At 35.4% G+C, this 132202-nt stretch overlaps 3 protein-coding genes, 3 long non-coding RNA genes and 2 other non-coding genes across 9 annotated transcripts; 1 reads left to right on the top strand and 7 right to left on the bottom strand.

The window, feature by feature from the left end:
• Positions 1–31775: 31775 nt before the first annotated feature.
• On the bottom strand, positions 31776–31847 carry TRNAE-UUC (transfer RNA glutamic acid (anticodon UUC)). The gene has a single exon. It is a non-coding gene; the product is annotated as a tRNA-Glu (tRNA).
• Positions 31848–35631: 3784 nt separating this feature from the next.
• TRNAE-UUC (transfer RNA glutamic acid (anticodon UUC)) lies at positions 35632–35703 on the bottom strand. Its single transcript has one exon. It is a non-coding gene; the product is annotated as a tRNA-Glu (tRNA).
• A 41646-nt stretch (positions 35704–77349) lies between these two features.
• On the bottom strand, positions 77350–80810 carry LOC127101333 (glucan endo-1,3-beta-D-glucosidase). Its single transcript, XM_051038715.1, has 5 exons — positions 80541–80810; positions 79579–80243; positions 78031–78357; positions 77583–77841; positions 77350–77473 (listed from the first exon to the last, which is right to left on the bottom strand). Exons 1-5 carry the CDS (start codon positions 80608–80610, stop codon positions 77436–77438), a joined length of 1359 nt encoding a protein of 452 aa, XP_050894672.1. The 5' UTR covers positions 80611–80810; the 3' UTR covers positions 77350–77435.
• A 21475-nt stretch (positions 80811–102285) lies between these two features.
• Positions 102286–104347, top strand: LOC127107340 (uncharacterized). 2 transcript variants are annotated; one of them, XR_007795690.1, is made up of 9 exons: positions 102286–102433; positions 102537–102603; positions 102673–102802; positions 102956–103021; positions 103100–103190; positions 103392–103479; positions 103572–103693; positions 103894–103983; positions 104088–104347. It is a non-coding gene; the product is annotated as an uncharacterized LOC127107340 (long non-coding RNA). The 2 variants fall into 2 exon arrangements; XR_007795689.1 differs by having other exon boundaries at positions 102895–103021.
• LOC127107341 (uncharacterized) lies at positions 103919–105051 on the bottom strand. Its single transcript, XR_007795691.1, has 2 exons — positions 104476–105051; positions 103919–104378 (listed from the first exon to the last, which is right to left on the bottom strand). It is a non-coding gene; the product is annotated as an uncharacterized LOC127107341 (long non-coding RNA).
• A 343-nt stretch (positions 105052–105394) lies between these two features.
• Positions 105395–109895, bottom strand: LOC127101024 (cyclase-associated protein 1). Its single transcript, XM_051038333.1, has 10 exons — positions 109437–109895; positions 108182–108350; positions 108043–108107; positions 107305–107605; positions 107083–107233; positions 106861–106970; positions 106703–106758; positions 106550–106606; positions 106197–106340; positions 105395–105899 (listed from the first exon to the last, which is right to left on the bottom strand). Exons 1-10 carry the CDS (start codon positions 109707–109709, stop codon positions 105813–105815), a joined length of 1413 nt encoding a protein of 470 aa, XP_050894290.1. The 5' UTR covers positions 109710–109895; the 3' UTR covers positions 105395–105812.
• A 1780-nt stretch (positions 109896–111675) lies between these two features.
• LOC127104350 (uncharacterized) lies at positions 111676–112837 on the bottom strand. Its single transcript, XR_007794847.1, has 3 exons — positions 112643–112837; positions 112306–112558; positions 111676–112013 (listed from the first exon to the last, which is right to left on the bottom strand). It is a non-coding gene; the product is annotated as an uncharacterized LOC127104350 (long non-coding RNA).
• A 2458-nt stretch (positions 112838–115295) lies between these two features.
• LOC127104349 (probable receptor-like serine/threonine-protein kinase At4g34500) lies at positions 115296–117727 on the bottom strand. Its single transcript, XM_051041532.1, has 7 exons — positions 116965–117727; positions 116753–116857; positions 116528–116650; positions 116251–116421; positions 116041–116170; positions 115744–115953; positions 115296–115651 (listed from the first exon to the last, which is right to left on the bottom strand). The coding sequence occupies exons 1-7, from the start codon at positions 117480–117482 to the stop codon at positions 115538–115540; spliced, it is 1371 nt and encodes a 456-aa protein (XP_050897489.1). The 5' UTR covers positions 117483–117727; the 3' UTR covers positions 115296–115537.
• Between the last annotated feature and the right edge of the window lie 14475 nt (positions 117728–132202).

Genomic DNA, 132202 nt, shown 5'->3' with positions numbered 1-132202 from the left:
TGAAAAGCAAAAGCAAAACAATACTAACTTCTAACTCATTAACAACTAAATTTGAATTTCAAGCCATTTATTTTAATGTTATTTAATTTTAGTCTTTATTCATTTGCCATTATTCATGCCATTCTAATTGTTTATGTTAATGCAATTTTCACTTTGTCCATTTGGACCATATTGTGTGATATATCTTGTTTGTGTATACTTTGCTTGTTTGTGTGGTCTTTGACCATTAGTGTACATAATAACAATAAAAAACCCTAAAAAACTTTTTTGTGGACTGTTGGCTTGATATTGGACAAATGGACTTAGAATTTAGGCAACATCCCTATGCTAAAGGACTTGGCCAATGCCAACTTTTGTGTAACCAAGTGATGAAAATTTGAAACTTCATATGATACATTTTTCAAGATGCCTTTGAGTTCATCTGCAACAGGATCATTGTGAAGCTGTTATTTTGAACCTGTGACTTGTGGAATTCATTTGTTACATGGTCTAATTTGAAGAAGATCATGGAGTGGCTAAAGCTTAGATGTGGCTATCAGTATTTGATGCCTTGCTCTTCAAGAGAATATAACTGTGCATTTGTGTGTTTCCTGATTCTAAATGTCCAAGGGAATTTGGGTTTCTATTGACATTCTTCTCTATTGGATTGCTACCCATTGGTCAGATCTTCTCAACCCTTAACTTTTAATTTTGTGCATAGGATTAGTCTCTTCATCTCCTCCCCATTTTTTTAATTTCAAAATCTCTCCCTCCTTTTAAAATTTTCTTTGTTTGAACTTGTTTTGTTCTAAACTTTGACCACTTTGCAAAAAGATAGAAACTTTGGCCTTAAGCCATTGCATTTTCAAACTTCTTTTCTTAAATAAATTTTTTAAATAAACTTAACTATACTTGACTTAAACTTTCAAAAAAGCCAAAAAGAACTGACTCATTCAAACCATTTTCAGGCCTTTGTGCCTTTCAAACTTATTTTTTGTTAAAAGCAATGCATCCACTTTGAAATTTGTATCACGAACTACGAGGTTTTGATCCCTCATTTTTATGTTGGTACATAGGCACAAGTCCGAAGGTCTTGTCAAAAACAAAAATATAATTAATGAATTCTTTTCTCATCCCCCCATTATATTTGTTTGTAAACATCATTTTTATACCAAATACATATGCACATAAAAAGGGCTCCCTAGGAGTACCTAGGACACTTTGGGTGCTAACATCTTCCCTCTATGTAACCAACCCCCTTACCTGTAATCTCTGACATTTTATTAGTTTTGATTTGAAAAATTCTTACTTTTGGGTTTTGTTCATACTTTTTCCCTTTTCCCTTGGAAACAATAAAAGCGCGGTGGCGGCTCTTGTTATTTGATGTCTAGCTTATCAATTGCTTGATGATCACGAATTTACCGCTACAGAGGTAAACTAAACAAAATCTGGTGGCGACTCTTCTGATTTTGCCTCCCTTTGGCATCTCTTTATTCCCGATTTCGTTATTTTGAAATCCCGGTAGCGACAGTTATATTGCTTTCTCTTTTACATACGTGGAGATTTATCTGTTATTTATTTTTCTGTATATATTGCTTTTGTTGCTAACCTGTGCATATTTTCTTTGTTTGTCTGTTGGTCTGAAACCTTGACTTTATGACGAAGAATTTTGGAAGCAATAATGATAGCAAAGAAAACCCTGTGTGAAAGACTCTCTACCCGAGTCTGAGAGTTTGATTGAGATAGAAGAGGTTGAGTAGTATTGGTCCGCGAGGTGCCTTCCTCGTTAGGGTCGTATGAGAACCTTACTTAGTGGTAGATTCTCTTAAGGGGATTGATGATTGTCATGCTTTCAGCGTAAGCATATTTTCTGTTACTAGAGTCAGTGGCCCTAAGACCCCTTTTAGAACCTTTAACTATGACCATCCTAGACCGATGGTCGTGTAGTATAGGCCACAGAGGTTCCTTCCTCGTATGGATCGATACGAAGATCTCACTTAAGGTAGATGACTCTGATGGAGTAGTCGCGTGGTAAGTAAATTGATATAAACGGATGACAGTCAAGGAAGTCCGTGACTCTAGGGGCAGTGTCTTACACCCAATTTTCCAAAAGCCTTAGATCACATAAATTGAGAACCTTGGTTTACTAAATAGTCATTATTAAACTCCAGGCTTCATCACAATGGTCAGAAACCGTGAACCCATGCCTAAAAACCTATGGAAATAATAAAACAATCACTCATTCATACATTCATTCATCATCAAAATAATAAGCAAAGCTCTTAAAAAATTTCGTTTGTTGGAACGTAGAATTACAAGACTTTTTTCCGACATAATCATGGATACTTCAACAAGGAAAAGCACATCTACCTTTCGCTTCAAGAGTCCCGACATCAGTTCATTAAGGGTCCTCTGCTCAAAGATTGTAGCTCTCAAAGACAACAAGTTTAGAGCCAATTTTGGGAACATCATAAATCTTCTAACCAAGAAGCTTGACTATGGTGTTACCACTACAATGGCTCAATAGTATGACGTCCCTTTAAGATGCTTCACTTTCCCCGACTTCCAAATCTCTCCAACCTTGGAAGACCTCGAGAGACTTCTCAACCGATCAATCAAAGAATATAACCCTTTCCCGAAGTTGGAAGAAGGTTACTATTTGACCGAGCTCTGACTTGCCTTGGGTATCAACGCCAACAAGCTAGTTGCCAGTTGGGGCGTTAAAGGATCTATCAAAGGTTTAACCCAAAAGTTCGTCGGAGTCCGTGCTGTGGAAATGGTTAAAGGAGAAAAATTTGAATTCTGTAGTGCAACCTTGGCACTTTTGATTCATGGAATTGTCCTCTTCCCAAATATGGACAAGTTCGTGGATCACTTGGCAGTTAAAGTCTTTCTAACAAAGAATTTGGTGCCTTTTTTACTTGCCGACTTCTACCATACCTTTCATACAAGGCATGAGAAGCAAGGAGGTACTTTCCTCTGTTATGCTCCTATGTTACATCTATGGATGAGGGCCTGCATGCTTCAAAGTGGACCTTTTGCTTAAAACAAACTGACATGGCCTCAAAGGTTCGCATCTCTCTTTTCCAGCTCAATTCTATGGTACAAGAGGGAATGGGATACAAAAGACGTCATTACAAGATGTGGAGAGTTCCCTAACGTACCCTTAATAGGAATACAAGGTTGCATCAAATACAACCCTACTATACTAAAGAGGCAACTAGGGTACGCCATGACAAGTCCTCCCGAGGAAAGAAACTTTATTCCGTTCATCATCAATACAGTAGACCCGCTCGGCAATCGAACCTGGTCTCCTGGATGAAAGTCATATATCATAACCACTGGACGACAATGAAGTATTACTTTTAGTTTACAATGCATCAATAATTTGTGTAAATTGATTTCTTCATTATCTTTAACCTCCGTGACAAACTACACAACCTCAAGAGCAATACATTTAACTTGGCTTTCCCACATGCCAATACAATTAACTTTAAAAAGTTAATTTTAAGATATGGTGAAATTATATAAAAAAATGTTTCATTGCCGAGAATTAAACCCGATTCTCCTGGATGAAAGCTAGATAACCTAACTGGTGGATGACAATTGACTATTACTTTGAGTTTACAATGCATCAAAAATTTGTCTAAATTGATTTCTTCATCATCTTTTTCCTTCGTGACATACTCCACAACCTCAAAAGCGATACAGTTAACTTTATTTTCCCACATGCCGATACAAATAACTTTCAGAAGTTAACTTTCGGATATGGTGAAAGTATATAAAAAATGCCAGGAATCGAACTTGGTCTCCTGGATGAAAGCCAAATATCCTAACTGCTAGACGATAATGTAGTATTACAATGCATCAATAGTTTGTCTAAATTGATTTCATCATTACCTTTTACCTTCGTGACAGACTCCACAACCTCAAAAGCAATACTTTTAACTTAACTTCCCCACAAATTTAACTTGACTTTCCCACATGTCGATACAATTAACTTTCAGAAGTTAACTTTCGGATATGGTGAAATTATATAAAAAAATATTCCATTGCCAGGAAACAAACCTGAGTCTCCTTGGTGAAGGCCATATATCGTAATCGCTGGACATCAATGGAGTAACAGTTTTAATTTACAATGCATCAATAACTTGACTTTCCCAAATGCCGATACATTTAACATTCAGATGTTAAAATTTGGATATGGTGAAATTAAATAAAAAATGTCAAGAGTCAAACCTGAGTCTCCAGGGTGAAAGCCAAATATTTTAACCATTGGACGACAATGAAGTATTACTTTTTGTTTACAATGCATCAATAATTTGTCTAAATTAATTTCCTTATTATCTTTTTCCTTCGTGGCAGATTCCGCAACCTCAAAAGTGATACAGTTAACATAACTTTCCTACATGCCGATACAATTAACTCTCAGAAGTTAACTTTCGAATATGGTGAAATTATATAAAAAATCTCAGAAATTGAACTTGGGTCTCTTGGGTGAAAGTCAGATATCCTAACTGCTAGGCAACAATGGTGTATTATTTTTAGTTTTCAATGCATCAATAATTTGTCTAAATTTATTTCTTCATTATATTTTGCCTTCGTGACAGATTCGACAACCTCAAAAGCGAAACAGTTAACATGATTTTCTCACATGTCGATACAATTAACTTTCAGAAGTTAACATTCGGATATTGATCGGCCACCATTATCATTGAATTCCCGCCGTTAATCCGACATATTTTCATCACTTTGGTAATATTTATGTTGATTTTTAGTTGCTTTGGAGTCAATTACATTGTTTTGTTGATTCGGTATCGCATTGCATTTGATTACAAGTTTATGTCAAAAAGATCTCGTTTATGCTTCGTTTGGTAGTGTCATTGTTACAGGCCTTTGCACAGGTTTAAAAGCAAGAATGGTGAACTTATGGACACTCTAAAAGGCAAAAATATGAAGAAACAGCAGGTCAACACGGGCACCCGTGTGCCACAACACTGCCCGTGTTGTTGGTCAGGCAGGGCAAGAGAGGAGAAGAAAAACAGAGATCGACACGGGCACCCGTGTTCCACCACACGGCCATGTTGATTAAAACAGTGCATCAACACGGGCACCCGTGTGTAGGAGCACGGCCCGTGTTGCTGCCTCTGTAGCTGATGCTGAAAATAATTAATTATGGTGATCAACACGGCCACCCGTGTGGTGACACACGGCCGTGTTGATTGGACGCAGCATGGAAAACCTAAATTTTGCTTTGTGAACCGATCCTGCTCATTAAGGGTAGTTTGGACCGTTTGCTTGGATGAAAGTGATCTGAAACTATAAGAAGGCCTGGAAGAGAAAGGGGAGGGTACCTTTTGACAGACGAACGAAAGCATTGCATTGGAGAAGATAGCGAATACGACGGAGTTGAAGACGGCGAGATTCAAGGGTATCAACCATTGAAGATCAAACTCTTCTAATTCTTTGCAATGTCTAATCTTTACTTTATGAGTTCTTTAAGTACTATGAGAGGCTAAACCCCCTGATGCTAGGGGGGTGGTCCTGATGTTATCGCATGTTATGAATTTGACAAAATGATTTCTTGACTACTATGTTACGTATTTCAATTCAATTGTGTGATGTTATTATGCGTTTGTGTCGGACAAATACAAATTGATCTACGACTTTCAATAACAGGATTGTGAATTGTTAGGGTTTTCACACAATTGGGTTTATGAATGCATCATCTAGGACTAGTAACTTTCATAAATCACCGTAAACCTTGATAATTTGTATGATTAAAACCAATGATTGATTGAATGGACATTTGAGTAAGAATTGGTAGTTTAATAGTTTCTTCCTTAAGGACTTAAGTAAGAACATTCTGAGGTTAGGTGATTGAATGTTGCATATGTATTAAGGAAATCTTACTGAATTCATAACAGAGTAACTCAACCACTCATCCTAGCATCTTTTATCTTAATCAATTATTTTTACTATTTTCGTGTTTACAATTTCAAAACAACCAAACCATTATCTTTTTGTTCTGATAGAATCAAATTAAAATAAGTATTTCCTACGCAGTCCCTGAGATCGATACTTGGAAATAAAACTCCTTATTACTACATCGGTAAAAATAGTACACTTGCTATTTTTCCGATCAAGTTTTTGGCGCCGTTGCCGGGGACTGCCAAACTACATATTTTAATTTCTATTCTATCGAAATTTTGTTGCTTGCCAACCAAAATTTTATCTGTGACAATTTTGTTATTCAATTCTAATCTTTGTCTAACTTGTTTATGCGAGGTAAGGCCTCAGCGGATTTTCCTTTTGACGCAGATCCAGAAAGAACTCTTTGTGCTAGACTCAGACAAGCTAAGAGAAAGAAACTGGAATTAGCAGAGAAAGCGGAGGAAGAAGTTGTTTCAGTGCACTCAGAGAATTCAGATTCAGAAACGAAAACAGTTCCTGAAATCATGGCTGCTAATCCACCACCACCAGAGAGACTCCTCGGTGACTATGGTGGAACAAACACCCCGGGTGGTCGTATGACAATTTTCAACCAACCAGTTACTGTGGAACAATTCCAGCTGCATCCCAGCACCATTAATCAACTCGAAAGAAGGTCCTTCTCTGGAAGAGTGAACGAAGATGCCAACAAGCATCTGCAAAGATTTTTAACCATGAGCACAACACTGAAAATGCCAGGACATAGCGAAGAAGCAGTCCGATTTCGTATGTTCCCATTCACTTTAGCAGATGAGGCTGAAGAGTGGTTCTATTCCTTACCTACTGGTAGTATCACTACATGGGAGCACATGGAAACAACATTCTTGCAGGAGTATTTTCCCGTATCTGTTTCATTGCGGAAAAGATATGAGATCCTAAACTTCAAACAGAAGGAGGGTGAGTCACTAGGAGATGCCTACAAACGATTCAAGAGAATCCTAGTGGCTTGTCCTACTCACAACATGGATGAAACTGAACAAATGCAAATGTTTGTCAATGGTCTTTGAATTCAAACAAGACAAATCCTTGATTCAGCAGCTGGTGGCTCAGCCAACTTTGCAACAGCCACCGGTATGAAGAAGATAATTGAAGTTATTGCCTCGAACGAGCATTTGAGTTATATGACAGGGTATCAAGCAAATCGGCAGTTATTGACTTGAAGCTTGAAACAAATAAACAGGTAAAAATTGAAGAAGTTGTTGCTGCAGAGGTAGAGAAAAGGTTGAGAGCACTAAACATATGTGCTCTGAAAGTGGCTCAAGTGCAGCAGGCACCGAGTGAAGTGTGTGACATTTGCAATGGACCATACAATATTGTTCATTGTTTTGCAACACCGCAACAGATCGAAGATATAAAATTTTTAAAGCAGAACAAATCCTACTCCAACACATATAATCCGGGGTGGAAAAATCATCCTAACTTTGCATGGAAAGATCAAAGAGGGAACGTGCAACAGCAGGCACAGGGTCAATATCAAAATCAATATCAGTAGCAGCAACAACAGGTACCTAAGAAGGCAGATTGGGAGATTGCAATTGAAAAAATGGCAGCTCACAACATCCAATTCCAAGAGGAGACTCGAAATAATCAGAAAAACACTACCGCATCCATAAAAAATCTTGAAATGTAGATGGGTCAAATTGCCCAACAGTTAGCTTCAAACTCCCATGCACCTGGCACACTTCCTAGTGGGACAATCATTAATCCTTGTGATCAAAGTCACATTAAAGCGGTATGGAAAGACCAAGTCAGAAAAGAACCACATAACACGAGGAGACTTCAGAGCTTGCAAGCTAACCAACATGGTGAGATCACAAAAAGCCAAACACGAAATATCAACATGAGAGTTCATCCAGGTATGACTTTATCACTCTGATTTTGCGTATGTCCTGTTGACACGTCACAGCATGACAACACACACTGAGGCAAGTTGTTTGTTTAGCCAGGGCCTTTCTAGCCAACTCTTTATGTATGTTTCCCTTCGTAAACCCCGTTGAGCCTTAGCCATTTTATTCATCGTAAACCCCATGTAACGTTTAAGCATTATTCATCATAAACCCCCTGTTAATTGTTAATCATTCAGTTCCTTTTGTGTCATAACTCGGTATGATTGTGTGAATTGCAAGATGTGCAATAAAACTAAGTTTGGGGTGGAAATCGTGAAAGAGAAGGCAAGTGCATAAGATGAGATCATACAAAAAGAAAAATAGTATGTATTTTCTTTAAAAGAAAAAAAAAAGAAAAAAAGAAAAGAAAGAAAAACAAAAGAGAAAAATGCACTTGCCGAGACCTAAGACTCTAACAGATATGGAATGCTTGGAAAATTTGAGTAGAAAAAGAGTCAAAAGAGTGAAATTAACCCCCAGAGTATACGTGATGCACGAGGAAAAAAAAGAGAAAGAAAAATCACACAACATGACTACCGAGTTCAAAACCCTTTGTTATCCAATTTTTTGGTTTATCCCACCGTACCCAAGCCCCGTTACAACCTAAAAAGACCTCAAAAAGTGTGTGGAATCTGCTGTGGTAGTGACATTAGAATGTATTCAAAGTCAAGAGTTTGGTATTGCATACTGTGCTGTGAGTGTACACACCTAACCCTGAGAGATATTGTGAGTGTGTGAAAAGCTTGCAGGTGAAGAGGTTTCTGATGTGGAAATGTGGTAAACTGCCTGAATCGGAGAGACCTGAAACTCGATTGGAAAGGAAGAACACAAATGGTGAAAGACTAGGTTGCATTGTGGAAAATGAAGTCGGGGTGACCTTTGTTTGGACTCAATACATCACTTGAGGACAAGCAATGAGACAAGTTTGAGGTTGTGATCGGCCACCATTTCCATTGAATTCCCGCCGTAAATCCTGTTGGTGTAAGCCCTAGAGGCCAATACTTTTGGTACTTGTATCGAATTATTTATTAATAATAAAAGGCTTTTTCTTTATTACGTTTGTTTAATAAAGTCCCTAGAATAGCTAGTCTATTTAATGTATCAAGTATGACTTAATCATGAGATCACATTAAACATAAGGACACTATTCTTAAAGTATCCGTAGTCGAGCTTTAGTGTGAAGTGGGATAACATTAAAGCATTAAGACTATTATGTTTGTAGACTAATGATCACATCTCATGGATCATGGATAAAGAGTTATCAAGTCTTAAACATAGGTATGAATATTAAGAGTAATATTTATACCGGATTGACCCGCTATGAGAATACTATATAGAAAGTTATGCAAAGTGTCATAAGTTATTCTCATGGTGATAATAGTGTATTCCACTCTTCGACCTGAAACCACTATGGATCCTAGATGTAGAGTCGAGTGCTTTATTGCTGATCCAACGTTGTCCGTAACTGGATAACCATAAAGACAGTTAATGGGTACTCCACGAAGCATGCTAAGGGACATGAGTGACCTAGATGGAATTTGCCCATCCTGCGTAACAGGATAAATGTCTATGGGCCCAATATTGAACTGGACAAGGATGACACGGTCTATGCCTTGTGTTCAATATAGACATAAGGGCAAAAGGGTAATTATACACATAAGTATTATCACAGAAGGAATTGTCAGATCACATGACATTTTCGTGTCTTGGGTAGCAGTGATGTGTTGCTAGATACCGCTCACTGTTTATTATGTTAAATACATGATTTAATATAATTGCCAACGCCGCGAAAACCTATAGGGTCACACACAAAGGACGGATTGATGAGAGATAGAGTAACTAAAGAATACGAAATATGGTAAGGTACCATGGGCTTAAGTGATTTTGGGCATATTATAAGATATGGGCCAAAATACACTTAAGTGGGCTTTTAGCTTGAAGCCCACACAAGTGGTTCTATAAATAGAACCCTTGTGCAGAAGCAAAAATTAGCGGTTGCATTATTTTCGTTTTCTCTCTTTCTCTTTCTCTCACTCAAAGCCTTCATTCGTACCAGCTAGCACTGAGATTGAAGGAACCCGTTCGTGTGGACTGAGTAGAGACATTGTCATCGTTCAACATTCGTGATCGCTTCGTGGATTTGCATCAAAGGTTTTGATCGTCACAAGAGATCTGCACCAAAGGTTTCAACCGTCACAAGAGGTAAATATTCTATCACTGACCATGACCATTCGTAAGGATCTCTAAAGGAGAAAAATTTTATTTCCGCTGCGTTTTGGACCGCAATTCTCCTTCAGTGGTATCAGAGCCACTTACGAAACCATGACTCGGATAGCTGTTTATTTTCTGTATTAATATGATTAAAAGACAGAATGAATCAATTAATTAAACGAGTAATTAAATTTGGCATCATGAGTGTACGAGTTGGATGATTGATGTTGACTATGCTTCGGAATCCGACATTAGTATGGTGAAGCAGCGATACATCGATCGTCCATAGGTTACGCAATTGAGACCGATCAACTTATATATGATATAAGTAATCCTAATGCAAAATACGGTATATGTGATATACTGTTTCTGTTTCGTTCATTCGAACACTAAATGATTGTTTTCCTTTGAGCGATCAATGGTCATTTGCTTCGGAATCCGACATTAGTATGGTGAAGCAATGACCTGTTGATCAATCATACTGAATCAACAATCGAGGTGTGTTTGACGATCTGAAATTGGCGAGGGTTGGTGACGGCGCAAGGGTTGTGCCGTCAAGGAGTTGTGAATTTAGGGTTTTTTGGAACACGTGTGTTGACTGTTCCAAAGTTTGTTATTTTGGCCGCGTAAAGCTCGTGTGACGAGCGTAACAAGCGTAACAAACTGGATGTGTGACGGTCGTAACGTACCCTGTGACGGTCGTCACACTCACATGACCTGTGACGGTCGTAACGTGTTTTGTGTGACGGTCGTCACACTCACATGACCTGTGACGGTCGTAACAATGCATGTGACGGTCGTCACACTCACGGGGTTCTGTTTTGTGACTAAAAGGGTTGTGTTCATACAAAACAATGTCCATTTCAAATGAATTGTTCATTAAAATTTGGACAGGGGCGCTGCCCCTCCAACCCCGCAAGGGCGCTGCCCCTTGACCCCGTCCGCTGATCGGTCAGCGGAAACCCCGGCTAACTCTGCGTAGTGTGATCGGTCGCCGAAATTTAATTTGGTTTTAATTAATTAAAGGAATTAAAATTTAATAATAACAATGTGTTTATTATTATTGCCTTGTGGTGATCAGTTATGGCCTTAGTTGTCCTTTATTTTGTTTTGGGTTTTTAAATACGACCTGCGTGTCGTGCCTCTCCTTTTGATCTCTTAATGTAACTTCTTTTCTCATCTCAAACCCTCGTATGTAAAACGAGTTTCTTCTGGAATGTAATGTTATGAATAAAGAGAAGAAGACAATGTTATGAAGAAAGAGAAGATTTCAATATCAAAGGAGGACAATCTTGAAGATCTTGCTTGGAGAAGCTTAGAGAAGAATTCAATATTAAAGGAGGACAACCTTGAAGATCTTGCTTGGAGAAGCTTAGATCGTTGTAGGTTAGCTTAGGTTCTCTCATTGGCTTGGGAGAACAATTGCGCTAGGGGCCATAACTGTTTCATTTTGTTTGTATGTATGTTGATGCATGTGAATGTATGTTGATGCATGTGAGAGACGATTTATATGATAAACAAGCCGGTGAGATCATAACAATTGCAATTCCCTCAAACTAAAATATTAAGTTTATGCTTTCCAAGTTTTAGCACTCATCAAGACTAGTATCGGATAATGTAGGTTTCGCCAAAGCGAGGTGCATGTTCTATATTAGTAAGGTGCGATGGGATAATTGTAATATCCAACTGCTAAAACAATGGGTCAAACTTAACTAAACAAATTATGAGAATATTATATATGTTTGCTTTCCAAGTTTTAGCACTCATCAAGACTAGTATCGGATAATGTAGGTTTCGCCAAAGCGAGGTGCATGTTCTATATTAGTAAGGTGCGATGGGATAATTGTAATATCCAACTGCTAAGACAATGGGTCAAACTTAATTATAATAATATCATATATGTTTAGAAGCAAGAGTTGGGAATAATCCATATGATGGATTGGAATAAGGAGTTATTCACCCAACTGAAATTTTCGAGAGTTATATGAGATACAACTGGAAGGAGTTCCTACCTAAATAACCTAGTTTTGTGTAATCCGCCTACGCGGACTTAGAACGAAGTGAAATATGGATCTCGACCCACTAGAAAATCTTCCAACGGGATTTTCCGAATCAAATGATGAGGGTCATTTGTTTTGAGTAAAATAGTGGGAGCATATTTGATTAAAGGCCTAATTAAATATGTCAATGATACTTATATTTTCTTAATTCTTATGTAGATTACCATGACAACAAACACCTCTAACAACATCTTGCGATCAATCCTTGACAAGGAAAAATTGTCTGGGACAAATTTCCTGGATTGGCACCGAAACCTGAGGATTGTCCTCAAACATGATAAAAAGCTGTATGTCTTGGAGACTCCTGTTCCTGAAGAGGAACCTCCTAGTTCTGCACCTAAGGCAGAAAGAGATGCTTATAAGAAGCATGTCGATGATGCCAATGAAACTGCTTGTCTCATGCTAGCTACCATGAACTCAGAATTGCAAAAGCAACATGAGAACATGTCAGCGTTCGATATGATCGAACACCTGAAGTTGCTCTATCAAGAGCAAGCAAGGCATGAGAGGTTTGAAGTTTCAAAAGCCCTTTTTCAAAGCAAGTTAGCTGAGGGAGCCCCTGTAAGTCCCCATGTGCTCAAGATGATTGGGTATGTGGAAAACCTTGAAAGGTTGGGTTTTCCCCTCGGAAAGGAACTTGCGACTGATTTGATCTTGCAATCGTTGCCAGATAGATTCAGTCAATTTTTCCTAAATTTCAATATGAATGATATGGATAAATCTCTTCCTGGACTGCTAGGCATGTTAAGAACAGCTGAACAGAATCTGAAGACAAAAGGGAAGTCCATTCTGATGATCAGAAATGGAAAGAGACAGAACAAAAGGCCCACCAAGCAGGGTGATAAAGGGAAAGGCAAGGAAGTTGCCAAACCCAGACCCACTGTTGCTGCTTTGAAGCCTACTGGAGGCATAGCAAAGGCAGGCACCTGCTTCCATTGCGGTAAGACCGAACACTGGAAGAGAAACTGCCCAAAGTACCTGGAAGATACGAAGAATGGAGTAGAGACTTCAACTTCAGGTATTTTTGTTATTGAAATAAATTTATCTACTTCTGCATCATGGATATTAGATACTGGATGCGGTTCTCACATTTGTACAAATGTGCAGGGGCTAAAAAGAAGTAGAGATTTGGCAAAAGGTGAAGTTGACCTACGAGTTGGCAATGGAGCAAAGGTTGTTGCTTTAGCCGTAGGAACTTATGTATTAACTTTACCTAGTGGTTTAATAATTCAGTTAGAGAACTGCTATTATGTACCTGCAATTAGCAGGAATATTATTTCCATTTCTTGTTTGGACAAGTTTGGTTTTTCATTTATAATAAAGAACAATTGTTGCTCAATTTATTTGAATGATATATTCTATGCTACTACACAAATGAGCAATGGACTATATGTCCTTGATCTCGAAATGCCTATATATAACATTAATACTAAAAGGATGAAACCTAATGAGTTAAATCCAACTTACCTTTGGCATTGTCGATTAGGCCACATAAATGAGAAACGCATTTCCAAACTCCATAAAGATGGACTCTTAGACTCTTTTGATTATGAATCATATGAGACATGCAGATCTTGTTTAATTGGAAAGATGACAAAGTCTCCATTCACAGGAAAAGGTGAAAGAGCGAATGATCTTTTGGGCCTAATACATACTGATGTATGTGGACCACTGAACATACCAGCCAGAGGAGGTTTTCAGTACTTCATCACATTTACTGATGATTTCAGTAGATATGGTTATGTGTATTTAATGAAACACAAATTAGAGTCCTTTGAAAAGTTCAAGGAATTCAAGAATGAAGTACAAAACCAACTAGGTAAGAATATTAAAACTCTTCGATCAGATCGAGGTGGTGAGTATTTAAGCCTAGAGTTTGATGACCATCTGAAAGAGTGTGGGATCCTATCCCAACTTACTCCTCCTGGAACACCCCAATGGAATGGTGTATCTGAGAGAAGAAATCGAACCCTGTTAGACATGGTCCGATCCATGATGAGTCACGCCGATCTTCCAAACTCCTTTTGGGGACATGCACTATTGACAGCAGCTTACACACTTAATCGTGTTCCATCCAAAAAGGTTGAGAAGACACCATATGAGATATGGAGTGGTAAGAAACCACATATGTCTTACATGAAGATTTGGGGTTGTGAGGTTTATGTGAAACGACAAATTTCAACTAAGCTTGAGCCCAAATCTGACAAATGCTTATTTGTGGGGTATCCTAAAGAAACAAAAGGGTATTACTTTTACAATCCTTCTGAGGGCAAAGTGTTTGTCGCTCGAACTGGAGTTTTCCTAGAAAAGGATTTTATTTCCAAAGGAACCAGTGGGAGGAAAGTAGAGCTTGAAGAAATTCAAGAATCACAAAGCATAGATACACCTATGGAGGAATTAGAGCAGGAAACACAAGAAATTGTGGAAGAGCAACCTGCTCAAGTAGAACGAGACCAGCGTAGGTCAAGCAGGATACGTCAACTACCTGAGAGATATGGATATCTCATAGCTGATCAAGGTGATGTATTACTCATGGATCAAGATGAGCCTGTGACCTACCAAGAGGCCATAACTGGTCCCGAGTCTGAGAAGTGGCTAGAAGCCATGAAATCTGAAATGGATTCCATGTACACAAACCAAGTTTGGACCTTGGTAGAGCCTCCTGTAGGAGTTAACCCTATAGGAGGCAAGTGGGTCTTCAAAAAGAAGACTGACATGGATGGTAAGGTACATACCTATAAGGCAAGACTGGTTGCAAAAGGATATAAACAAATTCATGGGATTGACTATGATGAAACCTTTTCACCAGTTGCAATGCTTAAATCTGTTCGGATTTTACTTGCTATCGCTGCATATCATGATTATGAAATATGGCAGATGGATGTCAAAACTGCTTTCCTTAATGGAAATCTTCTTGAGGATGTGTACATGACACAGCCTGAAGGATTTGACATACCAGAGGAAGCCCAAAAGATATGTAAGTTACAAAGATCAATCTATGGATTGAAGCAAGCTTCCAGAAGCTGGAATCTTCGTTTTGATGAAACAGTAAAACAATATGGATTCATCAAGAACGAAGATGAGCCTTGTGTCTACAAGAAGGTTAGTGGGAGCATAATCGTTTTCCAGGTATTATATGTAGATGACATATTACTCATTGGAAACGATATCCCTACCCTACAACAAGTAAAGTCTTGGTTGGGGAAATGCTTTTCTATGAAGGACCTAGGTGAAGCAGCCTATATATTAGGAATCAGAATCTATAGAGATAGATCACAAAAACTGCTTGGCCTAAGTCAGAGTACATACATAGACAAAGTGTTGAGACGCTTTAATATGCATGATTCCAAGAAAGGATTCATACCTATGCAACATGGCATGTGTCTATCAAAAACACAATCCCCTTTAACTAAGGAAGAAAGGGATCGCATGAATAAGATTCCATATGCATCTGCAATAGGATCTATCATGTATGCCATGTTATGTACACGACCAGATGTCTCGTATGCTTTGAGTGCAACGAGTAGGTACCAATCTGATCCTGGTGATGCTCACTGGGTAGCTGTCAAGAATATCCTTAAGTATTTAAGAAGGACTAAGGACTCATTCTTGATATATGGAGGTCAGGAAGAGTTGGCTGTAATTGGATACACCGATGCTAGCTTCCAGACAGATAAGGATGACTTTAGATCGCAATCTGGTTATGTGTTTTGCTTAAACGGTGGCGCTGTGAGCTGGAAAAGTTCAAAGCAAGATACAGTTGCTGATTCTACAACCGAGGCCGAGTATATTGCTGCCTCAAGTGCAGCAAAGGAAGCTGTTTGGATCAAAAAGTTCATTAGTGAACTTGGCATAATTCCTAGCATTGTGGATCCCATTGGTCTCTACTGTGATAACAATGGTGCTATCGCACAAGCCAAGGAGCCTAGATCTCACCAACGATCCAAACACATACTTAGGCGTTATCATCTCATTCGAGAGATAATAGATAGAGGAGATGTGAAAATATGCAGAGTACCTACACTTGACAATATTGCTGACCCACTGACAAAGCCTCTTGCGCAGCAGAAGCATGATGGCCATACTAGATCTATGGGTATTAAGGGTATGCCTGATTGGCTCTAGTGCTAGTGGGAGATTGTTGGTGTAAGCCCTAGAGGCCAATACTTTTGGTACTTGTATCGAATTATTTATTAATAATAAAAGGATTTTTCTTTATTACGTTTGTTTAATAAAGTCCCTAGAATAGCTAGTCTGTTTAATGTATCAAGTATGACTTAATCATGAGATCACATTAAACATAAGGACACTATTCTTAAAGTATCCGTAGTCGAGCTTTAGTGTGAAGTGGGATAACATTAAAGCATTAAGACTATTATGTTTGTAGACTGATGATCACATCTCATGGATCATGGATAAAGAGTTATCAAGTCTTAAACATAGGTATGAATATTAAGAGTAATATTTATACCGGATTGACCCGCTATGAGAATACTATATAGAAAGTTATGCAAAGTGTCATAAGTTATTCTCATGGTGATAATAGTGTATTCCACTCTTCGACCTGAAACCACTATGGATCCTAGATGTAGAGTCGAGTGCTTTATTGCTGATCCAACGTTGTCCGTAACTGGATAACCATAAAGACAGTTAATGGGTACTCCACGAAGCATGCTAAGGGACATGAGTGACCTAGATGGAATTTGCCCATCCTGCGTAACAGGATAAATGTCTATGGGCCCAATATTGAACTGGACAAGGATGACACGGTCTATGCCTTATGTTCAATATAGACATTAGGGCAAAAGGGTAATTATACACATAAGTATTATCACAGAAGGAATTGTCAGATCACATGACATTTTCGTGTCTTGGGTAGCAGTGATGTGTTGCTAGATACCGCTCACTGTTTATTATGTTAAATACATGATTTAATATAATTGCCAACGCCGCGAAAACCTATAGGGTCACACACAAAGGACGGATTGATGAGAGATAGAGTAACTAAAGAATACGAAATATGGTAAGGTACCATGGGCTTAAGTGATTTTGGGCATATTATAAGATATGGGCCAAAATACACTTAAGTGGGCTTTTAGCTTGAAGCCCACACAAGTGGTTCTATAAATAGAACCCTTGTGCAGAAGCAAAAATTAGCGGTTGCATTATTTTCGTTTTCTCTCTTTCTCTTTCTCTCACTCAAAGCCTTCATTCGTACCAGCTAGCACTGAGATTGAAGGAACCCGTTCGTGTGGACTGAGTAGAGACATTGTCATCGTTCAACATTCGTGATCGCTTCGTGGATTTGCATCAAAGGTTTTGATCGTCACAAGAGATCTGCACCAAAGGTTTCAACCGTCACAAGAGGTAAATATTCTATCACTGACCATGACCATTCGTAAGGATCTCTAAAGGAGAAAAATTTTATTTCCGCTGCGTTTTGGACCGCAATTCTCCTTCAGTGGTATTAGAGCCACTTACGAAACCATGACTCGGATAGCTGTTTATTTTCTGTATTAATATGATTAAAAGACAGAATGAATCAATTAATTAAACGAGTAATTAAATTTGGCATCATGAGTGTACGAGTTGGATGATTGATGTTGACTATGCTTCGGAATCCGACATTAGTATGGTGAAGCAGCGATACATCGATCGTCCATAGGTTACGCAATTGAGACCGATCAACTTATATATGATATAAGTAATCCTAATGCAAAATACGGTATATGTGATATACTGTTTCTGTTTCGTTCATTCGAACACTAAATGATTGTTTTCCTTTGAGCGATATAATTAACTTGACTTTCCCATATTCTGATAAATATAACTTTAGATAATAAACTTATGGATATGGTAAAATTATATTTAAAAAAGTGGGTCTCCTGGGTGAAAGCTATATATCTTAACCGCTGGAGGACACTGGGGTATTTCTTTTAGTTTATAATGCATCAATAAATTTTCTAAATTTATTTCTTCATTATCTTTTGTCTTTGTGATAAACTCCACAACCTCAAAAGCGATACAGTTAAGTTGACTATTCCATAAAATTAACTTTCTGAAGTTTAACTTTCAGATATGGTGGTATTATATAAAAAATGTTCCATTACCAGGAATCGAACTCGGGTCTTCGGGGACCCCAGATATCCTAACAGCTGGACGAGAATGGAGTATTAGTTTTAATTTACAATGCATCAATAATTTGTCTAAATTTATTTCTTCATTATCTTTTGACTTCGTGAAAGACTCCGCAACCTATAAAGCGATATAGTGAAATTTCAGAAATTAACTTATGGATATAGTGAAATTATATAAAAAAATTAAATTAACTTATGCTAATAAAATTAAATTTCAGAAATTAACTTATGGATATAGTGAAATTATATAAAAAAATGTGAGTCTCCTAGGTGAAAGCTAGCTATCCTAACCGTTGGAGGACACTGGAGTATTTCTTTTAGTTTACAATGTATCAATGATTTATCTAAATTGATTTCTTCATTATCTTTTGCCTTTGTGATAGACTCCACAACCTTAAAAGCGATACAGTTAAGTTGACTATACCACATGCCAATAAAAATTAACTTTCTGAAGTTAACTTTCGGATATGGTGGTATTATATATAAAATGTTCCAGTGCCGAGAATTGAACCAGGTTCTCCTGGGTGAAAGCCAGATACCCTAACCGCTAGATGATAATGGAGTGTTTTTTTTAATTTATAATACATCAATAATTTGTCTAAATTGATTTCTTCAATATCTTTTGCCTTCGTGAAAGACTCCACAACCTCAAAAGCGATATAATTAACTTGATTTTCACATATGCATATAAAATTAACTTTCAGAAATTAACTTATGGATATGGTGAAATTATATTAAAATAAGTGGGTCTTCTGGGTGAAAGTTAAATATCCTAACTGCTGGGGGACACTGGAGTATTACTTTTAGTTTACAACCCATCAATAATTTTTCTAAATTGATTTCTTCATTATCTTTTGCCTTTGTAATAGACTCCATAACCTCAAAAGTGATACAATTAACTTGACTTTCCCACATGCCGGTGAAATTATATAAAAAATGTGGGTCTCCTGGTTGAAAGCTAGATATCCTAACCGCTGGAGGACTATGAAGTATTTCTTTTAGTTTACAATGCATCAATAAATTTTCTAAATTGATTTCTTCATTATCTTTTGTCTTTGTGATAGACTCCACGGCCTCAAAAGCGATACAGTTAAGTTGACTATTCCATAAAATTAACTTTCTGAAGTTTGACTTTCGGATATGGTGGTATTATATAAAAAATGTTCCATTACCGGGAATCGAACTCAGGTCTTCAGGAACGCCAGATATCCTAACAGCTGGATGACAATAGAGTATTAGTTTTAATTTACAATGCATCAATAACTTGTATAAATTGATTTCTTCATTATCTTTTTCCTTCGTGAAAGACTCCACAACCTCAAAAGCGATATGGTTACCATGACTTTCCAACATGCCGATAACATTAAATTTCAGAAATTGACTTATGGATATAGTGAAATTATATAAAAAAATGTTAGTCTCCTAGGTGAAAGCTAGATATCATAACCGTTGGAGGACACTGGAGTATTTCTTTTAGTTTACAATGTATCAATGATTTATCTAAATTGATTTCTTCATTATCTTTTGCCTTTGTGATAGACTCCACAACCTCAAAAGCGATGCAGTTAAGTTGACTATATCACATGCCAATGCCCATAAAATTAACTTTCTGAAGTTAACTTTCGGATATGGTGGTATTATGTATAAAATGTTCCTGTGCCGGGAATTGAACCCGCGTCTCATGGGTGAAAGCCAGATACCCTAACCCCTGGACGATAATGGAGTATTTTTTTTAATTTACAATGCATCAATAATTTGTCTAAATTGGTTTCTTCATAATCTTTTGCCTTCGTGAAAAACTCCACAACCTCAAAAGCGATATAATTAACTTGATTTTCGCATATGCATATAAAATTAACTTTCACAAATTAACTTATGGATATGGTGAAATTATATTAAAATAAGTGAGTCTTCTGGGTGAAAGTTATATATCCTAACTGCTGGAGGACACTAGAGTCTTACTTCACTACGCCAAAAAGTGCTTTTGGCAGCACCAAAAAGAAAGCGCTTTTTAAAAAAAGCGCTGTAATAGCTTGAAAAAAAATTCGCCTATGTAAAGAAAGCGCTTTTAAGGTAAAAGCGCTCTTATAGGTCTCCACTTATGAAAGCGCTTTTAAGGTAAAAGCGCTCTTATAGGTCTCAGTCTCACATCTATGAGTTTCACACTTATGAAAGCGCTTTTAAGGTAAAAGCGCTCTTATAGGTCTCATGGGTTTCACACTTATGAAAGCGCTTTTAAGGTAAAAGCGCTCTTATAGGTCTCAGTCTCACATCTATGAGTTTCACACTTATGAAAGCGCTTTTAAGGTAAAAGCGCTCTTATAGGTCTCATGGGTTTCACACTTATGAAAGCGCTTTTGAGGTAAAAGCGCTCTTATAGGTCTCATGGGTTTCAGACTTATGAAAGCGCTTTTAAGGTAAAAGCGCTCTTATAGGTCTCAGTCTCACATCTATGAAAGCGCTTTCATGGTAAAAGCGCTCTCATAGGTCATTTATAAAAATTATAATAAATCTAATATTACAAAATCCCTGACTTTCAGAAATCCCTCTTTCACTCTCTCTCGTTCGAAGCTCTCGCTGCCCTGGAAAAAATTCCACAGAGTACCTGGAAATCTCAACGATAAACACTGCAAATTTGAAAGAGACTGCATTCGAAAGAGAAGGATTCAATACCTGGAAATCTCATTGCGTTTTAAGGTTAGGTTTTCGTGTCTTTCTGTTTTTCCCTAGAAGTCAAAGAATAGGTGGTCGATTTTGGTTTGAATGGACTTGCATTGCTACATTATGGGTTATTTATTTGTCAGTATCGATTATTAGAGTTTGTGACTATGTTTGCTTAATATTCTGTAACTTACCGAAAGTTTCATCTTGTTCTGATATAAATGATATTCTGTAACTTGCATCGCCATTGACTTAGAAATAATGTTGGGAGTTCTAATAGAATCAGTGCCTTTTCAACATTTGTTTAAATTTGCTGAGAAAGTAGGAAGGAATGAACTGATATGTTTGCACCATTGTATCCTCATATTCTAACTATTACTGAAATTTCAGAAAGTGATTTTGATGTTAAATGTTGGATACTCAAATGGAATAACTTTGTCTGCTACAGTGATATATGTGATATGGTTTCAAGAACTTAGAGCAATGTCTCATATTTTGGCAATCCTATTACATGTTGGTTTGAATGAACAGTTAAACTTCAAAATGTACATTCATATTTTGGCATAACTTTGTCTGCTACAGTCATATTTTGGCAATCCTATTTAATGTTGTAAAATGATGTTTTAATATTATGTGAATTTTTAAGATGGTCACTGTAGTGTAAAATGAACCCTGATGGACTATATGTACATTTTTCATGTGCTTGTCTGCAGGTTGTTGAGTATCGTGGTGAGCAAATAGGAGGTCTTGAGGATCTGAGGGAACCATATATGTTGTTTTCTTCCTTTATAGATAAATTCTTGCTTAGCTTTTATTACATGGTTTGTGTCTAATTGAAAACTTCACGTCTTTGCCCATTTCAGGTTCTTACAAAATCGGTACTGCGTCTGAATCTGTTAATGCAGCTTACATATTTTCTAGAAAAGATCTTTCTCGGTATGTCTTTCAGCTTAGATATTATACAAACCCAAAGCATGTGTTTAATCATTTAGTATCTAGAATGAATCATTATGTTCAATTATTCATGTTAAGCTAATGAATCAAGTTACCAAAATATGTTAGTTATGTATGTTGCTTTATTATTTGACCTTGATATGCAGGCCTGCTATACAGATTCCCTGCGCAAGCAAAGCTGTTGTAGCTGTCCGGTTCTGTCCTATATTTTTTAATCTCAAAGCGACAAACTCAGGTACTTGTGCACTTAGTATAGTTCTGTTTACAACCAGTAACTATGTACAACCAGTTATATGTGGTACTGTTCCAATTAAACTGCCTGTGTGGGATGTATTCCGTCTTAAATCTATATGACCTCTTACTAGTAAAGATCATGAGTGGTGGCCTAGAGGTTCAAAGTGATTGGTCTGAGCTAATTAGACAGTTTTATATTATTTAGCTCTAGTTATGCATTAGGAAGCAGTTATGATATTTGGAACTGTGTTTTGGTCGCAACAAGCTCTTGAGTTCTTGGAAAGGAGACAGACAAAAGACTCAAAATAGTGGGACTTAGACGAGTTTCACCCAATAAAAGAGTGTTAGAGTTGGTATTGTTAGCACTCCTTTTATTAATATTAGTCCACGTAGTTTAACTATTGATATACCGGTTCGTCCATTGACACACTAACCTTATATCCCCATCGAGTTGATAATTTAATAAAATTGATAATGTGAATTGAATTTCTTGGTTCTTGAATTTCTTGGTTCTTACTTGTGAATTGAATTTCTTGAATGATCGATTACTTGGTTCTTGAATTGTTCATGTGCATCATATAAGTTTCTTGAATTGTTTTATACGTTATGACTTATCCTTGATGTTGTTTTATATGTACATCGCTCATTCCCTGTGTTTCCGTGAGTTTGACCTTCTCGACGTTGCTGTTCGGTAAATCCGAGGTAAATTTCTTCCTCAAATTACTGGTACACTGTGATGAATTTGTCTGAAATTGCGTGAATATGTTGTGTTTTCTTGCTCCGTATTCATTCCGTGTATACTTTGGGTTTTGACAGAAACGCGTTATACCGTTTTGTACCCTAATTACTTTGCGTTAAAACCATGGATAAGACATGGATGTATTCCAATCGATTGTCGAAAGAGTACGAGAATGGGGTATCGAAATTTGTTAAGTTTGCTATTGCGCACGCCAAAGACCCCAATCGAATGACATGTCCTTGCTTGAGTTGCTGTTATGGGAGTCAGGTTGACGCGGTTCAGTTGGCATCGCATTTACTACGGTATGGAATTGATAGAAGTTATACATGTTGGAATTTGCATGGTGAGAAAAGTAACGAGAATGTTGAATCGGGGTATAATACGACCTATGCTTCAAACGACGATTGCACAGATACATATGATTATGATCGAGTCGAAGAGATTGCAGAAGCGCTTGAAGAAGATCTTAAGGACTGTCCCAAAATGTTCGAGAGGTTGGTAAGCGATGCAGAGAAACCGTTGTATAATGGTTGTACAAAATTCACAAGATTGTCTGCGTTATTAAAGTTGTACAACTTAAAGGCGGGCAATGGATGGTCGGATAAAAGTTTCACAGAGTTATTAGCTCTTATGAAAGATATACTACCAGAGGATAATGTTCTTCCCAATCGAACGTATGAGGCCAAAAAGATGTTGTGCTCTATTGGCATGAGCTATGATAAGATACATGCCTGTTCAAACGATTGCGTTTTGTTTCGAAACGAGTATGCATCGTTAAATGAGTGTCCTAAATGTGGTGCCCCTCGATATAAGAAAAAGTTGTCTCCAGCAAAAGTCTTATGGTATTTTCCTATAATTCCGAGATTTAGACGCATGTATCGTAGTGAAACCGATTCAAGACACTTGACTTGGCATGCAGATGAAAGAATTATTGATGGAAAGTTTCGACATCCGGCAGATTCACCCCAGTGGATGAAAATTGATAATGATTATCCTGAATTTGGAAAAGAAGCAAGAAACCTTCGCTTGGCATTGTCTACTGATGGAATGAACCCACATGGTATTCAAAGTATCTCGCATAGCACATGGCCTGTGATTCTTATGATTTATAACCTACCTCCATGGCTATGTATGAAGCGTAAGTACATGATGTTATCCATGTTAATTTCTGGGCCTAAACAACCAGGGAATGACATAGACGTATACTTGACACCCTTAATCGAAGATTTAAAGTTTTTGTGGGAGAACGGTGTGGAGGTTTATGATGGGTATAGGAAAGAAAGTTTCAACTTGAGGGCGATGTTGTTTGGAACAATTAATGATTTTCCAGCATACGGAAATCTATCAGGGTACAGCATTAAAGGTGAAAAAGCGTGTCCTGTTTGTGAAGACGGAACCGATACGATGCGATTGGACCTTTGTCATAAGAATGTCTTTCTCGGTCATCGTAGATTCTTAAATTCTAATCATCACTACCGTGGGTGGAGAAAAGCATTCAATGGAAATACAGAAGAAGGTAGAGCTCCAACAATGTTGACAGGTGATCAAATTTTTGAAAAGGTGAAGGACGTAAGTACTAAGTTTGGCAAGCCTTTTGCACATACACTTGTCAAGAGTGGGTGGAAGAAAAGGTCAGTTTTTTTTGAACTGCCATATTGGAAGTCTTTGTATGTAAGACATTTCCTCGATGTTATGCATATTGAAAAAAATGTATTTGACAGTGTTATTGGTACGTTACTCAATATACAAGGAAAGTCTAAGGATGGCCTTAATGTAAGGAAGGACATGGTAAACATGGGAATGAGAACTGAATTGGGACCCGTGAAGAAAGGAAAACGAACATATCTACCACCTGCTGTTTACACTCTATCTAGAAAGGAGAAAAAAATATTGTGTAAGTTCCTAAGTGAAGTTAAAGTTCCAGAAGGCTACTCATCAGATATTAGAAGACTTGTGTCTATGAAAGACCTCAAGTTAAAGAGTTTAAAGACGCATGATTGCCATGTTATAATGGAACATTTTCTACCGATAAGTATACGTTCTATTCTGCCAGAAAAAGTAAGAAGCGCAATAACTAAATTGTGTTTTTTCTTCAAGTCAATTTGCAGTAAGATGATCGATCCTGCGATCTTACCAACATTGCAAAAAGAAATAGTTGTTACTTTGTGTGATCTTGAAATGTATTTTCCTCCCTCGTTTTTTGACATAATGGTCCATCTAGTCGTTCATCTTGTGAAAGAGACACAATTGTGCGGACCAGCTTATATGAGATGGATGTACCCTGCTGAACGTTATATGAAAATATTAAAAGGGTATGTGAAAAACCGAAGTCGACCAGAGGGTTGTATTGCCGAACGATACATTGTTGAAGAAGCGGTTGAGTTTTGTACAAAATATTTGTCAAATGTTCAATCAATTGGACTCCCCAAATCTCATATTGTTGAAAAAAAAGAAGGTAAACAACTAATTGGAAATAAAGTTGTGACAGTATCAAGGGTCGAACGAGATCAAGTGCATTTGTATGTTCTGCACAATGAGATTGAGGTTGAGCCGTATGTTGAAATGCACAAGGGTGTTCTTCGAGGTTTAAATCCGAATAGAAATGAGAATTGGATAGTACGAGAGCACAATCGAAGTTTCATACCATGGTTTAAGGAACATATTTATTCAAAGTATCGTTCAGATCCCGCTTCAATAACAGAAAGGTTGAGATGTTTAGCATATGGTCCAAGTTTGGTTGTGTTTTCTTATAGCGCATACGCAATTAATGGATACACATTTTATACCAAAGAACAAGATGATAAAAGTACTATGCAAAATAGTGGTGTCACCTTAGTAGCTGAAGCAATGCACATATCAAGTGTGAAGGACTTAAACCCGAAATTTGCAAATCTGTCATATTTTGAGGTTATCGAGCGCATTTTGGTGTTTGATTATGAGAAGTTTCAGATTCCTATATTTGGTTGCAAGTGGGTTGAAAATAATAATGGCATACGAGTGGATAAGTCAGGATTTTTGCAAGTTGATCTTAATAGGGTAGGTTACACAGATGAGCCTTTCATTCTAGCCTCTCAAGCTAAACAAGTATTCTATGTCACTGATCCGACAAGTACGAAATGGTCTATAGTGCTTTTATCTAACAAAGTAATTGATGAAAGAATTGGAGATCAAGGTGATATTGATGTTGAGATTGAATCTTTTACCATAAATGATCAAAATGAGAATGAATCATGTATTAGAAATGATCATAATGAGGGTATTTGGATCAATCCAACCGTCCGCGTTGTTAAAAGAAAAGTAGAACATATTCCTACCAAGAAAAGAAAGAGACGTTACTGAAAAAGGTAATAGTATAATTATAGCCTATGTCATTCAAGAAAATTTAATTATAGCCTATGTCATTTTATATTATTCAATATATATATGGATTATTGATTATGGATTTTTATATTTTTCATTTCATTTTTATATTTTTTCTTTATTACAGGTTAAATGGCTAGTGATCAAGAAAACTCACAAGATGCAAATGCTCCTGATGATACTTCAGAAAAAGAAATTACACGAGGCATCACTATTATGAAGAGTATCATTCGTGATAGAGATAAAGCAGTAACATATAATGTAAATTGGAATGCTGATAACCAACTAATTGGGTCTAATGCTGCAAAGTTGGCAAGCTACATTGGTACACTTGTTTGTATGCACATTCCAATCACTGCTACAAGATGGAGTAATAAAGAGTTGGGTAGCGCTAAAGATAAGATTTGGACTGAGATACTGGTACAATATATGATTGTTTATATTTTCTTTATATTGACGATAATGTGTTTAAATTACTTATACTAACACACTCTATTCCAATATTTTTTCGTAGAGGTCTTTTAACATTGAAGATACAACTATCCGAAAAAAGTATATACTTCAATTGGCCGGAAAAAGACACAGAGGGTGGAGAACGTTTTTAACAAACAAGTATCTTAAGGACAAAGAAAAAAAATTTGTTGAATATGATCCGGAATATCCAGTGAAGTATGCGATCTTCATTACAGAAGAAGAATGGGTTGCTTTTGTAGCCCAAAGAAGAGACGAAAATTTCAAGAAAGTGAGTGCCACAAATCGCGAGAGAGCGTCAAATCCCACGTATGCATACAAAAAAGGGCGTTTGGGATATGCACGCTTAGAGGAAAAAATTGTAAGTATACAAAAATGCTACGATCTTATTAATTGTCTCAATGTGTTATAATTGATTATCTTATTATTTGTGTCAATGCGTAGTTAGACGAGACGAAAGGTGACGCAACATCACTTCCGCCACATGTTTTGTAGAAAGAAGCCCGTGTGGGAAAGGATGGAACTGTTAGGGATGACGTTCAACATATTTATGATGAATGTGTAAGTAGAACATTGTGTCTTTAATTAAATCAAAAGTTTAATAATATATAATTAATTTTTTTATCTCCACTAATAATTTCCGATATGTAAATGAATTTCAGGAGACCCTATCTCAATCGATAAGCACAGCTGAGGACCAGGAGAACAGGAGCGTACTTAGTAGAGCACTAAATGTTCCTGAGTATCCCGGTCGGGTGAGGGGTAAAGGGCATGGTTGTACTCCAACTTCCTTGTATAAGAATCCAAGGAGAAGAAATCCTAGCAATCAAGAAGTGATGGAGACGTTGCAGGCATTACAAGCGCAAGTTCTTCAATTGCAAAAGGATAATGAGAGATATAGGTGTATGGAAAAGTGCAGTTCACAGTTGAAAGAAACTAGTGAGAAAGCCAGTATCAATTGTCAAAATAAATTTCCCGAGGTAATTATATATGTTATTTTGAAATTAAAATAGCACATTTATGTTAATTGAAATATATACACATTAAAAGTAACATATTTATTATTGGTTTAGGGCATTTCATCTTGTCAGTTATACTTATCGTCACCGACTTATCGCCTAGTTGGCAAGGGAAAAGTGCACAACACTTCGGGAGATTTACTTCACCATAGACCGCTCCCGGATGGACACCTTAAAGTATCGGTTGATGTTGTATTAGATAAGGATGCGTTGCTACCGATACCTGACATTGTTTCAGAGACAACATTCCTGCGAGATGCAATAGGATCATTTGTTGCATGGCCCTTGGATCTCATTTTCATTGATGATGAGGTATGTTGAATTCAAAAACCACTATGAATCTTTTAGTATTCAAATGTCAATTCTGAACCGTTAAGTTAATTTTTTTTACATGGTAATTTTAGACGCCTACAAAACCCGCATCTAAGGATAAAGGGATTTTGCGGCACAACGAGTCTGTTGCATCACAAAAAGAGGTATATTGAAAGTGTTAATTATATGATCCGAATCAAAAAATGCATGATTTTATAATTTACCTATGTTATATGATTTATAGGTATTTGCTCAAGGGTCACAACAACTGAGCCAGAAAATTGGTAGTCGACAGAAAAACAAAAGGGATCTTCCAGTGACTTCTTTGCCAAAAAAAGGTGCTTTTGTGCCTCGATACCAGATATCTCTTGAAACACTTGTTGACTCATCAGATATGGCAACAGCTGGTGCTATTCGCTTACTAGATATGGAGGAAGATATCTTTGGTTATTCATGCACTGAAACAATCGGAAAAGAAGATCTGGAACATATTTTTCGGCATCAAGAATTAGGCGTCGGTGTTATACACACATACATCCGGTAATCCGATCTATATATTATTTAATTACTTGAACAATTTATTTACACATTTCAATAAAAATAGTCTAATGTTTATTATGTTTTTTTTGAAGGTTCTTGTATGACAATTTCATGCGCGGGAATGATCAATTGTCAAACAGATTCCGTTTCGTGTCTTCCTCCCTGGTCAACAAAGCATTAATTTGTAGGGAACCGGATTCATGTAGAGAGTACTTAGTCAAGAGATTCATGGCCAGCAGTACAAACAACTTGTATCTTTGGCCGTATAATTCAGGGTTAGATTTTAATTCTAAGTTTATTCTAATCTTTAATTGTTTCTTTTACGTAAAAAAATTCCATATAAACTTTTGTTTTAATTTATAGGTGTCACTGGTTGTTGCTTGCTATTGATCCTTTAAAAGAAGTGGTATATTTTCTGAATTCGATAGATGGTGAATGGACAAATTATCCGGATATGAAGCAATTAGTTGATACGTAAGTGAGACTGTTCTAAATATTCGTGTATATTTATGTGAGATTGTTCTAAATATATGTTTTTATTTTGTTAGATCAATAAAAGTGTTCCGATCTCAAAGACAAGCTCGAGTACCACGTACTAAATCCAGCAACATTACGTGGATAAAAGTGCAGGTACTTTAATTTTCACAATTTTGCTTATAATAGTGATGCTACTTGATAAGAAAAGATAACTATACATTCTTATTTATTTTTCTATGTAGTGTCCTCTACAGTGCAACGGTATCGATTGCGGATACTTTGTAATGAGGTTTATGAGGGAAATCATTAATATGAATCAAATAGAGATTCCAATCACGGTATGGATTTATAACTTAGGATTTGTTTTAATATTTATCGAATATTTCATATTATTTATTACTTTTAACTAAATCATGCATATTATGTTTTGTTATGTAGTACTTTGATGAATACAAGTGTGCTCATTACACGAGACTGCAGTTGGAACAAATCAAGGAGGAATTGTGTCAATATTTTATTGAGAAAAGATTAATTATATAATGGTTTCAAAATAACATGAATACTTTGATGAAGAATGGTTTCTGGTTGGCAAGTGTATAGTTCTTTATATTTTTAACAGATTAGTTATGACTCCAAATAGGCCGTATAACATATTAGTTTTGACTTGTGTATAGTTCTTTATAATTTTAGTGATATCTTTAATTTCATGGATAGATTAATGTGTTCATTCTTGTGTTGGTTTGCTTTAAAAAATTACAAATGCTTGAATTATGACTCCAAATGTGTTCAGTGCCTATCTATCCTTGTGTTGGTTTGCTTGAATTATGACTCCAAATGTGTTCATTCTTGTGTTGGTTTGCTTGTGTTGGTTTAAAAAATTACAAATGCTTGAATTATGACTCCAAATGCTTGAATTAGAGAGGCTTGATTTACAGGTTTATGGGATTATTCCCAAAAAATATTACAGGTTGAAATGGTAGGCTTAAACTGAAGGCAGCGTTTTGTTATTTTACTAGAGGAAAAGACAGCGCTTTTTAGTAAAAAGCGCTGCTAAAGGTTATCAATAGAGAGCGCTTTTTACTAAAAAGCGCTGCTAAAGGTTGTCAATAGAGAGCGCTTTTTAGTAAAAAGCGCTGCTATAGGTTGTCAATAGAGAGCGCTTTTTACTAAAAAGCGCTGCTATAGGTTGTCAATAGAGAGCGCTTTTTAGTAAAAAGCGCTGCTATAGGTGGTATATAGACAACCTTTAAGAGCGCTTTTTACTCAAAAGCGCTGCTAAAGGTTGTCAATAGAGAGCGCTTTTTAGTAAAAAGCGCTCTTAAAGGTTGTCTATATACCACCTTTAGCAACGCTTTTTACTAAAAAGCGCTCTCTATTGACAACCTTTAGCAGCGCTTTTTAGTAAACAAAAAGCGCTGCTAAAACCTATAGCAGCGCCACCTACGGCAGCGCTTTTAAGCGCTTTTAAAGGCCAAAAAAAGCGCTCTCATAGGTCTTTTTTGGCGTAGTGCTTTTAGTTTACAATGCATCAATAATTTTTCTATATTGATTTCTTCATTATCTTTTGCCTTTGTGATAGACTCCACAACCTCAAAAGCAATACAATTAAGTTGACTTTCCCACATGTCGGTGAAATTATATAAAAAATTTGGGTCTCCTAGTTGAAAGCTAGATATCCTAACCGCTGGAGGACATTGGAGTATTTCTTTTAGTTTACAATGCATTTTAAATTGATTTCTTTATTATATTTTTCCTTTGTCATAGACTCCACGTCCTCAAAAACGATACATTTGAGATGACTATACCACATGCCAATGGTGGTAAAATTATATAAAATGTTCCTTTGTCGGGAATTGAACCCAGGTCTCCTGTGTGAAAGCCAGATATCCTAACCGCTGGACAACAATGGAGTATTTATTTTTAATTTACAATGCATCAATAATTTGTCTAAATTAATTTCTTCATTATCTTTTGCCTTCGTGAAAGACTCCACAACCTCAAAAGCGATATAATTAACTCGACTTTCGCATATGCTGATAAAATTAACTTTCAGAAATTAACTTATGGATATGGTAAAATTATATTTAAAAAAGTGGGTCTTCTGGGTGAAAACTATATATCCAAACCGCTGGAGGACTTTGGAGTATTTCTTTTAGATTACAATGCATCAATAAATTTTCTAAATTGATTTGTTCGTTATCTTTTGTTTTTGTGATAAACTTCACTGCCTCAAAAGCGATACAGTTAAATTGACTATTCCATAAAATTAACTTTCTGAAGTTTAACTTTCAGATATGGTGGTATTATATAAAAAATGTTCCATTACCGGGAATCGAACTTTGGTATTCGGGGACGCCAGATATCATAACAGCTGGACAACAATGGAGTATTATTTTTAATTTACAATGCATTAATAATTTGTCTAAATTGATTTCTTCATTATCTTTTTCCTTCGTGAAAGACTCCACAACCTCAAAAGCGATATGAGTAACTTTACTTTCCAACATGCCGATACAATTAACTTTCAGAAATTAACTTATTGATATAGTGAAATTATATAAAAAATTGTGAGTCTCCTAGGTGAAAGCTAGATATCCTAACCGTTGGAGGACACTGGAGTATTTCTTTTAGTTTATAATGTATCAATGATTTATCTAAATTGATTTCTTCATTATCTTTTGCCTTTGTGATAGACTCCACAACCTCAAAAGCGATACAATTATGGTGGTATTATATATAAAATGTTCCATTGCCGGGAATTGAACCCAGGTCTTCTGGGAGAAAGCCAGATATCCTAACCGCTGGACGACAATGGAGTATTTTTTTTAATTTACAATGCATCAATAATTTGTCTAAATTGGTTTCTTCATTATCTTTTGCCTTCGTGAAAGACTCCACAACCTCAAAAGCGATATAATTAACTTGATTTTCGCATATGCCAATAAAATTAACTTTCAGAATTTAACTTATGGATATGGTGAAATTATATTAAAATAAGTGGGTCTTCTGGGTGAAAGCTATATAACCTAACTGCGTCCACGTCCTCAAAAACGATACATTTAAGATAACTATACCACATGCCAATGGTGGTAAAATTATATAAAATGTTCCTTTGCCGGGGATTGAACCCAGGTATCTTGGGTGAAAGCCTGATATCCTAACAGCTGGACAACAATAGAGTATTTAAGTTTCAGATATGGTGGTAATTATATATAAAATGTTCCATTGTCGGGAATTGAACATGGATGAATGTAATATATCCTAACCGCTGGACAACAATGGAGTATTTTTTTAATTTACAATGCATCAATAATTTGTCTAAATTAATTTCTTCACTATCTTTTTCCTTCGTGAAAGACTCCACAACCTCAAAAGCGATATAATTAACTTGACTTTCGCATATGCTGATAAAACTAACTTTCAGAAATTAAGTTATGAATATGGTAAAATTATATTAAAAAAAGTGGGTCTTCTGGGTGAAAGCTATATATCCTAACCGCCGGAGGACACTGGAGTATTTCTTTTAGTTTACAATGCATCAATAAATTTTCTAAATTGATTTATTCATTATCTTTTTGTCTTTGTGATAAACTCCACAGCCTCAAAAGTGATACAATTAAGTTGACTATTCCATAAAATTAACTTTCCGAAGTTTAACTTTAAGATATGGTGGTATTATATAAAAAATGTTCCATTGCCGGGAATCGAACTAGGGTTTTCGGGGACGCCAGATATCCTAACAGCTAGACAACGATGGAGTATTAGTTATAATTTACAATGCATCAATAATTTGTCTAAATTTATTTCTTTATTATCATTTAACTCCACAACCTATAAAGCGATATGGTTAACTTAACTTTCCAACATGCCGATAACATTAAATTTCAGAAATTAACTTATGCATAGAGTGAAATTATATAAAAAAATGTGAGTCTCCTAGGTGAAAGCTAGTTATCCTAACCGTTGGAGGACACTAGAGTATTTCTTTTAGTTTACAATGTATCAATGATTTATCTAAATTGATTTCTTCATTATCTTTTGCCTTTGTGATAGACTTCACAACCTCAAAAGTGATACAATTAAGTTGACTATACCACATGCCAATAAAATTAAGTTTCTGATGTTAACTTTCGCATATGGTGGTATTATATATAAAATGTTCCATTGTTGTGAAAGCCAGATATCCTAACTGCTGGACGACAATAGAGTAATTTTTTTAATTTACAATGCATCAATAATTTGTCTAAATTGATTTCTTCATTATCTTTTTCTTTCGTGAAAGACTCCACAACCTCAAAAGCGATATAATTAACTTTATTTTCGCATATGGATATAAAATGAACTTTCAGAAATTAACTTATGGATATGGTGAAATTATATTAAAATAAGTGCGTCTTTTGGGTGAAAGCTATATATCCTAACCGCTGGAGGACATTGGAGTATTTCTTTTAGTTTACAATGCATCAATAATTTTTTATATTGTCTAAATTTATTTCTTCATTATCTTTTGCCTTCGTGAAAGACTCCACAACCTCAAAAGCGATTTAATTAAGTTGACTATACCACATGCCAATAAAATTATATAAATTCTTCCATTGCCGGGAATTGAACCCAGGTCTCCTAGGTGAAAGCTAGATATCCTAACCGTTGGAGGACACTGAAGTATTTCTTTTAGTTTATACATTAAAGATGACTATACTACATGCCAAGAAAATTAACTTTCTGAAGTTAACTTTCGGATACGGTGGTATTATATATAAAATGTTCCATTGTCGGGAATTGAACCCGGGTCTTCTGGGTGAATTCCAGATACCATAACCGCTGGACGACAATGGAGTGTTTTTTTTAATTTATAATGCATCAATAATTTGTGTAAATTGATTTCTTCATTATCTTTTGCCTTCGTGAAAGACTCCACAACCTCAAAAGCGATATAATTAAAATGACTCTAGCATATGCTGATAAAATTAACTTTCAAAAATGAACTTATGGATATGGTGAAATTATATTTTAAAAAGTGGGTCTTCTGGGTGAAAGCTATATATCCTAACCGCTGGAGGACACTGAGTATTTCTTTTAGTTTATAATGCGTCATTATCTCTTGCCTTTGTGATAGACTCCACAGCCTCAAAAGCGATACAATTAAGTTGACTATTCCATGAAATTAACTTTCTGAAGTTTAACTTTCGGATATGGTGGTATTATATAAAAAATGTTCCATTGTCGGGAATCGAACCCGGGTCTTCGGGGATGCCAGCTATCCTAGCATATGGACGACAATGGAGTATTAATTTTAATTTACAATGCATTAATAATTTCTCTAACTTGACTTTCCAACATGCCGATAAAATTAAATTTCAGAAATTAACTTATAGATATAGTGAAATTATATTAAAAAAAATGTGAGTTCCCTAGGTGAAAGCTAGATATCCTAACTATTGGAGGACACTGGAGTATTTCTTTTAGTTTACAATGTACCAATGATTTATCTAAATTAATTTCTTCATTATCTTTTGCCTTTGTGATAGACTCCACAAACTCAAAAGCGATTGGGTCTCCTGGTTGAAAGCTAGATATCCTAACCACTGGAGGACATCGGAGTATTTCTTTTAGTTTACAATGCATCAATAATTTTTTTAAATTGATTTCTTCATTAATGTTTGCCTTTGTGATAGACTACACAACCTCAAAAACGATACATTTAAGATGAGTATACCACATGAAAATGGTGGTACTATATATAAAATGTTCCATTGTCGGGAATTGAACCCGAGTCTCCTGAGTGAAAGCCAAATATCCTAACCGCTTGACGACAATGAAGTATTTATTTTTAATTTACAATGCATTAATAATTTGTCAAAATTAATTTCTTCATTATTTTTTGGTTTCGTGAAAGACTCCACAACCTCAAAAGCGATATAATTAACTTGACTTTCGCATATGCTGATAAAATTAACTTTCAAAAATTAAATTATGGATATGGTGAAATTATATTTAAAAAAGTGGGTCTTCTAGGTGAAAGCTATATATTCTAACCGTTGGAGGACACTGGAGTATTTCTTTTAGTTTACAATGCATCAATGAATTTTCTAAATTGATTTTTCATTACCTGTTGTCTTTGTGATAGACTCCACAACCTTAAAAGCGATACAGTTAAGATGACTATTCCATAAAATTAACTTACTAAAGTTTAACTTTCGGATATTGTGGTATTATATAAAAAATGTTCCATTGTCGGGAATCAAACCCAGGTCTTCGGGGATGCCTGATATCATGACAGTTGGACGACAATGCATTAATAATTTGTCTAAATTGATTTCTTCATTATCTTTTGCCTTCGTGAAAGACTCCACAACCTCAAAAGCGATATGGTTAACATGACTTTCCAACATGCTGATAAAATTAAATTTCAGAAATTAACTTATGGATATAGTGAAATTATATAAAAAAAATGTAAGTCTCTTAGGTGAAAGCTATATATCCTAACCGTTGGAGGACACTGGAGTCAAAAGCGATACATTAAAGATGACTATATAACATGCGAATAAAATTAACTTTCTGAAGTTAACTTTCGGATATGGTGGTATTATATATAAAATGTTCCATTGTCGGGAATTGAACCCGGGTCTTCTGGGTGAAAGCCAGATATCCTAAACGCTGGACAACAATGGAGTGCTTATTTTACTTTACAGTGCATCAATAATTTGTCTGAATTGATTTCTTCATTATCTTTTGCCTTCATTAAAAACTTCACTACCTCAAAAGCGATATAACTAACATGACTTTCGCATATGCTGATAAAATTAACTTTTAAAAATGAACTTATGGATATGGTGAAACTATATTTAAAAAAATGGGTCTTCTGGCCTTTGTGGTAGACTCCACAAAATGTTCCATTGCCGGGAATTGAACCCGAGTCTCTAGGGTGAAAACCAGATATCCTAACCGCTGGACGACAATGGAGTATTTATTTTTAATTTACAATGCATCAATAATTTGTCTAAATTAATTTCTTCATTATCTTTTGCTTTCGTGAAAGACTCCACAACCTCAAAAGCGTTGTAATTAACTTGACTTTCGCATATGCTGATAAAATTAACTTTCAGAAATTAACATATGGATATGGTGAAATTATATTTTAAAAAGTGGGTCTTCTGGGTGAAATCTATATAATCTAACCGCTGGAGGACACTGGAGTATTTCTTTTAGTTTACAATGCATCAATGAATTTTCTAAATTGATTTTTTATTATTTGTTGCCTTTGTGATAGACTCCACAGCCTCAAAAGCGATACAGTTAAGTTGACTATTCCATAAAATTAACTTTCTCAAGTTTAACTTTCGGATATGGTGGTATTATATAAAAAATGTTCCATTGTCGGGAATCGAACCCGGGTATTCGGGGATGCCAGATATCCTAGCAGATGGACGACAATGGAATATTAGTTTTAATTTACAATGCATTAATAATTTGTCTAAATTTATTTCTTCATTATTTTTTGCCTTCGTGAAAGACTCCACAACCTCAAAAGTGATATGGTTAACTTGACTTTCCAATTGTCGAGAATTAACTTTCTGAAGTTAACTTTCGGATATGGTGGTATTATATATAAAATGTTCCATTGTCGGAAATTGAACCCGGGTCTCCTGGGCGAAAGCCAGATATCCTAAACGTTGGACAACAATGGAGTGTTTTTTTTACTTTACAGTGCATCAATATTTTGTCTAAATTGATTTCTTCATTATCTTTTGCCTTCGTGAAAAACTCCACAACCTCAAAAGCGATATAATTAACAAGACTTTCGCATATGTTTCAAAAATTAACTTATGGATATGGTGAAATCATCTTTAAAAAAGTGGGTCTTCTGGGTGAAAGCTATATATCCTAACCGCTGGAGGACACTGGAGTATTTCTTTTAGTTTACAATGCATCATTATCTTTTGCCTTTGTGATAGACTCCACAGCCTCAAAAGTGATACAGTTAAGTTGACCATTCCATAAAATTAACTTTCTCAAGTTTAACTTTCGGATATGGTGGTATTATGTAAAAAATGTTCAATTGCCGGGAATCGAACCCGAGTCTTCGGGGATGCTAGATATCCTAGCAGATGGACGACAATGGAGTATTAGTTTTAATTTACAATGCATTAATAATTTGTCTAAATTGATTTCTTCATTATCTTTTTCCTTCATGAAAGACTCCACTACCTCAAAAGCGATATGGTTAACTTGACTTTCCAACATGCCGATAAAATTAAATTTTAGAAATTAACTGATAGATATAGTGCAATTATATAAAAAATGTGAGTCCCCTAGGTGAATGCTAGATATCCTAACCGTTGGAGGACACTGAAGTATTTCTTTTAGTTTATAATGTATCAATGATTTATCTAAATTAAAGATATGTGATAGACTCCACAACCTCAAAAGCGATACAACATTAACTTTCGGATATGCTGGTATTATATATAAAATGTTCCATTGTCTGGAATTGAACCCAGATCTTCTGAGTGAAAGCCAGATATCCTAACCGCTGAACGACAATGGAGTATTTATTTTAAATTTACAATGCATCAATAATTTGTCTAAATTAATTTCTTTATTGTCTTTTTCTTTTGTGAAAGACTCCACAACCTTAAAAGCGATATAATTAACTTGACTTTCGCGAATGCTGATAAAATTAACTTTCAAAAATTAACTTATGGATATGGTGAAATTATATTTAAAAAAGTGGATCTTCTGGGTGAAAGCTATATATCCTAACCGCAAGAAGACACTAGAGTATTTCTTTTAGTTTACAATGCATCAATAAATTTTCTAAATTGATTTCTTCATTATCTTGTGTCTTTGTGATAGACTCCACAGCCTCAAAAGCAAGACAATTTAGTTGACAATTCCATAAAATTAACTTTCTGAAGTTTAACTTTCTGATAAGGTGGTATTATATAAAAAATGTTCCATTGCCGGGAATCGAACTCGTGTCTTCGGGGATGCTAGATATCCTAACAGATGGACGACAATAAAGTATTAGTTTTAATTTACAATGCATCAACAATTTGTCTAAATTGATTTCTTCATTATCTTTAGCCTTCGTGAAAGACTCCACAACCTCAAAGCGATATTGTTAACTTGAATTTCGAACCGCTGGAAGACATTGTAGTATTTCTTTTAGTTTACAATGCATCAATAATTTTTCCAATTTGATTTCTTCATTACCTTTTGCCTTTGTTATAGACTCCACAACCTCAAAAGCGATACATTTAAGATGACTATACCACATGCCAATAAAATTAACTTTATGAGGTTAACTTTCAGATATGGTGGTATTATATATAAAATGTTCCATTCCCGGGAAATAAACTCGGGTCTCCTGGGTGAAAGCCAGATATCCTAACCGCTGGACGACAATGGAGTATTTATTTTTAGATTACAATGCATTAATAATTTGTCTAAATTAATTTCTTCATTATCTTTTGACTTCGTAAAAGACTCCACAACCTCAAAAGCGATATAATTAACTTGACTTTCGCATATACTGATAAAATTAACTTTCAGAAATTACCTTATGGATATGGTGAAATTATATTTAAAAAAGTGGGTCTTCTGGTTGAAAGCTATATATCCTAACCGCTGATGGTCACTGGAGTAATTCTTTTAGTTTACAATGCATCAACAAATTTTCTAAATTGATTTCTTCATTACCTTTTGTCTTCGTGATAGACTCCACAACCTCAAAAGCGATACAGTTAAGTTGACTATTCCATAAAATTAACTGTCTGAAGTTTAACTTTCGGATATGGTGGTATTATATAAAAAATGTTTCATTGCCGGGAATCGAACCCGGGTGTTCGGGGACGCCAAATATCCTAACAGTTGGACGATAATGGAGTATTAGTTTTAATTTACAATGCATAAAATAATTTGTCTAAATTGATTTCTTCATTATCTTTGGCCTTCGTGAAAGACTCTAAAACCTCAAAAGTGATATGGTTAACTTGACTTTCCCACATGCCAAGAAAATTAACTTTCAGAAATTAACTTATGGATATAGTAAAATTATATAAAAAAATGTGAGTGTCCTAGGTGGAAGCTAGATATCCTAACCATTGTAGGGAATTGAACCCGGGTCTCCTAGTTAAAAGCCAAATATCCTAATTGTTGGACGACAACGGAGTATTTTTTTTATAATTTATAATGCATCAATAATTTGTCTAAATTGATTTCTTCATTATCTTTTGCCTTCGTGAAAGACTCCACAACCTCAAAAGCGATATAATTAACTTGACTTTCGCATATGCATATAAAATTAACTTTCAAAAATTAACTTATGGATATGGTGAAATTATATTAAAATAAGTGGATCTTCTGGGTAAAAGCTATAAATCCTAACCGCTGGAGGACACTGGAGTATTACTTTTAGTTTACAATGCCTCAATAATATTTCTAGATTGATTTCTTCATCATCTTTTGTCTTTGTGATAAACTCCACAATCTCAAAAGCGATAAACTTAAGTTGAGTATTCCATAAAACTAACTTTCTGAAGTTTAACTTTCGGATATGGTGGTATTATATAAAAAATGTTCCATTTTCGAGAATCGAACCTTGGTCTTCGGGGACGCCAGATATCCTAACAGCTTGACGATAATGAAGTATTACTTTTAATTTATAATGCATCAATAATTTGTCTAAATTGATTTCTTCATTATCTTTTGCCTTCGTGAAAGACTCCACAACCTCAAAAGCGATACAATAAACTTGACTTTCCCACATGCCGATAAAACTAACTTTCAGAAATTAACTTATGCATATAGTGAAATTATATAAAAAATGTGAGTCTCCTAGGTGAAAGCTAGATATCCTGACTGTTGGAGGACACTGGAGTAATTATTTTAGTTTACAATGTATCAATGATTTTTTTAAATTGATTTCTTCATTATCTAATGCCTTTGAGATAGACTCTACAACCTCAAAAGCAATATAGTTAAGTTGATTATACCACATGCCAATAAAATTAACTTTCTAAATTTAAGTTTCAGATATGGTGGTAGTTATATATAAAATGTTCCATTGCCGGGAATTAAATATGGATGAATGTAATATATCCTAACCGCTGGACAACAATGGAGTATTTTTTTAAATTACAATGCATCAATAATTTGTCTAAATTGATTTTTTCATTATCTTTTGCCTTCGTGAAAGACTCCACAACCTCAAAAGTGATATAATTAACATGACTTTCGCATATGCTAATAAAATTAACTTTCAGAAATTAACTTATGGATATGGTCAAATTATATTTAAAAAAGTGGGTCTTCTGGGTGAAAGCTATATATCCTAAACACTGGAGGACACTGGAGTATTTCTTTTAGTTTACAACCCATCAATAATTTTTCTAAATTGATTTCTTCATTATCTTTTGCCTTTGTGATAGACTACACAACCTCAAAAGCAATACAATAAACTTGACTTTCCCACATGCCGATGAAATTATATAAAAAATGTGGGTCTCCTAGTTGAAAGCTAGATATCCTAACCGCTGGAGGACATTGGAGTATTTCTTTTAGTTTACAATGCATCAATGAATTTTCTAAATTGATTTCTTTATTATCTTTTGCCTTTGTGATAGACTCCATAACCTCAAAAGCGATACGTTTAAGTTGACTATACCACATGCCAATAAAATTTACTTTCTGAAGTTAACTTACGGATATGGTGGTATTATATATAAAATGTTCCATTGCCGGGAATTGAACCCGGGTCTCCTGGGTGAAAGCCAGATTTCCTAACCGCTGGATGACTGAAGGAGAAGAGCGATCCAAAATGCAGCGGAATTTAAAATTTCTCCTTTAGTGATCCTTACGAATGGGTATGATCAGTGATAGAATCATTACCTCTTGTGGCGATTGTAACCTTTGATGCAGATCTACAAAGCGATCACGAACGTTGAACAATGACAACACCTCTACTCAGTCCACACGAACGGATTCCTTCAATCTAAGTGCTAGCTGCTACGAATGAAGGCTTTTAGTGAGAGAGAGAGAGAGAGAGAAACAAAATTGCAACTGCACAAATGCTTCTACACAAGGGTTCTATTTATAGAACCACTTGTGTGGGCTGCAAGCTAAAAAAAGCCCACTCAAGTGTATGTGGCCCATATCTTATTATATTCCAAAATCACTTAAGCGTGTGGTACCTTACCATATTTCGTATTCTACTTAAGTACACCGTACCTTACGATGTTCTACAATTCACTTAAGTGCACTGTACATTACGGTATTCCTTAGTTACTCTATCTCTCATCAATCCGTCCTTTTGTGTGTGACCCTGTAGGTTTTTGCGGCATTGGAAATTATATTAAATCACATATTTAACATAATAAACAGTAAGCGGTATCTAGCAACACATCACTGCTACCCAAGACACTAAAATGTCATGTGATCTGACAAATCCTTTTATGATAATACGTATGTGTACAATTACCCTTTTACCCTTATATCTATATTGAACACAAGGCATAGACCGTGTCATCCTTGTCCAGTTCAATATTAGGCCCATAGACATTTATCCTGTTACGCACGATGGGCAAATTCCATCTAGGTCACTCATGTCCCTTAGCATGCTTCGTGGAGTACCAATCAACTGTCTTTATTGTCATCCAGTTACGGACAATGTTTGATCAGCAATAAGGCACTCGACTCTACATCTAGGGTCCATAGTGTTTTCAGGTCGAAGGGTGGTATACAACATTATCACCATGAGAATAACTTATGACACTTTGCATAACATTCTATATAGTATTCTCATAGCGGGTCAATCCAGTATAAATATTACTCTTAATATTCATACATATGTTTAATACTTGATAACTCCTTATCCATGATCCATGAGATGTGATCATCAGTCTATATACATAATAGTCTTAATGCTTTAATGTTATCCCACTTCACAATAAAGCTCGACTATGGATACTTTAAGAATAGTGTCCTTATGTTTAATGTGATCTCATGATTAAGTCACACTTGATACATTAAACGGACTATCTGTTCTAGGGACTTTATTAGACAAACATAATAAAGAAAAATCCTTTTATTATTAATAAATAATTCGATACAAGTACCAAAAGTATTGGCCTCTAGGGCTTACACCAACATGTAAGACCCCAATTTTGACCCTAAGACCCCTCATGCAATTTCATCATAAGCATTAGCATTGGGATCATACCTTAGCATCCTCCTTACCCCTCTTTCATTGGGTTTGTTTTGGTAGAGATCACCAAGCACTATGTGATTTTATCATACTTGTATTTTATCATTTTACTAACCAAAATACCAAAAATATATCCTTGCATTTGCCTAATTCCTTTGTAGGTAGGGCATGATCTCTATTGATCTATCAAGATTCATATCTAGGGTTTGAGACCCCCATGAATTGATCCAAGAATGTTTATGAGCATCATATATGATTTCCTTTGACCTCTACATGTTATATTGATCAAGTATTCTTCAAGAGTTTGAGGTTGATTTGCCTTGGAAACCCTAGTTTGATTGGGTATCTTGAGTAACTTCTCCAACAAGCTATCTCACCAATTGATCAAATTTATCAAGAGACACTTAAAAATTCATCATCTTATGCATATATGATCTACCATTATCCAATAAAGTCAAAATAATTGAAGGTTAGCAAGTTGGTTGATGGTGGTTGGCCAGATGAATTCATCTGATCAAAACTGGGTCTCCCTAGACTCTATCTCCTACAATTTTCATCATATGAAAATGATTCCAAGATAAAAGTTACTCTAAATGACATTAAAAACAACTTTCATGTTGAGACCTAGAGCTAGTTTTTCTTGGAAAATCATTTTCTATGTTGAAACATTATAGGTCATTTTGTCTAAACCCTAATTTGAAATTCAACTTCCCAAGGCCATAACTTGCTAAATTTTTATGATATGAAATATTTATAAGTTTCACAATCAAATTCAAGGTGTCTAATTCAACTATGACGTTTGGAGTGAGAGCCAATTCAACTTTTATGAGCATGTGATATGAGGTTACATTATAGGTCATTTTTGACCTATACCATTGAACAAGTGATTTTTCCAAAATTCAAAAATGCATAACTCTATCATTCTAAATCCAAATGACATGAAATTGGTTACCATTTTGAAGGTATTTGAAAGATCTACAACTTTGATGAGCACACTTTTCTCATTTGAAGCTCACATAAAAAGTTAAGTAAGATGGAATATTGAGGTATATCGCTTGACACTTAGAAAAAATTTCAACATGTTGAAATTTCCAAACTTCCATTTCAAAATTCACCATGATCCAAGCTCCAAATGAAAAAGTGTTGAACATCAAACTTGTTCCCCTTTATCCAAGCTTTCCAAAGAACCCAAGTTCATGCATTTTGGATGAGGTTTGCTAGGTCTGCGCATGGCTTTAACAGGGTTGCATCGTTGGAAAGAATCAATTGCACAAATTTCAGTTCACAATGCCTTGCCATTCAAGCTTCATTCAGACCTCAATTGGAATCATTTTGGACCTTAATGCATTGCATCATGGGCATGTACATGCCCATGCACTCGTGCCATCCACATTGCCAATTTTGGACAGATTTTGAAGTGTGCAAATATCATTCCCTTTGGTTATAAATAGAAGGCCTCTGAGCTCATTTGAACAACACTTTGCGCGCCAGCTTTTCCCCCCATTGAAACCCTTTCATTCTAAAGAAAAACCTGAGAAATTTCAATTTGAAATTTGAGTTTGAATCTCAACTGTTGGAGATTCAAGAACTCCAGGATCCAAAGCCTTGCAACCTCTCTAATCACTTCCTGCTAGCTTCTCAAGTGTGATCAGATCGTGTTTGGAGCAAGCCACATCAAGAACTGCATAGCATTGAAGGTAATTTTCAGAAAACTTCATCTCTTCGATTCTCACTCAATTCTACTCAGTTCTCTTGGATCTTTGTTTGTCTGAAGTCCTACCAATGTAGGCAAGAAGATTGAGTTGCTTAGAGGTTAAACCGAAGCAACTCAGTTGACACACCTCAAAATTCAACTCCTCGTATCTTTTTATATATTTGGAGTTAGTTGAAATTGAGGTCAGATTCGTGCTCTACGCCATTTTTTCTTTCAGATCACGTCCTCATTTTTTATTTTGGTGATGGTTGAGGGTGGACCAGTCCGGTGAGGTCCACCAGAGAAGAAAACCGGAGTTACAGCTCCGACGATGTGTTGGCATCTCTCCAGACCACGGGATCCTTTACAAATGTTTTAATCTCACGTGTTGGTTCTGATTACCATCCCTGCAGCACATTGACTAGTGTCCATTATGGAACGCACGCTGAGGACCACTGAATCTGCCACCTCAATTAATGAGGGAGATCAAGTGGTCCACGTTTTTTGCTATTTTCTTATTTTCATTTTAATCCTTTTATTTTCATTAATTCATATTAATTTTAATATTGATCCAAAAAATATGAGAGTTTCACCAAATAATTTCAAATAATTTCCTCTTTCATATTCTATATTAAAATTATTTTTTGGATCATTATTAATATTTTTCATGATTTAATTGATTTTGTGATTATTTTTAATTGTTTAAAAATACTTTTAAGTCTTTAAAAATTCTGAAATTTTTTCTCCAAGGTCCTTTGACCTTGTTTGATCTATGATAAATCTCATGGCCATTTCTTTGGTGTTTTGATGAGGTTTTAGGAATTTGACAAACCATATTTAATTTAAATGTATTGTTTTAGTCTTTTTAATTTGAATAAATGTCAATTAACTATGTTGACCATTTGTGATGACTTGTTTGAGTTTGACTCTTGTTGTTGGGCCTTGGTCAAGGTTGATTTGACTTTGTCAAGTTAATATCATTGGATTTAGGGGATTGATGGAATGTACATTCGATCTCCCAAAATGAATGGATGATATTAATTTGGTAAAAGTCCTCCTTTGACCAATTTGAGTTTTGATCCATTCCCCTCCCTCTTCATATCATTCCCATTCTTTATGCATTCATCTCATTTGGTCTATGATATCTCAAAGTCCTAAGGCTAGTTAATTGAAAAATCAACATAAGTATGGATGAGATTAGGCCACCTATTTTGCATATTCTTTTTGTGTGTGGTATGTTTCATGCGCATAGTACATTATACTATGTCCCTAACATGCATTAACACCAAAATTCTATTGCCCGGCCTCAAATAGTTATGACTTCTACATAAGTCCAATTACGATTGCTTAACATAGCGCTAAATTTGTGACATAAAAGGCATAACATTCTAGTTAGTGAGATTGTAAGTCTCCCCTCTTTCATGGTATTGTGTGGAAACTTGGCCTTTTTTCCTTCCTTTGGAAGATGTCTTGGTTCAAGGATCCATGCTTGTGATAAGTGGGTTGAATGTTCTCCAAAGAATGACTTAAAAAATGAAAAGCAAAAGCAAAACAATACTAACTTCTAACTCATTAACAACTAACTTTTAATTTCAAGCCATTTATTTTAATGTCATTTAATTTTAGTCTTTATTCATTTGCCATTATTCATACCATTCTAATTGTTTATGTTAATGCAATTTTCACTTTGTCCATTTGGACCATATTGTATGATATATCTTGTTTGTGTATACTTTGCTTGTTTGTGTGGTCTTTGACCATTAGTGTACATAATAACAATAAAAACCCTAAAAAAACTAATTTGTGGACTGTTGGCTTGATATTGGACAAATGGACTTAGAATTTAGGCAACATCCCTATGCTAAAGGACTTGGCCAATGCCAACTTTTGTGTAACCAAGTGATGGCAATTTGAAACTTCATCTGATACATTATTCAAGATCCCTTTGAGTTCATCTGCAACGGGATCATTGTGAAGCTATTATTTTGAACCTGTGACTTGGAATTCATCTGTTACATGGGCTAATTTGAAGAAGATCATGGAGTGGCTAAAGCTTAGATGTGGCTATCTGTATTTGATGTCTTGCTCTTCAAGAGAATATAATTGTGCATTTATGTGTTTCCTGATTCTAAATGTCCAAGGGAATTTGGGTTTCTATTGACATTCTTCTCTATTGGATTGCTACCCATTGGTCAGATCTTTTCAACCCTTAACTTTTAATTTTGTGCATAGGATTAGTCTCTTCATCTCCTTCCCATTTCTTTAATTTCAAAATCTCTCCCTCCTTTTAAAATTTTCTTTGTTTGAACTTGTTTTGTTCTAAACTTTGACCATTTTGCAAAAAGATAGAAACTTTGGCCTTAAGCCATTGCATTTTTAAACTTATTTTCTTAAACAAAATTTGTAAATAAACTTAACTATACTTGACTTAAACTTTCAAAAAAGCCAAAAAGAACTGACTCATTCAAACCATTTTCAGGTCTTTGTGCCTTTCAAACTTAATTTTTGTTAAAAGCAATGCATCCACTTTGAAATTTGTATCACGAACTACGAGGTTTTGATCCCTCATTTTTATGTTGGTACACAGGCACAAATCTGAAGGTCTTGTCAAACACAAAAATATAATTAATGAATTCTTTTCTCATCCCCCCATTCTATTTGTTTGTAAACATCATTTTTGTACCAAATACATATGCACACAAAAAGGGCTCCCTAGAAGTACCTAGGACACTTTGGGTGCTAACATCTTCCCTCTGTGTAACCAACCCCCTTACTTGTAATCTCTGACATTTTATTAGTTTTGATTTGAAAACTTCTTACCTTTGGGTTTCGTTCGTACTTTTTCCCTTTTCCCTTGGAAACAATAAAAGCACGGTGGCGACTCTTGTTATTTGATGTCTAGCTTATCCATTGCTTGATGATCACGAATTTACCGCTACAGGGTTTTATCGACTATTTCCCCTCGCCTCTCCGATAGAGGTAAACTAAATAAAATCCGGTGGCGACCCTACTGATTTTGCCTCCCTTTGGCATCTCTTTATTCTCGATTTCGTTATCGTGAAATCCCGGTAGCGACAGCTGGCGACTATACTGGGGACACAGTTTTCCCTAAGCAAGTCTAGCCTAGTTTGGGTTGTTTCTCTTTTACGTACGTGGAGATTTATCTGTTATTTATTTTTCTGTATATATTTCTTTTGTTGCTAACCTGTGCATATTTTCTTTGTTTGTCTCTTGGTCTGAAACCTTGACTTTATGACGAAGAATTTTGGAAGCAATAATGATAGCAAAGAAAACCCTGTGTGAAAGACTCTATACCCGAGTTTGAGAGTTTAATTGAGATAGAAGACGTTGAGTAGTATTGGTCCGCGAGGTTCCTTCCTCGTTAGGGTCGTATGATAACCTCACTTAGTGGTAGATTCTCTTAAAAGGATTGATGATTGTCATGCTTTCAGCGTAAGCATATTTTTCGTTACTAGAGTCAGTGGCCTTAATACCCCTTTTAGAACCTTTAACTATGGCCATCCTAGACCGATGGTCGTGTAGTATAGGCCACAGAGGTTCCTTCCTCGTAAGGATCAATACGAAGATCTCACTTAAAGTAGATGACTTTGATGGAGTAGTCGCGTGGCAAGTAAATTGATATAAACGGATGACAGTTAAGGAAGTTCGTGACTCTAGGGGCAGTGTCTTACACCCAATTTTCCAAAAGCCTTAGATCACATAAAGTGAGAACCTTGGTTTACTAAATAGTCATTATTAAACTCCATGCTTCGTCACAATGGTCAGAAACCGTGAACCTATGCCTAAAAACCTATGGAAATAATAAAACAATCATTCATTCATGCATTCATTCATCATCAAAATAATAAGCAAAGCTCTTAAAAAAATTTGTTTGTTGGAACGTAGAATTACAAGACTTTTTCCGACATAATCATGGATACTTCAACAAGGAAAAGCACATCTACCTTTCGCTTCAAGAGTCCTGACATCAGTTCATTAAGGGTCCTCTGCTCAAAGATCGTAGCTCTCAAAGATAACAAGTTTAGAGCCAATTTTGGGAACATCATAAATCTTCTAACCGAGAAGGTTGACTATGGTGGTATCACTATAATGGCTCAATAGTATGACGTCCCTTTAAGATGCTTCACTTTCCTCGACTTCCAAATCTCTCCAACCTTGGAAGACCTCGAGATACTTCTCAACCGATCAATCAAAGAATACAAGCCTTTCCCGAAGTTGGAAGAAGGTTACTATTTGACCAAGCTCTCACTCGCCTTGGGTATCAACACCAACAAGCTAGTGGCTAATTGGGGCGTTAAAGGATCTACCAAAGGTTTAACCCAAAAGTTCGTTGAAGTTCGTGCTTTGTAAATGGTTAAAGGAGAAAAACCTGAATTCTGTAGTGCAACCTTGGCACTTTTCATTCATGGAATTGTCCTCTTCCCAAATATGGACAAGTTCGTGGATCACTTGGCAGTTGAAGTCTTTCTAATAAAGAATTTGGTGCCTTTTTTACTTGCCGACTTCTACCATACCTTTCATACAAGGCATGAGAAGCAAGGAGGTACTTTCCTCTGTTATGCTCCTATATTACATCTATGGATGAGGGCCCGTATGCCTCAAAGTGGACCTTTTGCTTAAAACAAACTGACATGGCCTCAAAGGTTCGCATCTCTCTTTTCCAGCTCAATTCTATGGTATAAGAGGGAATGGAATACAAAATACGTCATTACAAGATGTGGAGAGTTCCCTAACATACCCTTAATAGGAACGCAAGGTTGCATCAACTACAACCCTACTATACTAAAGAGACAACTAGGGTACGCCATGACAAGTCCTCCCGAGGAAATAAACTTAATTACGTTCATCATCAATACAGTAGACCCGCTCGGAAATCGAACCTGGTCTCCTGGATGAAAGTCATATATCCTAACCACTTGACGACAATGAAGTATTACTTTTAGTTTACAATGCATCGATAATTTTTGTAAATTGATTTCTTCATTATCTTTTACCTCCGTGACAAACTACACAACCTCAAGAGCAATACATTTAACTTGGCTTTCCCACATGCCGATACAATTAACTTTAAAAATTTAATTTTAAGATATGGTGAAGTTATATAAAAAATGTTTCATTGCCGAGAATTAAACCCGAGTCTCCTGGATGAAAGCTAGATAACCTAACCGGTGGATGACAATTGATTATTACTTTGAGTTTATAATGCATCAAAAGTTTGTCTAAATTGATTTCTTCATCATCTTTTTCCTTCGTGACATACTCCACAACCTCAAAAGCGATACAATTAACTTTATTTTCCCACATGCCGATACAAATAACTTTCAGAAGTTAACTTTCGGATATGGTGAAAGTATATAAAAAATGCCAGGAATCGAACCTGGTCTCCTGGATGAAAGCCAAATATCCTAACTGCTAGACGATAATGTAGTATTACAATGCATCAATAGTTTGTCTAAATTGATTTCATCATTACCTTTTACCTTCGTAACAGACTCCACAACCTCAAAAGCAATACATTTAACTTAACTTTCCCACAAAGTTAACTTGACTTTCCCACATGTCGATACAATTAACTTTCAGAAGTTAACTTTCGGATATGGTGAAATTATATAAAAAAATATTCCATTGCTAGGAATCGAACCTGAGTCTCCTTGGTGAAAGCCATATATCCTAATCACTGGACATCAATGGAGTAACAGTTTTAATTTACAATGCATCAATAACTTGACTTTCCCAAATGCCGATACATTTAACATTCAGATGTTAAAATTTGGATATGGTGAAATTAAATAAAAAATGTCAAGAGTCAAACCCAACATTCAGATGTTAAAATTTGGATATGGTGAAATTAAATAAAAAATGTCAAGAGTCAAACTCGAGTCTCCAGGGTGAAAGCCAAATATTTTAACCATTGGACGACAATGAAGTATTACTTCTTGTTTACAATGCATCAATAATTTGTCTAAATTAATTTCCTTATTATCTTTTGCCTTCGTGACAGATTCCACAACCTCAAACTAACATGACTTTCTCACATGCCGATACAATTAACTCTCAGAAGTTAACTTTAGAATATGGTGAAATTATATAAAAAATCTCGGGAATCGAACTTGGGTCTCTTGGGTGAAAGTCAGATATCCTAACTGCTAGGCAACAACAGTGTATTATTTTTAGTTTTCAATGCATCAATAATTTGTCTAAATTTATTTCTTCATTATCTTTTGCCTTCGTGACAGATTCGACAACCTCAAAAGCGAAACAGTTAACTTGATTTTCTCACATGTCGATACAATTTAACTTTCAGAAGTTAACATTCGGATATGGTGAATTTATATAAAAAATGTTTCATTGTCGGGAATCAAACTCAAGTCTCCTAGGTGAAAGTCAGATATCCTAACCGTTGGATGACCATAGAGTATTACATTTAGTTTACAATGCATCAATAATTGTTCTAAATTGATTTTTTAATTATCTTCTGCCTTCGTGACACACTCCACAACCTCAAAAGCGTTATAATTAACTTGACTTTATCATATGCCGATACAATTAACTTTCAGAAGTTAACTTTCGGATATGGTGAAAGTATATTAAAAATATCGGGAATTAAACTCGGATCTCCTAGGTGAAAGCCAGATATCATAACTGCTGGACGATAATTGAGTATTACTTTTAGTTTTCAATGCATCAACAATTTGTCTAAATTAATTTTTTCATTATCTTTTGTTTTTGTGAGAGACTCCTCAACTCAAAAGTAATACAATTAACTTGACTTTCCCACGTACCGATCTTGATTGGTAACTTGGTACTAAAATCATGAATGATTTTCTTAAAAAATACTAATATTTGAAATTAAAGTGAAATTAAAGTGAAATTAAGTGTTGGTTGAAAAAAATGTAAAATTGTAAATTGATTAAGTTGTTTAAATGACAATAAATATTTAACTAAAATTTAGATCAATTTGGATCTCTTTAAGTTTAATAATGTCTTAGTTTGAATCTAATAGATTAAAAATACTGAATCTACTTCAATATTGATAATCACTCAAATTATTTATTGGAGATTAATTATCACCAAAACCGCTAAATACCTCGCATGTATTATATGATTAATAAATTAAAATTGATGCATTTGGATGAAATAATTATTTTTTTTATAAATAATTTGAAATTTTAAACTATTTAATTGATTAAATTGAAATCAATTCATTTTTAAATTATTTTTTTGGACCAATTTGCAACTTTTTTCTTTAATTTAAAGAATTAAATTGCAAATTCTGAAAACTATTGAAAATTAATATGCACTTTTTGGAAAATTTTAAAAGTAAATTTAAAATTTTAAAAAGAATATGAAGAACAATTTGTAAAATTTAAAAAAGTAATAATAAATAATTTAACATTCAAATTAGAGAGAATGAACAATACATTTCAAATTTATTATTTTTAGATATTATTTGAAATTCAGTCTGTTTAATTTAAATAAAATATTTCATAGTTTTCATCAATTAAACAATTTTTCATATTTTTTTATCTAAACAATAAAGTTTAATCAAATAAGTTTAAATATCTCAAAAGAATTACTTTCATTCTTTAAAATCTTTCCTTTAAAAAAATTCTTAATTAAATAAAATAATCTCAAGTGGACCTCCCTTAACTTTAGGGTGAAGCTTCACTTCTATTGCATGGACATCTAAGCCCCTCCAACCATCACAATTGGAAATTTTATCCTGACATCCCCACAATTTAACTTAGTACCCCCACATAAAGGGTATTTTTGCCATAATACCTTGTATAATTTTTTATGTTTTCAAAAAATAATGTATTTTCCAGACTTTTTGGAAATTACGAGTTTAGTACCCCCACATGAAGGGTATTTTTGCCATAATATCTTTTATAATTTTGTTCGTTTTTAAAAAAAATGTATTTTCTAGATTTTTTGAAAATTTATGAGTTTTTATTGATTTTTTTGAAGAATTTCATGAATTTTTATCATATTTTTGAAGATTCTATAAATTTTTATTGAATTTTTCAAAATTTATTGAATTTGAACTACCAGATTTTTCAAATACATTATCAGATTTTGAAGATTCTATACATTTTTATCGATTTTTTTAAAATTTACTGGATTAGAACTACCGGATTTTTCAAATACACTACTGGATTTTTCAAAACTCTGAATTTTTATCGAATTTTTCAAATACATATCGGATTTTTCAAAAAGTATATTAGTTTTTATTGGATCTTTCAAAAAAGTCTATAAATTTTTACCGGATTTTTTCAAATGTCCTAAGTTTTTATCGATTTTTCAAATATATCAGATTTTTCGAAAAATCAAATATTGTATAAGTTTTTTTCAAAAAACCAGTTTTTTGTAAATCTGGTTTTTTTTCTAGAATAATCTGATTTTTTTTTCCTATTAGAAATGAACTACTTGATTTTTCAAAAAATCTGAAAAATTACAAAACATATCGGATTTATCAAAAAAAATCGGAGTGTTAAGTTCATTTTTTTAAAGAATCAATAAAATTGCATACCTGACTTTTAAAATACACTATTGAATTTTTCAATTTATACCAAAATTTTTGCACTATCAAATTTTGTGTTCGCTCTTCTTTAGTTAAATTTTGACAAGAGCATTTTTGTCATGATAAAATCTCGCAATTGCTTATAATCAGTGGTCTACCTACTGTGTTAGTGCATATAGACTAGATATCAATGGGGACAGAAAAGGAATATCATCATATTAGAGGTTGAAGTCTCCAAATTTTCCACAGTAACAAATATAATATAGAATTAAAAATGTTTGTTGATTTTTAAATTTGTACACATTGATTAATTTGGTTATCTTGTTGATACCAAGTCTGTATCAAGTTTGTAACTTGACATTGTATACCAAGTTTGTAACTTGACATTATATTTGTAACTTGACATTATATACCAAATCTGTATCATATTTGTAACTTGCATTATACACCATGTATGTACCAAGTTTATGTCCATATAAATTTGTTCCATACTGTTAATTTATTGTGTGTGTAGGAGGTCTACAGTTATGGCTACTTATAGTCATATCATCCTGTCAACAAATGGACCACAATTGTGGCCAACTAAATGAACTATACCAATCAAGCCACTGGCCATGCGTAGAGTTATTGGACGCCCAAAGAAGAACCGCAATAGGACAAATGATGAGTCAAGAAACACAAACACTTTTCCCTGAACTCTTCAAACTGTGAAATGTCAAAAATGTTTAAATATGGGACACAACAAACGTACATGCAAAGCCAAAAGAGCAATTGAAAGAGCAATTTCGAAAGGTGGGAACAAAAAGGCGAAGGCAAAAGGAAAGAAGAAAGTGAATGGTGGACAAACTGTTATAGGGGGGTCGCAAGTACCACAACCAAGTCAGTACTAGTTACTAGGTTGTTATGTTTTTTTGAAGCAATCAATTGGGTTGCTATGTTTGTTACGATGTTGTAATGACCATATATTTTAGGTTGTGTTTTTATTATTAGTAATGATGTTGTAATGACCAAACAATTAAAGTCTTGTGTTTTTGTTATGATGTAATGATGTTGTTATGAGCATACAACTTAATGTTACAACAAATCATGTTATAGAGTTAATGTTGTTATGCTGTTTTGCAAAGGTTCTTTCTATTATGTTACATATTTGTGTCATGTTAGGTTACAAAGTTAATGATGTAATGTTATGTTGTTACAAAACACGAGTTAATATTATTATGTTACAAGTTTATATTCTGAACTATTACAACAAATTGTGTCAAATTTATGTTACAAAGGTACTTAGGTTCTGTCAAGTAATGTTACAACAATTTAGTGTTATAACAAATTGTGTCAAGTTATCTTACATATGTTATGTCAAGTAATATCAAGTTATGTTACAACAAGTTATTTCATGTTATGTTACAAATTGGTGTTACTTCAATTTTGTTACAGAAGTTGGCAAATGACACTTTGAAACATGTTTCATTTCACTAGGTGTTACATCAAATTTGTTACAGAAGTTGGCAAATGACACTTTGAAATAGGTTTCATTTCACTGGTGTTACAGCAAATTTGTTACAGAAGTTGGCAAATTTGTTACAAATCATGTTACAGAACACAAATTATGTTAAGTTCCATAAGTCTGATACTACTTCATTTGATTTCACAGGTTTTACATAGTTAAGCTTGATACTATTTCAGTATTGTTGTGAAAATGATGTATGAATTATAAAGTATATTTGGTTTCTTGATCGGTAAGAAACTCACAAGAGTATAAAAGAAGAAAACAATAAGAACACAGTGAAATTGATTATAAAGTGCTATTATTTACTTTCTCTTTGAAACAAGATTACAAGTGTTATAGAATAGCAAATAACCTCTCTCACCCTAATTAGGATTTGCGTTATGCAAAGATGAGAGATTAGTATGTTATTTATAAGAAAACTAACATGCTAACCAAATGGGGTTTTACACACATGCCCATTACACAAGTTAACTTAGAGAATAAGCTAACTTAAACAATTGGGCATAACAAACAGGTTCGATATGCTAACAATCCTAGCATATTTCGACATCAACATGTGAACAGACTTCGACGGCATGCTAAGGTCCTGTTGAATTGTCGAACCAAGAAGCTACCATTCGACCATACTAGAGTTCGATCCTATCTCACAAATCTCCACCTTAAAACAAACTTTATAACATCAAGGGAACAAACTAGCTTTCTTCATGCAGCTTTATCAACTGCATATAGTGGAAAAACTTGCAACTTGGTAATGTCTTGGTGATCATATCAGCAGCATTGTGATTTGTCGAAACCTTAAGCACTTAGACTTCTCCACGCTCGATTACCCCTCTGACGAAATACAACCTCACATCGATGTGCTTGGTTTGTTCATGATAGGCTGAATTCTTCTACAAGTGTATAGCACTTTGACTATCACATTTAACAGTGATAACTCAACCTTGAAGTTTTAGTTCCTTAGCAAAACCTTCAAGCCATAATGCTTCTTTCACAACTTCAGCGAGGGCGATATATTCCGCTTTCGTGGTTGATAAGGCAACAACCTTCTGAAGTGTTGCTTTCCAATTAATTGATGTGTCAAACATAGTGAACACATATCCAAAAATAGATTTTATGGAATCCATATAACCTGCATAATTAGAGTCGGCATACCCTTCAATTTCTGCTTTACTATTTTCACCACATGCTCCACCATAAATCAGGACTCTGTTCAGAGACCCATTTATGTACCTTAGAATTCACTTCAATGCTTGTCAATGAGTCTTTCCAGGATTCATCATGTACCTGCTTACAAGACTTACTGCATATGTTATGTCGGGTCTAGTACATACCATAACATACATTAAATAACCTACTATGTTAGCTTATGGGATTCTATTCATATAAGCTCTTTCGACCTCAGTATTGGGACATTGATCTGTACTCAGCTTGAATTGAGGGTTTGTCAGAGTCACAACAGGCTTTGAATTCGATATACCAAACTTATCAAGAATCTTTTGTAGGTATGTCTCTTGAGATAAGCATAACTTTGACTACTTTATGTCTCTTCGGATGTCAATCCCAAGGATCCTGGATGTTACTCCCAGATCCTTCATATTGAACTCCTTATTAAGTTCAACCTTCACCTTCATTACATCCTCAACATTGTTGCTTGATATGAGAATATCATCCACATAAAGCAAAAAAATAACAAATGAATTTCCAGGTCGAAATCTGAAGTAAACATAGTGGTCGAACTTAAAGGTGTGAAAAACACAAGAAAATGGGGGTCTGAATTGGGTTTTAAAAACAAAAGCTTTTCTCAACTCAAGAACCCACTAAAATGTTAAACAACAAAGAAATAAAAACACAAGTATTTTTATTCTGGTTCGCTTGAATCTCAAAGCTACTCCAGTCCACCCGCCAAGGTGATTGTGCCTTATACACAAGGACTTAATCCACTATAATTAACTGATTATAATAATCACAAAGAATACCTTTATTTGTCTTCTCAAGGATCCGGTTATACCCTAGTCTTCTTAAGGAAAATAAAACAAACAACTTGAATAAAAGTTTGTGTGTTTACAAGATGATTCTACATAAGTAGATTGTACACAAATGAAATACAAACACTTAAAGAAAAAACGTGTACAAAAATTGATAGCTTTTCACAAAGAAAAAATATGGTTGTCAAAAGTTGTAGCGCTTCAGCAGAATTCTTATTTTCTTCAAGTCTCCAAGTCCTACTTATATAGCATAAGAAGAAGATCGTTAGAGAGCAAAATGGGGAAACCAAATATAGCGGTTGTTCACTGTTGGATGGTGAAATGAGTGATATTATGTATTATCCTTCACCCACAAGTTCAGTGATTGGTGTGATGTATAGTATTATCCTTGCCCATGATATCAGGTAGTGGAAAGAATATTTGATTTGTATTATGTAGTATTTGATCACATACTCATTTGAGCTTATCTTCAAGTTCATTGGCTTCTGATGAAAGTTGATGAAGCATGAAATCAAGAAAACATAAAGTTGGATTCAGAAACTTCAGAATCTTCAGTCAGAACCTTGTCATCGTCATCAGTCTGGCTTGAGATCTTCAGTATATTCAGAATCTTCAGAGTCTTCAGAATCTATAGTCAGGACCTTGATAACCTCAACATCTAGCTTGAGATCTTCCTAATCTTTAGCTAGGTAACTAAACTTCAGAAGCTTACCAATCTTCAGAAGCTTGATAATCAGAGTCACGTCCAGAAGCAGAAGTGGAGATAAAATTGCAGAAACAACCTAGCATCCCTTCATAAACTTCTCAGGAGTGAATCAACACAGAAGCAGAAAGAACATTGCAGCATCAACTTGATATCTTTCAGAAACTCTCATGATTAGAGGAGAAGCGGAATTTGGAATACAATTATTCAAAAACTGATGACGTTGCACGTCATATACTCAGAGTCAGAACTGGTTATTAAAGCTACACAATAATAAACCATTAGGGTACCAAAATTATTCTCACACAAATACAACATTGTTATCATCAAAACTCAAGGTATATATGTAGAACCAAATCTTGTTCTAACAGAACTGACTTCTAACGAAACCTATGTGTGCCATGAACTTGTTGAATCTCTTATTCCACTGTCGATGAGATTGTTTTAGTCCATATAAAGATCTATTCAGCTCGCACACATAATCTTCCTTACCCTTTTCTGCATACCCTTTAGGTTGCCGCATCATGATTGTTTCATCTAGATCTCCATACAAGAAAGTTGTCTTCACATCCATTTATTCTAGTTCTAGGTCGACCTGTATCACCATGGTAAGTAACATTTGAATAGACATGTGCTTCACAACAGGAGAGAACACATCATTAAAGTCGACACCTTCTTTCTGAGTGAAACCCCTTGCAATCAATCTTTCCATGTATCTCTTCGACGTCACTCCTTCAATTCCTTCCTTAACTTTGAAAATCCACTTACAATTGACTAACCTGGCTCCAACATGTTTCTTGATCAGTTACCAAGTGTGGTTATCATGAAGAGACTTAATCTCATCATCCATGTCCTTCAGCCATTCAGTCTTATTTTGACTCCTCATAACTTCCTTATAGTCTCTAGGTTCTTCATCTAGAACCTCACTTGCAGAGATTAAGGCATACGCTATGAGTCTGCATACCAAAGTCTTTGAGGTGGCTTGATGACTCTTCTCAGCCTATCTCTTGGCAACAGGTAGTCATCGACAGTTTCCTCATCTTCCTCAGTATCTTTAGCATCTTGTGCTTCTTCTTCAACTTGATATGGGATACATAATTCAGCATCAACATGCTTCACCTCAACATGAATATCTAATTATTCCGTGTCTTCTTCAGATATTTGTGCACTTCGACTAACGTCATCAGTTTTCTTGAAAGTCATCCCAGCTTCATTTAAAACTACATCTCGATTGGTGATACACCTCATGTGACCTGGCTCTAGGCACCATATCCTATAAGATTTGACTCCTTCAGGGTATCCCATGAACATGCATCTCAGAGCTCTAGGTTCAACCTTGTCTTGCCTAATGTGAGCATACGCTATGCATCCAAATACTCTAAGTTTGTCGAGATCTGGTGGGTGTCCCGACCAAACTTCTTCAGGTGTTTTCATATCTACCACATTCGAATGACATCTGTTTATCAGATATGTTGTTGTCGAAACAGCCTCTTCCCAAAACACATTCTTTAACCCAACACTAGTCAACATGTATCTAACTCTTTCTAAAATGGTTCGATTAAACCTTTCAGCCAAACCATTTTGTTAAGGAGTACCTGTAGTAATTATGTGCCTTGCAATACCAAAGGCTACACAAAAATTTCCAAACGTCTCATTGAAAAATTCAAAGCCATTGTCAGTTATGAACCTCTTGACCTTCCTGCAAGTCTTATTTTCGACCAGAGTCTTCCAACTTTTGAAGTTCTCAAAAGTTTCATCCTTGGTATTCTGGATGAATACCCATAATGTTTTGGAATAATCATAAACTATGGATATAAAATACCTTGCTCCTAAATGTAATGGACACCTCACAGATCCCCAAAGATCGACATGGATGTAATCAAGGGATCCATGTGTTCTTCGTTTGCCTTTATTGAACTTTACCCTACAAGATTTTCGAAGTACACAAGGTTCACAGAACTTCAGCCTTTCAACTTTGTCTCCACCAAGTAGATTTTGTTTCCCTAATTCGACCATACCCCTTTCACTGACATGGCCCAATCTCATGTGCCAAATTTCTGTCTTCGACAAAGGTTTAGTGGATGCAACATCTGCATAACCACTGACAACTTCAGTCTCAAAGTATACAAGCCTTGTTTCTTCATGCCTTTTAAGACTTCCTTCGACCCCTTCATGACTTTTAGAATACTTTTCTATCCTTGGAAAACATATACTTGAAGGTGAGAAAAACAAGAAAGGGGGGTTTGAATTGTTTGAAAAATAAGCGCTTTTGCAAAATGAAATCACACAATGATTTTATACTGGTTCGCTTATAACACAAAGCTACTCCAGTCCACCCGGCCAAGGTGATTTCGCCTTCAACAAGGACTTAATCCACTAATCTTGAAAGATTACAAACAACCCCTAAGAGAGAAGAAAATCTCTTAGTCCTCTCAAGTCTACAGACTACAAAGAGTCACTTGAGGAAATCAAATAAAAAAATAGATACAAGATGTGTAATCTAGAGTGCTTCTAAGAAAGCAAATATTACAAACTTAAGAACAAATTTTTCACTTGATAAGCAAAAGCTTAGTGAAATTCTTTGAAGAACAAAGATGTTTTTCTTGAGCGTGATATAATTTCAGTATAGTTTTGGCTAGTGATTTCTTGCTACTGAATGTTGATTTCTTCTCTATTTATAGGAGTTGAAGTAGAGTTGAAGTAGCGTTGAATCTGTTGGATATAGAGATGTAGTTACGCCATTCCATTAATAGCTTCTGCAGTAGACTTTTTCTCTTAGAAGTGACTACTTACCACAATTAGTATCTTCTCTCTTGGAAGTGGAGATTAACGTCTCTTTCTAATTGAGGAAATCCATTTGCAGAACTTTAACTTGGCTTAAACGTTACTTCATCATGATTAACAATTCTGATTAGAGTCTTTGTGTTACTTCATCATACTTAAACCCAGCTTTCTCCATGTTTAGCAAGGAAGCAATTGATGCTTCAGTGATGACAATCTTCACACCCAGAACAAACGAGACAATGAACTGGTCATCAGCATCTGCACATCTCCAGAACTCCTTCACCAGAAGAGGATAGATTGGACCATAAAGCCTGTCGAAGTAGGTTTCCCAACCTTGTTGACGAAGTTCCCTAGTGAGATCAACGCCATTTCTTCTTAAATTCTCAAAATCTACCAGCGATTCACACAGTACATCTAAACCTTCAAAGGGAGTTGAAAGGTTTATGTGTTGTTCACGTTCAAGAATGTGAGGTTCTTTGTAGACTGGGGTTGTGGTGACGCCTATAACCATGGGTGTTTGAGTGTTTGAGGTTTGGGGATTAGAAGCGGCTTCCATTTGTTGGGAGAAGTTAAAAACTTCTTGCTCTTGAGGATTCATGAAGAAAATTGATGAAGAAGATGAAGAACTGAAGGAGTTGCAGAGAAAACTTCGAGAGAGGGTTTAGGGTTTAAGAGTGAGTGAAAGTGATAAGTGTGTGAAATGTGAGAAAAGTGTTTATATACCTAAGTAAAAACGCATGCAAAACGACACACATACCAGCGTTAGACACAAAACTCAAAAAGGCACGCTTGGGGGGAAAAATGATTACAGCTCATAAATGAATGTCTAATCCCACAGTTTGCACACTGCTCGAGGAAAACTCAAACGTCTGCCTTTTGAATTTCTTGACAGCTGTCTAGAAGTTCTAAAGTTTGACGCTTCAGAGTTCCACGCGTTGATGTATCTGATCTTCAGGAATACCAAGAGATTGGTTCTGAAGATTTCTAACTCAGATATCTTCTTAACAATGTAGAAGCATCAGAGTCAGAGGCAGAAGTGTATTTGTTTTTATCAGATTCTCATTTTACATGTTCAGAGCCATATTTTACTCAGGGCAATTTTTAATGTTCAGATTTTCTAAGATGAAAAGAAATCTATCTTCAGCTAGAGGCTTAGTAAAGATATCTGCCCATTGATGTTCTGTATCAATGAACTTCAGCGTTACTATCCCTTTCTGAACATAGTCTCTAATAAAATGATGTTTAATTTCTATGTGTTTGGCTCTGGAATGTAAAATAGGATTCTTACTCAAACAAATAGCAGCAGTATTATCACAAAGGATAGGAATGTTACTCTCAAATATCTGAAGATCTTCTAGCTGATGCTTCATCCAGAGCATCTGAGTTGTGCACAGTGATGCTGAGATGTATTCTGCTTCTGCAGTTGATAGAGCGATAGTTGACTGTCTTTTGCTAGCCCAGGAGATTAGATTGTTTCCCAGAAGCTGGCAATTTCCAGATGTGCTTTTTCGTTCTATTCTATCTCCTGCATAATCTGCATCACAATAACCAGAAAGCCTATACTCTGATGTTTTCTCATACATCAGGCCCAGGTTAGGAGTTCCTTTCAGATACTTAAGAATTCTCTTAACAGCTGTTAAATGAGATTCTCTAGGATCTGATTGGAATCTGGCACAAAGACAGACACTAAAGAGAATATCAGGACGAGTAGCAGTCAGATAGAGAAGAGAGCCTATCATACCTCGATAGAGCTTCTGACAAACCTTGTTGCTTACCTCTTCCTTCTCCAGAATGCAAGTTGGGTGCATAGGAGTCTTTGCAGAGTTGCATTCAGTCATGTCAAACTTCTTCAGAACATCTTTAATGTACTTGCTTTGATGAATGTACGTGACTTCTGGAGTTTGATTGATTTGAATTCCCAGAAAGAACTTTAGTTCTTGCATTAGACTCATTTCAAATTCTGCCTGCATTAGCTTAGAAAATTCTTGGCAAACAGAGATATTAGCAGAACCAAAAATAATATCATCAACATAAATTTGGCATATCATGAGATCATTATTAATGTTTTTACAGAAGAGTGTAGAATCAACTTTCCCTCTGATAAAATTTTGTTCCAGAAGAAAATTGCTCAGACGTTCATACCAAGCTCTGGGGGCTTGTTTTAGTCCATATAAAGATTTTTTAAGTTTGAAAACATGTTCTGGAAAGTTTGAATTTTCAAAACCAGGAGGTTGATTAACATACACTTCTTCTGAAATATAACCATTAAGAAATGCACTCTTGACATCCATTTGGTATAATTTGATAGAATGATTAATAGCAAAAGATACAAGGAGACGAATAGATTCTAACCTCGCGACTGGAGCAAAAGTTTCATTATAATCAATACCTTCTTGTTGACTATAACCTTGAGCTACCAGTCGAGCTTTGTTTCTGACAACTTCTCCTTTCTCGTTCAGTTTGTTTCTGAAAACCCATCTGGTTCCAATGACATGAGTGCCTTTGGGTTTAGGAACGAGATCCCAGACATCATTCTTGGAGAATTGATCTAACTCTTCTTGCATAGCTGCCACCCAATCATTATCTTGAAGAGCTTCATCACAGGACGTAGGCTCAATCAGAGACACTAGTCCCAGAGGAAAATCTTCAGAAGTTCTGAAGGTAGATCTGGTTCTAACAGGTTCATCTTTGTTTCCCAAAATCAAATCTTCAGATACGTTGCTACGACTCTTGACTTTCCTTGGAATTTCTGGAGATTTAATTTCTTCAGAGTCTGGAGTGACAGTTGCTTCTGGAGTTTTCTCAGATTCTACGAGAGTGATTTCCAAATCTGCAAACTTTTCAACTAGCTTTGACTTTTCAGGGTCAAGCTTATCATCAAATCTAACATGAATTGATTCCTCCACAATTTTGGTTTCTGTGTTGTATACTCTATAGCCTTTAGAGCGTTCTGAGTATCCTAACATAATACCTTTCTGTGCTTTGGAATCAAACTTGTTTAGATGTTCTTTAGTATTTAATATAAAACAAATGCATCCAAAAGGATGAAAATATGAAATGTTGGGTTTTCTTCCCTTACACAGTTCATAGGGAGTCTTTTCCAGAATAGGTCTAATAGAGATTCTATTCTGAATGTAACACGCTGTATTTACAGCTTCTGCCCAAAAGTGCTTTGCTACATTTGTTTCATTGATCATGGTTCTGGCCATTTCTTGGAGTGTCCTATTCTTCCTCTCTACAACTCCATTTTGTTGTGGAGTTCTAGGGCAGGAGAAATCATGGGATATTCCATTAGAATCAAATAGTTCTTCAAAATCTTTATTTTCAAATTCTCCACCATGATCACTTCTGACTCTAACAATTTTAGAGTCAAATTCTTTTTGCACTTTAGAACAGAAACTGGTGAATACAGAGTGAGACTCACTCTTGTGCTTTAGGAATTTTACCCATGTCCAGCGACTGTAATCATCAACGATTACAAGTCCATACTTCTTTCCATTGACTGATGCTGTTTTCACAGGACCAAATAAGTCAATGTGAAGAAGCTCCAGAGGCTTGGAGGTAGAAACAACATTTTTCTTTTTAAAAGATGTTTTTGAAAACTTTCCTTTCTGACAAGCTTCACACAGAGCATCTGAAGAAAACTTCAGTTTAGGTAGGCCTCTGACTAACTCAAGTTTAGTTAGCTGAGAAAGTTTCCTCATGCTAATGTGGCCTAAGCGTCTATGCCATACCCATTGCTCTTCGTGAACTGACATTAAACATTTAACATTTTGATCTTTTAAATCAGAAAGATTTATTTTATAAATGTTGTTTTTCCTCTTGCCTGTGAAAAGGACAGAGCCATCGTTCTGATTAATGGCTTTACACGTTTTTTGATTAAAGATTACATCATAACCGTTATCACTTAATTGACTTATGGATAACAAGTTATGCATTAATCCTTCTACATAAAGAACATCAGATATAGAGGGAAGAGTACCGTTACCAATAGTTCCGGAGCCTCTGATCCTTCCTTTCTGATCTCCTCCAAAGCCTACGAAGCCAGCGTCTTTAAGTTCCAGGCTTTGGAACATAGACTTTCTTCCCGTCATATGTCGCGAGCATCCAGAGTCCAGGTACCATGACTGGTGTCTGAACTTTGCTGCATAGGATATCTGCAACATAGATAATCTTATCTTTCGGTACCCAGAATCTCTTGGGTCCTTTCAGATTAGTTTTCCCAGAGTTTCTTACAACTTTGGGTCTTCTAGCATTTTTAAATTTGTGTTCTTGTGTGTGTGTATAGTGGTATGAAAAAGGCGATTTAATTTGGTTACTGGTAGAGGTTTTATTTTCCTCAGAATCATACCCAATTCCCCTTTTATTATTCTGACCTACTCCATAAATCACGGATGCCATAATACTCCTATTTATCCCATTCTTCAGAAATTGTTGAAAGGCTTCTTCATATTTATAAATAATTTCATTTGAAGTTTGTGGTGCATGAGACAACACTTCTTCTAATTCTAAGCTTTTCGTTTTAGCTTCATCTCTTTCTAACGTTAAAGACATGATTGTATCATCTCTTGTTAGAATTGTTGTCTCAAGTTTACTACACTCTTCAGATTTTGCTTTAAGAAGACCTTTAATGTTTTTAACTTTTTGTTTTAATTTCTGAAGAGAGGTAAGAGTTTCTGATAAACATGATTCTAAGTCAGATCTAGAAAGTTCAGAAAATACCTCTTCAGATTCTTCATCTGAGCTGCTGGATGTGGTAGCCATAAATGCTACGTTGGCTTGTTCATCAGAGTCAGATTCTGATGATCCTGATTCACTATCGTCCCAGGTGGCCATTAATCCTTTTTTTGTTCTGAAGGTATTCTTCTTGAAGCTTTCTTTTCTAGGGTTATCTTTTTTTAGCTTGGGGCATTCATTTCTGTAATGACCTGTTTCTTTACATTCAAAACAGGTAATATCTTTATTAGGTTTACCTTTTGAAGTTGACTCTGATCGATCCCCTCTGGGTCTTGATCTTCTGAAGTTGTTGTTGTTCCTTCTTTTCCAGAGTTGCTTAACTCTTCTGGTTAGTAGGGACAGCTCTTCTTCATCATCAGAGTCTTCAGGTTCAGAGTCATCAGTGTCTGCAGTTTCTGCTTGAAGAGCCTTGGTTCTGTCTGACTTCCGTCTTTCAGGTCTGGACTTCAGCGCCACTGACTTGTTCCTTTTCTGAGGCTCATCCTCCTCCAGTTCTATCTCATGGCTTCTGAGAGAACTAACAAGTTCTTCAAGGCTGATATTGTTCAGATCCTTTGATAACTTCAGAGCAGTAACCATTGGTCTCCATTTCTTTGGCAGACTTCTGACAATCTTCTTAACATGATCTGCAGTCGTATATCCCTTGTCTAGCACTTTAAGACCTGCAATAAGAGTTTGAAATCTGGAAAACATAGCTTCTATAGCTTCGTCATCTTCCATCTTGAAGGCTTCATATTTCTGGATCAGCGCCAGAGCCTTCGTCTCCTTGACTTGGGAATTTCCTTCATGGGTCATCTTCAGAGAGTCAAGTATGTCTTTAGCCGTCTCTCTGTTGGTGATCTTTTCGTATTCGTTGTATGATATAGCATTTAGAAGTATAGTTCTGGCCTTGTGATGATTTTTGAACTCACGTTTCTGATCTTCTGACATTTTGCTTCTGGGAACTTCAGCTCCATTTAAGGTTGGAGGTTTGTATCCATCTGTGACAATGTCCCAGAGGTCAGCATCATAACCCAGAAAGAAACTTTCGATTCTATCTTTCCAGTAATCAAACTTTTCTCCATCAAAAACAGGAGGCTTGGCATTGTAAGAATCTTTCTCATTTGAGTGGGCCATTTGTTTTTCTCGCACTGGATCTCTCTACACGGTTAAGTGTTTGATTTGAAAATCAATAACAGAGCCGGAGCTCTGATACCAATTGAAGGTGAGAAAAACAAGAAAGGGGGGTTTGAATTGTTTGAAAAATAAGCGCTTTTGCAAAATGAAATCACACAATGATTTTATACTGGTTCGCTTATAACACAAAGCTACTCCAGTCCACCCGGCCAAGGTGATTTCGCCTTCAACAAGGACTTAATCCACTAATCTTGAAAGATTACAAACAACCCCTAAGAGAGAAGAAAATCTCTTAGTCCTCTCAAGTCTACAGACTACAAAGAGTCACTTGAGGAAATCAAATAAAAAAATAGATACAAGATGTGTAATCTAGAGTGCTTCTAAGAAAGCAAATATTACAAACTTAAGAACAAATTTTTCACTTGATAAGCAAAAGCTTAGTGAAATTCTTTGAAGAACAAAGATGTTTTTCTTGAGCGTGATATAATTTCAGTATAGTTTTGGCTAGTGATTTCTTGCTACTGAATGTTGATTTCTTCTCTATTTATAGGAGTTGAAGTAGAGTTGAAGTAGCGTTGAATCTGTTGGATATAGAGATGTAGTTACGCCATTCCATTAATAGCTTCTGCAGTAGACTTTTTCTCTTAGAAGTGACTACTTACCACAATTAGTATCTTCTCTCTTGGAAGTGGAGATTAACGTCTCTTTCTAATTGAGGAAATCCATTTGCAGAACTTTAACTTGGCTTAAACGTTACTTCATCATGATTAACAATTCTGATTAGAGTCTTTGTGTATCTGGAGAATCTGGCTTCTGATGTTATCTCTTGAAAGTTCAGATGGCGCTGATAACTTCAGAATTTACAGAGGGCATTTGTTCAGAGTCAGAGCTTCTAGACTTTACTTCATGTTCAGATGCTTCTGATACTTGCAGTTTTTGTCCAGAGTCAGAGCTTCTTGAAAGAGATTCTACTTTAGATGCTTCTGATACTTGATAATTTGTATCTGATCTTGTTGTGCATCTGATGACATCATCAGATTTATTTCTTCTTTCTTTAGAACCCTGCACACTTAGAAACTTTTCGTTAGGGTGCCATTTTTGGTTTCATCCTTTGTTATCATCAAAATCATGGAGTCTGTTGTAGAACAATTTTTGTTCTTACAATACTTTCTTGTTGAGTTCGCCAAGAGAAATCAAATTTCTCTTCAAATCAGGTACATACCTAACTTCAGTCAACAACCTTATCCACTCATCATGGAGCTTGAATCTCACAAATCCAACACCTGAAGTCTTGCAAGCTTTATTGTTTCTAAGCAATATAGATCCACCATCTTGATCACATAGTTCCTAGAACAAGTCTTTGTTTGAAGTCATGTGTCAAATGCAACCTGAATCCATAATCCACTCTTTACTTGAGTCGCCGCTTGAAACCACAAGAACATTAGATGATTCAAAATTATCTTGAACAATGGATGCATTGATATTATCCTTTCCTCTATGATCTTGCAGGGGTTAAGGGCACACTTTTCTTGTATGACCCTCCTTCTTATAGTGATAACATCAAATACCAGATGTATCACAACTATAAGACTTCTTCTAATTTTTACCCTTCTTCTTATCGAACTTGCCATCTCTTTTTGTGAATTTCTCCTTAGCCGACAGACCTTCACCAGTCGTAGATGGCATGTGCTCCTTTCGTTTGTTCAAATCCTTAGAGCACAAGGCTAGTTTAACTTCTTCAAAGGTCAAAAACTCTCTTCCATACAGGAGAGTTTCTTTAAAGTGAGCATGTGTTATGGGAAAAGCACACAACAGTAACAATGCTTGATCTTCATCCTCGATTTATACATTGATATTTTCAAGATCAAGAATCATCTTGTTGAACATATCCAATTGCTCAGCCATAACTTTGTATTCACTCATCTTGAATGAATACAAAGCTTGCTTCAGGTAGAGGCGGTTGACCAATGATTTGGTCATGTACAAACTTTCGAGTTTCTCCCAAAGACCTGACGTCGTTGTTTCCTTCGAAACCTGTTAAAGAACCTTATCACCAAGGCTCAATAAGATGGTGTTATGGGCTTTCTATACCATAGTCATTTTTTCTTTATCCTTTAATGCAACGTCCTTGATTGTGGTTCCCTTCAAATCTTCTAAATAACCCTGGTTAACCAGTAGGGCTTTCATCTTTAAGCACCACAGACCAAAATCGTTCACTCTGGTGAACTTTTCAATCTCATACTTTGCTGACGACATATTCTCCATGCTCACTGCACCAATTTATTGTGAAAATGATGTCGGAGTTACAAAGTATAAGTGGTTTCTTGATCGTAATAAACCCACAAGGGTATAAAAAAAGAAAACAATAAGAACACAATGAAATTGGTTATAAACTGATATTCCTTACTTTCTCTTTGAAACAAGATTACAAGTGTTACAGAATAACAAATAACCTCTCTCACCCTAATTAGGATTTTCATTATGCAATGATGAGAGACTAGTATACTATTTATAAGAAAACTAGTATACTAACCTAATGGGCTTTTACACATGCCCGTTACACAAGTTAACTTAGAGAACAAGATAACTTAAACAATTGAGCATAACAAACAGACTCAATTCGACATGCTAACAATCCTAGCATATTTCGACGACAACATGTGAACAGACTTCGATGGCATGCTAAGGTCCTGTCGAATTTTCAAACCAAGAAACTACTCTTCAACCATACTAGAGTTTGATCCAATATCTCATAAGTACAACAAACATAAATTACATCACACAGACGTAAATCATGTCATTACACACACAAAGTACATCATTTAAATATTTTTGTTTGCAACTAATGCAAACACAAGTAATAAAACAAGCACCAATGACAAACTCATAAACTTAATCTTCATCTTCAATAATTGTTCTCTTTTCTCTGTGTCCCTAATTAAATTCATAAGCTCATCGTTCTTGTCTTTCAAAGATCTGACTACGTCTTTGGCGCGACTTCTCATATCTTCATCAAACCATTGAAAAAGTTGTATCCTTTTTTTCTCATCACTTTGAAATTACCACAACCATAAAATCTTTTTTTCGAGATTCTCGTAGGTCCATGATGTCATCAATGATGACTCAAGGTCACACCAATATCTATTACCTCTTCTTCAAACATGGGATTGGTTTGTTAATGCAAAGGAGAAACTTAATTCACTCAAGATTGAATAAGAAATGAAATGAAGAAAAACCAACCAGGGCAAAGAACATGAAAGAAAATGAGGAAGACGATGGGAAACAGAGAGGGAGGTGCAACTGAGACAAAGCAATGTGTAAAAGTTAAGGTTCATGTTACACAAAGAAGAAACCTTCCTTTTATTTCATTATTTTGATTTTATATAATATTAATATTTAAATATAAAATAAATCATAATTTTAAAAAGTGAATTGCAAAAAAATGCTATATTGGCAAATGACACATCAGCATTGTGATTGCCACATAATTAAAAATTGACCTCAGAATTGAATGGGGATTAAAAACCTCAAAATACCAAATTAAAAGGACTACATTTCCATATTTTAAAATGGAGGAAACAAAATCGGAAAAAAAATTGAATAATAAAGGGACCAAAATTGCAATTAAGAATCCTTTTTTTTAAAATATCTTAAAAGTCTTTCAATTTAATTGATGTTAATCAAATTAATTTAGGATGTTAATTTGCACCCGCTAGTTAGGGTCTCCGTGAGGTTATCCCCGTTTTAGGATTCTAAAGATAGATAATTTTCCTCCGAGGAGACAAGTATGAGGAATAAAGTCTCTTTGAAGGCACTTCGAAAACAGAGACGAGAAACATATTCTCGTCCTGTGGAGTTTTTGCCTTGCCTAAATTAGTGTAATATCTTTGAAAATATATAACTTTAAATTTAGATGTTGTTTAATTTGTCTTCATATGCTTTTTTTATATAACTTTTTAAAAAACATATATGTAATGTTTTTAATGAGTAAAAGAGAGATATCAAAATGATTATTTTATACATTTTGAAGTTTGAAAATTCGATGGCAAAGACCATGAACTATCAAAACAATATATTTATCGCATAATATTAACTTCTACGTTTCTTTATTAGTTTTTGAATCAAATGGTCTTTCATGACAATTTTGAAAAAATGGAAATGTTTTAAGAAATAAAACAAGATTTGTTGCGAAATGGTACAATCAACCGAGACATAAATTTCAATGAGAACTATGCCAATGTAGCTAGATTATAGACAATATGGATCCAAATGGATGTAAAAATCGTGTTATTGAACAATTACATCCAAGAGAAAGTGTATATTAATCAACCTCATAGGTTTATAAAAACTTTTTTTTTTACACAATCATGTTTTCTAGTTGAAAAAAGAGTCTCTACAGTCTAAGCCTCTAGAGCTTGGCATGATCGTCTTAGCAAGTTTCTGCTCGAAAATAAATTTCAAAGAGAGAAGGTTGATATAAATTTTTTGTTAAGACAATGAGCATGAAATTTTACTTATGAAAATATACGTTGTTTACTTTCGATGCTACTAACGAATCGTTGTTCAAAGATTTTTTTTATATGATGGAGAATGTCTATGATGGGGGAGCTTTAGTACTTCCTTGATTTACAAATTTATCAATCATAGGAAGGCTTCCTTAAACACATTAATCTAAGGAATATAAAGAGAAATCTAATTTTGTATATCAACAAAGATGAATAAGGAATGCTTTGCAAGATTAAAGGGAAATTGTCAAAAACAAATTTCTCCAAAACATTTCTAAGGAAAAATGATTTCGTGTTTAAAGAATTATTTTTTGGAATAAATATAACCAAGAAAAAGGTTCCATAATTGACTCTCGTATCAAAAGATTTAGAGAGCTCCATAAGGAATAAAATTGAGTTTGGTTTTAGAAAGAACCAATGTGAAGTAGTTCTTTAAAGCTTATTTCTTGTTTGGTAAAAGGTAAGTCATTTGGTAGATAATGAAATCGAAAAACTCTGACTATTCTTCTAACAAGTGTTAAACTATCATTTTAATATATTCAGTTTATTTTCACCACTAACCGTGTGTTTAAGTATGCTCAGAAGAAAAGGGGCCAGATACTTAAAGATGAAGAATTTGACCCAAAGTTCTTATCAACTCCAAAATAAATTAAAAAGTTGCATTTGTTTTTAGAAGTCACACGTCATTAGAAGGTTATGGGTCTGGGGAACTCTAATCTCCAAGAGAATAGGGTCTTAGACCAAAACGCCCATGATGGGCATGCAAACCAGGCTCTAGTGCAAAAAAATCTCAATAAATAGACCCATTAGGGGGGAGAAGTATGGTCTTTCTGCTTAAATGTGCCTATAAGTGCTTATGATTCATCAGATAACTCGTGTTTTTATAAGATATTAGTTATTGTGATCTACATGTTTACACTATCTTTCCTACCTTTTTGGTTATGCTAAAGGGGAGAAGTACACTCTCAAGGGGAGTAAAGTATACTCTCTTTATCTTTGATGGGGAGTTTAATCACTACAAGTTTTTAACCACTGTTTTTTGTTTACCACCTCCCTAAGAAATACATTGAAATCTTTTAAAAAAAGGAAAATATGGATTTATGTGCTTGCTGGCATGACCATCAACTATTTTTGATGATGACAACTAATGAAGTATCTTTAAAGATAATTGACACAACCTATGTCCCATTGATGGAATTCTAAGTAAAGCGTTGAAACCATTTAATGAAACATGTAGAAAACTTAAACTTGAAAAAAACACTATGTTACTAGAAATATATTGCTTCATATCAAAAGGATTTATACATACTAATTTGTCCAACGAATCAAAAGACACAATTATGAAAGACACATTGACTGTACAAAAACAAGACATAAACCCCCATCATACAGTACCAATATCTTCGTTGATATAAGAAGTGAAAAGTTCATTATCTTCAACCTTCAGGCTTCTCTCTAACAGAATTTAAAAATATAGATAAGAACCCAACACAAAACATATAGGGGATAATACTTTACGTATAAGTTCAAAATATGGAATGATGTGTAAAATAGGAATATATATATGTCAAACACAAGTAAACTTTCAAGTTGTCATACTCCTATGCTAATTTCCAAAATATAGTCTATCTGCCATGATGTATTTCTAAACTACGTGCTGACTCAGGCCATTAAACGATGTCAAAGACATCCTCCCAATTACCGAGCTCAGATGTCATAAGACCACATGCCATCAACGTTCTCTCATTTAGCAAGAGAAACGCCACCCGGCTTCACGTAGAGTCCAAGTGTTATAAGTCGATCACTTTTAAGAAAACAGGCTAAGATCTCATTATCTTGCCAAGTGTGTAGTAATAATCCTTGTCAGATTATGGCATCTCTAACCCTAAGTTGGACTTACACATTTATAAATGAAAATCTATATGCAATCTCATTCATATTATGGCAACTATAACCCTAAGTTGTAATTTAATCCTCAAGAATTCATCATTTCAGTTCTTACATATACTAGTCACCAAGGTTGAGTGTCAATTACCATTTGTCGTACCCCAAATTTTGACCACTTCTTCTTTCTATTTTTCAGTTAACGCTAACATGTCTAGAGCATATCAATCATCTAGTCAACCCCGAGACCTAAAAAGTCAAAGGGAACCATTTTTTATTTTTTAGCCCCTCACAAGAGTTGTTTTTTTAGTTTAGAGGTATTATTTAGACATTTCAAAATAACATAATTTGTAGGATTATGCTAAAAAAGAGTATATTACTATTAAATTTATTTTTTAGGAAAAATAAAAAAGATTAGTAATTAAAATATTACATCTCATTAGATTATATCATTTAGAAGGTAATTAAATATAAATATTACATTAGGGTGTTACTTATTTAATAAAATTATAAATTAATAGTATATGAGATCTTTTATATTATTAAAAATTCGGCTAAAAGATTAATTATTATTGGCTATGAAAAAAATTTAGTATTTAAATTATTATAAAATTATTTATTTTATTTAAGTATTTAGAAGTGTCATTTTAGAAGTGTCATTTGTTTTTATTTAAGTATTATAAAAAATTTAGTATTTAAATTATTATAAAATTTATTACTATTATTATTACTGTTATTACTAGATAAAAAAAATGAAATAAAAAAGAAGTCCAAAATTAAAATACATATCTCATTCCAAAATTAAAAATGTGTTTTTATAGCAGCATCACACGATCTCCATCTTCAATCCTTTCATTAAAAAAAACTCTTCATATTAAACTTAATCAAATAAAATCAGAACTTAATTTGATATTAACATCAAATTAAACTTAATCAATTCTTCCAAAAATCCAAATCTATTTTCTAAACAAATTTGAATCCAAACTTCGAATCCCAATTGTAATATCAATCTGATATACAAATCACAATTAATAATTTACAATCATATCACTCTTCATCAAAAGGGGAAAAAATCGAAAACAAAAAAGAACCTTGCATAACATTCCGACCCTTTCACAAAAAGCTCTTAAGAAAAAATCGATAAAAGTATCATATTGAAACTTTCGTCGGTTGAGCAAAAGTTACGACGTTACCATTGGATCTGAACCACAACCTTCTATCACTGTAACTCACCGTGTTGTTTCGCTCTAGACGACACGAACTCCTCACAACAGGAGACGTCCGTAAAGCCGCTTCCACCGTCCTTCTCATTGACTGTCGTAAAAGTTCTCGAATCGGTAACCTTTTAACCTCTTATTTTTGTTGCTTGATTGAAATGTTAAATTCTTGATGCTTTGTGTTTGATTTATGAATAAGACATAAGCAATTCTTTATTTTTTGGAAATTTGGGAAGAATGGTTGAAGGATTGGAGAAGAGAAATAAGAGAGGAACGAGATCGTGGCAAGTTGTGAAACACGGGTATTCCATTTTAGATAAAGTACCGGTATCGGGTACTCCATTTTAGATAAAGTACCGGTATCGGATACCGGTACCGGGTACGTATCGTACCATTTTTTTTTTAAATTGGCACACCAACCGGTACATATTTGGTACGACGTCCCAATTTTTTTAATTTTTTCGGATGGTATAATTTGGACTTTTTTTACTAAGTAAAAATTAGGTTAATTATTCTATTTATAAATAAAAAAAATCTTTCACAACCAAAATTTTCATCTTCTATGGAGAGAAATTGGAGCACAATTAGATTTATTCACTCATTGAAAAGGAACGGGCTCAATCCAAAGAGGTCTGAGGATTTAGTTTTTGTTCATACAAAATCTTTCGTCTTCTCATATTAAGATTTATAATGAAGGAGCAACAAAAATGTGGGATATTGGTGGAGATGAATGAGATCTATTTGATGTAATTAGTATTTTTGAAGTTGTTAGTCTTTCTCTCGATGAACCTGAACTAGAAGCCGCTCTTTTTAATGATATTGGAGAGGAAGATATTGATTTATAGATACTTTTTAAATGTGATTTATTTATGTTATTGCGCGATATTAACTTTTTTTAAGCAAATTATTTTATAATTTTAATGTTTTGTTGTTATTTAAATAATATAACTCCTTTGTTATTTTTATAATTGTATTTAAAAAATTATACTAACGTACTCGTACCTTAGTTTTTTTTTAAATAGCTGTATTCTGTACCAGTACCCGATACGTACCCGTACCTATGCAACACAGGTGACAAGAGAGAGAGAAGTAGGAATGTGAAACAAAACTGACTTTCTCTCTTCTAATGTGTTATCCTTGTTTTATTTTAATTGTTGTATCACTATGCCATGTGTCGGTCCCTGACTTAAAATATACTTTCAAATGTTTTATTGTGAAAATTATTTTGTAAGCCAAGCCAAGTGATTAAAAAGTTGGCAAAACCTTTTTCCAAAATATTTTTAAACTAATCAATCGATTGCCGAAACTTTTTTGAGCCATCCAATTAATTAGAGCATTAATCCAATCGACTAAAAGAGTGTTAATCGGTTACCTAAAGGATAAGGGCAACACATTAATGACTTGCAATGACTCCATGTCCAAACTTTCCTATTGGGGGTTGTCAATCGATTAAAAATGAGTTGGTCAATCAATTGGAGCTTTGTGCCAATTGATTGACTCATTTATTCAGCCCATGGATCATTTCTTTTTTGGATCCTCTAACTCATATATAAAGGAGGCTCACCTTCTATTATTTTTACACCACTTTCCAACATTTAGCATTTTCTTTGGAGTTTATCTCTCTAATTTCTTTCTCTCTCGCTAGAAAATATTTCTTTCACTTGATATCTTCTTAGTGCTTGTAAGTGAATCTTTGCTTATGAGAAATAAATTTTTGTAAGTGGTTGTGCTGGTCTTTTAAATTCTTAAGAGTGTGATACTCTTATGAGATCGAGTTTGGTTCGTGAGATAAAACTGTCATAAAACCTCAGTGGTTGGTTTCTTAAGCTTTGGCGGAAAAAACTTTATTTTGGTTATTAAGATAAGTCATAAAACTCTAAACGGTTTGTTAGCTTAGCTTAGGGTAAAAGTTGTCATTGGTTGGGGATAAGCCAATAAAAACTCAAGATCATATTGTATTAAGATTCATTGGTATAACCTTCAAAATCTCAAAGTTTATAGTCAAACTCTCAAGAATACCTCTTGGAGACAATACTAGGCCAACATTAGGCCAATTTTGTATAAATCTATGGTGCAAACTCTCTAACACTATCTTTTTTATTTCTTCAATTTACTTTTATTATTTTATTTCCGCTGCAATTCCCTCAATCAAAATTACTAATAAGATCTTAATTGAGAAAAGTATAAAGTTATTCCCGAAATATAAATACCACAATTCACCCTCTCTTGTGCTTGATGACACTTGTCCAACAAGTGGCATCATATTCGAAATCCTATTAAGGACTAACCGTCTCAAGAGAAAAAATGACTTTAAGCTATTCACTAAAGAAACCCCCATTCTTCCATGGAGAAGGGTATAGTTTGTGGAAAGAGAAAATGAAGTTTTTCATAGAAGGGATGGATCGTGATATTTGAAAGTTGTGAAGGAATGTCCATTTTTTCCTACATGCAATATTAATAGTGTTGTAGAAAACAAATCTGAAAAGGATTAGACTAAAGATGATAAAGAAAATGTGCAGCGCAATTTGAAAGTGAGAGTTGTCGTCACTACCGCTCTCGATCTTTATGAGTTTTTGCGAGTTTCTCACTGTGAGACTGCAAAAGAAATGTGAAACATCCTGTAAATCATCCATGAAGGTACTACTGAGGTGAAGAGGTCAAGTTTGGGCACATTCACCCATGAGTATGAACTCTTCAAAATAAAACCTAAAGAGAGCGTTAATTAGATGCAAAATCGATTTACCCATATCGTAAATCATATGAGAACTTTGGAAAAAATATTTTCAAATGAAGAATTGGTTATAAAAATTCTTAGATGCCTAAACCGTAGTTGGTAACCTAAAGTCATTGTGATTTGTGAATCTAAGAATTTAACAACCATGGACACACACACACACACACACACACACTTTCTTTGGTAAATTGCAGGAACACAAGATGGAGTTGAAAAGTCTTGTTGATGACGAAGAGGATAACAAGAAGAAGTGGAAAATAATTTCACTTAAAGCTACTGACACCGAAGATATGAAATCAGAAGATGAACACTATAATAAATTCGTGAAACTCATGTTTAAAAAATTCAAAGAGTTCATAAGGCACGAAAAATAAACATCATGACTTCATAAGTAAAGTGAAGAAAGTTCATCGTTCACTCCTACATGTCATCAATACGGAGACAAAGGGCAAAAAAAGACAAAAATACCCTAAAACCAGAATAGTAGAAGATCCAAAAAACCACAAAAAGAAGTTAAAAAAGCCTACATATCTTAAGATGACAATGATGATAAGGAAGAAACAAATCTTTGTCTCACGGAAAATCATCAAGACGATGAGATAATTTATGTAATACCTTAGTTTCTAACTCTAAAAATTTGTCAAAGATGTCTTAGTGTGAATATTTCATAAATTAGTAAATTGATAGCATTCATTGATCAAGAATGGCAAGATGGTAAATTGAAGTAATGTGTCAAGGGCAAATTAGAGAATTCACAAAGCTAGCGTAAATTTCACCCGCATATTTCTCTAATATCAACGTCAATTTTCTCTGCATAAAGTGAACAAAAAAATGACAAGGAAGTTATTATATTCCTCTTTATCCTTTAATTTAGTTGTTGTTAATGTCCTCGCATACTTAACCTATTTTATCATTTTATTTAGGTTTAATATCTTTTTGGTTTTGTATGTTAGTATCGAGGTTTATTTTATTTTTTAAAATTTAAAAAGTTCATATTAATTCTTTAACTCTTAAAAATATATTATTTTAATTTTTTTTGCCTAAATAACGGTTGAATTTTGAAAAAATTACTAAATTCATTATTAATTAAATAAAATGAACTAACATAAGAATTATATGACCAATATAATTTATTTTTAAAATAAGAGATAAAAAACCTCAAAATTAATATTGAAAACAAAAAAGGAAAGTAAACCTATTTATTTAATATTAGGTTCAACTTTCAACAATACATTTAACTTTTCCATATCATAATGGTCTTTCATTTTTTAAAACAATTTTGCTCTCTTATGTTATTGTTATTTTTAATTTTGTATCTTTTCTCAAATTTTTAGATTTTTTGTTTATTTAAATCTTTGTAGTTGAATTAATTATGTTATTTTATAAGAGTTAAATAAAATATTTAATTATTATCACCTCTTATCTATTTTATTTTAATCAATAATTATTTTTATTTAAATTTATATGATAGTTCATTTTATGGTTCCCTTTTTTTTAAATGCCAAATATCTTTTTTCTCTATTTTTAGATTTTTTTTTATATATTATTAATTAGAGTTGAATTTATATAATAATTATTTATTTTATAATTAAATAATTTATTTTAAATTCTATTATTAATACATGTATCTAAGTATATTTTATATTGTATTAAATTTATCTATACGGCTGCATCTTACTAATTAATATAAAATAAAAGGACACCAAAGAGAATAAAGGTAGTGTCTTATTCATTAATTTAATTCTAATACAAATAAATTTTCAACTGACACAGCTCAAGCTTCTGCATCTTCATGTACTTCCACTTGGATAAATGCAAGCATTGTAACCTATAAAGAGAGCATAAAAGAAATTCAAGTTAGATAACTCATTAATGGTATAATATTCATTACTAGGCCCATTAATTCATAAAAGCACAAAGTTATAAAGAAAATTTACTTGGGTTTTGTGATGTAAGAGTTGCTGTTTGAGAGAAATCACAATTCCAAGGATTTCTTCCAAACTTTTGGTAATAAAGATTCATTGCAAATGCAGCATGAGAAACTGTTGTATCAGGTTCATAACAAGCACCTCCTTGTTGAATTGGCCCACAATCTATCCCTTCTCTACTACATACATAGTCAAGATTTTCCTGCAATTCAACATCAGACACTCCTCCTTTTGGAACGCACCATTGCGTTGTTTTCATCGGAGGACTCTGAATAAAGATAAAAGCCACAAGTTAGTTACATTAAATAAAAGTTAGTTATTAATTACAAGTTAGTTACAAATTAGTTACACCAGATACAAGTTAGTTACAAATTAGTTACACCAGATACAAGTTAGTTATTAGTTACAAATTAGTTACAAGTTAGTTACAAATTGGATATAAATCGGTTATACTGACCTTTTGCGTAGACTTGGATAAGCCGGCATCATATGCGACGGTAAGATCGGTTTTGTAAAGACCAAAAGCGCGTTCGGATGCGGCGCCAGGTTTCAAATCTTCATCATAGAGAGCAAAAATGTACGTGTCAATGGATTTACCAGGCATCAAAGGAGTACCAACCAATGATCGAAGATGTGTAATTAGGTTTCCATTATATGCTTTGGCGTTTTCAAGACTTGGTCCTACTTCATTGGTGTCACCACGTGAGGGCCATCCTGTTTCAGCAACTACAATCTCTGTGTCTTGAAATCCCAGTCCACTTAATGCTGAATGTACAGCATCAACCTGATTAATATTAATTCAAACCCTAAGTTTTGTTTAATTGGAGTATTAAAATGTTGGGGCACTGTTTATAAGAGTAAGCAAATAAGATAAAGTCAAATGGGAAATGAAGCAAAACTAGACCGTTGGGATTGAGAGACGTTGTAATTTTATCTTGTTATTAATTAACAAAATAATAAAGAATTATTTTGGAAATTCAGTATAGTCCATTTTAACTTTAGTCTATGTCCTACAAAAATTAATCATGACCACGTGGTTTAACAACTAGCCAGGCTGTCAAAAACATGCAATGCAATGATACTCTTATCATCAAAATCAAATCAAGGGACATACATAGGAACATTGTGAAAAAGTCTTATTTATAATTTTTTTGAAAATTATTTATTTATAAATGTCAATTTTAACCTTAAAATCAAATAAAATGCAGATAGTAGAATACTTAAATAGTTGCAAATTCAGAATGGTATATTAAAAATTTATATTTTAGGTCCTAGTTGTGGACCACATGGCAACGTTAAATTGCTGAATAAGCCTATTATTGAATGTACATATATATAGTCCAATATAACAATTTTTGTAAGTTTCCACACTAAAATAACAAGATGCGTGACCCTCACTTTTTAACCTCTCTGCTGTAGCACACCAAAAGGAATGGAAATTCATGAGTACAAAAGTAGAATCTTTGGGAAAAAAGCATAAACTTGCTCTACAAGTTCAAGTTTAATCATCCTAATTCTTAACTAAATAATTACACTTCAACTTATCATTGCAGAAATAGTTTCAGAATTAGACAAACTATCTTGGGCCCGTTGAAATTACAAACAACTCTTTCTCTTTCATAATTAACTTACATTTTTACAATTACACTCTTAATTAACACTTTTTAGCATATTCAGGTATAATTTGTCCTTTAATTTTAAAGTCTTTAAAATTTTAGATATATTCATTTATGTTTTTAATAATATTATTTTATTATTAATATTAACAATCTTAGTCCCGTTATTATTTTATTAATAATATTTTTTTAATATGTGTGCTTAGGATAGAGAGTGCTGATTATTAATGAAAGGAACAGAATTGTATGGTTTTATTTCAGATCAAACTCAAATTTTCAAAGTGAATTTTAGACACGTGGCATTCAAGTAGAGGACCAAGATTTACTATTGTTGGTTGACTGAAAGTCAACATTTTTTACCATAAAATAAAAAGAAATTGATAACTGACCTGAGCGTCGAACATGTTTGTGTAAAGTTTACCGTTACCCGAATCAACCCGACCCGAATTTGGCTGGAACAAGCAAAATGCAAGTGTTTCGGATCTCGGGTCACTTTGATAAGCGAAAAACGGGTACGGGTTAATAGTGAACGGTGATTTGTTATCTTTCTGAAACGCCAATAACTGTTTGAGTGTGCTTTGAAGAGCCGGGTCGAATGACCCGGAAGATGGAGGATCCGACTGAGTCAACACGGCCATAGAATGAACCGTGGAAACCTTAATCTTGCCACCGAGTGAGGCCGAGTTGAGGGCATTTTGGACATTTTGAATCGCCGGGAATAGCTGTGATATGAGACCATTATCGCCAGAGGTCATGACTTCATTTCCGACGGTGATTAGAGTGATGTTGCTTGCAGGGTAGTATGGTAACACGTTTGAGTTAATCCACTGAGTCGCTGAGTTTGGATTTGATGCTAGATTGGGAATGTCACCGTTGGCGGCTCCGATGGTTATTCCGATACCAGAATTCGCCAGTGATTTTATAATGGCTGGATCGGCGCCGTAAAGACGGACTTTACCGATGGAAGTAGATTTAAGTAGATTGGCAGTCGCGTCCGGCGCCGGAAGATTGTCGGCGACTTGGCCATAGTTTACTCCGATGAAGGATTGCGAATCTGAAAGATAAATTCAGAATGACCCATTAAGCCAAATCAATTCTAAAATACTAAAACAGTTTAAAAATTGAATCAAAATCTAAAATTGAGTGATGGGTCATTCTTTTCGAATCACAAAAGAAAGTTCACAGTTCACATAGGAAAAAAAAGTACAAACTTTCATTTTTGTACTTAAAGAAAGTTATTAGAAAGTAACGTTGCTTTTCCTTGAAAGAGGAGGCATAGTAAAATGAAAATGAAAAGAGAAAAAAAAAAAGCTTCTTTTGGAAGAAGAAATGTAGAATTGAAAGCACAAACCAGCAAAGCAGAGTGCAATGGCGATGATGGAAAGGAAAAGGAGGAATGAAGGATTGGAAATTGTAGCCATGGCTTCAAAATTTAAGCTTTTACCAAGTAAATTCTTGAGTTGAGTAGCTTGAACTTTGAAGATGGCGTTGTTTTATTTATATAAGGAACTTGGAAAAGAAAACCAAAACTAACCATGAAGATGAAAATGTTTCACACTTTCACATCACTTTCTTCTTTTTTTTATTGACAAATACTTTTACACCATTTTTCTACACCTAACTTCTACACTTCCTATATCTATATTATTTACTTATTCATTTTTCTTCTCTTTTCTTCTGTTATTTTGATATTTATTTTCTTTTGGAGGGTAAACAGTTTATGGTATGTTTGGACCTTGGAATGTGGGAGTGAAAAGCATAATAAATGTAAGGAAAGTATGTATTACAAAATTGATCGAATTGTTATCATGGGAAGGAATAGAAACATACCATATGGTCCCTCCCTCCTAATTGAAAAAAATAAAACTTTAAAAGGACAGAAATATTTTTTATTTAATTTTTCTCAAAAATTATGTATCAAAATTTTAATGGGTATATATGAAATTTTAATATCTAAAAGTCAAAAAGTACATGTGTGCATGTTCCTCCTGCAACGGTAAGGAGACTTAAAGACGTTAGCAGGTTTATAACACGTTTTGGTGGTGAGGGCTTGCCTGAGGCGGCGAGAAGTTATGTATGGTGGTGTTTTGAGGTGATTTAGGGGATCTGCTCACGTGAGGTGAGAAGTCCTACTGGTGATTGGCGATGCTTAGTAGCAAGTGTACAATCATCGGCGATCGCGTGCTAAGACGGTAGTGAGCGTTGTGCTCTTTAGAGTGTTAAGAATGTGTATTACTTGGGGTCCATCCCTTTTCCTTGAGAGGAGATGTATTTATAGAAGTCTTTAGGACCTAGGATTTTCTCGGAAAGGGTCACTGCCCACTTAGTCAAGAATGGACAATTTATTTTCTATTTCCAAGGGAGTCATTGGACAATTAATGACCTCTACTTTCCCTCTTCCCTAGAAAGTGTCTTATCCCATGCTCCCCACGTTGGGGCGAGGAAAGACTACAAGGCGAGGTGATACCTCTCTTCAGGCAAACTTTCATTGTCGCTTTTTCTATGGTGGTCCAAGGGCGTCACCATAGGCGAGGCCTTTAGCAAATATAACAGTACATAGTCTCTCAAGCATGAGACATTTGCTAGAGGACGAAGTGTTTTCCATTCACGGTTGATAGGAGTGTCTCGAGAACTGGAGGCTTCCTCTCTTAAGGTCTTTAGTTAACCTGCTCATGCAAGAGTATAGTTATCCTAGAGAATCTAAGTCCCTCAGGCCAAATTGTATATAGTCTGGTTCTACTTGGGAATGACTTCCATCGATCCCTCAGGCGATACTTGTTATCAAGTCTCACAGACTGAATATTTGTCACGTCTCTCAGACGTGACCCTTGACTTTTGTCATGCTTGAGGAGACATTATGTCCCTATGGAAACAAATATAATTATCCTTGGGAATATAAGTCCATCATGCCAAATTGTATATAGTCAAGCTAATGAGACTATAAGTTTCTCAGGCGAGGTGATCGGCCTACTTGGGAGCTATACCTTCTCATGGCCCTATGCTTAGCAGAAATTTCTATAACACCCTAAACTCTAAACACTTAATTTATAAAAACATGCGGATAATTCACTCAACAACAGGCTGTCACATTTTCTCGACATAAACATATTCCTTAAATATCATATTATAGCAGCGGAAATAAATAATAACAACTCAATTTCATTTGTCTCATGAATAAAAATCAACGTCATTTCAACTAATAAAAGAAATAATCAATAACTCTCAGAAAAACATAAAATAGAAAGGCAACTCATCACAGTGTTACACTATCAGAGCGACATGCGAAAACTAAAATAACTCAAAAGCGATAACAAAGAAAGGCTATTATGCCATCCTCCAAACACAACAGCAGCTAAGGCTCATCTACCTTAGTATTTACATCACAGATATAAAGAATAACACATATAAACAAACATGGGTGAGAAATACCTTCATATATGTTAGCGGTGCATAAAACAGTAAGGATAGTTCAATATAATATCACTTATCATTCACATAAATCATCCATAACAATAATCAATCACAATGCGGTTATGTATGCAATGTATTCATTTCCTATACTCCAATGCATGTTATACCAAGGTTTTTGGATATCAGAGGTATGTTAGCGGTTAATCCACTTGTCACTAGTTCTATCTCTGAACCTGGTTCCATCTATAAGCCATTAGACTCATTATTGGTTCCTCTCTGAACTTGGCTACATCTCTAAACCACCAGACTCGTCATAGGTTCCATCCCTGAACCTGAGACTCGTCACTAGACCGAAGCCCGTCACATGTCTCTGATATACGTGATACATGAATACAACGAAACAGATGCAATACTCATCTCAAACCTCCATCTTCAATACTCGTCATCGGTTACTCTCAGAACCTCTAACTCAACACGAACACCGCCAATATAAGGCCACACATTGGTTCCTCTCTAAACCAATCATCTCAGCATAACTCAACATTTTTATCATAATTCATCATAATAATTAAATTATGTAATTTCTCAATAAAACTCATCAGTATTCATCAACAACCTCTCTCTCTCTCTCTCTCTCTCTCTCTCTCTCTCTCTCTCTCTCTCTCTCTCTCTCTCTCTCTCTCTCATATATATATATATATATATATATATATATATATATATATATATATATATATATATATATATATATATATATATATATATATATATATATATATATATATATATATATATATATATATATATATATATATATATATATATATATAGAGAGAGAGAGAGAGAGAGAGAGAGAGAGAGAGAGAGAGAGAGAGAGGAGAGGATAGAGAGAGAGAGAGAGAGAAGTTGTTGATGAATATTGATGAGTTTTGTTGAGAAATTACATAATTTAATTATTATGATGAATTATGATAAAAATGTTGAGTTATGCTGAGATGATTGGTTTAGAGAGGAACCAATGTGTGGCCTTATATTGGCGGTGTTCGTGTTGAGTTAGAGGTTCTGAGAGTAACCGATGACGAGTATTAAAGATGGAGGTTTGAGATGAGTATTGCATCTGTTTCGTTGTATTCATGTATCACGTATATCAGAGACATGTGACGGGCTTCGGTCTAGTGACGAGTCTCAAGTTCAGGGATGGAACCTATGACGAGTCTGGTGGTTCAGAGATGTAGCCAAGTTTAGAGAGGAACCAATAATGAGTCTAATGGCTTATAGATGGAACCAGGTTCAGAGATAGAACTAGTGACAAGTGGATTAACCGCTAACATACCTCTGACATCCAAAAACCTTGGTATAACATGCATTGGAGTATAGGAAATGAATACATTGCATACATAACCGCATTGTGATTGATTATTGTTATGGATGATTTATGTGAATGATAAGTGATATTATATTGAATTATCCTTACTGTTTTATGCACCGCTAACATATATGAAGGTATTTCTCACCCATGTTTGTTTATATGTGTTATTCTTTATGTCTATGATGTAAATACTAAGGTAGATGAGCCTTAGCTGCTGTTGTGTTTGGAGGATGGCATAATAGCCTTTCTTTGTTATCGCTTTTGAGTTATTTTAGTTTTCGCATGTCGCTCTGATAGTGTAACACTGTGATGAGTTGTCCAAAATTTAATCTCTCTCTCTCTCTCTCTCTCTCTCTCTCTCTCACACACACACACACACACACACACACACACACACACACACATACACACACACACACAAAAAAAAACTGTCATCATAGTGACGCCCGGATAAGGAGCTCTCCTTGAGTTCCATGATGGTCAGCTCACCACCCCCACTGACGCCCGTCATCCCTCTCAACGTAGTGACAGTTGGTCCGTCACCGCTGTGCAGAACGCAAATTTAAGTGTTTTTCACCATTTGAGCACTTTCAAAGCTCTGATTTCGATCCCACATACATCATTTATACATCATTAAGCACATCAATTTCGCACATACTAATCATTTAACATCTAATCATTCATATTTTTCATCAAAACATCACATAAGCATATGAACATCAAAAATCTGAATTTCATATACAATTTCATACGAATAGTAATCACCAATTACAACACGAATTCCACAACACATTATAGCAATCAAGAGAGGTTTTGCACAAACCATCTCTAGATTTAAAAATTTCATCAAAGTGATAAAATTAAAAAGAAAAGATAAAGAGGATAAGGAATTATCTTTATCCTTATGCCTTAAACATCCATATCATGAACAATCCCCCCTCACCTTGAATTTGCAGCAAAGGTTGAAACTTCTGACAATGGATGCTTTATTCCCCTACCTCTTGCTCTGCTAGGGCTCTCTCTGGCTCTGTTGACAACTATCTTTCACAACAATAATCCTAACTCTAATTATATTATCTATTTAAATAAAACTCTACTAATTTTATTAATTCACTAACTCCCCTCAATTCTCACTTACTCCACCATTTCCCTTACTTTTAATTTTAATTCTAATTTCCTCCTCAAAGCTCAATTTCTCATTATTTATATTATTTAACTAATTAAAAATTAGTGATAATTCTAATAAAATTCTACTCAACCTAAATAATACTAATAAATTAAATAGAGTACTCCAATAAAATAATATAAAGCATTTTAAACTCAATTAAAATAAAATAAACAAAAAACCGGAGTGCTACGATTTCTCGGACATGGGTGGCTTCCCTTACTTCGTCGATCAGGTCTGTTGCGCACTTTATGCCTATCTTGTTCGCCTCCTCATAAAACTGGGATTGTTGACACCAGCGCCTTTCAATCTCCACAGGCATTATGACATCCTCTCTGTAGACAATGGAAAAAGGGGTTTCCTTGGTGGTGGAATGTTGAATGGTGTGGTACAACCATAGTATCTCGGGGAGCATTTCTGCCCATAAGCCTTTAGGGTCGTTAATTTTCTTCTTGAGTCCTTTAAGGATTAATTTGTTTTCCAACTTATCTTGATCATTGGCTTGAGGGTGTACAACGAAAAAGAATTCGTTTGTACTCCAAAATCTTTACAGAAGTCGGTAACCATAGTGTTGGCAAACTGGGTCCCGTTGTCGGAAATGATTATCGTCGAGAGCCCATATCTACATATAATGTCCCGCCCCATTGGTAAAATGGCCAGGGTGAAGTCATCGACATGAGAAGTTATGTTGGGCTGTCGTGAAGGTCATCATGTCTCTGACATTGATCACATTTCTTGACAAATGTGATGTTACCCTTCATTCAGGTAGGCCAATAATACCCCAGCGTTAACAATTTGTGAGTGAGATCCTTTCTGCCTATGTGACTACTACAAGCGCCCTTGTGCATCTCTGCGAGAGCTAGGTTGGTTTCGTGTTCTCCCAAACATCGTAACATAGGAGAAGCCTCGCCCATTTTATACAGTTTTCTAGATATCATTGTGTACTTCGCAACCTGTTTTTGGATCCTTCTTGCATCTCCTTCATCAAGTAGTAGTTCACTGGTCTGCAGGTAGTGCAGTATGAGCGACATCCATCTAGATTCAAGGATAACTTCCAGGGAGTATACCTCTCCTACCTCTATACATGGGGCAAGGATCTCCTGGATAATTGGTATGTTGGCCACCCGTGTCAGCTGACAAGGCCCGTGTCAGCCTGACACTGCCCCGTGTCAGCCAAAAACGCTAATTTTCCAGTTTTCGGGCTTTTCACCGGGCTTAAGTTGTAGGGACGTTTTGGAGATTTTCACCTTCTGCCAAGGGATTTTCACTATATTACGAGAGTTTCTACAATAGAAAAAGGGGGATCTTGGAACGAGGCGAACACAGAGTTGTCAGGCAATCAAGGATTACAGAGATCAAGGAATTCGGAGAGCAAAAGATTTTCTTGAGCAGAAGTGATTGAAGATCCAAGTCATCTAATTACTTGTAATGTGTATTTTTATCTTGAATTTGTTTTGAACAATATGAGTAGCTAAACCCCTCAATGCTAGGGGGTGTCCCTGATTTAGAATTGTAATGACTTTGAGTTTATGATTGCATTTATAATATTATTCTTACGGTAACCTTTTGATGTGTTTAATGATTTCTCTTTCGGACCAATAGAGATTGTTTTATGGTTATCAATTAGGTTGGGTCACCATTGGTAAGGTTTTCATAAGGTTACTCTGCAGTAGATATCACCTAGGACTAGGGAGACCCTGTGTGAATCAGAGCATTCTTGATATAATAAAGCTTAACTTCACCCCAATTGCCTATGGACATAGACATTAGGGTAGAATGATTAAAGGTTTTCTCACCAAGGACTTGGGAGAAAATACCCTTGAGAACTGGTAGTAATTGATATTTGTTGATACAATAGTGACTCAGAGTTGTTACAAGGATAAATCATACACCTTCCCTGGAATTGTTTCTCTTACCTTGCAAACCCTTATTTTTCATCATTATTTTCTTTTGCCTTTATTTTTATAATTTTGAGTTTAAAAACCTCAATTATAATTTTTGTTTAATTGAACAATGATTTGAACTCAATATTAACTTGCAGTCCTTGAGATCGACATTCGGGGAATTTCCTCTTTATTACTATAATAGGCAAAATAGTACACTTGCTATTTTTCTGATCAAGTTTTTGGCGCCGTTGTCGAGGAGTGTCAAAATATCGATTTTGCTTTTAAGTTCAATTAAAATTTTGTTGCTCTGCAATAAAATTATTTTTCTGTCATTTATATATTTTCATTCATTAATCTGTGTATGTGAGGAGAGCCCTCAGCAAAATTTCTTTTTGATTCAAAAATCGAGAGAACCCTTCACCGGAGACGCATAAACGCTATATTGGATTCCAAAGAAGAATTTCCCTCTGATCACTCAGATTCAGAAAAAGAAACTATGGCTGAAATCCCTCCATAACAAGGGAAAATGAACAGTCGAGCCATGCGACGTTAAACGAAGCGCTTCGCGGGAGGCAACCCACGCGTTTTTATTTCTAATTATTGGTTATGTTTGTTTGTTATTTTAGGTTTACACAATGCCTTGCATAAAAGGGAGGAGGTACTCACATGGAAAAAGTTGGAAAAATGAGCAGAACAACAATCTGACACGGTCCGTGTCAGGCTTGCGGATTTGAAATTTGTTTGGAAAATTTGAATTTCATGTGGGCATGTCGCACTTCCCGCCCCGCCCCCCTCAGTAGGGCACTGTGAGTCACCCTCCTTCTATCTTGTTCGAAAACATTGAGGTCAATGTTTAGTTCAAGTGTGGGGGAGGTTTTACTATGCTTTTTGCTTTTATTTTTGTTTATTATTTCCCAATTTTTAATTTTTACCGGTTCACATTTGGTTTATTTTTACTATCATGTATCATGTGTTGCATGCATTTTAGGGTCTTGGTGTACTGTTGGATTAGGTGATGACCATAAGTGGTAGTGGATGAAAGGATCACTCCATTTACGGTTGCTTGTTGTGAAGGATCTTCCCAGAAAGTCGATACTGCTGAAGAAAAGATCGGACGCAACTTCTAAAGCTCAACTAATGTAGGTTCCCTGTGCATTACGAGTTGAGTAAGAAGTCGCACCATACTCGAAGTACTGTGGATGTTGTCAAGCTTTACCTAACATGGTGAGTGCATAAAAAGTTAAACACATTTGTCATCATGAGCGATATTCAGGTATGTCTTTATCACTCTGACTTTGCGTAGGTTTTTTGAGAATTTCACTGCATGTATACATACACTGAGGCACGTTGTTTGATTATAGTCCTAAGCCTTTCTAGTCATCCCGTGAATGTTATCCTTTGTTAACCCCATTTGAGCATGTACCCTTTGTTTGTCTAACCACATAAATGTAACCCGCGGTCCAAAATACTTTCTTACCATGTTCAGAGTCAATGTTATGTCATTAAGTTGTGTTAAATTCTAAGTTTGGGGTAAACCCTATAAGTATCAAAAATCAAGGTGAGTGCGGAAAAAAATTAAGAAGAAGAAAAACGACCATCGAAAAATGAGAAAACGAAATGTAGTCGATGGTTCGAAAGAAGCACTCACCGAAGGAAGAGCACTCAGTTGGAAAAAAAAAATAGAAGCTAACAAAAAAACTAAGTAATTGAAAAAGAAAAGAAGTAAAATGAACAAACACAGTGAAAAGAATAATGACATTGGCTTTGAACCCAAAACCACTTGTTTCCCCTTTTGTTTGTATTTACCACACCATAACCCAAGCCCCGTTACAACCCGAAAGACCTCAAAAAGTGTGTGTTATATGTAGTTGATATGAAAGGAGAAACTATTCAAACTTATGAGTTGATATTGCATATTTTGAATTGTGAGTGAAAACACTTTAACCCCGAGAGACTTGGTGAGAGTGTGATATAAGCTGACGGGTGAAGCGGTACCTCGATGAGGAAGTGCGGCATAAAACTCAATAGGAAAAGCATGAACTATAAAAGGGAAACTGAAGGCGTTGGCGAAAGATCTCAGCAGTATCATGGTAAGAATTCAAATTTTAGGAAGTGACACTTTGTCGTATAGGACATTACTTGAGGACAAGGAATGAGTTAAGTTTGGGATTGTGATCGGTCACCATTTTCACTATGTTTTCGTTGCTTATCCGACAAGAAACCAAGGATTTTGAGACATTGTGTACGCATTATTGTACCTTTAAAGTTAATTTTCATTCTCGTAAGTTATTTAAGCAATTTTATTAATTGTCAGTTTTATTTTGTGTTTTCATGATTTTATGCTTTGGTTGTCGTGTTTATGCCCTCCAGGTCCACGGAGAAGATCTAATGGGTTCAATGTGAAAAAGTGAAAAGTTCCGGCATGCGAAAAAAGAAGATTTCCTAGTTCAAGAGGCCTGACACGGTCACCCGTGTCACCTGACACGGTCACCCGTGTCACCTGACACGGTCACCGTGTCACCTGACACGGGCCGTGTCAGGAGGAAGTCCAAGAAAGAACAAGTAATGCCTAAAACAGTGGCCTGACATGGCCGCCCGTGTCAGCTGACACGACCCGTGTCAGCTGACACGACCCGTGTCAGCCTGACACTAAGCATGGCAACGGGGCGGGTTGGGGACGGTTTTTTACCTCCCCCAAACCCAAACCTGAATCCCCAAACAATCCATGTTCCCCGCCTCAAACCTAAACGGGGATGGAGAATCAAAACCCAAACTCGTCCCAAACGGGTTCGAGTTGGGTTCGGGTATCCCCGTCCCGCCACCATTCATTTAGTGCAATCAATTTTTTTAATAGAAATATTTATTTTTTCCAAAATAAAATTACATTACAAATAATAAAATAAAACAATATTAAAAAATTCCATATATATATTTAAAATATTTTAAATAATAAATTCAAATTAAAATATCAAAACATTAACCATATATTTAATATTCTAAATTATCAAAAAAATAATAATAATGTATATAATGAAATAAACGGGGCGGGTTCGGGGTGGGTACTAGTGTCCCCATTACCCGGCTCGTCCCCATATTTTATAATCGGGGAAAATTCAAACCCGAATTCAAACCCAGTCAAAGCGGATTTTCCCCGTCAACTTCGAGGCAGATTCGGGTGGGTACCCGTGAGTACGAGTTATGTTACCATACCTACTTGACACTACCCCGTAAAATTGAGTTAAATAAAATTGAGTTAAATTCGATCACACTTTTAAAATAAATTGATTAAATTGTATAATCAATTTTTTTCATCAGTGATAGAACTATGATTAGAGTTCTTTAATCATCACTTGAAGTTGAAGTTGAAGCGTCTCCTAAACATGACCCACACTTCATTTTGCACAACTTATAGAAGTTGAATAGTAATTAACTTTGGCACTTAGATTCTTCTTAATCTTTACCTTGTGTATTCAAAGATTGAGAACAACACAAACACATCTCATAACCTTTTTCACATATATATGCATTGCATAAAATGATTTTACTTAATACTATTTCAAACAAGATATCAAATTACATAATCTCATTATTACAACTTAATAGTTTCTTACTTAAGTTCCTAAAGCATCACACAAGATCAGGTAGCAAGTTAAAACCATGCCATCAAAATAATCATAAAAGTTACAAAACTAAAATGCTTCTTAGCTTGTGGAAAAGATGCAATGGTAGGGACGAGGCAAGACATATACCAATTCCCCCACACATGTAAAAAACAATCCTAACAAATCTAAACAAAAAAATCAGGACCTCACAATAAGAGATAACTTATTCAAACAATTATTTTCTTATGCACATGAGTATTATACTAGGTGTCCTTTTATTCCAAGCTTTTATATAAAAGAACATTAATAAAGCATAACCTACTCACTCAATAATGGAATATTGGGCATAGCTCCTCAATGAATTTCACCGAATCAAAGCGAGTTGCCATCAACTCAAAGTGGTTAGAAAAAGAAACCATTTTCTGAACTCTTGGCCACATATTTTCGAGGTCAAATTACTTTTGATGTTTTTTATGTTATGAATCATGCCCTTTTTCCACAACTGAAATTTTTTATTTTAAAAAATGGAAATTTGGAGGGTCACAAGTCAAATAAAAAAAAACTATTTTTTTTACATAGAACTATGAAAACCATCCCTAAATGTGATATATAATCAATCAAACATACTCCTTTTCTTCTTTATTTTTTACTAAATTTGAAAACTACTTAAATGTTTTTGCATTTCTTCAAAATTCTTTTGTAATACTTATATAATATAAGTATTTCATATTGGAATAAGAGATAGATGAGAAGTAGATGACGATCATCGTATTGAGATTTTTGATAGATGTGGTTATAATTCTCAAGTGATGGACAAGACAATTATATGATATATCCTGGATACAATTATAATTTTCCTTGGTTTATCCGTACACGGGTGACCGTTGGATGCATAGGAATGAGGGTCCACATGCACGTCATTGATTGACACGCTCTTACTTGATTGGATCTAGAGATTGGGTCAAACTTAATGGACCTTTGGCCATCCCATAACATTTTCTCCTCAAGTTCTTGCTATCAACCTTGAAGCGGGGATGGTTGATGCATAAAGTAATGAGGTTGAATGAGTAATATGGATTGTTAAGGAGATTGAACGTTGAGAACATGTCTTGGGAATAGAGAACTATGTGATGGCGTTAAGCATGGATAGTTGGCTTGAGAAGCATAAGCATTTAATGCACTTTGTGTAGACGAGGCTTTGCTACGGGGGAGGCCTCCAAGTACACCCACGCGCGAAGGGTGGGCAAGCGACATACCTAGGCCCACTCGAGTGTACTCAAATGCAGTTACAAACTTGAGAATTCATTTGCGTTGTTGTATGTGATCTTTAGTCTTTCAATGAATCATGACCATCTAACTTTGCATTCATCGTGCCTAAACACAAGGAATTTGAGACTGAAGTTCACATTTTGAATTTTCTTCCTTTCTTGGGTGTGATCGAAAAGAGAGTTTTGCTTGCTAGTTGCTTGCTTGACGTTGAGACTTCTAGTGTTTTGATCGTTTCACTTTAACTTATTCGGAATTTCACTTTGATTTTTTCATACACATGCATTAAAATACAAGGTATTCGTTATTTCTTCCTCTATTCATTTATGAGTTTTCAATTGTGTTTGAATATGGAGAACCTAGAAAACAAAAACTTAGGTATTCCCCTTAGTAGACCTTAGTGATGTTGATTTTAGTACAAAACATATGGTGGTAAATCCTGGTGATAAGGAGTTTTCCCCATTAATATAAACATGAAACTATTTGGGGAAATCCAGATGATTAACCTCATTTTCGTGAAAAATATCACTGATGATTCTATTGCACAAAGCATTGCTAGGAGTTTAAAGTGTACACTCAAACGTAAGGTTACTGGGGATGAATTGAGGCGGTGGTTGGAAGAAAGATCTAGATGTTTGACTTACGTTAGCCTTTTTGTATTTAAACAGTAAAGAAAATATGGGGAGAAGGTATCATCACCAACACTAGATTTGCCTCCTGATGTTGAGGATTATTCCTGGGTGGATGATAAAGTTCAAAGAATCTATTTCATCTATACATGCAATGGTAAACTAGATTTTTCTTATCAGGATGTACAACCGTCATTAGACTGAAAATGACGCATCCTAGAAATGGTATGTGTATCTGTAACCAATTTGAAATGGGTGTCACTCTTCCTTTTAATAACTTTAAAGTTGAATTTCTTAATCATCTAGAAATTTTTCCTTCAGGGTTGCATCCCATAAGTTGGGCATATGTAAAGGTTTTTTTTAGTACTAGTGTGAATACAATAACATTTTTCCTACCTTGGTCATATTCTTCCATCTGTTCCATGTGTTAAGGATGTTTATTGATCTGACCATCCTCGAGGATTGATCTACATGAAGCAAGGTCACAAGATTTTTGAAGCAGGCCCTTATGAAGTTTAAACTATCCTTTGAATGTTTAGAGGAGGTTGACCTTAGGGGTGTCAACCATCCCAAAAAGAAACCATGATATGTTGACATACGCCTTTTGTTAGAGGCATGCACAAAAGAGTAAAGGAAATAAATTTTTGAGGAGGAGTGTTCTCGTCCTTTGTTCTTGTTGTTTTATATTCCCGTTTTCTTGTTATTATCTTTGTAATCTGATACATGTCATTCCTTTTAGCATAGGTTATGGATAGTTTGGATGTGATAAGTTGAAGAATGGAGGAAGGGTCACCCATTCCCCAACTGTGGTCAATAGCGTCTGTTAACATTATTGTCAAGGAAGTTATAGAGATAAAAGTCCTTATAGAGGTGGACGTTATTGTAGAGGACAATACTGAGAAGACGTCTAAATAAGGAACAAGAGAAATAACTCAAAGAAGTAATATGTTGGGAATAAGGTTATTGTAATGGTGGTTCTTAAGCCTAACGAGAAGAAGTTTAATGCTTCAAAGACCTTAAATGATCCATCTTGTAGGAAGATGCAGGGAAAAGATCTTGAGATCGACGAGCTTGTAGAAACAAAATACAAAATAGGGAATCTAACCTAAATAAGTTGGCTCTAAGAAGAAATGACTTCCCTCTGCATTCTTCAACATTTACCCCCTTTCAACTCACATTAGTCTTAGTAAATAAGAGGTTTATGAGTAGCAAATATTTCTAACACATCATTCCAAAGTGTAATTCTGAGCACATGGCCAAGTTGCACGGCATTGTTTGTCGTGAGAAGATGGCATAAGCGCTTTATCATATGCAAAATATATTCACCGTTAACTCTCTCATTGTCGTTGGGATGGGTGAAAGCTTGACCTCGAGGAAGTTTTAAGATAGGGGGATGCCTTGAGAAAGAGACTGGATAGTACCAATACAGACAGGACAAAGGTCCTCAAAGAACCTGAGGCTGTCACGAAGGCCATTAAGGAGTACTCTATTAGGAAGGCTAGTTATTATGAGCATGCGAAAAATTGACACTCATTGTGCACTAAAGGATAGTTTAGATGAGTTAAAGGATCTCTCGGGTAAACATTGAAATTTCATTGGCGACAATAAGGTTTCCCTTAGTAAGCTTCAAAAGGCCCTAAATACCAAAGAGAATACAATTTCAAAGGTCAATGAAGCTCTCACTAAAGCCTATGATGCTTTGAAGTTAAATGAGGCTACCATTAGCAAAGCTCGGGAAGTTCTAAACAACAAAAAGGACGAATTAGAGATGACATCGACAAAGAGATAAAGCACTTGGATATGCCTCTTAATGAAGTTGTGGATTCTAGCATTGCTTGTGTCGATCAGTCGTTTGGGAACGTTTTACGCCTTGAGATTAAGATATCTAAATATGCTACCGATCTTAATTAGAAAGTAATATATTGGAATATCATCCCCTTTAGGTTTGCGGCCTAGTTTTTTCTAATTTTATTTCGTTTCATATACTTTTTAACCATTAGTGAACATGTTGGCAAGATTGTTAATGCAAGTTTAAAACACATTTTTTCTTTACATAATTGTTTTTGCTCAATTGTTTATATAATGCCTTGTATGCTACCTGCAGAAAGTGTTAAGTGTATTTGACTTAATAAATTAAGGTTGTCAATCTTATGTATATCTGCTTCTTATTGACCCCTTATTTGAGATTTCTGTCCCAATCTCTTTGTTGTCGCTTCAAGGATATGTCTCAAGCTATTTTCTGGACGTCTTCGGAGAACGAGCTCAGCTAAGGTTCAACTCCTCGCCCTTTCCCCCAATATAAACTTGGTTCAAGGACGATGTTTATGAAGGTGTTACCTCATTTTCATTAAATTGACTAGCTATCATAGAGGGATTAGTCATTTCATCGTGCACCACCTAGTGTTCGAATTTTGGCGTACTTATGCATCACCAACATGTTTGTTGTTTGATACCTTTAAGTGTGTGTCTTCGTACCTTTAAATGTGTGCCTTATACGCTTTCAAGAGTTCTGGTATTCTTTCCTTGTACATCATCCTTCGTGTTTGAGGTTTGATGTTTTCTTAGGAGTTCGAAGTTTTCTATGTTATAGGAATAGATTTTTTCCTATAGATTTTATTACTTAAATTTTTTAATTTATTTCAATTTCGAGTACACTCATAAAATTTAAAAGTCTTAAATGTACTTTTGGTCCTCCTAGTTTGGGAATTTTAAACAATTGGTTTCCCTATTACAAAATCAGTTATTTTGGTCCTACATTTTGATTTGTGTGGTCCCATATCCAATTTGCTTATGTGTCAACTTCATTAATGAGGTGGCGGATATTATTTGAATCCATGTCAGCAATTCATAATATTTTAATTTCCACATGGATATTTTAGTTTAGAAAATAAATGTAAAAAAATTTATATAATGCTGAAAACAGAAAATGTAAATTGTGTTTCATCTTCTTCTTCTCCTCCATCGTGTTTCGTCATCTTCTTCGCTCCTCCATCGTCTACCTCAAAATCGTATTTCATTATCTTCTCTAGGTCAAAAACAAAATCGCTCAAATCTCAGTTCGTCGTTTTTATTGAAGATATTGCAGCAGTCTGTTTTTAGCCATAAAACCAAATCTTTAAATCGTTTGAGGTACATATGAATGTGTGGTATGGATGGCGGCATGGACAGATGCTAATCCAGGTCGTTGTTTCTATGGATGTGGGATGTATAAGGTATGTATAAGTTTCTCCATTGATGTTTGCAGATTCAATGTTAATGCCCTGGTATTGGATGGAATTTATTCAACTTCATCTCCATTGATGCTTACATATTCAAGGTTACAAGAAATGCAGTCACTTTGTTTGGTTGGATGAAGAGATGAATCCTAGGACGAAAGAGTTAATTTATGAATTATTAAATAACATAAATGAAGAGAAGATAATTGTTAAATAATATAAAGTAAAAGAGGAAGAATTGAATATAAAAGTAAAGATGTTGAAGAAATAGTTGAAGATAAATTGGATGTTGTTGTTTGTTATGTTGTTTGCATTTGTTTGGACAACATTGATGAAATGGGTTGTAGGTGATTAGGTTTTAGGTTATGTTTCTATGTTGTTTGATATAATGGTGTAAGGTGGATTGTAATACATTTTGAATGAAATTAATGGTATTGTTCAAGTTGTTGGTATTGCTCATAATTTAGACCTGTAATTTATACTTCATACTGCTATTGATTAAGTTCTTGTTATTGCTCATAATTTGGACCTATCATTTTTAATGCATATTGCATATTATTCAAGTTGTTTGCATATGTTCATAATTTGGAGCTGTAATTGTTACTGCATCATTTGTATTGTGTATAAGTTGGACCTATAATTTGTATTACATTATCCATATTGTGTATAAGTTAGACCTGTAATTTGTATTGCTTTATGCATATTGTGTATAAGTTGGACCTATGATTTGTATTGCATTATGCATATTGTGTATATGTTGGACCTATAATTTATATTGCATTATGTATATTGTGTATAAGTTGGTCCTATAATTTGTACTGCATTATGCGTAGTTTGGACCTATAATTTGGGCTGCAAGGTATGTAACAACCAAAATACTTAAAATTAATCTTGTTTGAACATTAATATTTGAACTTCCAAAATAAAATCTAAGACGCTACTTGAGTCAAAATAAAACTACTTAAGTCATAAATAAGTCATAATTACAACTGTATAATACAACCAAAATAAGTCATAAACTACTTAAGTCAAAATGAAATTATTCTCGATTAGGTTGAGGAGTTTGTGAACTTTGGCAATTTTTGTTTGTTTTTCTTTGGACTTTTTGGTTCCCTTTCACCTTTCACTTTCTTAGCATTCTTTGACTTATTATCACCCTTTAGAATTGTCCTGTCAGCTGCCCTTTTTCATTTACAGCTCCTCTTATTATGTCCTATAGCGCCATATTTTACACATGTGACAATTGAAAATCCCCTTAGTAGTATGTGAGAATTTCTAGATTCATCATTTGTCTTGTTTCTCTATTTTTTTTAACCTACCTATGGCTTTTCTCATCATTGGTTGGATACACAATGTTTGAGTAAGTGTTAAAATAAGCAAGTTTCCATAAACAAAACATAGCAAATTTACATGCAATTTAGTCATACCTATAACATGCAACAACATAATCCTCAGGTTGTTTCTTGATGTTTCATATACAAGCAATTGCATGACAGCAATGTACACCAGACAAGTCACACTTTGAATATGTTCTGAAATGTGATTTGTTTCAATGGCAAACAAGGACATCCCACACATCTTTCCATGAATCCTCTTTCATTGTCTTCACTCTATGCATCTTCACCATCAACCTCAATGTTAACATCTAATTCACCATCATCCTTAGTAACATCTGCACTTTTAAACTCAATGCATTATACATCATCTTCACCATCATCCTCAATGTTAGTATCTACTTCACTATCATCAACAATCTTAGGAACCTCACAATATGCTTCACATACACATTTATTACATCATAGCCTATTAGAATCAAACAAACATAAACTGACATCGGGGACCACAAGAATACATCAACAAAACTAACCTAACGGGACCACAATGACCACAAGAATACATTAACAAAACTAAGCTAACGGGATCACAAAGACAAAGATACATACCTTACACAATATTTGACCCTTCAATTCTCTCCTTTTGACTTCCTGAGTTCGTCATCTTCGTCAAACCACAAAACTCCGAGACACGACTTTACAACTTCGATTTGGATGATACACACACTTGAACGATTTAGACGAAAGGGGTAACGATGAGTGTGATTGGGAGATTAGGAATTTTGCACTTCTTCTAAAGGATGGATGTCAATGGGAATAAGAGTTTTTCAACAAAGGATGTGAATTGGGGGATTAGGCTTTTGATCTTTTATTTAATATTTTTAAATTAAAATATTCAGGTAAAAATTAAAATATTATGAATTGCTGACATGGATCCAAATAATATGTCACCTCATTAATGAAATTGACACATAAGCAAAATTAGATAAGAGATCACACAAATCCAAATGCAAACAAAATTAAGGAACCAAAATAATTGATTTTGTTGATTTTATAAAAAGGGGGTCAATTGTTTATAACACCAAACTAAAATGATCAAAAATATATTTAAGCCAAATTAAAAATATATAGTCCCAATAAAGTTGAGCAATAGTCAAAGCCATTGTTAAACTTAGCGCTGGACAGAATAAAGAAACCCAGCCCAAACCGACCAAACCATGTGGCCCCTTAGACACCGGTTCGGGTGAGTCGGTTTTTCGGTTTGACGGTTTGAATAATCTTGGGTTCACATGGGTTAAACCGGTCGGTTTAGGTTTGAATTTATGGACCCGATGATATCCTAAACTGACCGGTTCAGTAGAAATTATGTTATAGACCATAAATTCCTAAATCAACCGGCCGGCCCAACCAAAACCAAGACTCTCTCTCAGTCTCAAATCTCAATTCATTAGTTCCACTTCTTCGTGAGATTCATACGCACAAACAGCAACGTTACTCCGCTAGGGTTCATCATTCTCTCAGGTAATCGGTTGATTCTAGGGTTCATCCTTTCAATTTCCAGTTCGTGGTTTCATCGTTTAAGAACTAACTCTTTCTACCTTCCAATTTTTCGGTTGATGCTAGTTCGTGGTTTCATCGTTTAACGAAGAACCGTCGCCGTCCATTATTCAACCACAAATCACCACCGATGTAAGTTACTCCTTATCTTTCTTTCTCTCTTTCCCTCTCTTTCTCTCTGACTATGGTTGAAATGTTAAGTTTGGTTGAACTATTTCTGATGGGTTTGACTTTGTTTTGTTTTAACTCCGATTCTAAAACTGCTTCTTCAGATTGATTTTGTGAAGGTGTTGTCGGTAAATATTGTTCCTACTCAGCTCGCCGACAACTTCCGGAATAAGAAGCCTGAGGTTTTACTCTTGGCCGTTATAAACTTCATGTTATCTATAGCTACTAATAACTAGCTGTTCAAATAAAAAGTGATTTTTAAAAAGTGATTTTTAAAGCTATAACTACTGCTATGAAGAATCATTAGTTACTGCTATGAAGAAATAATCATTTTCTTACACAAGTTTGAAATCACTTTTTTCAAGCATTAACAAATAGGCTCTTTATCATGCTAGTCTTGCATCTGACAAAAATAAGTTTAAGTTGTTATAGAGGAATATTTGTTTTTAGAATTAGTTATTTGTGATTGGGGCAAGTATTTTTGAACTACTGTTTTTGCAGCCTCATTGTTTCTGTTTTATTTTCTATTTATTTTGTACTTTCTTGATATTTCAATATGATTATAAAACTATTTCATTGTTCAGTTGTTTGGGTTGTGTGGCATTATTAGTTTTGAGTAAGCTAAGCTATACTTGATGGTTTGAGTTTTGTGATATGGTTCACATTAGTTCTGGTTTTGTTTTGAATAGCTTTTATACTGATTATTATGGCTTGTTTGAATATTATGAGAATGGTTGGACATATCAAGATATTACGATGCTTAGGTGTTGGATCATAAGTCACACTTCATTTTAATAGTTGTTGCTTTTAATCCTAGGATTTAAACCTTTTAATTATAAATTTGAATTGAGGAATTCAATTTTTATATCTTCTCCGTTAGAGAATTCTTACTTCCCCCAATGTTGAAAACTTTGTTAGTTCATGTAAAGTTTATTATTCTCTTTTCTCATTTCATCTATTTGTATAGATATATAAATATAGATGATATACTTAAATTTTTACCTTAGCTGCATATTGAAATGTTTTTTTTGTCAATGTCTGAACCTCATCAGTCTTTTTGATTACGTTATCTAGTAATTTATATGCTGTTTCTGTCATCATATTTGGTTTATAGGGTGAAAGTATGTGCAAATCAGGCCTAACATATGTTTATATGTACATCTTTTAATTTGAAATTTGCTTTACACAATAGATTTGTCCAACTGTAGTTTGTTTTGGAAGTCGTGTTATTTAATTTGAAATTTGCTTTAACACAGAAAAGATGTAGACTAACAACCAAGTTTGTTTACAAAGTCTTGAATATTCGATAAAAATCAAAAAAGAAATGAAAATTTTAATAATTATGAGGCATGGTCAAGAGTGATTTCAATCTTGGTTGTTTCTAATGGATATCTGGTAACACAATGTGCTGTTATTGTAACGAGGAACAATATTCTAAAGGTAATTGGATGAGTCCTGCCGCCAACGACCTAACTCAATCGAAGTATAAATCTGTGTCCAAAAACCGTTTTAATCCTTATACATCAGTTTAATACTTTGATAGTTTGTTAATATAAAATATTATTTGTAATTCTTGTCTGTTTGTAACTATTTTAAAATAATATTTATAAGTATTCCTCTATTTGTTTTGTATTCCTCTAAGGGGCCACATGGTTTGGTCGGTTTGGGCTGGGTTTCTTTATTCTGTCCAGCGCTAACACTCCCTATTCAAATACTTGTCTTTTTAAATTTCTTTTCGTTGAAAACATTGAACTTTCTAACCAGCATCACCCACCGACACAATTTCAAGGTAAGTGTCCTAATAGGTATTCTCATATGAAGTGGCATTTAGGCTAAAGATGAGTTGTTAGTTATTTGGCTTGTACTGTATGCTTTTAGTGTGATAATAATTTGTTATGAAGGTGCCAGCTAATTGATCATAGCACGCAATGGGAAGAAGATAAATTTGAGTTTGGGTTGCCTACTCAACAACACTGTATGTCAAGAAGCAGTGGATGCATATCATTAAAATTTATTTCTAGTTCTGCTATAGTAGATGCAGTTCTTAAACATTTATCCTTTCATATAATGGCAGGAAAATTATTGGTGCGCGTTGGTATATTAAAGGATATGAAGTAGAATTCGGTAATCACACTTCTGGTACTAGTTTTCTGTAATCACACTTCTTTTTTCAAATGATTTTTCATCATTTTTTATTGCCAGATTATGGTTCCAGTCCCACAACTATTGGTTTAGAGGTTATTAATAGGCCCACAACTCTTGTTGTGAAGAGATTGATCTTTGAGACAGTAACCTTGAGGTGGAAGTTGAATCATTCTCTTTCGGAGTAACAGCTTCAGGTTGGTTTCTAACTGAGTTTTGATATTTATGCCTATAAATGAATTTCATTTACTGAGAAAGCTTGTTGGTTAAATATTCCATGTGTATTTCTCATCTCATCTTTTTCCTTCTGTTTTATGTTTCTAATTGACAATTCTTGTTTTGTTGGTTGTGTTTTGGTACTGGAAGATGGAGCGCGGCAAAAGTAGCTTGCAATGAGTTGGAGTTCCTAGCTTGCAAGGAGTTGGAGTTCCTAGCGGAGTTGTAGATCAAGGAGTGAGTCAAGGTAATGCCATCACCTGTCATTTTTATACTGAGTGTTTGTTTAATAAGTGATACATGTTATGCTGTCATTTTTAAATGTATGAATTATAGGAGCAGCTGCTGGTACTGCACTCCCTCCACTTCGAAAAAGGAAACTTAATGCTAGTGGTAGTAGAAAAACTTCTACGGTTTGGGAAGAGTTTAACATTTTACCGGATGAGCCTGAACCTATAGCCGCGTGTAAACACTGTCATAAAAGGTACCGATGTGACCCTAAAACACATGGTACTTCTAACATGCTAGCTCACTCGAAAGTGTGTTACAAAAACCCTGCCCTTTTGTTGAAAGACCCCAATCAGACAAACCTTGTAAGCGGCGAGGGTGGGTTTTTAGTTCCAACTAGTCAAAGGTTTAATGTTGCAGCCTGTAGGAAGGCCATTAATACCTTTGTTATCCTTGATGAACATTCCTTTAGAGTGGTTGAGGGTGTTGGTTTTAAGCAAATGTGTAAACAATTGCAACCCCAAATGGCTATCCCTACTAGGAGGACCGTTGCTAGGGATTGTTTTCAGCTTTACCTAGTTGAAAAGTCACGTCTTAAAGCCTTTTTTAAATCTGATTGTACTAGGGTTGCACTAACCACAGACTGTTGGACTTCGATACAAAACCTTAGTTATATGGCCACCACTGCACACTTCATTGACACTGCTTGGAAGTACCCAAAAAAAATTATTAGTTTCTCTTTAGTTCCAAATCACAAAGGTGATACCATTGGCATGAAAGTCGAGGACGTTTTGAGGGAATGGGGGCTTAGGAAAGTGTCTACAATTACCCTGGATAACGCAACAGCAAATGATGTTGGCAACACCTGTTTCTAGTGTAGCCTCAGAAAGTGCTTTTAGCACGGGGGGAGGATTTTAGATATCTATAGGAGCTCTTTGAGTCCAGATATGGTCGAAGCGCTTATATGTACTCAAAACTGGTTGAAGCCTTCTGACAATGATCTAAATGTCCTTAATATGACTGAAGAATATGAGATTAGTGAATCAATTGTTTCAGGTACGTTATTAATGAAAACTTTGTCTCTTTTAACATTATTTTAAATATTTGTTAAAATTAAGCCTCTTGCTATATGTTTAACGTATGTTTAAACAACTTGTAGAGTTTCAAGTAGCTACTGGTGGAGCAGCTGCTCCTACACAGGCTGGGCCTGTTTAATTCTCGCCTAGGTATGAAAAATATAGTTTTGTTTTATGTCTTACATTGGTTTAACTATACTGATTTGATTTGATTTGCAGCTGTGAATTTTTGAATATTTTGGAGTCACTTTGTGATTCAATAAGACAAGCCTTTCTTTTTTGGAGTCATTTTTTGAAACTAAGGATGGAACCGTTTCAGTAGCTACTGCGTTTGCTGGTCATCAGGAAGGTAATGCCTCTGCATAATGTTCATGGATCATTTGTTATGTTTATTTATTTCAGATTGTTGTTATTTATGAGAATCATGTTTATTTATTTCAGATTGTTGTTATTTCATATTGCTGTTGTTATGAGAATCATGACTCAGAAACTTTTTGGGCAGACTTTTTGGGCAGCCACTGCTGCTAGTTTCATAACAATTCAGTGTTCGAAATGTTACATTTTTTTGGTATGCTTCTGTTTTAATCTCATTCGCTTATGTGCTATTTTTTTATCTGAAATATGACTGGTTTTTTCACTCTTACAGACTTGGGGATTAACAAATCTATATTCATTAAGCCCAAGACATTTCACCTTACAGTACTAATGCTTAAGCTGTGGAATAAAGACAGAGTGGGGTATACTATACTATATGTTAGGTTTGATTATGATTATGATAATTGATTGGTTAAGCATCATTAATCTGTACCCTTAATCATCAATAATACAATTCAATTTTTTTTCCTGTTTTGGATTTGAATGAACTCTTACTCAACCATTTTTCTATATACTTTTTTTATGCATAATGTTGATGAGATTCAAATTTTTTTGTTTTGCAGGCATATCAAGAGGAGACTGAATAGCTCAAGCTTCTTGCTGAATGGAAGAGAAAGAAAGGTGGATTCAGAGCTACCATGTTTGTTTTTGGTGAGTACAAGACCATTGTTCTCAAAGTTTACCTACTGAAAAGAGGTTTCTATCAGTGGTAGCAAACCCTGTTAACCTTGTTTCTGTTATAGGAAACTTGGTGGCGGCTCAAGTTGCGACAGAAATCGGTTGGAGCGAGTTTGCGATTTCAATGTTTTCACTAGGAATGGTACATTATTTGCAGGCCAGGACTGTTCAAGAAAACTATAAAAAGGTTAAACATTACATGGTGGATCTACTCATTCCCTTTAACATTCCTTGGTCTAGCTTGTGCTGAATATGCTCATGAAGTGAAAACAAGCATGGCCTCTGGTTTAATGCTGCTGATATGTATTGTGTCTGTTTTGGTTTTTGTTTTTCTCATGCTAACTAATGTTGAATATGATAATGCTGAAGTTCTATCTAATTACACAGAAAGCTGCAATAAAGAAGATGGACATGAAAGCATCAAAAGAATTTTTTGCCGAGCTTAAGGTGTTAACGCGTGTTCATCACTTGAACTTGGTAATAGCTTATGAAAAGAATTTGATTTGATTTTATCTTTTGTTATAGAAATTGTTATGCACTAGCTCTTATATATACGATTGTTGATTGATGATCATCTATAGGTAAGGTTGATTGGATATTGCATTGAAGGTTGATTGGATATTGCATTGCCGGAATGGACTTGTCTCTTACAATATTGAAAAATGCACACACTGCTAGAGAACTAAAATGCACGCCAAAATTGGACTATACTTTTGAATTAGTAACTCCTGCAACTGCACAGCCTTGGTTTTTCACAAGTCTCACCGATGTATTGGACGTTGATTCACATGTAATCTTTTCCATCGATCTTTTGTATTTACTTTAATCCACTTAATCTATTTTTCACACTTTTTTGGCCCCATTGCAATTTCCTGTATTATATACAGTATGAAAACAAAAGATTCAAAGCTCAAAACAAAACTTCCAATTACGAAAATAATTTCAAGCATCTTGCTTCTGCAAATAAACCTTTTCTGAGACCAGTATCAGACATAATAACATATCATCTCTCTTACTATTACTATCCATGCATAATTTGTTGCTCTACATCCCCATTCATCACAGAACTGTGATGATGAACCATATACCACCGTCCATTATGGAACTCAAAGACATTTGTTACATTGAACGGCCCTGTATCCATGTCAGCAAGATAGATATAATATGAGTAGAAATTTAGAATACAAATGTTAACAATGATTGTTCAATCCATTTCCGAAAAATGCAGCAATTTCATAAGTTTTAAGATATATTGTTTTATTTTTTTGTTCATAAGTAAACTAAAAGTTTAAAGACTAGTATAAAATTGTGCTATTTAAATCCTAGATAAAATCCACTTGTGTTGGGTTTATTTTGGAATGAGCTCAATTATTTTTAAAACCGAATAAACCGCATTATGAAACCGAACCGAACAAAACCGAAACCGAAAATAACCGAATTGCAAACCGGTCGGTTTTGGTTATGTTTTTTCCAACCGATGGTTAGGTCGGATTGGGAATTTGGGCCCGAAAACCGATCCAACCCAACCGATGTCCACCCCTAGTTAAACTACACTCTATATTGCCTCCGTCTCAAATTAATTGATCAAGTTAATCAATTTTAAAATAATGTCTCAAAACAACTGATCCAATTAACCAATTAAAAATAATTCGTACATATTTTTAAACAATGTATAGATGGGAAAAGGATCGTCTCCCGTGAGTTATTTCACTTATTTCACAGGAGAGGGAGCAGTGCTGATCAGCACCCTTCAAATGTAATCAACCTATTAATCTCTTATTTCTTTCTCTCTCCTCAACATGTGGTTGGTATTTCATTTGAGATAAAGTGTACTCCCGGATAGATGAAAGGGAGTGAAAAATATTTTAACTAAAATACTATTATCATATATTGGTGAATTCAAATTTATCATAAATACAAACTAGAAGATATTCATTTGAATTGTACAAATAGTACTAATGAAGTACATTGTTCTGTCCTAAAAAATATGCAAAACCTTGAGAATCAAACCAAGATATCGAGACAAATGTATGGGTCTTCCGAAAACTAATAGTTCAATTGCATAATGCATTGAACAAAAGAAAAAGCTCAAGCTGAAGCAAACTCTGACACACAAACCCAAAAAAATGGATGGTTCCACAAGCCACAGAAAAATAACAAGCACAGGCAGCCGAACAAGCATACGGTAAACAGATATATAGATGATTGTAAATGAATCAGAGAAACAAGGAATTGAAGCCACTCCCACAGCAATCCAAGGAAAGATGAAGTAAAAATAATAAGAAACTCTCAATTGCCCGTCAACTTTAACCACCTGAGTGAGAAGCAGGAGTAGTTTCAAAACGTCCTTCCTTGAATAAATGAATGTACTGTTGTGGCAAAGAATGCTCCACCTGAAACATAATATGAGGTTGAAATTTGAAATTTATATCACTTAAATTCTCTATTTCACTGATTCACTAAGTTGCATTAAAAAAAACAGCAACACAAGCATTTTACAATATTCAGTGGTTAAAGCATCAAATTTGCCTTCAAGAAATTAGGTGGAAAAGAGGCAAGGCTCTAATGAAATTGAAAGCGCCAATGCTTAGATGAGGAGGAGCCAAATTTGGGATTAGTAGATTATAGGACACAAACAGTAAAACCAAACCTTGCAGTGTTAAATATAGAAACGGAGCGGGAAAACATACCCAATCACCATCAGACTCGGCACTAGGAACTAATACATTGATCTCACTTGACTTTGCTGTGGATATGGATGTTTCTAAAGAGTCTTTGCTCAGATATAACTGGCATCCAGAAGTGTTGTCCACCGAAATTGTAGGAGCTGAACCCTATTATTTGTGAAAGCAAGCATAAGTTTATATAAATCATATTATATGTATCAAGTACATATTTATTATTAAAACCTTGTCTTTTTCACCTCACCGGTTATAACATTAGCTAGACAGTACCACTAGCAAAATATTGGGCAAAATAATATAGATTGAATCGGACATGCCTAGGATGATGTGATTTGAAAAAGAAGGAGGAGTCAGGGTACCTGGCATTGAACCTCAACCCCATTACTGTTCACAATCTCACAAGCTGCAACAACGTCCTACATTACAAAACCAAATGAATTGGCATTTTCATCTAAAAAAAATGATTTCATTATCTAATATTATAAAATCTCTAATTATAATGTCTTGCGAACCTGAAATACAACTCCCATCTTTTTGCAATTGTCAATAGTTATATTGTTGACCTTGCCTGCAAAAATTGTTAAAAATGATTTGGTCACTTGCAGCCTTTTTTCACCAAGTGATAGGATAGCAAATTCAGAAAAAAAGCACGTAATATAATTATCACTACCTTGAATCTGCAACACGGAGTTTTTACATCCATAAACATATACAGACTGTTTTGCATCACAATCTTCAATGACCAAGCTTTTCTGCTCAATTTGATTCTCAACAACCCACCTACAATATCAAGGAATTAATTAGGTAAAGGATAAGTGGACTAGTGAAATGTTTGACATTGAATTTAATATACAGCATAGCAACTAAAGCATAAACACGCGTATAAACCTACTTGCGACCCATTTGAAGTTCGAACTTCGGAGGTCCTACTTTAGCAACTGCACGTGAACCGGCGTGACTTTCTTTTACGGTACTGCCGCCAACAATTCCAGCTCTTTCTGTGCGATTCTTAGTCTTCATATCAGCCGTAACCTTTCTCAGACCTATAAGGTAAAGTTTAGAATTCATAAATGATGAATATTCAATCAAAACAGTAAGAGTAAGAATAATCTACCTGCTGTGACATTTCCTGTACCAATCTCTTGAAAAACAGCCGACATCCCCACTTTTGGCTTAGAAGATGAAGCCTGAGATGATTCAGAACTAAAGAGAGACGCAGGCGGAGGAGGAGGGGCAGAAGGTGCAATCGAAGCATTAGCTTTTGATGGAGCAATTACTTTTCCTGTTTGACTCCATACAGGGCCTAAAGGATGGAAGCTTTTCACATAATCCCTCAAACCAGGTACATACAACTCTTTCAGAGCTTTGACCCACTCAACATGATTTGGGTCTTTGTTTCTGTACTCAACAAGTACCTGATTATCACAATAAATGTAAGGAAAGATCAGTATCCTTTACTCTTAAAGTATCAGCAGTGAGATAGGAAAGTGCAAGGAAAACTCTCATATGCTACTGCAAGTATACAACACTGTACTTAAAATGTAATATAAGCCAATTGCAAAACAAGTTTTCAAAATCAAAATTAATGATTCTAAGCATATAAATATTAAGGCTATTGATCATCCATCATGTCTTTTCTCAGCCATTAAGCAGTTGTAACTCGGGAAGGGATAGACATGCATTTTGAAGTAATTTGAAACTATTTTTGATGCAAGATACAACAACACTATTGTATACATAAAAATATTAAGGAAGAAAATCCATCACTTGAACGGAACTCCGAATTTTCATCCTATATGGAGAGGACTATCATGAAAACTGTCCAAGACAGATCAACAAGCATCAAAAGTACCTTGTTGCTATAAAACTCAGCCATTTGCCAACTTTCTTCAACATGTGCAGTGGGCATACTCATACCTTGAAAAAAATACAAAAGATTCATAAGATACCAAAGATAAAGATTCATCCTAAAAAAATCATCATGCACCCACCACAACCCTTCCCGGCAAATGCAATCCATGCTAGAGCTGAAAGACTATCAACAGAAGCCTTCAAGTGATTAAAAAAATCAGATCTCCTTCCTTCTGTCAATGCAGCAGCTTTCATGATCACTTCATTCAATGGTTTTATAAATTCAGCCAACCCTGCAGGGGTAGGTTTCTGCACATAACTGATGATGTGAGAAGACATATATTCCAAAGAACATAAAAACTTTAAGCATGAGAAATTATGTGCTTTCTTTTCTCCTAACTAAATTCATTTCTCTTAGCCATAAACAGTTAGCTATGTATTCTTTTAGAGAAATCCTAGTACACTGTACATTCTTGTTTTGAAAAGCATTGGATGCAATAGCCATTTGGGATAAAATTCAAAGTCAGCTAATTATTATGTTTGGCTAATTTTCCGATGCTATAGAATTGATTCTCCCAGCTGAGAAGGATTTCTTGTTTATAATTCTGGTATAAAAACAATTATAGCAGCTCCATCCCGCTAGATTCATACAAATATCCCTAACATCAATTCCACCAAGTGGGAACTCAATATTTTACTATGTACTCTTTTAACATCTCACGCTGATTAACTTACAATGACCTCACGAGCCCAATTTCAAAATCTCATTTTCAACATTATATTTTTCCATCATCTGTATTCCCCCCTACAAACTAACCCAGATGAGAACAGAACACATCCCACACAATCAAGAAAGAAGGAAATGATAATCTCTACAAAGATGGCAAACCCAAATCCTCAACTGCATCAAACCCTGTGGTTCATTAGACCATTTTCCATTCTAACAAATAAAATTACAAGACATTTTTTCTTTTATTCCTCTTTGATCGATTGATTCTCTTATAGACTTCCCCCAAGTCATGCTACATTAAAAAATCCCACATAACAATTAACAAGGGACCTTCAACTTTCTCCCTAAAAACATGACAGGTAAAACATGCAGCAGATCCACATAATCCATAAACACAATCAGAGATATTAGAATCAATATAACCCTCAGAAAGAAAAAAAAAACAGCCATCACATTCAGTTCTCTTGGTATTGGATTCAGTTCCAGCACCATTACCAAAGTATCTAGCACAAACAAAATTTCAACTAAAAAAACACTGCAATGCAATACTATCACATTCACCTCCCATTCACAGATTTCATAACAATGTGGCACGAGAAATTTCAAATCCATTAATTCAACACCAACCTAATCATCTTTTCATCGAGGCACAGAAATCAACGAACCTGAGTTTGTTTGAGCTTAATCAAAAGCTCTTTCTGAACAGAGAAAGCTTCATGTATCCTATTGGTGACCTCCAGCACCTGTCCACCAATAATCTCCGCAGCACTGGAAACCCTACCGAGATATTGATCGATCAGATCGCCGAAGGCAACAACGGATGGATCGAGTGCCGCATCGGAAGCGTCGGCCGGAGAGCTGGCGGGATGGCCTCCGGTAGATATCGCCTCCAAACGCAACACCGCCGATTCCAATCGCTGTATGAGCTTCTCATCCATGATGATCGGAAGCAGTTTTTTTCCGGTGACGATAAACGAAATGAAACAGATCTGGCACCGCTTATGAAGCCGTTAATTCTTTATTCGTTTTTTGGCTTTGGGAATATTTTAAAAATAGTTATAGGGAAAAGAATTTATTATTATGAATAGATAAAATATATGAAGGAAAACCACTTTATCTTACTTTGTGCGTTGCGTGGGGTTGGGTGTTTTTTGCATTTGATAAAATGTGTTAAAAGGAATTTCTGAAAACCCACGTGTCGTGTCATGCGCACATAGTAATGGATAGGACAATTACGGAACTGGGCTTTTCATAAACACAAACTTATTGTACACCATTCTTAATTGGATTATATTAATGTGTTGTACTCTCATACTAGAAGTTAAGTTTCGCAAAAACAAAAATACTAGAGGCTAAGCTATTAATTAAATTTGAGTAAATTATTATTTTTCTAATCTTGAAATTGTAAGTTTTGACCATTTTATTTTTGTAATCTTGTAAGCTTTTTGACCATTGATGTTTGTAAACATCAAAACAGGGACATGATATATATATATATATATATATATATATATATATATATATATATATATATATATATATATATATATATATATATATATATATATATATTTTGGACAAATAATAAAAATTGAGTCCTAATAAATATTAATTATTTTTTAAGTTTTTTTAGAGAGAAGAAAGTCAATGTGTAACACTCTAAGGGAAGAACGGTGATTATGGTGGTCATCAGAGGTGGCGGCAATGGTGCGATGATCGGTGTGTGGAAGGTAAAGGTTGCGGCAATGGTGCGATGATCGGTGTGTGGAAGGTAAAGGTTCGACAGTGAAGAGTTAAAAAAAATATATGTAAAAATATGAAAAATTTATTGAGAAATGAGATATGAATTTTATATAAGTATCGATATAATCTAATCAAATTTTTAAAGTGTTCTAAAAAAATAATAGTTGTTGAAGATTCACTTCCACAATAGTGAATTATATTTATTTATAAAAAATTAATAATAAATGATACGATTGTACGATGAATTTTTAAATATTTAATTATAAATAATATTAAAATTTATATAAAAAATAAATTTTAAAAATTATAAAAAATAATTATACAAAACAAAACTTAACTGGATGGTTCATTATCAATTTTAAAACAATATATCAAAATTGGAGATATAAAATAAAATTAATATATTAAATTTTATGAAATTATAAAATAAAAATATAACTCGTTAAGATGAAAGTCCATTATAAATCTTGAGGGCTTATTGTTTCAAAAAGTTATTTAAAAAAATTATTTGTAATTAAAGATATAAAATAAGGAAAAAGTTAAAGTGTACAAAATAAAATCCTCAATCACACAAATAACTTTGCCAATTAAATTATGAAGCACACATGAATATGATGATACACTTTTCATTCTTTTTTAAGATCATTGAATTTAAAAAAATTAACTACTAATATAAAAGACATAAATTTATAAATATTTTTTATATTAATAATATTAAAAACTAAAAAATAACAATAAATATTTCGATAGAGCCTCAAAATTTTAAGACATGAATGTAAGAGCCTTAAGATATATAACCCATAACATGGTGTATAATTCTCTAAAAAAATAAGCCAACTTAAATGAAAAGTGTTATATACAATTTGACGGACCAGAAATGAAGTATAAAGAAAGTGTTGCATAGGAAAAACGCAACAATAAGAAAAGGAGAAAAGAGGAAGATCATAAAAAGTTTGATGCATTCGTAGATGAAAATTAACACAACAATGTGTTGATATAAAAGATATCGTGAAACTCCCATTCCATATGTGCCATGTTTAATCACATGTGTGGTCAAGGAAGAATAATTGAAGTGTTATAGAGATAACCATTTTTAAAATACGTGGAACAAGGATGCATGAGGCATACAGGTAGAAGAGTGTTAAATAAAACAACTACATAAGGGCTGAAATCGAGTTGCAATAAAAAACACACTTGAGTATAATACATATATTATGTCTTCTGAATTAGTCATAGTCAAACACATTTAAAGTATACTACAGATGCAAAACATAAAAAGACATTGTTTGCAAAATACTACATGCCAATATAGTGAACGAAATATATAGAATCAAATAATTCTTCTTCTCCAATTTGATACTCTTCTTAAGTTTTGTTGGGAAGAGTTCTCCATCACACAGGCCGATCAAGGTAGTAGATTCACTTGAATCATCCAGTATTTGACTCTTTGCAGTGGATGTGATTGGTTCTGTGTTATGCTTAGATGTAATTTCCAGATCCTGTCATTGGAAAATTGAGAAAAATAATCAATAACCGTGTAACAATAGATTAATAAGCAAAAATAAAAAATAAAAAATAGTGTGTCATCATAATTTAGAAGGATATCGTAACAATTTCCCGTTCATCGGTGGCTTCAGATTTTGCCTCATCAACACTCTATTTAATCTTAATAACATAAAAGGAAATTGAGAAACATGAAAATGGATAAAATCAATCAGGACATAAAACAAAGACAAGAGGTGACAATGCCTGCAACAAGTGTGTTGTTATAGGTGGTTGAGATGTTGTTACCTTAGTGTCAAAACCAGATAAGGACCAACAGAAGGTTGACGAAACAAATTCACCCATTAATGTTAGGTTGTAGAAGAAATACATGTATTTGTTCCCATGGAGCCTTTAGTTGTTTGATGAACGTGTCATCCCTTACAATCATGACAATAGAGCAACTTTTTCACTGGGGGTGCCACTTAACTTTAAAAGCAATCTCCAAACCCAAAAAAACATCTAGTGCTAATGGGAATTCTAATGGATCATCAATTCCATCCTACATAAGCAAGTAGCAGTATTAGAAACCAGCAAAGTAGGTTACGATTTTTTTAAGTATTCAAATTGCAAGTCAGGAATAAACCTCAATCATTGTATCACGCTTCTGAATAGCTGATACACCCAAAAATTGTGAGCATTCTTTGTCCCAGAATACAAACTTACAACATTTTCCAGCATGATAAACTTCAATTTTTATTTTATACCTAAGCTAGCGTGAGCAATCGTGTTAAGAGACGGTTTTGCACCAATATAAGAATAAAAATATATATCATATTAGAAGTTATGCTACCTAAACATTTCTGACTCTGTGAAATGTCCAGTTTCACACAAGAAAGGAGTTATGTCACCGCGAGCAGCCTTGGGGCACTGATGGCAAGCCTGATAATACCAACCAAACTGAGATGCAATGAGTTTTTTAGTCGTAGCTACGGTAGCATATAATGTAATATGCTTAAGAGTTAACAACATAATATGTGAATGTTCATAATAAATAGATACATATTCAAATTGTTTAAGCCACAATGATTATTGCATACCTCATGAATTTTAATAATCTCATTAAGTGGTAATACAATAGCCTCTGAAAGTAACTTTTGAATTGGGATTTGGTAGAATTTTCGGATTTTTGTGAATAGAGTCGAGAATGAGAGCTTAGTTGGCCTAAAACGTTAACCAAGGAGTCCTTAGGGATGCTGGGAAAAAATGTCACAAAATAAGCTTAATAATTTCATGGAATTGTCAAGAGTAATGTTAGAAAATACTTTTCGTCGAAGAAACCTTTCAATAAACTAGTTAATTGAAGGCAAATCAGCATTGATGTATAATTTGGTTATGGTGTACGTGTTTGTAACAGAAAATGGATATTTTCCTATATTATAAAAGACATAGTTCAGCTTAAGTATATAACAGATTAAAAACAGTTTAGGACAAAAGTTAATAGCAACAGAAATTGGTCAACCTTCTTCCTTTAGTTTCGCATACTGAAGCAAAATGAAAGTTGACCCAGAAGTATTGAGTCGGTCTTGGTTGAATTTGATGAATTGGGAGGCAATTGATTATGTTGTTGTTGGAATTAGTGTCAGAATGTACATTACATTGCAACAAAACAAGACGTATATCTTATGTTAGATTTGTGTGATATATGGAGAGAAGTAACATACGCATGGTTTCTCAGTATAAAATTGACTTGTTGTTTTTACCCCTGATTAGGTCTGTGTGAAACCTATACTATCAACCATTTCTATTATGTTTGAAATAACAAATAGTAGTAAATAAATGGTATAACTCAAAAAAGTCTAATGTCTAAGTGTATAAACAAAATTTCAGACCGATGAGTAAACCCTTCTTAAATCATTTTGTCATTATATAAGCAAAACTGGTAAACTGGTAAACTTGTTAGATTTAGCTAGAATGACATGTTTGTTAACATCATTAACGGGTGTCCCTTTAGTGAACTTTACCATATAGTTGTGGCTTGAAGGTTTGAAGACCAAATCATTTGCCTGAACCTTGAAGTTTGACACAGTGTAAGTGTGGTTTACCGTTAACTTGTCATTGAACACCAGAATAAACGTTGTTGGCGCAATGACGTGTATATCATTCCCCCGAGAAATAAAGGAAAGTAAAAAGCCCATGAAAATCCAAAATTTTAACATCAGATAGACATTAAACTACAAACCAGTGAACAAAAAGGCATTAAAAATCTAAACTTTAAAAATTGAGACCTACAAATCAGTCAACAAATGTGGTGTTATTGACCGACACATTTGACACCTTTCAAAAAAGCACATGATATGTTTTATAAGAACTCTAAAAGTACCAGATAAAAAATGGACAATAAACATGCATTACGAAATAAAAACGTAATCATTGTTACCCTAAAATAGGATATTTCTTCAGTAAAGATAACAAAATTTACAAAAGACATCAAAAGTGAAATATAAATAAATCGTATCAGAAAAAAAATGAAGCATATTGATTAAGCAAACTTACATCTTTGTCTATTACAATCATTTACCGTTTATGGTGTACCATAAGAGCCACCTTCCATAGTTCTTTGGTTTCGTTGATGTCACAAATCTTCTCATAAGGCCTGGCCATGTAGAAAATACGAACGAAATGTTGTTGCAGGGAGGAGAAGATGGACGACTGCGGTGTTATGGTGGAAGAACAACCTAAGCGGTCAACCCTAATGTCCAAAGCAAGGTGAAAAATATTGTTCTGGACTACTCACCACATGTGACCTGAGTAGACATGTGTGATTGGAAAGAAGAAAGAAGTGTCGTTTGAAAACGAAAAATCAGAACAAATAGTGATGTGATGCATGTATTGGTTCAGCCTTGGAATGAGAAAAGCATATAAACAATTGAAAGAAACATTTCGCATGCGTGGCAAAGAAAAGAAGGGAAGTTGATTGAAGACAGCCATGTGGCAGCGTATAAAAGTAGAAGGGTGTAGTTGTAATTTCCAGAACATAATTTGTTCTTATATTATAGATAAATTAAAGTGTTTTTAGACCAAATAAGCTTAAAATAGTTGTTGGAGCAAAGGATATCTACCTCTGACCATAAATGGTTGCTTACTAATTTGTTAGGACATTATTTTGAAATGATTTACCAACATGGCTTCCAAATAAAATTGTTTCTTTATCCGGTGTAACAAAGAATTGGAGTTGCACACCTTTTAAAGTTTTTAGAGACTCCATGTAGATTAACTACAGTTCATACTCGAATAAGTTTTCTGAATACTTATTTATGTAATTTTGAAGAAAGATATGAATGACTACATGCAGACAAAAAGAATTGATAAATATAGGAACATATATACAAGCCTCACCTCGCTTCCTAGTTCCCACAGTAAAGCAATACACTATACTACAACAAAAGGAGTAAGGACCTAAAGGAATTATAAGATATGCATAAGAACAAATAAATTTGACAAGCTTAGTTGCACCACTGCACGATCAAGTACAAACCAATCATCTAGGCATTGATTTTTCCGCAGGTTCTATATGCTTTCGAGGATATGGAACTTTGATGGAAACATCTGCTTGAGAAGGCACAGAATCTTTGTCCCTAATTGTACGTAGCTCCTGTTAATCAAGTTAAAGTTGGTCATTCATCGAAATTGAAGTAACATTTAAACAAAGCTTCACAGAAAGAGTGGTTGAAGCATATAGCTTACAGAACGAAAGGGGAAATCATCTGACTCAAGCATATGAACAATTTGACCCATCTTCGGTCGCTTGATGACATCCAAGTCAATGCAGCGTAGGCAGATCAGTAAAACTCGCTTCAGAGATCTTGGAGAAGGTGGAATCTCAACTCGAGGATCCACTAGCTCGTCACTGCGACGACTTGCTACCATTGCCTTAAACCAATCTACCAAATTCATCTGAAATGCATCAAACAAATGCAAATGTAAGACTCAAATGTGTTACGAATTGCAGAAATAAAAAATCTGGACAAAACCTGAAATCACCTCTCCGGGTGGTTTTGAATAATCAATAGGGCTTCTTCCCGTGATTATTTCCATGAGTAGAACTCCAAAACTATAAACATCGCTACGCTCGTTAAGCATACCTGTGCTTGCATACTCAGGGGAAACATACCTGTAGAAATTTAGTGTTAATTAAGTGTTACTATCATTCGCTTCTATATAAGGAACCTTGAGAGAGAACGGATTAATTACCCAAATGTTCCCATTACACGCGTTGTTACATGAGTTTTCTCAGATCCTAAGAGCTTGGCAAGTCCAAAATCCGAAACTTTGGCATTCCAGTTTTTGTCCAAAAGGATGTTACTGGATTTTATATCTCTGTGCACAACTTTGGGTTCTAAGCCTTCATGCAAATAGGTTAACCTGTTTCATAATGTATAAATGTTAAAATTTCCATAAAAGAATACTATGATGAAACCAATGATGATCCTTAACATTGACATTAAAATTGAATAAACATGAAACACACCCTTTTGCAGTCCCAATGGCAATCTTGATTCGAATCTCCCACGTCAACGGACTAACCGGTCCTACATTACCATGCAGCCAATGCTCCAAATTTCCATTCTCAACATATTCATAAACAAGCATCCTGAATTATCAGTAAAAAAATGCCAACAAAATAGTTTAAAAGAATTCCAAATTTTCACATTCTAGTCAAAAGATTAACAACAATGTAACCATAATAGAGTACCTTCTAGCACCTTCTGCAGAATATCCTACTAAACGAACTAAATTCTTATGCCTTACTTTGCCAATGGCTTCAACCTCCACTTTAAACTCCTTCTCAGCTTCACCCCTAAAGTTACATTACAATAACACTCATGAAACACAAACACCAGAAACACGACACGGACATCATGCCATACTGACTTAAACAAGTAAAATGAATTGTAATTAACATACTTGTTGTTGTGAAGATTCTTAACTGCAACAACAGAACCATCTTGCAAAACACCTCTATAAACAACTCCATACCCTCCTTCACCAATCACATTCCCTTCCGCAAATCCGCGTGTCGCAATTTCCACTTCCTTCAAACTATACCACCGACCCCACCCTATGTTTGGATCCTCCTGCATGTAGGTCCCACACGACACGTCACTTTTCCTAACCACTCCAATTTCAACCTTCATCTCTGCCTCCTTCTTCACACCATCATCATCATCTTCAATAATCTCAATCCGCGTCTGTTTTTCAGTGGAGCGCGTGAGGTCAATCTCCCTAACCACCGCGATCTCCTTTGAAACTAAAGGAGTGGTGCCGGAGCTGTGTAGCTTCGGTAACATCTTCCGTTTCTTGCAGCTTCGGCTACCGCGAAAGCATAAGAATATGAGAAGCACGATAATTATTAAGATGATGAGAAAAATTCCTGCTAAAATGAGTACCTTCAAACTCATGAGAGGAGTAGCGGAATCCGACATGGTTGTTTGGAGTTAACGTTTGTGTTTTGGAAAATTAGTTATAGGCATCGAAAAGGTAAGCGTAAAAGAGAGTGGTGTTTTAACGGATACAATATAAAAGTGAGACAGAAAAATAACGAAAGTGATTACAAAAGAAAGAGACCAGATCGGTTGTTGGTTTTGGACTTTGGAGTGGGACCGTGAGAATATTACGAGATTGCCACTCTCACTCGCTTACTATGTGAGTGTTGTGTGGTAACGTTGATGCATTGGTGTGGAGTGATGAGAATGTGGTTGTGGAGGAGAATGTGTGAGGGTGTGCGATGTTGGGTGATTAGGAGGTGTATTATTGCATGGTTTATTATGGTCCAACTTGGAATTGATTAATGCATCTCATTATTACTAGCTATTAAGCTTTTTCTTTTGTTTTGTTGTTGAGTATAAAGTTATTGCGCGTTTCTGAAAGGAACAGTTTTTGAATTTGGAAAATTCTTTGCTAGTAGTATATGAAGGTTGGTGGGATACCTATAGACTGCCCTATAATCAGGATTGTGTTGATTACATCTGTGGGCTCGGTTGATGTTAATTCACTCTCTCAAAAATTGTTGATGTCTGTAAATATTATAACTATGAAGTGAATTTTGTGACTTTTTTTATATTACTAATAAATTATTTTCACAAACATCTATATTTGTGAGCCGTATAATATTTTCCACTAAAAATATGCATATCAATTAAATTATATTTTTAAGATAATATATTACTTATATATATAAAATATTTTTAATATATATATATATATTATATATATATATATATATATATATATATATATATATATATATATATATATAGTATAATATTTTTTATTTTGGAGATGAAATGATAATAATTATCAAAAAATACACAACTACAAAATCTCATGTTCAAATCCAGGTATTAGTATTTATTATTTATCAATTTAACCAAATTTTATTAGTGACATTGTTTATAACAATTTTTTTGATAAAATAAATATTATAGTTTATAATAATATAAAATTTTAAAAATAGACAAATCTATTGATATAACAATGTGGTTTTAAGAGTTTATAATTAGTAGTCGTCTTCTCTTAAAAATATATTTAACTATGTTCTAAATCAATAGATTCTATATATTGTGGGTTGAATTTTAATTTTGGAGAATTCAATATATAGGGGTAGAAAAAACAAGCATATGTGAATATTATATATTAATATATGTGTATACACTGGGGGCTTATGTCCACATGGTGTAAGGAATAATTTTGTCTGTTATTTTGATTTTTATGGTGTTTGGGTGTGAAAATGGTGGTGTGTATAAAGAAGGAAATCTGAATGTTCATTCAAATTGTACGGCTATTAATTGGTTTCAAATGTTTGAAAATTTATTATGCTTTCGGGTGTACACATTCATGACTTCAGATTATAAATTAGAAACCCATCCTATTGTCATCCTATAAAAATAAACAAAGCAATTATAGAATATAAAAATCAAAAGAAATAAAAAAAGCATATGATACACATCGATCTATTTAGGCCAATTTGAAGGATTCCATATCGGTTGTTGAGTGAAAATTTTGTTCTTCAAGGGACACGTGTTGGATCAGATGTCTGGGACAACAAGAACTACCAGTTTATGACAAATAACAACTTCTGGGGACAAATGTCATACATGATATTTGAGACATTGTTAACCAAAAACACTAAACCCGTTTGTAGGGAAGTTTTGACAGTTTAATTTTTACAAGATGATGAAGCAGAAAAGCAATAAAAAATATAAGAGATTGGTAACCTAGTTCGGCGAAACCACACTTACGTCAATGGGGGCACTCTTTCCAAAAAAGGAAATCTACTGCTTAGAATTAGTACCTTTTGTCTTACAAGAACCAACAAACTCTATGTTGTTCAAAGTCTCTTCTTAATCATAGTGTCTTTCTATTTAAGAATTTTTCCTAAATATGAGAATCTACTTACGTTCTTATCAATCACACAACCCATGATTGGCATTTACAAACCACTAAACAATGTTGAATGTTACAACTCAACTAAGACAAACCTTTTATATCAAGTTATTGAAACACAGAGGTGTACATAAATATTCAACACAAAATAATCTTTAGCGTGAAATACAAGAAACACTTTGTTCACAAGCTCATAGACTTAGTGTCTTGGAACAAGGTTTTGAACTCAATAAAACCAAACTATATTCCTTATGATATGAACGGATGCGCTAGAGTGGTGCACATACAAAGACTCAAAAGATAAATTGTAACACTAGGTATCTTCAAATCTTGCTTGTCTTGCATCCCTCAAAAGTGAGGTTTGAGTCTCCTTAAATAACAATGCAATCCTGGGTTTTCTTCTTGAATTTCTGAATTAGTTTCGTCCAGAATAATAGCATAATCTTATTGGATTTGATTTGCTCCATAAAGTTCTCCAATAAAAGATATGATTTATTATTAATTCAAATTTAAATCTTCATTTAAATTGATTTGATCTTCAACAACTGTTAAATAAATCACACAAGCCCATTGCATTAAAATATCAACAAATTTGGTCAAATATACACCAGAGTTTTGCTCCAAAAATGCAACAATATTAGTCTGCTAAACCAGGGCCATATGTTGGAGTGCATATGTTGGAACATCGGGTTCCACATGTTTCAACAATACATCAAAATTCATTCATCTCCATAACTTGAAGATCTTCTGATGAAGTGTGAATCTTGCATAGAAAATAACCTGCAATATTATCTGTCTGTTGTAGCTAACAATAACATATGTCTTGTTGATAGAGACCAGATATCATACCACACATGTTGGAACATTTTGTTTCACATGTTACACCCGAGCATCCAAAACAATTCTTCTTCATATAAGTCTTCTTTATAGAGTAGTTCTTGGACTAAATCTTTCTTCAGGATACATTCAATCAAATCTTCTTTGAATGAAACAAATCTAAATCTTTTCCAATTAATTTTGGATTATCAACATAAACTTCTTCCCAAAAGCAAAACTCTAGATCATCTGAAGAAGTCAACACCTCAACACTTCTGAAGGACATTATAAGACAACCAGAACCGAAACCTTAATCATATTGCTTAAATAGTTATGTCAAGCACTTTACCCACCTTAAGTCTATTACTTAAATAGTTATGTCAAGCACTTTATCCAAACAAATCTTTGTTTAACTAGTTATGTCCAACACTTTAACCAAACAAATCTTTTCTTAACTAGTTATGTCAAGCATTTTAGCCAACAACTCTTCTTGATAACAAAATCAAATGTTGGAACACATGTTAGAACATATTGTTCCACATGTTGAATAAAAACATCTTATACATATGTTGTTTTTCCATATATAGTCAATCCAAAAGAAAAAACAATATCCCCATTTGGAATTTTTTGGCTAAAACAACTACAAGTTCTGTTCTTTATGAAGTAGTCAAGTAGCACATCATATTGTAGCAACGCGAAAAACAACCGGCGGAAAAAAACACAGAGCCGCCACCGTGCGTTATTTATCCCAAAGGAGGGAAAGGAAACGCTCGAAGTAAACCTGAAAAAGGGAAAGGAATGGTCTTACGACCAGAGATTGCAAGGCACGGGAGTCGGTTATGCAAGGGGAAGATATTAGCACCCCTCACGTCCTTCGTACTCGACGGGATCCACGCTCAAAAGAATAGGAAAAGGTTGCTAAATAACTGCTCAAAGAATGCACACACACTGGAATAAAACACAGGTGGATGAAAAACGGAGGAAGAGGACTCGACAGGATGTCGCATCCTGGGCCTACGTAGTTTGTCAGAAACAAACATCAGAGTCAACGTAGTTCGGGGAAAATGGAGGCATGCTCGCTAGGACATCGCGTCCTATGCCTACGTATCTCATCTGGAATGAGAATCAGAGTTGTCGTAGTTCGGCTAACGCACGCCGAAACAAAACACTGAAAGGAGACGCTGAGACGTCAAAAGAAACACACAAACGGAAACAGACTGCCAATAGCTGGTCTTACATCCGACTCCAAACAACAAACACAAACAAGGAAACAGAAGGCCAATCGATGGTCTTACATCCGACTCCAAACAAGCAACAATCGCTAACCAGCAAACACCAAAGAAGAAAGTTATCGGATTGACTAACTAAAAGGGAGTCTGGAACTCGAGCCTAATAGTTGTCACGCAAACACCAAGAAGACGCTGAGACGTCAAAAGAAACAAAGAGGTTGAACACACAGACTAAAAGGGAGTCTGGAACTCGGACCTAATAGCTGTCAAGCAAACACACACAGAAAAAGAAAAGGGTTGCCCGGAGAGATCTCGCACGATCTCCTGCCTACGTACCTCATCTGGTATGAGGATCAGGGCGACGTAGTTCCCCTAACAGGGGAGAAACTCTCTCCTAACCAGAGACCAGGGAATAACAAACTAAAAGGGAGACTGACTCGAGCCTAATAGTTGTCATGCAATCCACAATAGCCCTAGGTTGAGGTATCTAAACAGAACCTAACTCGCACAGGCAGCAAGTCAAAACGAACAGCAAATCAACATGTATGAAAAGCAAACACACAAGCAATCATCACACTTTATATACAAACAAGAGGCTCAGACAAAACGGTTGGGCTTTAGTCAAGGGGTCATATCAACCTCGACAAACAAGCCAAAACTGTATGGGTGTCATGAAGCTCTTAACCACTGACATTGACCGTCAGGGTGAGCAGATGAAAGGTAATGAGTATGAGACCTCATGGCTCTTAACCCTGGCCTGGGTGAGCTTGAATCAATGAAAGCGTGGGGGTCCAGAATGAGGGACCCTATTCCACTTGACCGACTCTATACAAGGATCTTGGGTTAGGTTCAAGAGCGTCAGCACGTAGTGCGAGCATAATGAACGACTCAACGACTAACAGGGGACTGGCTACTAGTCCCTTCTATCTGTCAATTGCCTCTTCACTTAGGAGGACTTAACAAGTAACATGCCTCGACAAGGAGGTCTTTGGCACAAAAGTAAATAAACACAGTCATTGCCTCTTAAGGAGGACTTCAGCCAAACGCCTGCCAAAAAAACGACAGGGCTTCCAGACTACATGGAGTTAGAAGGCTAAACTACCTCAGTGGTGTACCGACCACACTCCAAAGCAAAGCAAAAGCTAGCTAGCAAGCGGCTAATGTACCTGTACAAAAGTCAAACAAGTCAATATTGTATTCAGACAAACCAAACAGACAATCACAGTGGTTCTCTTCCAATATGTACACAATACAAGTCCTATGTGTAAACAACTCAAGTGAGTTCATCACCAAGGGACCTACAACACAACAAAGGTTAGTGGACAAAGTAATTTGCATCTCAAGTAATGAGATCACATCAACCACTAGAGCTAGATGCTTGAACCTGAAATACAAAGCTCAAAAGGTGAGTACAAACCACTAGTACCAAGACTAGGGTCAAAGGCAAAGCAAACAACAAAAACAGAAGTCAATACTTCACATGAAGCACATTTAATCAAGCAAGAACATGTCCTAAAAAGGATCAAAGCCAAATCATAAGGCAAAGCCAACAATTAATCAAGCTAAGGCAAAGGCAATCAATGTGATCAAAATTGCTCATCAAGCATAGAAAATCCATATTAAATCAGAAGTGTATCCAATGATCATGAGAATTTTTATGTGAACACAACATGTTATGGACAAACATCATGCCAAAATTTAAGTCCAGAAGACAATAAATGGTGTGTGAATGAAAATGCACAAGTACAAGGTCAAGAATGTGACACCAAATGTTACAACATATGTCCATGTGTCCAAAACAGTGGTATTAAATGATAAAAAAATGTCAAACAAAAGCCAAAAGATCATGTCACATGTTATGAATAAGCATGTCAAATTTCAAGGAAATTAGACAAACTATGAGCATGTCATTATAGCATCATGTTCAAACACAAAATCACAATTAAAATTCCAGCATCAAACAATTCATGTAATTAATGCTAAAAAATAATAGAGATTGAAACGAGAATGTGAAAAAAAGTTGCACTCAATTTGGATCATTCTACCATTATTTATGATTTTTGGAAATTGATGAAATAATATGGATCATGCATGAACATGGAGGGAAATATTGAATTCAAAAAAAAGAAATAGCAAAATGCCTCAACCAGTATCGAACACAGGTCAAACAGGTAACACACAAAGCGCTTCACAAAATAAATCAACCAAAACAACACCAGGAGGATTCGAACTCAGGTATGGCAGGTTGTCAAAAGCTCAAAAATAAAATCCACAAACACACATTGCCAGAATCGAACTCATGAAGCAAAGGTAACAAAAGCGCTAGAAAAAATAAATCACAAAATGCGCTAGCCAAGAATCGAGCGCAGGTTCACAAGGTAACAAGGGCGCTCCTCAAAACAATTGGAATTTAGAAATGCAAGCGCAAGGAATCGAACCTATGCGCTTGAGGTTACAATAAGTGCTTCAAAAATAAATAAATCCAAAGCAAGGCGCGCCAGGATCGAACGCAGGACTGGCTGGTTCATAGCGCGTTCCAAAAACGCAGCGTTTTGCTGCATGGAACCCTAGCCAATACCAGGCGGTGGCGGACGGCTGAAACAACCGTCTTCTCCGGCCAGCCAGGCGGAGCGCCACCGTCAAATTTTGCAGAATTTGGCAAACCATATATCGTTCGAACCGTCCTTTCACGTACATCTCAAATCTAACAATCACTAAGCCTAAAACCTAACGAATCAAGTGGATCGAACAGAAACATTATGAACAACAAAACTTTAATTCATCATAACTTGATCAATACTTAACCAAAATTAAATCTAAGCATATCAGAATGATCAGTGAAGGAAGCTCTACATGTTTATGTTCATGGATTGGAAAAAAGTGAGGTTCGAATTTCCACTTACTTGGAATGGCAGTGATGGAATCCACATGTTCAAGGCTCCAAAAGCTCCAATTCTTCTCCTATGATCTCCTTGTGAAGCTTTGTGCACAAATGAATAGCTGAAACCTTCTGAATTCGCCTTAATTCCAAACTTCCATTAACATGTGAGTGCTTGAATCTACACGAAATCTTGCTCAAATGCCACGAAAAATGGATGAATCATGCTCCAAATTCCATGAGGATGAAGGATCTATGAAGAAATCTTGTGGTTGTGTGAAGAAAATTTGAAATCCAAGGAGAGAGAGTTTTGGAGGGAAAATGGATTCTAGATCTAGAATTGTGATTATGGCAAATTCTGTTAGGATTTAGCTTATATACTCTGTGTTAATCACCATGCTAATCCCAATTAGGCTTGGCTAATGAAAAACTAAGGAAATATGAGGTGCATGACAAAATTGGTAAATACACCTATGCATGGCAAAAGTGCACGTGAACAGTGCCATGCAAGGTCCATTTTCACTTAAAATCAGCTCATGAACATGATTGGATTGGTATTTGGCTCATGTGATCAACCAAATTTGAATTATGCATTTTCCCTCCAAAATGTACTTGAATGAGCAAGTGGTCATGTGAACTATTTTCATGCAATGCAATGATGGATTTGGAATCTCTTGGTCACAAGAAGCATTTTGCAAAAAGAGTAGTTCAATTTGGAGTTTTGGATCAAAAGTTATGGCATGTTGAACTTCCATGTACACTTGGCAATCATTGGACCATAATTTCTCAACCATTCATCAGATGATCATGATCTTGGACTTTTTGGAAATGGGAGAGAAAGATCTTCAATTTTCATGTTTACCAAAAATTCATTTGAAGCTTATTTGATGTTGGAAAGTCAAGTTGAATGTGAACCAAAAACTTGCCATTTTTGGAAACTTGAAATTATAGGTCACTTTCCATTTTTGGAAACTTTGGATTTGACTTTAAAATCTTCAAGATAGATGTTTGAAATGACAAATGAGCCTCTTTTGAACATGATTGAAGTGTTGAAACTCATTTCCCCACCTCAAAGCCCTCAGCTCTTGCACAGTTGACTGCATAGGTCCTCAAATGACCTTGACATGCTCTGATCACCTTGAACCTCCACCATTTGATAAAATGGCTCAGAGATGAAACCCTAGCTCATGTAAGCTCCTTAGAATGATTATGTGATCTTCATCTCAATAAAATACCTCATCTCCTTGATAAACTCTGGCTGAAAGAATGGCACTGATTTGGGTTGACCAGAGGTCAAAACCCTAATCCAGAGGAACCTGAGCATGAACAATGAAGCCCTGTATGATGACATAACCATGATGATGGTGACATATCCTTTCACACAAGATAATACTCCACCTTTGAAGGATCAGGAAACCCTTATTGAAGTGCACACCCTCAGATGGTTGATCACTAATTCATTAAGACCCTCAGGCTTGAACCATGTACCTTCTCCATCTCTGAAAAGACTTTGGAGGATGATCTTTTATTTCCATATGATATGCAATATGAAAATGCCTAATGTCCTAAAATATTAAATGCAATATGTCAAACTAGTCCCAAGAAGAGGAGGGCAAATTTTGAGGTGTTACAGTTGCCCCTATTCAATCCACTGTGAACCTGTCGATATGAACAGCCTCGGCTTTCAGATGATCAGGGTGAAGAGTGATTGAATACAAAGAACAGACGAACAATTTGCGCTCCGCTAGGAAATAATTAACAATGTCTGTCAGAATCGACAAAGAGGTAGTCTTGAAAGAATCCGTCTGGTACGGTGCAAGTCGGCCTGAGTACCGAAAAGAATGTTAACCTGGATACCAAAATAAATGGTAACACAGGAATAACCCGGGCCTGAATGCCGCATCCGCTGGGGATCATTATTATTATTTTTTTTGCTTTTCTCGAACCCCCAAAGCTTCGTTGACTTCTCTTTTTTCTGCTTTTCTTGAACCCCATAACTAATATTTTCTCTTCCGCGCGGGTGATCCCTGATCACCGCATTTGAACCCCGACAACTTCATGTCAAACTGGCTGCCAAACAATGAACCCCGTTCTCCATTTGAACCCCAGTCGCCCGACGATAACTCGCGATCGCCGTTGTGAACCCCGTTCTCCAAAAAACACCCTGTGTCTCCCTTTCTCCATTTGAACCCCGTTCTCCAGAAAACACCCCGTGTCTCCCTTTCTCCATTTGAACCCCGTTCTCCAGTCTCTTGTGATAATTCCGCTGGCAACGCCGGAAATAACACCAAACACCACTCTGATGGCGACATATCAGAGGGTACACCTTCACAACCGGAAGGTAACATGTGCGCTTCTTCCTCCGAAGACACCCATAACGACTTCTCCTGGCCTCGCCAAAGTCTAAGGTGACACATGATCAGAAGACAATCCTGAGGACCTCATCCCGGATACGATCTTCAACTCCAATCTCCATTTGAACCCCGCTCTCCAGAAAATGCCCAGCACTTCCTTTTCTCCATTTGAACCTCGTTCTTCGCGCTGATCGTGTAACGTTCTCTGATCTTCATTTCCATCTCCGGCCGACGGAAAATTTTCCTCCAATATCGCACTACTGGGGAACATTGTTGCTCCAACGTCACGATGCTAAACTCCTCAGAGTAACATCTTCCAACTTCCATCTCGCACGACAGAAATCTTCCTCCAATATCGCACTACTGGGGAATACCGTTGATTCAACGTCACGATGCCAAACTCCTCAGAGTAACATCTTCACCAACTTCCAGCTAGACCAATTCTCAAACGGTAACCACGGCTTGAGTAACATCTTCACCAACCAGCTAAACTAATTCTCAAACGGTAACCGCGGCTTGAGACTAGCTTATGCTTGCAATGTTGATGCATGAGTTTCTTTTTTACAGCGTAATGCTCCATAACCATGGAAATGCTACGCAATAAGTTATGCAATATGCTATGCTTTTCTAAATGATGAATGCATAAAAAGTATCCCCCTCAGGGGACTCTACTGGGGAGCTCGAGGCGCTCTATTGAGAAACTTGATACCACCCCAAACCTCCAACCCTACTGGGGAATAGCACCGATGTTGGGGAAAGAACAACCCTCACCAGGGATGACCTCCACTGGACCCGATCCGCTTGGGGACTTCACGGGGGAAGACAGCCACCAACGCACACCTCCGCTGGGGAAACAGCAACCTTCCGGCTTGCTGGGGATATAACAATCTCCACCATGCTAGGGGAAACAACAACCTTCAGGCCTGACTGCCGAAGAAACCGATCTCGAACCTGCTGGGGAGATACGTCACATTTGACACAGAACATCTGTCGACTCGTCGAACCCTGGCATTCACCATCTACCCACAGTGTCAACTTTCCACTTCTTCAGACTTTGAAGAGTCTTCTTGATTAACACTCAAGGATCGTCGCAATTCCTTCATCGTTCTTCTATTCCTCGTCCCTGATTGGACTCCACGGGAATCTTTCGTCAAAAGGCTTCACATCACAACCTGCTAGTGAGTGAAAATATCTAACAGCACCTGCAAAAGAGATCGTTAGATAAAAACGTGCCCCAGGCGTGCCAAGATTTCAACACCTGGGTCATTTTACCTTCCAAATAAGATTTCAAGCTTTCAATCCTATGAACATGCATTGGAAGGGACCCCTATGTCTCAAAATGCAAAGATTCTTATCAAAATAAACAAATGTTTTTGCAATCAAAGCGGTAATGAAAACAAAAACAAAATTATTTGACTGAATATGCATTTTATTGATTGAAAAGGTGGCTCATAATTGAGCAGTACACAGGAAGCAATCCCTGAAAAGAGGTAATTGCGCACAAAAGGAAAAATCTATCCTAATGGCAATGTGAACCTGTGACCTCATCGAGTTCCAACTCGGCTACACCCCATATGTCCTCAAGACCCTCTGCACTTTCTGCCTTCTGAACAAGACGCTTCTGACCGATCCCTGTCGGGGATTATCCACGTGTCTTAACCAAAACACAAACGATCATGCTAAACGCAGTTGTTCGTTTCATTCCCTCTTTTGCCTAGACCGCCCTTTCGGGTTTTCAGTCCACCGGGATACCCTTTTTTGCCTAAGTCGCCCTTGTGGGGTTTTCGACTTGCCGGGTGTACAATTTTTTTTCCTTTTTATCCCTAATTTTTTCCCGAACCTTTTTCATTTTTTTTTCGGTTCGCCGGGATGCCCCTTTTTGCCTGGACTATTTTATTCTTTTCGTCCAGCGGGTCTCTTATACGAAGTATTTTTTAACTGCGTCCGCATTCACAGGGGATGGAAAATCCTCGCCATCCATGGTCGTCAACAACAAGGCTCCTCCAGAGAAAACCTTCTTGACCACGAATGGACCTTCATAGTTGGGTGTCCACTTGCCCCGACGATCGTTTTGAGGAGGAAGGATCTTTTTCAACACCATATCTCCTACGTGGTACACACGAGGTCGCACTTTTCGGTCAAAGGCACGCTTCATCTGCTACTGGTACAACTGCCCATGACAAATGGCCGTCAGCCTCTTTTCCTCAATCAGGCTCAGCTCTTCGTACCGAGTCCTTACCCATTCAGCCTCTTCTAGTTTTACATCCATCAGGACTCTCAACGAAGGAATCTGAACCTCAACCGATATCACAGTTTCCATTCCATACACAAGTGAAAAAGGCGTTGCCCCAGTAGATGTACGCACCGAGGATCGATACCCATGCAATGCAAACGGCAACATCTCGTGCCAGTCTTTATAGGTCACAACCATCTTCTGCACAATCTTCTTAATATTCTTATTAGCTACCTCGACCGCCCCATTCATCTTCGGACGATAAGGAGAAGAATTGTGATGCTCTATCTTGAATTCCCGGCACAGTTCTGCTATCATCTTGTTATTGAGATTAGAACCATTATCAGTAATGATTCTTTCGGGAACCCCATATCTGCAAATGATGTCTCTCTTCAGGAACCTGGCAACAACCTGTTTCGTCACATTTGCATAAGAGGTTGCTTCCACCCACTTGGTGAAGTAGTCGATAGCCACTAATATGAACCGGTGCCCATTCGAAGCCATAGGCTCAATCTTCCCAATCATATCGATGCCCCACATAGCAAACGGCCACGGGGATGACATCAAACTCAACGGGTTTGGAGGCACGTGCACCTTGTCAGCATAAATCTGGCATTTATGACATTTCCGCACGAAGTTGAAACATTGGGCCTCCATTGTCATCCAATAATAACCAGCCCTCAACAATTTTTTCACCATTGCATTCCCACTGGCATGGGTACCAAACGACCCTTCGTGCACTTCTTTCATCAATTGGCTTGCTTCTTTGTCATCGACACATCTGAGCAACACCCAATCAAAATTCCGCTTGTATAAAACCCCATCTTCATTCAAATAGAATACCATGGCCAACCTCCTTAGAGTCTTTCGGTCCTTCTTAGACGTTCCCTCAGGATACTCTTGGGTTTCCAGATAGCGCTTGATATCATAATACCACGGCTTTTCATCATCAGGCGCTGTGTCGACAGCAAACACGTAAGCCGGTCTATCCAGACGTCCCACCTCAACACTAGGGAACTTATTCCACCACTGCACCTTAATCAAGGCAGCCAGAGTAGCCAAAGCATCTGCTAAAGGATTCTCTTCTCTCGGCACATGGTGTAATTCCACTTTGGGGAAAAACGTCAACAATCTCCTCGTATAGTTCCGGTATGGAATTAAATGAGATTGATGCGTATACCATTTCCCGTTAACCTGGTTCACGACCAAAGTTGAATCTCCATAGATAACAAGGTTCTTGATCCGCAAATCAATCGCCTCTTCAATCCCTAAGATACAAGCTTCGTATTCAGCCACATTGTTGGTGCATTCAAATGTTAGCTGGGCAGCAAAAGGAATATGGGATCCTTTCGGCGTAACCAAAACAGCACCAACTCCACTACCGTTCACGTTAACGGCCCCATCAAACATCAGAATCCATTCGGATTCAGGGTCAGGCCCCTCCTCCGAGATTGGTTCCTCACAATCTTTCGATTTGAGAAACATGATGTCCTCATCAGGGAACTCAAACTTCATCGGTTGATAATCCTCAATGGGTTGCTGGGCGAGGTAATCAGACAATACGCTCCCCTTGATTGCTTTCTGAGAGGTATATTGGATATCATATTCAGTCAAAATCATTTGCCATCTCGCAACCCGTCCGGTCAATGCTGGCTTCTCGAAAATATACTTGATTGGATCCATCTTGGAAATCAACAAAGTGGTATGAACCAGCATATACTGTCTCAGTCGGCGAGCCGCCCATACCAAAGCGCAGCAAGTTTTCTCGAGCAGTGAATATCTTGTTTCACAGTCGGTAAACTTTTTGCTAAGGTAGTAAATTGCATGCTCTTTTCGACCAGACTCGTCATGCTGCCCCAGTACACACCCCATAGACCCCTCGAGGACCGTCAAGTACAGAATTAACGGTCGTCCCTCCACAAGAGGCATCAGAATCGGAGGCTCCTGCGAATATTCTTTTATTTTTTCAAATGCCACTTGGCAATCATTATTCCACCTGACCGTTTGATCTTTTCTTAACAACTTGAATATGGGTTCACACGTGGCTGTTAGATGAGATATGAACCGTGAAATGTAGTTCAATTTACCTAAGAAACCACGAACCTCCTTCTCTGTTCTCGGTTCAGGCATTTCTTGTATTGCTTTTACTTTAGCAGGATCAACCTCGATTCCTCTTTCGCTCACAATAAACCCCAGCAACTTACCGGACCACACTCCAAAAGTGCACTTATTCGAATTCAACCTCAATATGAATTGTCTCAATCGATCAAACAAATTGGCCAGATCTACCAGATGCCCCTCTTCTGTTTGGGACTTTGCTATCATGTCATCAACATAGCATTCAATTTCATGATGAATCATATCATGAAACAAATTCACCATGGCCCTCTGATAGGTTGCACCGGCATTCTTGAGACCGAATGGCATCACCTTATAACAGAAAGTGCCCCACGGTGTGATGAACGTTGTTTTCTCCATATCATCTGGCGACATTTTGATTTGATTATAGCCAGAAAAGCCATCCATGAAGGAAAACACCGAGAATTGAGTTGTATTGTCTACCAACACATCGATGTAAGGTAATGGGAAATCATCCTTTGGGCTAGCTCTATTCAAATCCCGGTAGTCCATACACATCCTCACTTTTCCACCCTTCTTCGGGACCGGCACAATATTCGCGACCCAAGGCGGATAATTAGTGACAGCAAGGAAACCAGCATCCAACTGCTTCTGCACTTCCTCTTTAATTTTCATGGCCATCTCAGGTCGAGTTCTGCGCAACTTCTGCTTCACTGGAGGACAATCTGCTCTCAATGGTAACTTGTGCACAACGATATCGGTATCCAACCCTGGCATATCCTAATAAGACCAGGCGAAGATATCAACATACTCTTTCAACAAGGCTACCATTCTGCTCTTGACATTCACCTCCAAAGCGGCCCCAATTTTCACTTCCTTTCTAACCTCCTCGGTACCCAGATTCACAACCTCGACTTGCTCCTCGTGCGGTTGAATCACCTTCTTCTCTTGCCTCAACAACCGGGCTAATTCCTCTGGCAGTTCACAATCTTCTTCGCCTTCTTCTTCGGTATGATAGATCGGATTGTCGAAGTCATATGAGGGTGTAACAGGATTGTTATCAATGAGATCCAGAGAATGATCGCATCTGCATGAATGTTGATTCATGCATTGCTTTAGAACCGGAGTGAAGCAAATTAAAATGAAGAAAAATGAAAACAAACATTGCCAT

This window comes from Lathyrus oleraceus, chromosome 7 (assembly GCF_024323335.1).
Source record: "Lathyrus oleraceus cultivar Zhongwan6 chromosome 7, CAAS_Psat_ZW6_1.0, whole genome shotgun sequence".
In the NCBI taxonomy this organism is placed as follows: domain Eukaryota; kingdom Viridiplantae; phylum Streptophyta; class Magnoliopsida; order Fabales; family Fabaceae; genus Lathyrus; species Lathyrus oleraceus.
This window is presented reverse-complemented; position numbering and strand designations above follow the sequence as displayed.

Coding starts and splice junctions, on each gene's coding strand:
- LOC127101333 (XM_051038715.1), bottom strand. CDS start 80,610: ATGGCTACAATTTCCAATCCTTCATTCCTCCTTTTCCTTTCCATCATC. Junction 78,358..79,578: donor CAAACATGTTCGACGCTCAG/GTCAGTTATCAA, acceptor AATATTAATCAG/GTTGATGCTGTACATTCAGC. Junction 77,474..77,582: donor TCTTACATCACAAAACCCAA/GTAAATTTTCTT, acceptor CTCTCTTTATAG/GTTACAATGCTTGCATTTAT.
- LOC127101024 (XM_051038333.1), bottom strand. CDS start 109,709: ATGGATGAGAAGCTCATACAGCGATTGGAATCGGCGGTGTTGCGTTTG. Junction 108,108..108,181: donor ATTTGCCGGGAAGGGTTGTG/GTGGGTGCATGA, acceptor ATTTTTTTCAAG/GTATGAGTATGCCCACTGCA. Junction 106,607..106,702: donor AGATGGGAGTTGTATTTCAG/GTTCGCAAGACA, acceptor TTTGTAATGTAG/GACGTTGTTGCAGCTTGTGA.
- LOC127104349 (XM_051041532.1), bottom strand. CDS start 117,482: ATGTCGGATTCCGCTACTCCTCTCATGAGTTTGAAGGTACTCATTTTA. Junction 116,858..116,964: donor AAGAATCTTCACAACAACAA/GTATGTTAATTA, acceptor ATGTAACTTTAG/GGGTGAAGCTGAGAAGGAGT. Junction 116,422..116,527: donor GCCATTGGGACTGCAAAAGG/GTGTGTTTCATG, acceptor ATTATGAAACAG/GTTAACCTATTTGCATGAAG.